The sequence below is a fragment of the Mytilus trossulus genome, chromosome 6 (genome assembly GCF_036588685.1).
Source record: "Mytilus trossulus isolate FHL-02 chromosome 6, PNRI_Mtr1.1.1.hap1, whole genome shotgun sequence".
Classification (NCBI taxonomy): domain Eukaryota; kingdom Metazoa; phylum Mollusca; class Bivalvia; order Mytilida; family Mytilidae; genus Mytilus; species Mytilus trossulus.
This window is the reverse complement of record NC_086378.1, coordinates 46,697,527-46,841,705: the sequence shown is the minus strand read 5'-3', so window position 1 is coordinate 46,841,705 and position 144,179 is coordinate 46,697,527. Positions and strand designations below refer to the sequence as shown.

Below are 144,179 nucleotides of genomic sequence, written 5' to 3'. Positions count from 1 at the left end.
CATAAATTATTTGTTTTTATTTCATTTTTGAACATAGATTCAGCCGTTAATATTGGAAAAAAGGGGGGGCATTTTTATTTCAATTGTTTTACATTTGTCATTTGGGGAGTCAGGATGGCTCATTTTATTATAACATAAAAAAATTATCTGACCTTAATCTTTGTGTAATATGTTATTCTGGCCCAAACCACCAGGGACGGATCCAGCAGTTTTAAAAGGGGGGGGGGGTCCAACTAAATGTCATCATTCAAATGCATTGAACGTCAAAAAAACGGGGTCCCCCCACCGCTCTGGATCTGCCATTGAGCCACCATTAACTTAAACTGATCATATTTGATTTCATCATATAAATCTATATACATTTAGCTGCAAACTGCAGGAATCCAGTTTATCTTTAGGCAAGGATACCAATTATATTGGAAACATTAATGATTTCAAAATTTTATTTGCACTCAATTTATAGTACTAGCATGTCCTCTTTTTATTTAAAATATTGAATTGTAAACAAATGTGATATCTTTTTACAAGTAGTTTTCATACCTCGGACGGACCTGTTATTCAAATATCTTTTGACCACATCAATCTAAACTGACCTTATTTGCTCTTTCTTCCTGCAAATCTATATAGCTGCACAGTAATTCAGTTATAAATTTAGGTCAAGAGGGACTGTAATATACAAGTTACAGCAATATTGGAAAACAATGACCTCAAAATGTTGTTCTCATGAATTTAAAGTGCTAGCATGACCTCTTTTTATTCAAAGTATTGAATCGTAAACAAATATCAGTAGTTTTCATACTTCAGACTGAGTCGTGTAATAAAATATTTTGACCGCACCAATCTAAACTGACCTTATTTGCTCTTTCTTTCTACAAATCTACTTAGTATATAGCTGCACAGTAATTCAGTTATAATTTTAGGTCATGAGGGACTATAATATACTTAAGTTACAGCAATATTGGAAAACAATGACTTCAAAATTTTGTTCGCATGAATTTATAGTGCCAGCATATCCTCTTTTTATTCAAAGTATTGAATCGTAAACAAATATCAGTAGTTTTCATACTTAAGACTGAGTCGTGTAATAAAATCGTTTGACCGCATCAACCAAAAATGACCATATTTTCTTTTTTTCATGCAAGTCTATATAGTTGGACAGTATATCAGTTATAATTTTAGGTCAAGAGGGACTGTAGTTTATAAAAAACTGCAATATTGGAAATCAACAACCACAAAAAAAAATTGCATTGATTGAGAGTGCCATCATTTCCTACTGTTATTCAAAATATCGCATCAGAAACAAACATCAGCTAGTTTTCAGACCTCAGACTGACTCATGGAACAAAAATGTGTGTCTGGGCAACAATAACCCAACCATAGAGCAGACAACAACCCATCATGATGGATTGTATAATTCAAATGACAGTGTGTCCTCTTTTTATTCAAAATATTGAATTGTTAACAAATTTCAGAAGTTTCGATATATCAGACTGAGTCATTTTAATAACAAAATTATTTGACCGCATCAACCAAAACTGAACATATGGGACCTTTTATAGCTTGTTGTTTTCGGTGTGAGCCAAGGCTCAGTGTTGAAGGGCGTACATTGACCTATAATGGTTTACTTATTTTTAAATTGTTATTTGGATGGAGAGTTGTCTCATTGGCACTCACACCACATCTTCATGATCTTCCTATATCTATATATTCTTTATCATGTCAATATATATGGCTTCATTGTAAACCAATAATATTTCTAAGTCAGGACAGATATTGTATGATAAAGAGGACACCAAATTTTATCCACATCATTTTAGAGCGCCATTATTTCCTCTCTGTCATGTCTGTATTGATAATATTACCATTTAAGGAATGACTGTAATATTTTTTCTATCTATGAAGAAATAACATAAAAAATTTGGCGCACACTGATAAATGCGCGTAGCGAGTTTTTTAACAGTGTGCACCACATTTTTTACGTTATTTCGAATAGACAGAAAAAATATTACAGTCATTTCTTATAAATTAATTCTAAATTTCATTTTAACAAAATGTTTAAACCTTGGCAAACCATAAAAAATTGTTGATGATGTTACTTTCACATGACTAACTTATGTCTATGGGTGTTGATAACAAAATAACGTCAGAAGACCTGTTACATCCAAACTTGAATTATTAACAAATGATTAAACATTGAACCATCACAAAAGTGACTTTTTAACACAGGCACTTGTCTCAGAATTTTTTTTTCCTATATACTGTGTTATAATAAGGTATATAGGAAATTTTTTTTCTGAGACAAGTGCCTGTGCTTTTTAAGTCAGTAGTTCATGATGGTTTTTTTAAACAAAACTATTTAACGGCATAATCCAACACTCACATGACTGATTCATTATTTATTTTAAAATGAAAAGTACATGTATGAGAAGTTCTCTTCTTGGAATAGTATACTGACTATACTGTTAATATATAATTTGAAGAAGGACAATGATTGGTTTTGTTTGTAGCCTTACGTCCAGTGGCAAATGTTTCATTTATGTTCAGATCGAGTATATTTTTCAGACTTTCAGGACTCCCAGATATTATTCATAATCGTTATGGATAAGTTTGGCAACGGGCTAATGCAAATGTACATAGTTTTTTTACGTTTAACAACACTGATTTCATTAATCCCATAATCCATCCACTGTACAATTTTCGTTTGAACATTTGTCAAAACAGAATCCTAAATCATGAATGTAAATCCAAGGCAAACAAGGTAAATTAAGATTAAATTTCCATGAATTAAATGCAGAGTTATATTTATGAAGAGACTGTTAAAACCGGGGAACGAAGAAACGTAAACAATGATGTTTCATTTGCAATCTTATAAAAATATTTCTCCGATGAGTTGGATAACCTCCTATCCACTTCGATATTTGTACATGTAAATTTTGATCAGTAAAAATATAGAAAAATCCGCTATTATATAAAGTAAAGTAATTGGAACTGATTTTTTCTTCTAAATTCTAAAGTGCCCTTTCTGCAGTGACGTCATTTAGAACTGTTATTCAATCCTGACTGATTTGGTCAGTTCTGCTGACAGTTCTACAGTTAGAACTGATTTGGTCAGTTCTACCTAGAACAGTTTTAGACAGTTCTACCCTAGAACTGATCCTGACAGTTCTACCTAGAACTGATTTAGTCAGTTCTACCTAGAACTGATCCTGACAGTTCTACCTAGAACAGTTCTAGGGTAGAACTGTTCTAGCTAGAACTGTTCTAGGACAGGTTAGAACAGTTCTATGACAGATTATTCTGACAGTTCTAATGAGAGGTTAGAACTGATCTCCACTGTATGCATATTGGGTGTGCCTCTTGGTATGATTACCTTGACAAAGTCAGGAGTCTCTGGTTTTTGTTATGTTTTGATTGTAAGTTCGGTTTTATGTATTGCTCACTTTGTTAAAATCCCATTGGTGACCTTCGACTGCCTTTTGCTCTTTTGTCATGTTACTGTCTCTTTAACACATTTCACATTTCCATTCTCAATTTTTGTATTGAAGAATGCTTTGATCAAATGAAAACTAAATTTTTTAATTGCCGTGAAAAATTAGAGAGACCACTTACTGCTTCAGTAGCACCATGTGCTGCCAGTTGTGAAAGATAATTCAAATTGTTTCAATCATTTTACTTTGGATTTCATTTCATGGACATGTAGATATGGATAGTCTGTTTAAGCATCTTGGAAAATCACACAGAAGGAATACGCATATAAAAAAACTGAACTCAGTGCGAAGAACCTTTAAAGTACACTTAGACATAGAGCTCAATCTAGTGAAACACTTTTTTATGCTGGTCACTGTCTGTTATCAAACTGCACCGCAATCCTAAAAAAAATATATGCACGTTAATTCAAATAGAAGTAAAATCCAAAGGAAGTAAATAAACTGTTTACTGAAATAAATGTACAGTATGTCACAGATGCCCCTGCTTGTGAAAAAAACCACAAGTAAACTTCCACATATAGATGCAGGATTCACGTAATTTTGACTGTTTTGTGACCATAAGCATTTTGTATCAGTTTCAAAACATTTGGTAGAGGCAAACTAAAGCTAAAGAAACAGAAACAACATATTTAGCATTTTTCCTATCTTAAGGCTACGTGTTGATATTTGTATCATTAGTACTCGTACCAACTTCTTATATCTAATCATTCATGAACACCACCCAACACCGAACTTGATAGATCTGTATTATGGGGTAATAAGCATTACGTATAAGGTTTATAACATTTGATTGAGTCAAATTTATGAAAAAGAACGAAAACGAAAAATTCAGCATTTTCTACGTTTTTAAAGGAACATGATAACTCATGAACGGTAAAAGTGACGCTACCAGATTTCAAATTAATTTTTTTATGTGAAAATAAGCATTGTCCCAGGTTAGGGAGATGGTGGAGACCCCGCTAACATGTTCAACCCGCCTGATTCAGTATGCATGTGCCTTTCGCAAGTCAGGAGCCTATACATGTATCTGTTTCTTTTCTCGTTTGAATTTCGTTTTATCGTGTGTTTTTTGTATGTTGTGATGTTATACTATTGTTTCATCCCGCTGCAAATGTTTGCACATGTCCTAAGTCAGGAATCTGATGTGCATTAGTTGTCGTTTGTTTATGTAATTTATACGTGTTTCTCGTTTCTTATATAGATAAGGCCGTTGGTTTTCCCGTTTGAATGGTTTTACACTAGTAATTTTGGGGCCCTTTATAGCTTGTGGTTCAGTGTGAGCCAAGGCTCCGTGTTTAAGGCCTTACATTGACCTATAATGGTTTACTTTTATAAATTGTTATTTGGATGGAGAGTTGTCTCATTGGCACTCATACCACATCTTCCTATATCTATTTGCTCATTGTAGAAGGCCGTATGGGACATATAGTTGTTAATTTCATTTGTCATCTGGTCTCTTGTATAGAGTTCTTCTTTAGCACTTATGCCACATTAGGTGGAGGGTGGGGATCCCGCTAGCATGTTAAATCCGCCTCATTCTGTTTGTATGTGCCTGTCCCAAAGTCAGGACAGTGACGGATCCAGGGAGGGTTCCGGGGGTTGGAACCCCCTTTTTTTGGGACGATCAATGCATTTGAATAGGGACATATAGTTGGACTCCCCCCTTTTGTCCTGGGTTTGGACTCCCCTTTTTAAAATAGCTGGATCCGCCCCATGCAGGAGACTGTAATTCATGAATTGTCGTTTGTTTATGTGTAACATATTTGTTTTTGTTCATTTTTTGTACATAAATTTGTCCGTTTCTTTTCTCGTTTGAATTGTTTTACATCGTTATTTCGGTGCCTTTTATAGCTGACTATGCGGTATGGACTTTGCTCATTGTTCAAGGCCGTAGGGTGACTTATAGCTGTTAATTTCTGTGTCATCTAGTCTTTTGTGGAGAGTTCTTATTGGCACTCATGCCACATCTTCATTTTTACTTTGTGTATAAGTTTTGTAGTATTTCGTTGAGGCAACTAAGGTTAAGAGAACGGAACCCTTTTTTTTTTTGACGTTCGGGACGAACGGACTAGAGTTACTCTTTGTGCCCCTTTACTATGGTACCAACACAGAAGTTCTGACTATTGTGCTGGTGCTAATTATCCTACTAGCACTGTCATTAACACACACATAATTTTATTATAAAAATATTCAATCTTAATTTTGATTTAATTATTTTTGGCCTATAATGATTATATGCATGCCTTTCACAAGTAGTAACAAATTTGACAAATTTATTGTACATATACATACTTATTTTTTAAATTAAATAAAGCTAAAAAAAAACTTAAATAGATCATCACTTTCTTTTAATGTGTCTTGTAACATTCCGTTTTGTTACATATACTTCACACGTATTTCTATCAAATTTTGACATTATTACAAAGCAGCTATTAAATAAAATTCATTCGAACTTTAAATGTGCAATCAAATATATATGCAAGTCGTCAACTGGTCAAGTGGCTAAATGCATATATCGTTGGCCAATTGAACGACAGGTCCTAATTTTGTTGTTTTAAAACTTCTAGAGATATTAACGGAAATAAAGAATGAGTAAAGGAAAATAAATAAAAACAGAACGACTGAATTAAATAAAATATGATGTATATTTCGTTTTTATTTTTAAAATCTAAACGATGCTTTATTTTTATCTAGTGTCCACTCAAAATTATTAGAATGAGAAAATAAATACCTTACAGCTTCTTTTACCGTCTATCCTGAAATGTTTAATGTTATAAAACAATTTTAGCGTCTTTCACCTATTTTATCTTTTTATTCGGATACTTGTGGTTATCTACTTACTCCAAGTTCAACGGGAACATTAGAATAATCTAGAATAGAACCCAGATGGAACCAAGAAGTCGGGTTGCTATAACCAAACAACCCGGATGTTGAACCAGTTACCATGGTTTCGAACCAAATAACCCGGATAGAACCAAGGTTCAGAACCAAACAACCCAGACGGAACCAAGGTTTAGAACCAGAGTGCCCGGATATATATAGAACCTTTAATGGCTTATTGCATTCGGAATTCTCATGACTTTTTATTCCTTCAACGTATTTTCCAAATCATTTATTTATTTAGTATACAAGATTGATCGTTTATATAAATATACAGTGTTAATTTCCATTGTTTAACCCAAGCGTACATTTCAGATAAATAAATTGAATGAAAACTACGGTTCCTAATTTGTGCATTGGGATTAAAAATTCGATATGTATCATTACTTATTTTTGTTTACAACTCTGTCTTGTATTGTTCTGGTCGTACTATTTCAAATATTCAATTTCATGACTGTATCATGTGTTTCAATAAGTTTGCCATAGTACTATCATATGGTTGGGTTAAAAATTAATGGTAAACCCTAGTTTTTAGTGTTTTAATGTCTAATCTTACCGTTTTAATGTATTGACATAACTGCACGACTCGATTCTCAGTTATATGTAATAAGATAATCGTTGCAAAGAATCGTGTTCAAACTTTAGTGAAAGACGGGTTTAACTTTGCATTATTGCGAGAGTTTATATTCTTTGTTGAAGGCAATTGTAGTGACCTGCAATACAAGTACCATTCAATTGAGTTTAGTTATATGTCTTGTGTTTCTGTCTCTGCCCTAGGTTTTCTATATTTTGCATGTGTAGTGCATCATGACATAAGACATTGTTACGTGTACCATGATGAGCTTTTGTGCAAGACTGCTGTGTGTATTTTTTACATGGAACATTTGATCAGACTTTGACTTTTTGACTCGTGACCTACATGTATGCACGTTGGGTGAGTCATCATGTTGCAGTGTGTTCCTCGGTATATTACCTTGACTTCATAAATAATTTTCAATTGACCTCGCTTCTGAATATGTGGCATGTAGATGTATTGTCATAAGATGATGAGTCTATTGGCACGAGAAACTTCATGTGAGCTTGACCTTTGCCCTCAATGTAAAACTTGTATATTTTGTTTGAATTAAATGGAGAATTAACTGTATGATTGGCACTCGTACCACATCTTCCTAGATATATTGTTAGTTTTGTGTACCACGATGACCCTTTTCTCAAAATCCGCTTTGTGTTTTTTTTTTGACACGGATCTTTTGACCAGACTATGACTTTTTGACTCTTGACCTTTGCATATTGGATGTGTCTCTTGGTATGATTACCTTGACGTCACGTCAGGAGTCTCTGGTTTTTGTTAGTCTTGTAGGTTTTTAATTGTAAGTTTATTTTATGATTTGGAGTTTGAACTGGTACACATTTTGTCAAGGGCCATCTGAAGCCCGCCTCTGGGCGAGGGCTTTTCTCGCTTTGTTGAAGATATAAAAAAGAAGATGTGGTATGATTGCCAATGAGACAACTATCCACAAAAGACCAAAATGACACAGACATTAACAACTATAGGTCACCGTACGGCCTTAAACAATGAGCAAAGCCAATACCGCATAGTCAGCTATGAGGACCCATTAGTGACCTTTGACTGTTTTCTGCTCTTTTGACATGATTACTGTCTCTTTTACACATTCCACATTTCCATTCTCAATTTTTAAGAATGTTTGGTTCAGATGAAACTAAATCCTTCAATTTCCGTGAATATCAAGTAAGAAAATTTACTGCGTTAGTAGCATCGTGTGCTGCTAGTTGTGATAGATAATGCAAAATGTTTCAATCATTTTACCTTAGATTTCATTTCATGGACATGTAGGTATGGATAGTCTGCTTTTACATCATAAAAATTCACACAGAAGGTATACGCATATCAATAAACTGAACTCCATTATAAGAACCTTTTAAGTACACTTAGACAGAGAGCTAAATCTAGTGAAACACTTTGTTAAGTTGGTCACATTTAACTTGAAATATCACTGTCTGTTACCAAACTGCACCGAGATCCTGAAAAAAAATGTGCAAGTTAAGTCTATTTTAAGAAAAAATCAATGGAAGTAAATAAGCTGATTACTGAAATAAATGTAGAATATGTCTATTAACCACAGATGCCCCCTGCTTGTGAAAAAAGTGAGTAAACTTCCACATATAGATGCAGGATTCGCGTAATTTTGACCGTTTTGTGACCATAAGCATTGTGAATAAGTTTCAAAACATTTGGTTGAGGCAAATTAAAGTTAAAGAACGGATAATAGATTTAGCAGTTTTCCTATCTCAAGGCTCCGGGTTGTCATTTGTATCATTGGTACTCGTACCACAACTTTTTACATCTAAAACTCACGAACAGTGACGCCATCGGGACCCAATATCGAACTTGAGAGATCTGTGTATAGGGTAATGTAAATCGCGTATAAGGTTCCTAACATTTGATTGAGTCAGACTTATTTAAGAGAAAGGAAACGAAAGAGTCAACACTTCTTATGTTTTTAAAGGGACATGATAACTCTTGAACGGTAAAAGTGACACTTAAAAATTTCAAATTTGATTTTGTGTTGAAGTGGGGATCCCGCTTACATGTTCAACCCCGCCTTATTCGGTATGTATGTTCCTGTGGTAAGTCAGAAGCCTGTACATGTAATTCAATGAATGTCGTATTTATGTGTTACATACTTGTTTTTCGTTCATTTTTTGTACATTTTGTTCGTTTATTTTCTCGTTTGAATATTGTTTTACAATGTCATTTCAGTGCCTTTTATTGCTGACTATATGCAGTATTGACTTTGCTCATTGTTGAAAGCTGTATATGACCTATATTTGTTAGTGTTTGTGTCATCTGGTCTTTTGTGGAGAGTTCTCATTGGCACTCATGCCACATAAGGGGGAGGGTTGGGATCCCGCTAACATGTTTAACCCCGTTTTATTTTATATGCACGTGCCTATCTTGTTTTTCGTTTATTTTTTTGTACATAAATTAGACCGTTTATTTCTCGTTTGATTTGTTTTAGATTGTCTTGTCGGTGCCTTTCATAGCTGACTTTGCGGTATGCACCTTGCTCATTGTTGAAAACCGTGTGGTGACCTAGGCTACATTGTATAATTGTTAATTTCTTTGTCATTTAGTCTCTTGTGGAGAGTTCTCATTGGCACTCATGCACCAGCTTCTTTTATATATTGTGTATAAGTTTTGTAGTATTTGGTTGAGGCAAACTAAAGTTAGGAGAGCGGAACCCGTTTTTATGGGACATTCCGGACAGACGGACTAGTGTAACTCTTTATGCCCCTAAATCATGGCGCCAACACAGAAGTTCTGACTATTGTGCTGGTGATACACATCCTACTAGGCAGCACTGTCATTAACACATGTACACATAATTCTATTATAACAATATTCAATCTTAATTTTGATTTCTTTATTTTTGGTCGAATGATTATATGCATGCCCTTCATAATGACTGAATGAGTATCAAATTTGACAAATTTATTGTACATAATTATACATTTTATTATATTTTATAACTTTTTTCCAACTAATTAGAGCTTACCAACTTATAATTGGTCATCAGTTTCCTTTATATATGTCTTTTAACATTCTGTTTTGAACAAAAAGATTTGCTTCACATGTATTTCTTTCATATCTGACATTATTAAAAAGCCATTAAATAAAATTCAGTCGAACTTGATAATAAATGTGCAATCAAATATATATGCAAGTCGTCAACTGGTCAAGTGGCTAGATGCACATATCGTTAGCCATATAAACAACATGTCCTAATTGGGTGGTTTAAAAACTTCTAGCACTTTGGTTGATTATATAGGGAATCATTGAAGCATGACTGGAGTGGGTCCCCTTAGGAAAAGTTCTGGATCCGCCACTGTCAAGACATATTTACGTAAATAAGGGATGAGTAAAGGAATAAAAAAGAAAACAAAACGACTGAATTAAATAAAAGAATGTTCGATGTACTGTATACTTCGGTTTGTTTTAAAAATCTATACGATGCTTCATTTTTTTTAAGTTTCCTTATCAAAATAATTAAAATGAGAAGATAAATACCTTATACCTTCCGTTACCGTCGATGCTAAAATGTTTAATGTTATAAAATAATTTTAGCGTCTTTGACCTACTTTACCTTTTTATTCGGAGATTTGCAGTTATCTTTTGTTATGTTCAACGGAAACATTAGAATGATCTGGAACAGAACCAAGATGAAACCAAGAAGTTGGGTTGTCCTAACCAAACAACCCGGATGTTGAACCAGTTACAATGGTTTCGAAGCAAAGAACCAAGGTTCAGAACCAGAAAACCCAGATGGAACCAAGGTTTAGAACCAGAGTGCCCGGATATAACCTAATTGCATTCGGATTTCTCATGACTTTTTATACCTTCAATGTATTTTCCAAATCATTTATTTATTTTAAATTAGTATATTTATATATAATTATATATAATTCATAATTTACAACTATAGGTAAGTAAAAACAAATGGTGCTCTTTTTTTAAATTATGTTTCCTTCATTTCAGACATTAAATTGCTTTAAATTATTATTTTGTATAATGTTAATTTTAATATATTTTTAACATTTCAGTTTCAACAAGGATGGGCATTGGTCTCGGTACGTCTTTTTGCTTGCTTTTGATTCTCGTTGCGTTAGCTCTCTGGAGTGAAACATATAAATGTAAATGTGAAAAGAGGCCACCAAAAGAAGGTATTGTATGCACAGAATATTCTCTCAAATTGCATCTTTACAAACCTTCGATGTATATTGTTTTCATTTAGAACCTATCTGATTGTTGATTTGTAGTTATTATATTATACCACACATAACAAACATATCGAAAACTCTTTACATGTATCAATACATAAGTGAACCATATAAATAATCAATATTTGACAATATAATATATCTGTTATCATTGTTTTTAATACTCGACTTTATTAACTCCGTGTTGAAGGTCTAACTCATACTGTGAGATGAAACTCTTTTTGTGTGTTTGCTTTTATGCTGTGCATGTTCTAATTCATTGTAAAGGATTGCTACCCAATATTTTTTTTTTTATTATAATAACAAGTATGGACACAGACGCAAATTGTCAGTGGGGTTAAAGGTCGTTACAAATGTATTGAAAGCTAGACTGGAAATGTGTAATTAACAAATTGAGTTGATGTGTACATGTCTTCATTCAAATGCATTGACTGATAAAAGGGGGGCTTCAACTTCCACCCCTCTCTGTGGATTAGTTGTTTGAGTGTTTGAATATGGAGTTTGTTAATAAATAGCTGCACTGTAAGCGCATGATATGTCTTGATTCCTTTTAAGCTTGCTTAAAGGTTGAACTATTTTGTTTTGTACAATTATTAGTCAATTTTTTTTCTCATTTCATTTGTTTTATATTTGTCATTTTAAGGTCTTTTATAGCTGACTGTGCTGTATGAGCTTTTGTCATTGTTGAAGGCTATTTGGGGACCTGTAGTTGTTAATCTTGTTTTAAATTTTGGAATGTAGCTGAAGTCAACAGACATAGACAATTCACCCAAGTTTTATAAAATGATGTGGAAGTGTTTATGTGAATAGTTGAGATGGGAAATGAGGAAAGTGTCAAAGTGACAACAACCCAACCATAGAGTAGACAACAGCTGAAGGCCTCCAATGGGTTTTCAATGTAGCCAGAAACTCCTGCACTTATAGGTGTCCAAAAACTATAAAATCCCTTCTTTTTTTTAGCATATATAAAAATTCATAACACAGAAATGTATAATCTGAAATTTATTACAATCAAAAGGGACCTAAGGTCAATAGTGTAAACAATTCACCAAACTTTAATTAAAGGTGATAGATGCATTTTTGTGTTATTGTTCAAAATTGGAAAATTGTCTCTTTTTTAAGGATAAAATCTCTCTTCATAACATGGAAATGAAAATTCTAAAATTTATAAAATCGATGTGGAGCTTATGTCAATAGATATAAACATTTCAACAAATGTTCTTGATAGTAGGGGGAAGTGTTTTCTAGTTATTGTCTGAAGTGTGGATGATGGACTGATAGACAACAGTATACTATATTATGTTGTGTGTGAGACATTGGTATAATAAAATGGTTTCGAATGAATAATGATTAGAAACTGTTTAATGCAGTTATTGAGGGAACGACAGTGAAGAAATTCCTGAGATCAATGCGTTTGAATCCGAAGAATTCATTTTTTGTTGAAATGAAACAAAGTTCAATTTTTGACTTTTTGGATCTTAATGTAGACCAATTTGAAAAAGGGACAATCCTGTGCAATTGAATATTTCTTGCTATTGTGCAATACTGTGCAATTAAAAATTTCTTGCTATTGTACAATACTGTGCAATTGGAGATTTCTTGCTGTTGTGCAATACTGTGCAATTGAACATTTCTTGCTATTGAACAATACTGTGCAATTGAACATTTCTTGCTATTGCAGAATACTGCACAATTGAAAATTTCTTGCTATTGCACAATACTTAGTATAATAATTTTTGGCCCCGATTTGGACCAACTTGAAAACTGGGCCCATTATCAAAATCTAAGTACATGTTAAGACTCACCATATCAAAGAACCCCAAGAATTAAATTTTTAATAAAATCAAGCTTATTTTAATTTTGGACCCTTTGGACTTTAATGTAGACCAATTAGAAAACAGGAACTAAAATTAAGAATTTGGACATGGTTAGATTTGGCATATCAAAGAAGCACAATACCGCAATTCATTTTTTTGATGAAATCAAACAAAGTTTAATTTTGGCCCCTTATTCCTTGGGACCAAAACTCCAAAATTAATCCAAACCTACCTTTTGTGGTCATAAACCTTTATAGATTTCTATTAACTTATACTAAAGTTATTGTTCAAAAACCAAGAAAAATGCTTATTTGGGGCCTGTTTTTGGCCCCTAAATCCTACACTGTTGGAACTAAAATTACCAAAATCTATCCCATCCCTCCTTATGTGGCCATAGACCTTATGTTAAAATATCATAGATTTCTGTTTACCAATACTTAAGTTATAGAGCAAAAACCAAAAACAATGCTAATTTGGCCCCTTATTCCTAAACTGTTGAGACCAAAATACCCCAAATCAATCCCACCCTTCCTTTCATGGTCATAAATCTTTTGTCTAAATTTCATATATTTCCATTTTACTTTTACTGAAGTTAGAGTGCGAAAACCGAATATCTTTGGATGAAGACGATGATGCCAACGTGATACCAATGTACAACCAAAAAGTTTTCAACTTTTGCGGTTATATAAAAATGATGTCAAATGAAATTGTTAATGGAGTTTGCAACAGTAATTATTCAACTACTCATTTTAATACATCATAAAGTATTAAAGTGTAAATGTCATACAGTCATGGTGATGATGCCTCCGCTAGCATATAATGTATAAAGGTACATAAATCAAGAACTGTAAAAGTGAAGCTGCTAAAAATTGAACTTAAACCAAGTTTAGAGGTACCGGTAATAAGCATTGTATACACATTTCACTAAATTTAGTTGAGACAAACTTGAGAAATTTTTCCATTTGTGAAAGGGGATACACCCTAGAATGATAATCAAAGTGCTTGTAATCACTGAATGGCTATTAAAGACTGCTTAAATTTATCAGTTGGTAGTAAAGTGAATTTTGCATTGTATATTGTATATATAGCATTATTTTAAGTCGATTCAACTACTATTCTGGACAGAGAAAGATAACTCCAATTTTCAAAGAAGATTTCATAAAGCAATGGTTTTAGGTAATATTAATTCAACAACCATTCTGGACAAAGAAAGATAACTCCAATTTATTTGTCTTGAATCTACAAAAATGTTTGTTTTTGGCCCTCAATTCCTCGACTGTTTGCCCCATAACCCACAAAATAGACCCCAAACTTCTACTTATGGTATTAAATATTATGGTACAGTTTCAAAACAATTGAAATACTTATACACAACTTTTTGTACTGACACAAGATTAATGCTTGTTTTGGGCACCTTTAGAACCCTTATTCCTAAACCTTAAGGACTATATATATATAACCGCCCAAAAACAATCCCAAGCTTCCTTTTATGATTATAAATATTATGTTATAATTTAATGGCTTCCTTTTTACTTATACTGAAGTTATTATCTGGAAACCATCCGTCTTGGGAAGACGACGACAGGATACCTACATGTATTTCAACTGCAAAAATTTCTGTGGTTGTATAAAAATTTCAAATATGTACAATGAAATATAGTTTCAAAATTGATAAGCCTAGATAGGCCTTATAATTTTTTTCCCACATAGTTGAAGGACCATTTACACTCAGGACCGAGTAGGCAGTACAGTCTACAGATGTATTAAAACAACCTAGCATCATATTGCTAGAAGTGGGAGTAGCATTCTCGGGTAAATTTGTTCTTTTTTTTTTATAATATGTTTGGTTCAAATCAAAATAGAATGCTTTTATCTCCCCAATACTTACATTGTAAATAGAGGTGGTACTACTTTGACAAATCCTTGTACATGAGAGTTTTGTGTCAAATCTTTATTTCACAAAGAATGAATTGCATAACAATGAACTGAGCTCAAAGCAAAGTACTTTAATAATACACTTAGACAAAGAGCTAAATCCAGTGATATACTTTGTACTACAGGTCCTTCATTAACATCCATTGACCAAAACCATATCTCAACGACATTCCATACTACATGGTTGGATTCTGAAGTCCTGAAAAAGACATGATTTTTTTTAACATATTTTAAGTATATATATACACAGGTTAAAACTTTCTTGTTGTATAATCATTCCGTATCTAGCAACTATCAATTTGCTTAATGCACATATTGATATATGTTGAGTGTACCTCTGTTGGTAATAAGAACACACAAACCTCCACCTAGTTTTAGTCAATGGACAAAACATTCAAAACTATAAAATATTATAGATCTAAGACTTGTCAGTGTCTATTTACCATTGCCACTGAATCAGTGATATATGTATTGTACACATAATTATAAACATGCAAGACTAAAATTATAAAGTACATACATGTTTGTATATAAGACTAAAACTGACATTCAGTCTTTACAACATCTTCATTCCCAAAGTCATTTTCAAATCTGACTTCATGGTAAAATAAGATTCCATATCTACAACCAATTAAAAGGAAAAATCCCTCTGATAGACTAGCATTTAAATCCGATTTCTAAAATGGAAGCTAGGTCACCATGGAACTTAGAACTAAAAAAAATCAAACAATATATCTGATATATTTAATTTCAAATGCATGTACATGAAATAATATAAATCTCTAAAATTCACCATATTGTTCCCTTTTTCATCTTCTGTTAGATACTGTATATCCAGTGGCGGATCCAGAATTTTCTTAAGTGGGGGCCCACTGAATGACCTAAGAGGGGGCTCGCTCAAGTCATGATTCAGTGATTCCCTATATAAGCAACCAAATTTTTTCTCAAAAAGCAGCCCCCCCCCCTAAATCTGCCTCTGATATCAACCTCTAGATGTCTTTTAATTACATTCAGTTTAGTGTGGGTTGATCTTTGATTGTTGTACATGTTACAACCAGATTCCCGGCAGGGGGCAACTTTGTAAGACCGCAGAGGTTCAAGCTTAGATTTTGAAATAAGGTGGAAAATGTAACCTTTTCAATTTATAAAACAGGTTCAACATCATTTCTATACATATATAAACATATTCTAAATTGTGGACACACCTTCATTAAATATTCTAATTCAATTAGTGGAGGATATCAAATTAAAAAGTCGCAATGGTTAAATACTCCAATCACAGTCTTTCCTGCTAAAATCTCATGTGTAGAATGTGATAAACAGTTTTTTGGTCTATATATTGTCCTTGATATTGAGGTTATTTTGACACAGCAAAATATAAAGAAAATGTAAACTATGATCTGGAAATTGACTTTGTTTTCCCAAAATAAGCCCCCTTAAACTGAACTTTAAATGCAAAAGACCTCTAAATGGCTAACAGATATTGCTATATAAAATAATAGTCCTTGATTATACATGTACATGATATTAAAGAATTCATGAAATTTACACTGATTCTGTCAGCTGAATGGACTAGAATGAGATAAGTTATATACATGATAGACATAAAGGTTTTTTCCAACAGTTGTGGTGTAAATTAAATTAGTTGTATTTTATGGATGATATATTTATGTATATACATGTATGTAAATCATTGGCTCTTCAACCAATGATATTTTACAATATCGATTATTTGTTTATTTTTCTAATGTTGGTATTTTTCAGCATACTAAAAATGTTTTAACACAACACAAGCACAAGCTTGATAGGGTGTCCTCACACAGGGTTTCCGTTGGCGATCCCCATTTTCCCAATTTGCGAAAAAATAATACTTGTGGCGATAAAAATATATAGAAAGATTTATTTTCCTCCTTCTTGTTTATTTACTTTTTTTCGAGTTTCTCTGACTTTAACTTATCAGACAATACTCGGAATTCACCTTGACCTCATTAAGATTTTGACAGAAAATCAATTATCAGCTGATTGCAATTTACAGCTATCGACAACGAAGGACTAATTAATAAAGGTGTTGATTGAATTGTTTGACAAAATGATATGGTTGAATGGCTTCCACTAAATGTCACATACAGGAGTTATTTAATTCAATTCAATATTTTATTTACGTCTCACCTTATGTATAAAATTACACAATACATTTATAAAAGATACATTTTGTATACATAAGCCAATCTGTACAGATTTATGAGAGACGATAATCACTTAAAAGAATATGTTTATGTACATAATAAATATTAAACCTGAGTGGTAAAATTATACAACAAAAGTATTTCATTATTATTTACAATATAAAACTTCTCGGCGTCGTTTAAGAATAAAATTACAGGTTTTGGCACATAATCTTATAATATCTTGATTCGAAAATAAAAATACCATTTTCTGACAATCTGTAAAACTATTAAAATGTTCATCAATTTTAAGAGACTCAGTAAAAAGAACTTGTCTAAGATCATTATAAACAGGACAATGTAAAATAACATGATATTCATCTTCGACAATATTAAAACAATTAAAACAACATCTCTCTTCCAGCGGCAAATTTTCATACCTCCCAGTTTCCAGTCTAATAGGAGCCACCCCACATCTAAATTTTGCAAAGGCGCTTCTTTCACAAAAAGGCATAACCAGTTTGCAGTAGTTTTCAACAACATACTCCTTCTTAAAAATATTATAAGTTCTTAGTTTATTACGCCCATTTCCCCGTCTGGAAGAGGATGAACTAACAATACATTTCCACTCTTCAATATGATTATCAATCATTCTTGACATCACTGTATCAATAAACATATTTTTATTAAAATTAGTGTTTATATCACAAAAGTCAACCAATTCAAGTTCCGTGAATTGTTTTTTAACAATGAAATTCCAATTTTTCACAATTTTATGTTTCAGACCGACCTCATCTGCCCATATAAATATTTTCCTATTAATACGATCTGGCTCCATATTTACTAATCTGTGCCAGTGTCTGGAAATTACTTTCCATTGAGTATGGTAAATTGGAATCCACCCCATGTCTCCCATAACAGCTGGATTAGGTGTATATTTACCAACACCAAGGAAGAACCTACACGCTCTCATTTGAATCGCATTAATAAATGAGAAATTCTTGCAGCCCCAAATCGCGGCACCATATTCAACAATAGGACTTACAAGGGCATCAAATAGTTTTTTATAGACGTCATATGACATGCCACCAATAGCTTTACACTTAGCTATAACCAGACCTAGAGCTCTGTTTGCTGACCTAGCAACTGCTTTTGCAGTAATACTAAAGTCTAGAGACTCATTTAAAACAAGGCCTAGATAAGCATATTCGCTGCTAGTAGCAATATTCATATCCCCACACTTAAAGACGTGACTTGATCGTTCAAATGAGGTCGGTCTAAAATGGACAACATTACTCTTACATGAATTAATAGTCATTTTGTTGTCAGTACACCAATGATATAACTCATCTAAGAGGTTTTGTAACTCATTCTCAGTATTTGCTAACAGTACGATATCATCAGCATACAATAAAATACACACTTTTTCTCCCCCAATGTCAACACCAAAATCAAATGATTTTAAGTATACAGCTAATTCATTTATGAAAATGTTAAATAATAAAGGAGAAAGTGGACAACCTTGTTTTAAACCACAGTTCACAGTAAACCAATCTGTATTGAAGCTATTGACTCTGATCGAGCACCTGACCCCATTATAAAGGGACTTAATAGCCATACACATTTTTACATCAACCCCCAGAGATGTGAGTTTTTCCCATAACAATGTCCTATTTATCGTATCATACGCCTTCTTAAAATCGATAAAAGCACAAAAGGTGGATTTTCGTAGCTTTTTACGAACATCGACTAAACTAGTAAGTGAAGATATTTGATCTATGGTACTCCTTCCCTTCCGGAACCCATTTTGATCATCAACTAAGGACTTATTATCTTCAACCCATTGAGACAGCCTCAAGTTTAATATGTTACAATATAATTTATATGAAGCTGGGGCTAAAGCAATACCCCTATAATTTAAGGGGTCTCTTTTATCTGACATGTTATTTTTGGGTATCGGATTAATAATTATATTATTCCACATCTCTGGGACTTTACCAGTTTTAAAACACCAATTAAACAATCTATGTAAAAATATAATACAATTCTGGTTACATAAAACATCAGCTGGAATATTATCTACACCAGAGGCTTTGCCTCTTTTGCTTTTACATACGACATTAAAAACCTCTTCAAATGAAATTTCTTCTGTTAAAAGAAAGTCGCTTTCTGTCAAAACGGCTGGGCTATGACCGACTGGAATGTTCCTATCCGTTGTAACCTGGTTACCTGTTTGATTAAGTAGATCGGCATAGTCCGATTTCCACTTTAACAAAACATCATCAATATTTGAAGATACATTACCATTTGCGTCTACAACTTCCATTGGTATTAAAGTTTTGCGTTCTGAAGCAATTCCTATCTTACCTATCTTCTTCCAAAACGTTTGTTGATCAGTTTTTGATTCCAACAATAATTCTTGCTGCAATGTGTACCAGTACTTACGTTTTGCTTTTTGAACCTCACGATCGAAAACCCTTCGTTTTGACACAAAACTGGACTTTAACTCAACACAAGATACACGAGACAATTTGCCCTTTTTCCATAACTTTTCTGCAGAACACATATCATTAAACAATACACTTAAATTATCATTCCACCAAGGTTTTTTAATTCTTTTTCTCTTATTACAATACATACTATCAGACATGACAATTACTTTTGAATGCAACTTCTGATTCATCTCTTCGCTGACAATAGCACAAAAATCAGTATAAACTTGATCAATATTACCTTGGGATACTTCATTTGTTTCAAGACCATTGATAGTATCTAAAAGTCGCAAATGTATATCATCGCCGTGACAAAAATTTGAAGGTATGTTTTTTACATCAAACTTAATAAATTCAGGACTACGATTTCCTGAGGTATGACACGACGGTAATGAGGCACTGATACGTGTATTTAACTCACAATACAACAAAGAATGGTCGGGTATCGATCTCGCATCCAACCCAGTCGTATTAAGCTTAGATTTTATAATTAGGTCCGAAGCTCTAATAACTTTGAAGTCTTGAAAAAAATGAAGATTTTCATAGCTAGTAATACAATAATCAACAACCGATTGACCCTTTGATGACACACATGTGAAATCATTGTTTGTACCAAGTCTACCGTTCAACATACAACAATTGCTACTTGTTAAAAAATCAATAAATGTAGAACAGTAACTATTACGTGTAAAATCTATAATACTTCTCATATTTATACAATCGACTCCAGGAATGTAATCATACTCATCCCCACATCTACTATTAAAGTCTCCACAAATATAAAATAAACCATCATTTTGGAATTCATAAACTTGTGAAATCAATGTGTCAAAAAATAGTTCCTTGTCTACTTGCCTAGTAGAGTGATCAGGTGGAAGATAGCAAACACATATATTAAATCTAAAATTTGACAGCCTGTGATGCAGGTACAACCATAAAATACCTTCAAAAGATTGGTCTAAAATACCAATATCAAAAATTTCAGTTAAATAATTTTTAATTAAAAAACCAACTCCACCTGACCCACACTTGGCGTTTTTATGGATGCCATTTCTGTTATGACCAAACCATTTAAAATCATTTACAATCAGTACTTCATCTTTCTTTAGATGAGTTTCAGCTATACCTAAAACATCAAGATTTAAACATGAAATTGAATTTAAACGAACATTAAAATTGTCAGAAAAGGTATTTTTACTCCATCCGTTGACATTCCAAAAACCTATTTTCACCTATCTCCCTCCATGGTATTGACTTGAATTGTCTTGCATGTAATGTTCACTGTTATGTCTTGATGATCGGCGGTCGAAGCTTTCATTGTAACTATTACGTTGTGTGTGGTAATCAGAACTGTCCCTGTGTCGGCTGGTTGAAGAATGACGATCGTAACTTCCAGCGTGACTATTATGTTCACGATGCCTATTTGAACGAACATTACTGAGGGAATCTGAACGGGCGGATTCGTCAACAAGTCTAGATCCTCTCACACGCAGATCTGGGTTCACAGATTTCAGAGTTTTAGCTAGAACTCTCATATTTTCAGATTCAATGCGTTGTTGTAGGGTCATGTCAGGGTGTATATAAATGTTACTATATTGTCTGCTGACTTTAAGTTTATTTTTAGCTGACAAGATACTTTCTCGGTCATCTCTTGATTTACATGAGACAACAACTACGCCATCCCGGCCAGACTTGTTGATTTTACGTTCAACATTAAATGTACCTATTCTCGCTATTTTTAGACCCTCAGTGAATAAGGCCGCAACTTTTAATTTTAGGTTCTCATTCCGACCCTCTGGAAGATTTCGAATTATCACGTTTTTTGAAATATCTTGTGCTTGGTTTGTTGCTCTACTACCTATTTCACCTACTGTTTTAGAGACTCCATCTAACTTATCTTCAACTACTTTAAGATCTTGATCAATATCTGACCTCAGTGCATCTACAATCTTATTTACATCCTTACGTATTTTTGATGACTCACTATTTACCCGTTTATCTAAAATCTGATTAAATTTCTGGGTCAACTTTTGTTCTAATTTCTCCTCTAAAGTACTTATTCGATCGTTAACGTCACTAAACATTGTCCGCATATCTGCTGATAATTTACTTATCATTTTTGTCATGACAACGGTGTCGGGAGTGAGTTCTGTATCAATATGTATGTCTGCTTCGACATCAATATTTGGAGATTTGTTTTTTGTTGGTGCACTTTTTTTTTCTGGATGTTTTGCCGATTCGCCAGTCTGTTTCCGTGCCTTTTTACTTACAGGTACTTTTATAACTTCAGATGCTATTCTGGGGGAAGCTGTGCCACTAGAATGTTTGCGTTTATTACTATTCTCAGTGCGACAATTTTCAACGGAGATAGACTCATCATTATCATTATAGATAACGTCATGTGCTATAGATATCACCTCACTTGTATCTAGGTCTACCGATTTCATTGTATTGTAATAAGTGTTTTATTTAATCTTCTGATCGTCTAAGGGAACGCTACGGGCAACAGAGTCCAAAGTCCAATACCAAATTACTCCGTATAAATCCTTTACGATAGTAAACACTTAAATGCCTAGTGAGTTATGTTCATCTGTGGTGTATGTAATGTTTATAATATGTGACAAAGAAAAGATTTTTGTCAAAAGTCAAAAATATTCAAAACTCACATACGACGAAGATAATCCTCCTGTCACAATATCCACAACTTTTCAAATATTAAAATGCAGTTTTAAGAGCTATATAAACTAAAACAATCGGAGCTCAAAACATTACAACCATATGCAAGGGCTATAACTCCATCATCACTTTAACACTTTTCGACGTCTCCTCTCCATGTAAAGATAGTTTAGAAAAGAAAGCTGTTGTTGTGACAAAAAATGTTAAAGGGCAAGAAAAATCTCCGATTTAAAACTTGAATTATCCTTTGACTTTGATGTAAGTAATTTATCAGGGAGACTACTTTAAAGTCGTTTGAGTGACACGCATGTTTCAAGCATAGTTTTACGTCTCAACTTTTTCATTTAAGATGGTCAAGATGGTGGTTATGAAGAAAGGGGGGGGGAATGCATTCTGGTGTCACAATTTCAAATGACATAGGATAACATATGATCTGTCCATATACATGTATGAGGGTAGAAATGGGGGTATCTTATTGAAGTATTCTTGCTAAATGAAGATTAAACAGTAATTCTTAGACATGACCATAAAAGAGGGGGGATAGGACCTTTATCGGGACTCCGGGATTGGGCGTTTTTAAGCTCGGGATTATCCCCCTCATAAAATGTACACTTTTTTCAAGACGATTAAAAAATCAGCTGAATTTGACAAATCACACTATTTGTTTTCCAAAAATAACCGTAATTGGATGGGGGTTCTGTGTATTCACATTATTTGAACAACTCTCCTTGGGCCGAGAAAAAAAAGATCCGTGTTTCAGGTAACCTGACCGACCCTGTTTTTTAGCCCCGACCCTAACTATTTTATTGGATCTTTCAAAAAAAAAAAAAAATAATAATTATCAACCGACCCTGTTTTTGACACAGGCTTCTGATAAATGACATAATATTTTTTCTCTCTTGCTTCCTCTTGCATAGAAAGCCAGTAAAACATTTTATTAATGTCAAAAGGTATTCCAAATAGGTTAAAATCCAAGAAATTTGCACAGCAGGTGCTTCAAAAACATTGCAAATGACCCAAGACCACAATTAATGACCCCGCTTTTCGTTGTTCACGAATGTAGTTCCTTTTAATTAGAGTGTATTTTTCCTAAATTTTTATTCATTCCCTTCCCCACTCATTTCTTAAGATTTTATTCGGTGGAAATGAAAGATGAGAGGTAAAATAATTTTTTGGATGTTGTATTTAAACTCATTTTGATATGGAATGAGTGATTAGGCCAAGTGCAAAAAGGTCATATTTACAGTTTTCGGAACATCTCTTGACTTGTCCATAGGGGTATGGATGTATATTGGCTAAATTTGTAAAAGTGATTGCTTCAATCTTTCTGAATATTGGATATATTTTTGGACTAGTGCTATACATAAGACACACAAAAAATTTGACAAAAGTGCATGGTGCAATTTTTTTAATGATACAAAATGTTCTAAAGAAATGATAGAGAAATTAATTGTGGTCTGTGGCCAAATGGCACACTTCCCGTTTTTGAAACTTATTATGGATCCGGACTTGGAAAAAACATGATAAATACTCAATAACTCAAATATGAAATTTTGAATCATCACCAAAAAGTATACAGATATTAAGATTAATGTTACTAAGACGTGTTTAAAGTTTTAAGCCATTATCAAGAATTGTTTTTGAGATACGGTGTGACATGTGAAAAAAACACCCCCCCTGTTTAAGTTACAATGTGCCGCAACTCAAAAAGTTTTAATCTTATTTTCACCAAAAAGTATAGATCATGTGACCATCATAAGAAACAACTATATTAAGTTTCATGAAATTTGGGTAAGTCGTTCTCAAGTTATGGTGCCACATGTTTATGCTGGACAGACAGACGGACACCTGACATTTGTATACCATAATACGTCCCGTCTTTGACGGACGTATAAAAAGCAGTACTAAGCGTGCATGTTATGCTAGAAACATATTCAAAGAATAAAGTTTTATAACTTCTAAATGTCATATCCAATATTTATCAAAACCTAAAGGGGAGTTACATGTATCTTACTTCCTATATTTTTTCGTGTATGTCAATACACCTAATCACTATTTATTCCATACCGGATAAATTCTAAAATTACACAACTTTTTCATCCAGTTGAAGCTATCTGGGGGCCGTTGAAACAATTCACCATGCACAATACTTTATAAGGAGACCCGTTTTAATTTAAAAATATTGTAAATACTTTAAACAAAATAATTTTTTACTTCAATTTTCAATTTCGAAAAATAGTGGATCATACTCTATTAAAGTTTCTTGATGATCGCTTTCTAAAGTTTTTCCTCCCTCAGCTCTCTAGTAAAAAAACCTTTATTTTCAGTCGCATGACCCAAACAGAAAGTTGTACATACAGTGTATGACTGTTTTTCCCAGATTGGACTAAATAGCGAAAATTAAATAAAGTGTAATTTCCGGGATTGTTCAAAACTTGCATATTCATATCCCTATCTGATTTTGTGGTTTTAACAATCCAGACAGACAAATAGCAATAAGGTGTTTAGGAAAACATGACCTAAAACCTCCTTCATATAAGACAAAAAACATGGGAACTCATACTGAATGGTCAAATGAGTTCAATATGAAAATTTCAGTTAAGATGGTAAAATCACAAATCAGCCGTTAATGTAAATGGACTATAAGTATGACTTTTGAGCAAATTTAAAGGGAAATGACGGGGAAGGGGCAAATTAGCTTTCAAGGGGAGCAAATGCTGTTTAAATTGGTAAGCAGGTTTTAAATATAGAGGGAAAGTGGAGTCATCTTTTTGGACTTTAGTTACATGTAAATATAACTTATGTAGACTTACCTTCTAATTCTATAGACTATTAAAAAAAAACACACACAACTCGGAACTATTTCTAATTCACTTGGACTACTGATATTCAAACCTAAAAACAAAAACAAAAATATCATAAAATAGTGATTGAAAGATTCATAACACTTTGAAAGGATAATTCAGACAAGTGACGTGTTACACGGGGAGCATGTTTGTTTACAAATAATAATGTCACGTGACCTCGCATGCTGCATCGCCCTTACAATTCACTAATACATGTACATAACCATTTTCATGCAAACATGCAACGTGAATGTGATTGGTTATCAAATAATACAAAAATAATGCATGAACCGTTGAAGAAGAAATTATTTCATCAAATAGATTGGATTTTCACTTTCGACACGAATAGGTCGAGTTGACATTCCTGTCATCGGAGATAGTATTGAGATAAATGGGATAAAACGGACCGTCAAAAAGGTCTAGAGAAGCACATCAGTAGAACCTTAATATAAATAAGTAATACTTACCAACATTTCTCTAATTGATAACCTATAGAACTGAAATTTCACAAAAATACCGGTAAATAATTTTGTTGTGATGCTGGTAAATTGGCGCTAAATAAATATTCTTACTCCTATTGCTTCATGTAAAAAAAATGTATAGAATTGAATTCGACTACAGTTCAGAATAAAAAAACGTGCATATGCAAAAGCCAGGTAATATGTTAATGATAAAGTGTGTATAAATTTTCGTAAACGAAGTTACCCGTATACTTCACCAAGAATTACATTTGAGCGCAAAGTTCTGTACATATGTGTGATTTGGTTGGTTTATGTAACATAATTTAGACTGGGATCCTGGCTAATCTTGACCTTACGACGCGCAGCTAGATTGGGCCGGATCCCAGGCTAATGTAACATCGTAGAACTCAGGGTAACGGAATTTTTTGCGTTGCTATTAGATGATTGAGGCCATCTATTTTTATTGCGGGTTCCACATATTTAAAAATCGGAATTATAGAAAAAATGGAATGTTGTGAGCAGAATCAAAACAGAAATGATGAACACTGCAACATTTCCAGCAAAATATAAATAGGATGGAGGATCTGTGTATTCACATTATTTGTAAAACTCTCCTTATTCATGTGAAGCGTGTGCTTTACATCGAGGCTTATTCTTTACATCGAGGCTTATTATGCTAATCATTGATGCCACAGTACTTCAACCAATCAGACAATGTTTATTTGGGGCATGCGATCGATTTTAACACAGATTTTGGAATATTTCAATCGAAATTATAGAAAAATGGAATGTTGCTGGTACATATAAAATAGAAAATGATGAATACTTTTAGCTAAAGATAATTTGGATGGGGGTTCTGTGTATTCACATTATTTGCACAACTCTCCTTACTGATGCCATATTTTGGAATTTCCGTGACCTAAATGGTTCGCGAAAATTAATATTTTTATATATAGTATAGTAATGAGTAACGTGAACACATTTTATATCCATGTTATTGTTTTTGTAAGGTTACATGATAAAAGAAGCAATTTTGGCTTCTTTCATAACTTAGACTTTGGTGTCCACCATGTCATCCGTCGTCGTCCATTGTCTACCATGGTCGTTTTTTATTAAAAATTTTATTTTCTGCTTTTAATCAAAATTGCGCCAATCATCATTGGGTAACTTAATATGTCCAATGACCCCCCTTTTCAACCAACGTGGACGAAAAGACTTACAAAAAATGGTTAGATGCAAGTATGGTCTATTATATCGAAAACCGGTGTGAGTAGAAGTGCTCAGAGTACTTACATCTAACTACAGTCTTTTTACATAAAAGCAGTGAGACGAGTTTCTATAGACGTGCTTCTCCTGAGATGCCAAGTTTAACCAACATTTGCCTACTTTTTGTCTATTAACTTGAACATTATGATATACAGAGGTACATTTTACATAGCAAAACGGATATACAAAACAAGATCTACATATCAGTTAGTCTATTAGAAAATGTCAGTTGTTTTCTTTTTGGTGTACGTAACCTTTCGAAACGTTTTTTCTTAACAATTGTCTTATAATCGTTAAAAACATTATAAAAATCCAATTCTAGTGTTTTGTCTGACTGTTATCTTACTATGATGGATAGCTAGACACTTAAAATAACTAGATGTGTCAAAACGACACGAAAAGTCCCGTCTCCAAAAGTTGAAAAATCTGCAATTTCAATACATGTAACACATGTGGACAAACACATGATGGTAGTCTCACATATAAAAAATCAGCTCAAAATCGGAAGGCATATAGAAAAAGTCCGTTTAATGGTGGTTTACAACAATTTATCAAAGTCCAAAGGCGGTAAATTTCGTCAAAAATTAGCGAATCGGAACGAAACTTTAACTTGATCTGTAACTCATCATGGTTAACTCATATACCAAAAATCACCCAAATATCTGAAAGCGCTTAGAAAAAACGTCTGTATAACTGTGATTTTCAACAATTTATCAAAGTCCAAAAGCCCGTAATTTCCGCAACAATTAGCCGAGCGGAATAAACTTAAACTTGATCTGTAACTCATCATGGTTAACTCACATAACAAAAATCATCTCGATATCTGAGAGTGTTTTAAAAAAAAGTCCGTATAACTGATTTTCAACAATTTATCAGTCCAAAGCCCGTAATTTCGGCAAAAATTAGCAGTGCGGAACGAAACTTAAACGAGTCGATCTTTCACTCCACATGGTTAAATCACATACTAAAAATCATCATAATATCTGAAGGCGTTTAGAAAAAAAATCTGAATAATTAAACTCATCACATCGGCAATAATTATCTCAAAAACATTCTTATGGGAGTTTTTATTTATATACTAAGTAGGCCATTTTTACCGATTGTTTTTGTGTTTTCGCCCACTTGTGAAGGTACAAACCTTTAGCACATCAATGTGCTACACATAATTTTGAATGTCAACACTCATTTGTATAATGTTTTCATGTTACAAGTATATGACATATCCACTCGGACTTTAGCAGAAAACGTAATGTCTGTACTTTTTATATTTTATTTAATTGCTATATATTACGTATAAAAGTAGTTTTCACTGTTTTGGAAATCTAAATAAAACAATAAATTAATTAAACAAACACTTTTTGATTGAGTGATTGCAACCCACCAAGTTGGTTTTGACAAAAGGAAAATTTTATTTCAATATATATACAAGTATATTAACATTATTAAGGCATGCCATACATAATGCCCGCTTCACACTGTCCCAATTTTTATATACAATGGACACCCGAATACGAAAATTGTAAGTTCGTACGAAGTTGGTCCCGATCTCGTTAAAATACCAAAAAGTGGCCGAATATGCATATTCAATTTACAATTTTCTGCATGTGTCGTATTCAAATATAGTGTCCATATTTGTCCCAAATATGTTACATACGAGGGGATGCCATGCTCGGCATTGCCTTGTTTGAACTGTAAAATGTGTGCACTAGTCTAAATAATCACCCATAATTATGCCTCTTTTATTCAAAAAGAGCTCTTTTCAGGAGAATATCATAATAATATAGACAAAAGGAAGGATGTGGGGAAAGCAACAAATGCGGCAAAATATGACATATAGGAATCATTGATTATGGAGTAAACATTCGTGTGACAACAACTCAGACGATACATAAAAAATAAGAATAATGTAGAAAAAGTTAGTTTCCCTTTATACGTGTACCTGCAGTGTTGGTGTACGAGGCGCGTTTATGATTTTCATTATGTTACTTGATATGAAAAATTGACACAAAATAATATTTTACTTGTAAAAGTAAATTCTGAGCCTGTAATAGCTGCCTCTCTTGTTCCATTTGAATTAATAGAAACAACGCTGTCGCCTTTCTTATTCTCATAGAATCATATGATATGAGCTCCATGTTTTGTGAACGTCCTTCTTAATGCGGGGTTCACACATTGCCGATTATTGCTCCCGTTTGAGATCAGACCACATTACGACACGAAAAGTGAAAAAGTCGGATTAGTATCCGCAATTATCTGGAATGTCCTATCATTGTCTGAACGCAGTCGTTTTAGTTCGTAACAGATTCCTACGGGTCGGGAAGGTTCCGAATAGTTCGGCAAAGCACCCCGACAGTTAGGTGCGTCCCGTAACATTCGGGGCAACTCTATTTTGTCTAGTCGGACTACTATCGTGGCTATGTCGTGACAGATTCTGTTGTATCGGATCGAATTTCGAACAATATCTTGTGTATTCTGTACGGTGTCCTGTGGAACGGGAATGATCTGGAGTAATTTTTCATAGCTGTTTTTCTGCCGATTGAGTCCAGATTGCATCCAGATCTTGTCGATTGAGAACCGTTTTTTTGCCGAAACCGTTCCGAAACAGTACCGTTATTAATACGAAACTAGTCAATGATACCCACGTCCGAGTCCCGACAATTTCAGAATACAATACGACTGAGACCAGACAAAGCCTTTTGAAATGCGATATAGCGGATCATGATAGGATAACGTTCCGACAGTACCTGATCATTCCGAATATGCCGACAGTTTTCGAACGGATAACTTCCGTCAGCGTCGGTTCACTGTCTGGTCACTGTCTGATCTTTGTCGGATTACATTCGGTAGAGTCGGGACGCAGTCGTGACAGACTCGGTCGAATTTTACCTGGCGAAAAATACAAATCGGATTAGATGCTGATTCAGAACGGGATTATCGGGACTAATTCGTTTAGAAACGGCTGAATATCGACGCTTCCTGAACACTATCTGATTGTTGTCGTGATCAAATTATTTTTTTACAAATTTTATTTTAAGTTTGAATTTCCATCCACGATTCACAGGATCGTGATCAGACTTTTAAATATTTTTAAACGGGAATGGTCCTGTCAAGGACGGTAGTAAAATTCTTGAATGTGTGACCCCAGCTTAACTGTCGTATTAGACTGACCCGTGCATATCGCGCATGGCACTTTAAATGTATTTTATCTCGAAAATTAACTTACATTTAGCTGGATTTATTGCCGTCGTAGTTCCATCTTGTCGCCTTCGTACTTTTATTCGATGGCAACACGACGGGATTACGAGGTTTCACGAAGTCGTGTTGCCATCGCAACACCTTCGGGTAGCTTCGTAATTCATTCGTGTAGACATCGTAATATCAAAACTGCCCGATGGAAACGATGGAAACACGAATGCAATACGATGTTCAAAGATGCATTCCCGGTGACATTACGATGGTGAGGATGGTGATACGAACTCAATACGAACCCTAATTAACATCGGACGCACCTTCGGGGATTTTTTAACATGTTAAAAAATTTAGAACCCTTCCCGAAATTGTCCCCGAAGGCTAGAAAAAGTGGCCGATGGTTCTACGATGGTAAAAGATGGCACTACGAATAGCCCGAACTGGATACGATCAGTCCCGATTTTGAAAATTTCCATAATCGTGTTGCTATCGGCGTAAAAATCGGGACAGTGTGACGCGGGCATAAAAAATACACTTTTAGAGATAGACAACTTTACAGAATATGTGAGAGATGTATGTTCCAGGTATTATCTCAAAAACATTACATAAAAAAAAACCAGTTTAAAATGCTAAAAGCCTCAAGAAGATAAATATATTTTATTTCGTTTGAAACTTGGTCTTTCCTGTTTGTATTAATGAATGGCTATTATTTATTTTGTATTTATTGAACCATAAAACTGATTTTTGACTCTTCACATTGAATTATCCGCGAAGCGGATTATGTAAAATGTGAAGAGTCAAAAATTAGTTTTATGGTTCAATAAAATCAAAATAAATTATTGCCATTCATTATAAATAAATTTCTATCAAAAATAAGACTCAAAGAACCTTTTTATATTATTTATCTTGACAACAACAACGTACACACATGTTGGAGTATGAATACACAACGTCAGAGTGGGCGTGTCGCCATCAAAATTGATAACATTGAAAATAAAACTAATAATTTTAACCAATCAGAAGACAGTAAATACACAAAATTTATTTATTTTGTAGTAATTATTATAGATCGGAACTAGTATAACTAGTTCTGATACTTGTTCGTACATGCGTTGAAGGTATTAGCCGAGGAAAAAGAAACGATGCGAAAGAGGAAAAATGTTATATGTCATTAATTTATGTTGTTTGAATCGAAGAAATCTGTACAATAAAGAAAAAAAAACATTGTATCGCAAGAGAAAATAATATGATACTGCGAGCAACTAATCCTATATCTGTGTTTGTCATGATTAAAGCAATTAAGAAATTAAATACATTAAATTCAGATGAGCAGGGCGAGAAAGAATTTACTAGCCGGGTTAATGTATTTCTAATATAAACCAACTTAGACGAAACTGATAGTATATTCACCTGACAAAATTTAATGACAACAGTTATTGTGTCAAACTAATTTGTTCCCATTTCTGTGCTTTAAAAAATAAATTTAAAGAATGGTAGAGTGAAAATGTAAGAAGCGAAAATAACAAACTTGACATGATAAAGCCAAACAGACTGTAATTGTCGGTCGTCTTTTACAAGATAATTTTCTTTTAATAATGATGTTTTCCATATATTACTACATTTTAAATAAAGCCCACAGTAGATACATGTTTACACAAAATTTACACAAAGTATCTGTTAGCAACTCACCATCAAATTAATTAGATTGAAGTCTATATTATTTGAGAATAGCCATTGTTGAAAAGGTACATTGATCAAAGTGAGTCTAAACGCGTTTGGTGCAAATACAAACTTTTAATCCTGGTACATGTTTCTATGATAAAGTTATCTACACCGGCTCTACAGAGCCTTAAGTTTTGACAAACTTTATTTGAATATTTTTATGTAAGCACGGCACAACAAAATCATTGATGAAATATCGTAATACGTAATTTATTGATAATACCAGATAGCTTTGTTGTTCAATTCATAGCTATGGCGTAAAAGTCAGTTTGCGAATAATTCCGCTAAAACGGTGCAATACACAGCTAGAGAAACTACTTAAAATTGGCACTCATAATTATTAACCACTGTCTTTTCAGCCAAAATCAGTTAAATGGAACCAATACCACATTAACGAGTCCAGCGCATATCATTGATGCTTTAGATCATATAAAAAAGTAGTTGGTCTAACAACGGCGTGTATTCTTATGAAATAAAAAAATTACAATAAAGTCCTCAAATTATGTGATATTCTGATGACAGACTAAAAAGTTATGATATTTTGAAGTTTGAAGGCCAATTCAAAACGCTGTGTCCAAAAGCGGTTGCAAAACAGGACATTGTATTTTACGTATCAAAATATGATCGATAGCGGTACAATTTGCGCGCTGTTTACCTTTCTACAGTTACAGAATCAGATAAAAATAGCAAGGTACGTGTAAAAGTTTAAATTCCATCAAAAATAAATTTTTATCGAATGTCCAGTCATTTTATGTGAATTACGTTACGGACATGTAGAATTCATGTCTACCATCTAATATTGCTGAGAACATGTGTCTAAAAAGAGTAAAATAATAGCCATTTACCCTTTTAAAAACCGGTGTATCATTTAATTTGTAATATAGATATGTGTCTATATAAAAACAAACTTATTTTAACATTTTTTTATTTATTTATTTAGGAATGTGAACTACGTTACGCCAATATTTCATAATAAGGTATTCACAAGACATAAAACGAACCCAGTATTTAACAATACCAATAAGCCTAATAAAAATATGTATTGTTGACATTGTTGGAGGTATTTATTCATGGAAAAAATCTTGTTCCATCATAAAATATGAAATATGTGATGTGAACTTCGTTACCATGGTAAAACTAAATATTTCTTTTAACCTTGTGTTTGATGCAAAAATCTTTTCTTTATTCATAACTCACAACCGGAAACTGTAGCAGACGAATTTTGTGCTTTGGGAAAATGCAAAAACACACAATTAAACAAAAGTGTATGAACTTTCTGTGGTAGGTAAATATTAAAATTGACATAAACAAGTCATAAATTTGACATGACAGATTCGAACCCTATTATAGGGTTTAAAAAATATGTCTAACTTACATGCATTAAAAATCAAAGCACTGAAAGTTCTGTAAGGTGATGGGTCATATTCATTTACCGCGAAAACGTAGTTCACACTTCTTGTAACGTAATTCACATAGAATAAGTAAGGATATTCAGCGATTTTATTTATGAGATAATGTTATTGTAATGAAACGGGAGTATCGAAATAAAAGAAACAACGGTTTTGCTATCCCCTAACATTGAAAACACAATTGTTTACACACAATGATTTATAAAAGAGGGTGCATATGCAAGTCCTACACAATGGCGGATACTTTCAATTTATCACACCTTGTTCTTTTCATGATATAGCTTGAATATTGCTCACTTCAAAGTAAATACCATATGTTAACATACATATATACACTTACATATATACAATACAAACGTGATATGAAAATAAGTGCATATTTTTTTTTATACATTAACGATAAGTCTTTCATGAGTAATTATAGTTAACATATAGACAAAAAAGAACTTTATATATATATTTTTCCTTTTAGATTTGCTTGAAATGGGGAAAAGCAGAGCCGAAATCCAAAAAGCCTACAGAGATCGCAAAAAGGAAAAGGATAGAAATGCGTATCTTCATAAAGAGAGAGAAAGAGTAAAACGTTATTATGTTGATCCGCCCTATCAAAGAAAAAAACTAGAACAGAGAAGGACGAAAATACGACAGTGCATGGCAAAAAAGAGAGCTAAAGATAAAGTCCCACAAAATGACAAAGTCGAAGTACCAGAGTGCTCAACAAGATCTAATACACAACAACAACCACAACAACCTCCAATGTTAGTTAAGTTAAATTTTCCATTGAAATGAAGAAGCAAAATTCAGACGAGAAAGAGAACAAGTCGAGCAGTTGCCAAAGCTAATTATAAAATAAATAAAATGACACAGAAAATTCAAGAGTTGAAAAGACGCAACTGGACTATTACAAAAAGATTACAAAGAAGGATGGCAAGAGAAAATAAAGATAATAAGAACAATCTGGAAAAACCGATTTCAAGCCCTATGCGTAAAGCAAATCAAGATTTGAGAGAAGCTAATCTTTCTCCTACCAAATATCCGGACCTTCAAAAGAAACTTACGTATCACAACTGCCTTATATCAGAAATTAAAGAATCAGTAAGCCACGAGAAAAACAAATTTCCTGTACTACAAGTTATAACAGGAAAGGCCATACGAGATCATAAATGCATTAGAAGGCTTAGCTATGACATCAAGGTAAACCGGAAACAGCTGATGAAAATAAAATCAAAAAGAGAGAAGGAAAAAAAGAAAACCCGCATGAAGGCTGCAAGAGAAGATCTTCGTTCAAAAGTATAAGTCTTTCTCGAGAGGGACGATAACAGTACTTGTCTTCCGGGAAAAAGAGACAACAAAAAAGACGGAAAAGAGAAAAAGCAAAAAAGAGTGTTAAATGACTATTTAGACAATCTACATCAGAAATTTTTGTCAGAGAATGTACTCACAAAATTAAGTGTTTCTGTATTCAGACGGTTTCGGCCAGCAAATAATGTATTATAATCTTTTGGAAACAGGAGAACGTGCCTTTGTCAGCGCCATCAAAATATGGCATTAAAAGTTAGAACATTGAAAGCACTAAATATTACTACTACATCAAATCCAGATCAACTTATAAGACAGATGACAGATGAGGAAGTTTTAGCAAAAATAACTGAGTTGGAAGATGAGAAAATAAAATACTCTGAATGGAAAAGGGTTGATGTAGAGGAGAAGGGAATGATGAAAAAGAGAATGAATGTAGTGCAATGTGAGTCAAATAAACAGGAATTCGGCACACTGATCAGAACATCGTTAAATGAGCTCATGTATACAGGGTACAAACTCAATATGAACAAATACGATCACTAAATGAGAACTTACCAAAATATAATGTCATATGTCAAATGGACTTCGCAGAAAATTATTCATGCGTGCATGCAGATGAATTTCAATCCGCTTATTTCGACAAAGCTTCCGTTACATTACATCCCGTTGTTTTATACTATAAAGTTGACGGCGATATTAATCTTCATCATAAATCGTTCGTGTTCGTTTCCGACGAACCAGGTCACAATTCATCAACGGTATATGCATTCATAAAGGATTTGATACCAAAGATTTTGCAAAAAGCTCCTGGTACTAAAGCTGTACACTACATTACAGATTCGCCAACATCACAATACAGGAACAAATACATTTTTCATTTAGTAACGTTACATGGTATGTTGTTTGATGGAATCACAGCCTCTTGGCATTACTTCGAAGCTGGATACGGAAAGGGACCCTGTGACGGGGTAGGTGGAACGGCAAAACGACTTGCAGACATGGCCATTAGACAACAAAAGGTTTTAATCCAAACACCAGTAGATTTCTTCAACTGGGGGAAGTCTCAAGAAACAAGTAACATAACTTACATTTTCGTTCCTAAATCCAAATGTCAGAGCGCAAACAACGAACTGAAAGAATGGAATGCTGTTGCAGTGAAAGGCACCATGGAATTACATGCTGTTGTTCCTATTACAAGAAATGTAATAAGCATAAGAAACACCTCATGTTTCTGTCTATTTTGTTTTAGTGACGGACGCTTTCATCCTGCTTGTGACGGCTGGCGATCTGTTTTTCTGGAGGGAAAACAAAAAAGAAATGCACCTGGTACTGAAACCAACGAGATTGAATTACAGGCAAATGATCCACAGGAAGAAGAAGTAGAGCGACACGTAGAAGGAGGAGAGTCATTACTAGCACAACCGCCAATAGTGTTTGAGCAGAGCTACCAAAAAAACACGTTTGTGGCAAGTGTATATGACAATGTTTGGTACATTTGTAAGGTGCTTGATTTTGACAACAATGATAATGAATATCAATTGGCCTTTATGACCAAGAGCAATCTTGTATCCCACACCATGAAGTGGCCAACAAGACCTGAAGAACTGTGGGTTACAGAGACAGATATCGTTTGTCAGGTCAATAACCCGGCTCCAGTAGGCAGAAAACCTGTCCGAATGTACAAATTATTGCCGGATGATGTAAATAAAATTGAAAGTTTACTATAAAAACAAACATTTACATGTGCTTTATTCATGAAATTGTGGTAACATAATTCACAAACAGTGAATGTTGATGATTATCTGTTCATTTATGAATGTTAAATTAATTGTAATATCGACCATTTATCAAACTATTCATAAATACATTGAGATTTTTGGCGTTTTTGTTGAATTTTTTACTATTTTGTCTAATTGAATTTGAGTGTATTACGTTACCACTGACTCATGAATATTGTTTCTGTGCATTTGTCGTATAATATAGATAATATATATGTTAAATGGTTTAAATTTTCAAATTCTATCTTATTACGTTATGAATTTCATATTTTAATTGTTGATATAAAGTTTGTTTCTTGAATTTTGTTGATGAAATCAAATTAGAATACTATTTGTTTATTCATATATGATACTGTTAAACCAGAACTCATTCCAGACACCCACCAATCATTATGTATTCATAAAACAAAGAATCAAACTTTATAATATATTGCTAAACAAATATCATGTATATATATACTTCATTTAAGTCAAACACTGCATTTTAAAAACATTTTAGTATTCGTGTGAATTACGTTACCTGATAGATGCTTTTCCAATGCAAAAAAGTTCAGTTAATACAATGAATTCATGGACAGATTTTTTTTTTAAATGGAATAAAATAATATGTACTTATATTGATTTGAAAAATATTTCTAGCATTCAATGGCGATTATATATTATATATTCAAACGTGAAAAATATGTATTTCAATTTGTAGAAAAACATCCGAAGATAATTTATTATGACGTTGGAAAAAAAATGGGAAAAAAATTAGAGATGCAAAATGTCTACAAAGATCGATGTTTTTCGAAAACTTATATGTGATTGAAGTTTTTAACATCTCGATTTATGGTTATCTCGGATTGGCATATTGGTAATTTCTTTAGAAAGATAAGAGCAGAGCAAGTAACGTAATTCACAACATGTAATAACGTGGTTCAAATGAGTTGCTGAAAAAAATATAAAATGAAACTATTTGGTGCTCATAATAATAAAAAAAATAAGAAGTTGAAATATACCACTTTGAAAAAATAAGTTATAAGTGTGAAAGTGTTAGGCTGATTCTCGCCGTTTTTTGTAATTGCTATGGTCCCATTTAACTGATTTTGGCTGTTTTTCTTGCTTCCTAACACATATGTTCCCAAACTGACTATTACGCCACAGCTATGATATTTTTGTGTTATGCATGGGTATATAATATCTATGGAAAGAGCATTTTCTCAAGATTTTTTATTTCCAATAGTTTTAACGGTTACATATAATCACTTTTTGGAATAACCATGGCATCAATGTACATTTACTCAATACAAAATATTGCAAAAAGAGGGTGATAATGTCACAAAAGTCCCTACAATTTGGTCCAAGGGAAAACAATATTCCATTAGAGTGGTATCTTTTCTGATAGTAATCTATCAAAAGGTAAATAAAATCATACGTATATTAAAAACTCATTCTACAGAGACCCCCTCTGCTTTTTGATATTTCAAAATACATATTGAACTGTAAATATTTCTTTGCGCTTTCTGCTAGACGAAATACAAGGTTTTGTTTTAAAGTATTAATCATGTACTCTTATAAACGCAAATATTATCAGCCATTGCAACTAAAGTATATATTGTAAAAGTATTAAGAGATAATATACCATGCAATGATTATTTAAACTAAAATCTACACCACATATCAAATAAGTCTGAAATTTCTGGATTAAGTGAGTCAGGGGTCTATTTTTTACATAGTCACGTTTATTTTGAAATGCAAAACAAAATATTCGGCATGGTTAATTGGACAAGTACACGTAAGTTCCACTCTTTCCAAAAAGACTGATACAACTTTGATTAGCAAGTGGTCTTAGAGCTGTATTTAATACTCTTACATGTCTTATACAACACTCGTCTTTCTAAGCGACACAGCAATATTCTTTTGGGAAAAGATGGGAGGGGGTTATAATTTATACTTGAAATGATCATATGGCTGGGTTATTAGGATTGTTTTCTTTAACTGGATATACAAGTCGAATTTAATAAAAATTTTGATATTTCTCCTATCATCTACTAAGCCAGAATAGCTAGTGGTTTAATTTTTCTTATCTTTCTTTTTATTTGCAGATGAACCGAATGAAACTCCACAGTAAGTTGATGTATCTTATATTTCACATAAATATATTTTAAACGTTTTATACAGAGTAAATAAAGGAAATACCCATCGGCTCATTATATAGCTCGTACAGGGATACACATACAGGTTGGCTCCTTTTAGTAGTAACATGTGTTAAGCGAAACTAACAGAAATTTTCTTATGACCCCTCTTAACTTCCTAAGTGACTAATCATCCATACAAAATACAACCACTAGAATTGTCATAGAACAACACGAACAGATTGATTTTGTTATAAAATGAGGATAAAAGCACTTAATCTAATGTTACTGTTAAGTGAAAAATTCACTTTTAACTAACAACATACTGTCTAATATATTCATGATATTTACAGTAGAAACTATACGATAACTATTCAAGAATGCATATTTTACTGCATAAAGAACAACAATTTCCTCTTTAAATGAAAGACAATGTATGCGGGTATTCTATAATTTGTACTAAGCGTGCCTTTAATTTACTAGCGCATTCTGATTAACAGGCACGATTACAAAGTTTCACACGTATTGTGTGATCGTTTCTGTTTGTTTATCGAAAAATTTAACAGATAGCATCCCAGAATATGAAATTGAGAATGGACATTGGGAATATGTCGAAGAGACAACGACCCGACCAAAGAGCAGAAAACAACAGGAGGCCACCAATGGGTGTCCAATCCCGCATGAAAATACTCAGCTGGTCCCTGAATAGATATTTGTACTAGTTCAGTGAAAATGGACGGCATACTATACCCAAAGATATATAATTAATATTAAAAAACCTTCAAGACTCACAAAGGCCAGAGGCTGCTGACTTAGGACAGACGCACAAATGCATTTATGTAGCCTCTGTTTTAAATGATGGAACGTTTTTCAACAAACAGAATGAAATATACCGCATCAATAAATCCACCAAACTCAAATGATATGGCTTAGAGATAAAAAGTAATCGTACTCCAAAATGAAGCTTTCGGTGTACGGGTGTTACCTTTCCACATCAGTTTTAATCTAGCGTCGTACTACAATACATGATATATAAGGCATGAAGATGTTATTTTTACAGATCATCTTAATTATCTACAGTAAAGGATCCTACAAATTAAATGTTAGATTCAGTCACAGAAATAATTATATGTAGTTTATATGTTTCGATATATTATAATTAGTAGCATGGGTTCGAATCCCGGCGAGGGAAGAACAAAAAAATTGCAAGAGTAAATTTTCAGATCTTACATTGTTGGGTTGATGTTTAGACGAGTTGTATATATATACAACTCGTCTAAACATAATATATGTAACACAATATATGTAACAAAGTTGATCTTAATATACATTTAATACTAAACAGAAAACAATAAACTTGTGGCCAAGATATTATGCCACAATCATAAGGTGTCAATATATTTTTTGTACACCAGATCCGGATTTCGACAATAAATGTCTTTCCAGTGATGTTAGGGATCGAAACGGTATTTGGAAGGCCATATAATTTAACCTCAATGTAACATAGACTCTTGATTTTAAGAGTACGTATAGGATGAACGGATCATATAAACTGGAGTGAAAATATGATACAAGCCCAAACAAAACTAGAATTGCCATTGCAAGCAATAGCGGATGTCACCCTTCCCCTATTGCCACTAAGCGGCAGCCATTTGAAAACAATTTAACAGTGAATGCAGATCAACGCATTGCGATATATCTTTCTGTAAACTTTCAGGACATTCAGAGCATTTTAGAAGATTTCACATTTTTGCTGTTTCCATGGCAACGGCAGCCATTTTGAAAATTCCGAAATTCAAAAGTCTCATCTTAGCCCAAACAAAAAAATATAAACTAGTCTAAATTAAAAAAAAAAATACGTTCAAACCTATGATTGTGTTGGATAAAAACCAATACGTGTGCATGTAAAACATATTTCGTTGTGAAGGGTCTAAATAAAGCTCAAATAACACTTTCCAAAAGAACAAAAACGTGAAAAAGTATATATTTAAACAAAACGCATTTGACCAACAATTTGAACAACTGATGTTCTTAGACCCTGCTGACTGCCATTGGCGATTGCCAAATAAAATTTATCACAAAATGTTACAAAATGGATCCTAATACTAATGTAATACTAAACAGAAAACAACAAACTTGTGGCTAAGATATTATGTCACAAACTTTAGGTGTCAATATGTTTTGGTACACCAGATCCGGATGTCGACAATCAATGTCCCTTCGGTGATGATAGGAATCGAAACGGTATTTGGAAGACCATATACTTTACCCTGAATTTAAGATAGACTCTTGAATGTTAAGAATCAATATAGGATGAACGGATCATATTAACCGGAGAGAAAGTATGACACATGCCCACAAAATAAAATATAAACCAGTCTAAATTAAAAACTACGTTCAAACCTATGATTGCGTTGGATAAAAACCGCAATTTTTATACGTGTGCATGTAAAACAAATTTCGTTGTGGAGGGTCTATATAAAGCTCAACCAACACTTTCCAAAAGACCAAACATGTGAAAAAATATATATTTTAACAAAACGCATTTGACTAGCAAGTCGAACAACTGATGTTTTTAAACCCTGCTGACTGCCATTGCCGATTGCCAAATAAAATTTATCACAAAATGTTAAAAAACGGATCCTAATATAAATTTAATATTAAACAGAAAACAATACACTTGTGGCTAAGATATTATGTCATAAACTTTAGGTGTCAATATTTTTTTGGTACACCAGATCCAAATTTCGACAATCAATGTCTCTTCAGTGATGATAGGGATCGAAACGGTATTTAAAAGACCATATACTTTACCCTCAATATAGGATAGACTCTTGAATGTTAAGAATCAATATAGGATGAACGGATCATATAAACCGGAGGGAAAAAATGACACAAGCCCAAACAATAAAATATAAACCAGTCTTAATTAAAAACTACGTTCAAACCTATGATTGCGTTGGATAAAAAACGCATGTTTTATACGTGTGCATGTTAAACAAATTTTGTTGTAGAAGGGTTTTGATACAGCACAAACAACATGTTCCATATATATATACTAAAATTACGTTAATCGTATTGTATTTCTATCACATTGTGATAGGATTTTGAATTTAAAGTGTTACACTGTTAGGCTAAAAGGACGTCATAATTATACAAATTATGTTACTTCAAAGTTGCGGGCGAGTTTGAAACCTAGGTACCGTTACACTTGGTAACAAGAACAAGTTACAGTTCTCTAGGCTTAATTCGTTTTCATCTGTATTTTTGAAAGACATATTTTTGTTATGGAAATTCTAAGAATATCATTTACCACTGCTATAAACTGACAATTTGTCTGGAGTTACATTTTTTGCCTGCCGACCGACAGAGGACAAGGTTTCTTAAAATTTCAGTTGCAAAATTTACAATTTTTAAGGAAAAAATAAATCTTAGTTCGGTACTTTAAATAAAAAAAACCACAATATATATAGAAAATTAATCTATAGGTATCACTATAATCAAATCGATAGAAATTGATTGAATCAAAGTAGATTATTTTTTTTATCGCTCTCTGTTTGGTGGTATTCAGATCACATGATAAGATATGGTACAATTATCAATGATACAAACATTTCAAATTAGCAACTACAAATGGTGTGAACAGTTACTAGTCTGGAGTCACTCTACAACATGTACAACTTACTAGGACATTGACTAAAACTAGAACCATGCATCGTATGTTTTTCTATGTTGTGATGTTATGCTATTGTTTCAGAAAAAGGGAGAAGGTTTGGGCCAATTAAAACGTTTAATCCCGCTGCAAATGTTTGCACCTGTCCTAAGTCATGAATCTGATGTACAGTAGTTGTCGTTTGTTTATGTAATATATACGTGTTTCTCGTTTCTCGTTTTGTTTATATAGATTAGACCGTTGGTTTTCCCGTTTGAATGGTTTTACACTAGTAATTTTGGGGCCCTTTATAGCTTGTTGTTCGGTGTGAGCCAAGGCTCCGTGTTGAAGGCCGTACTTCAACCTATAATGGTTTAATTTTTAAATTGTTATTTGGATGGAGAGTTGTCTCATTGGCACTCACACCACATCTTCCTATAAAATTATCTAGTTAGATATCTCACGCTCACTGTAACTTCTAACATATTCATATGTTTTCTTTTGTTTTTCAGTTCATTTAGATAAAAAATGTATTTGTCGTTATTATTGACAACATATCAATTCTTTTTTTAAGGAATGCAGAAAGATGTCAAGAAACATCTCCTGAAGAAACTGATCGCGTGTTTGTTTACAAAGAGACCAGTATATGAGGAATATAATAAAATAACTACATACAATTAATTATGATGTGGTCAAGTCATTATATACATTATAACATCATTTTTAGCTGGATTGAGTTAAAATGGTTCTGGTTGAAATATCTATATAATATCAATTGATACTTCTGTTTTGATACTTTTCTTCTTTGATTTTGTTTAACTAGGTAGGGCCAATTCACCCTAATTGTATTTAAACTATGTACCAAAGTTAATCAGTTATGACTAAAATCCACATCATAAAAGCCTGATGCCTTTCATTAGAGTTTACTGACTATGATGACGTATTTTTCATCGTGATACCAAAATTTAAATGCCAAATAATGACTCGAAATTCTGATTTATGATGTTAAAGTTTGGATAATTAACGTATAAACGTAAACGAACGACATTATTTACCAAGACCATAATTCAATTGGTAATAGGCCGAATGTTCGCTGTTAAAATTTATTTAATTCGTGTGATGATATTTATTCAAGCAAAATGTTACAAAAACATGTAAAATATAAAATATTTTAGATTTACATCAAGTGAAAATCACATTTGTAGCAGTTTGAGTCTTCGAAATTTGTCACACATTATTTGTGTGTGCATCTCATAGAATCAATTTCTGACATCAACTAACCTCTAGTGCGAATAACTCTCACTACTTAATTTATATAGGTAAGCATATTGTTTTTTTTTGGCAACAACAAAAATACGAAAAATGGAATAAAACTATACAACAAATATCATGTATAGATTTTTTTCAACGAGTGTATTGATTGATAAATATACTTGAATCATTTAAACATATTAGCTTCCATTGTCTTTCATTGTAACAAGCAAACAGTGTCAAATGATAATGAATGGTACCTTGATTGCTTTTTTTATTAAAATTAATAACAACACCAAACAAATGAATCATTATTAGGTACATTGCAATGTTCAAATGTTGGATAAGAGTTATCAAAATTTGGTATTGGTTATTAAAATTATACTTAGGTTCCTTTATAATCTAACAACTCATTTGTATCTACTTTACTAAGATTGTCAATTTTAAAACAGATTAATTTGTATTTTACATTTTTTGTTTGATGTTTGCATACACATTAGCTTGATTGTAATTTAATATAGATAAGCATACTGTTAGTTGTTTATATACATTGTATGGTAAACGTTGATTTCAATAACTTTGTTAAACCTTTATGAAATTGTATTGTACTTAGTTATTCGGTAGTTTCATACGCATGGTCTTAAGACAGTATAGAGAGAAGGATTTATGTATATATATATTTGTGTTCTGATATTAAATGGAATTTATCTTTTGTACCTGTACCAAGTCAGGAATATGACAGTTGTTGTCCATTCGTTCGATGCGTTTTATCATTTGATTTTGCCATTTGATTAGGGACTTTCCGTTTCAAATTTTGCTCGGAGTTCTGTATTTTTGAGATTTTACTTTTTGCAGTTACATGGTTAACATTTAAATATTTTCTTTTTAAAAAAAATTAAAAAAAATTTGAACATTTGTGAACAGAAACGAAACTTTGACAGATTTTATTGTGATTAAAATTACTGACCGTCAACACCTGTAACCTGACTGTAACAATCTTAGTCAAAGCATGTATACGGTTCGTTACAAACAATTACGATTACAAATTATTTCATTATGGGGGAACCTTATTCATTTCATTGCAATGTATTAATATATTTTGAATCATTTTTGGTGTGTCATTTATGATTTTTGTCGGATAATTTTTGGAACAGAAATGCTTAGAATAAATTGTGTTAGCTTTATATGTTTCTATCGCAAACATTAGTCAGAAAAGACTCTCTAATAACAGTATACTAATGAACATTTTAAAAGAATTTATTTAACTAACTACCAGTCAACTCAATCACAATCTGGATAAAATCCCATAAACGTTTTGTTTGACAAATTTGTATTTTGATACATTTATTATATAGTTTCTTGTTTTGTCATTTTTCGAATATATTTAATCTAAGCAGACTTTAAAAAGTATCCCTGAAAACAGAGCATCTAGTGTAGCGGCGAATGTTGAAAAAGTCGCTTAGTTAACGAGTTTAAATTACCTAAATAACTCATGGAATTTAAATGTCTTAAATTATTTATCGATTATTCAGCCTCAGAAAAATGTTTGTTGTAAATTTCGAATCTGGTACAAATGACGTTAAAAACAGCCTTAACTGACGTTACCCAACTTACAACGAATAACCCACTGCTGAATCGGTAGACAAATCTCATAACTTACCCCTTCTAAAAATAATTTGTGAACGAAATTGGCAAAAATAGTTACTCTTGAAATTCATAAACCATAATTTTTAAAGCATTTTTAAAGTAAAGTAGTTCTGTATGTGGAGTAGTATGTATATGAAAATAGTAAAAATTAACTCGGAAAAATCATCGTTTTTCACCTTGCATTATTTGCACGTGCAATATATATGTGTTTTAAAGATACAACAGGCAAGCCGCCGTATTATATTTCAATCGACCCGATTTACTTTTTGACGTTAATCAAAGACATGTAAATGCGTAAGAAGATAAATAGTTGGCTAAATATCTACTTTTTATCCCGAATTCAAGTCCGGATATGTATCACACATTAACCGATGCTGGTAAGGTTTCTAGTTACATGCCCTTATTATGTCATTTAACGAAGATAATTTGTAGTCATAATCAAGCTTATTTTATGTTCATTTTAACAATTTCCGAAGTCTTATGAATTCTTTATGTTGTTTGGTATTGATGTTTAATCGTTTATGTTGGATTTAACAGGGAAAGTGAATCTATATCTATATTTCATCAAACATTTTTCTGAAGCTGGATTATCGATAGACAATTTAAGACATTAAAATTCCATGAGGTATTTAGGTAATTTAAATTTCTAAAACTATCCTCTCCGCCGCTCCACTAATCCAAGATATCACCTAAAATTTTACCAGAAAACAATTTCAAACAAATGAGTCTGTTCTCATTAAAAATGACAGATGAATCATTTAGTATCTGATGAAGGGGTTATTCTTCGCGATTACCTACATGCAAGTCCTGAGAATAGCTGATATTTCTACAACGTCATTAAAATAAAAAGGATCAGTAAAATGGTAGATTATCCACTATGAAATTATATATACATTTCTTTTTTTTTTTACATTTTAACATTACCCATGCTTGCAGATTTTAAGTTTATCTTATGCTTTCTGTATGATTCTGTTATGCATTTTGCTTTATATATTATTTTGTTATCACGTCGGCTTTTTTTTAAAAATAGTTCAATAAAAAAGGCTGAAAAAGAATAAAATACGAGTTTGCTTATTCTTCTCTTCATTTCTAATAGATGAACTATATCATTGACCTGACAGTTATTGAACCGATAAAGATACAATTCATTTGTTTGTATTCAAATAAAATGAAAACCTCAAAGGACAATTCAAAAGGGGAAGTTAACACAAACTTACAAAATTGAATGCGTTCAATCAACGGAATAAGTGAGAAAAAAATGCCATAATTCTGGCACGTTCTTAATTAGTGTGACTAACCATTAGCATCTTTCGTCCTCTTAAAAGTTTCTATCATATTGTATTATCTCTGGCCAATTTGAGAAATCATGAATATGTAGTAAAAGACAAATCCAAACTTCCGAAAAATGAAGAATCTGAAGCTGCAAATTAACCAGAAAACGAGCATTGCAAGGGACTAAGTGTCTGGAATTACAGAACACATAAAAAACGTAGCCGAAAACTCGTGATGGGAGATAAACTAGATTATAAACCCCAAAGATACATTAGAACTGTTCGCAAATCCGGTTTCATAGTTAACACGGCAATCGTTCGAACAGCAGCAAGTCTTATCCAAGGATCGGTATAGGCTTGTTAAAAACGGTTGACATATTTCAAATGGGACCATAACTTGTAATTGAATTTTGTCTCTGTTAAAGGAATTGACCTGGTACAACTACAGTGGACAACTTGAAAAAAGGCCGATAAAATTGAAAACTTTGAGATTGACGAGTAGAAATTTCTAAATAAAACCAAAGAACATGCAGAACAACATAATGTCCCAGCATAACTGATTATAAGATATTGAAATGGACTATGGCTAACGACAAGTCAATGCGTATTGATATTTCAGGTATAGATGACAAACGTCAGATCACAGATAGTGTCTAAATGCATGTATGATTAATTCTTTGCTTTTAGAAGGACAACATGTACTATTTTAGATACTATTGCGTAATTAAAATTCCATGGTTTTATTACATTTATAGTTAATCACACCTGCTGAGAAAAGAGCAATTAATGTAATTATCAAGTGTGATTGTCATTTAATTCGTTTAATGATGGTGTCAATAAAAATCGAAGGCAAGCTGCCTTCTAAATTTGTTTCACCAGTTGCTATTTTCGTATTTTAATAATTTAAAATAAAAATAAAACCAATATCTATACAAATTTAGCTATTACCGCATGCCACATTCAGTGTGAACTAATTTAATATAAAAAAAATTTTATAAAGACTTTTATCGTTCTATTAATTCTCAAATGGATTATCATTAATGTTTAGCAACCTTGGTTGGTGCTCTATATGATCAACTGTCTCCATACAACTCATATATACAGGGGAGATGACTTCTAACCTCTCATTAAATCTGTCAGAATCTGACAGGAGATCTGTTCTACGGCAGTACGTAGAACTGTCAGCCTGCCACCTTTTAGTCAGTTCTAGCTACATGTAGAACAGTTCTAACCTAGAACAGTTTTAGACAGTTCTTCCTAGAACTGACACAATCTTTGGTCAGTTCTACTTCTAGAACAGTTCTACGGTTAGAATAGATTACAAACTCTACGGCTAGAATTGATTTGTAAATTCTACGGCTAGAATTGATTTGTAAATTCTACGGCTAGAATTGATTTGTAAATTCTACGGCTAGAATTGATTTGTAAATTCTACGGCTAGAATTGATTTATAAGTTTTAAGAACTCTTTGTCTAAATATAAGGCTTCGGCAAAATAGCGATTACTTTTATTTAAAGTTTTGCTATTTTGCCGGTTTTATTTCAGATTTTTAATGAAGATAACATGTGTAACCTCGCCATATTCTGTATGTATGTGCCTGTTTCAGTCAAAAGCCTGTAATTCTGTGATTTTCCTTTGTTGGGTGTGTTACATAAGATATTTGTTTTTTGTTCATTTTTTTGTACATAGATTAGGTCGTTAGTTATGTTAGTATTGGGTGTGTCTATATTTGTCATTCCGCGAGTCAGGATGGCTCGTACATGTATAACAAAATTATCTGACCTCATTAACCAAACTGACCATATTTGACCGCATCAACCATAACTAACAATATAATTTTTTTTTAAGAGCAAATAATGACAGTTTAGATGGATGCGGTCAAAATATATTTGTTAAACGGGTCCGTTCGAGGTATGAAAAGTACTCGTAAACAGATATAACATCTGTTTACGATTCAAGCAGTTGAATAAAAAAGGACAATGCTAGTACGTAATATAAATTGAGCATGTTGAATGCAAATACAATTTTGAAGTCATTGTTTTCCAATATGATTGCTGTCATTTGTACAATACAACCTTGTCTAAAAATATAATTGGATTACTGCAGTGTGCGGCTATAAATGTATTTATATTTACATGATGAACAGCAAATATGGCCAGTTTAAGTTTAATTAAAAAAACATATTTATTTATTATTGTGGATGGAGAAACAAGTTATTACATTTGGTTAATGAGGTCAGATAATTGTGTTATGTGAAAAAAAATGTTATGTGAAACTGACTCCCGGAATGAAAAACGAAAAACAATTCAAATAATAATCCCCCCTCATACTCGCCTAATTTATGTACAGAAAATGAAAGATTTTTTTTTTTATGTAACACATCAACATCAACAAAAGATGATCAATAAATTACAGGCTCCTGACTTAGAACAGACACATACATGCAAAATATTAAGGGGTTAAACATGTTATTTTGCCGATTAAAATCTGAAATAAAATCTATATACTATTTCTAGCCGTAGAATTTATAAATGAATTCTAGCCGTATAATTTGTAATCTATTCTAACCGTAGAACTGTTCTAGAAGTAGAACTAACTAAAAATGACCAAAAATTTGGTAAGTTCTCAGTAGAACTGTCTAAAACTGTTCTAGGAGATAGAACTGTCCAAATCAGTTCTAGGTTAGAATTGACGAAAAGGTGTCAGGCTGACAGTTCTACGTACCGTCCTGGAACAGTTCTCCTGACAGATGTAATTAGAGGTCAGAAGTGATCTCCAATATAGATACTGTTACAAAATTGTATGTTAATAAAGTTATTGACCGCAATGCGTTGCAACCTTGTGAAATAGCCAAGCGCCAATAACTAGTGATTTTCTGGCCAAAAGGACACGAGACCGATTGGTTCATGTAACAAATCCTCCAAACTGCACATATCTACTACAACTGAGGGATCTCAGTGTCAATAAAATTGTTACACACTTTTTGGATAGTGAATGTGTAACCTGTGATACTGATGAAATTTCCCAGGAGCTAATCCAAAATACCGAAATTGAACATGTAAATATTAATCTTTCAATTACAGTTATGAAAAAAACATGGTGCAAAATGGATTTCGTAAATGTATGATAAAGTTCGTGGAAAGACGGAACCTGTCAATGGTTTTAACGGAAGTGGAATAGCAAATGACGTGAATAATTATACCTTCAAATAACTGTAATAATTAGCACCAGTCGTCTGTTTTATGATTTCAGTTTTTCAATATAAAGATTGTTCATTGATGTTTCTGTCAATCTTTTTGAGGTTTAAGTATGCTAATGCGGTTTTTTTTCCAGAATTATCACTACATGTATTTTTCGTTTTAAATTTGCGCGTGTATATTACCAATCAGCCAAAATGATACATAGCGAAAATTTAACCTGTCGTATATACTTTAAGAAGTATTATTTTGTTAAGTTAGCTTTGCGATATAACGCAAACATTTGCGAAATAACGCATACATTTGTTTTATCTTATTTCTTATTTGGGCGTTTTTCAACAAAAGCGTAACTTTCAGACCTAAAAAAAATGGAAAATCAACTTGTTTAAAATTTAATTTCAAGAGCTATTTTGAATACCTCTATTATAGACCTGTTTGTAAACAAAAAGTGCAATCTTAATAAATATTCTTTAAAATGTTATTATTTTCATAATTTGTGTACTGTTTCGTAGGGGAATTTTGTCGCCTACGAAACGTCTTCTGAACACTTAAATTTTTTGCAATTTTCAATGTTTCCTATAGACATTCCAGTTTGTTTACTTTAAATACTGGAAAAATCTCTTTTTTTCTGAATTGGAAAACCGTTTTTATCGATAAAGATTAGACAGTACTTCACATATGAAGGTACAACTCATGTTACGTAGTGGACATTTTGATGCATTTCGTAGTGGAAAAAACCGTTTCGTAGTGGACAAAACCGTTTCGTAGTGGACAAAAAGTTTCGTAGTTGACATCAACCCTATTATATGTTAATAAAAACATATTAAAATTACATGAAACTAACCCTTGTTATTTGTTTTGCACGAATATAATTGAAAAAAGATTTAAAAAAAGACTGCATGGTAGTGGTAGTGTCCACTACGAAACGTTTTTCTCCCATACTTGGTTCGTAGGGGACCGTCTCGTAGGAGACGTATTCGCATGTTTTATTTTTCCCCACAATCCCTATATTGCAATAGTAGCAAGACTGATTGTATTCATCAAAGCATTTATTAAGCTGTACACTGTTATTTTTTCATAATAACCAGATACTAGTACTGAAGGAGATTTGACCCGTTTCGTAGTGGACATTAACACAAATACGGTATCAATTTGGTCCATTTGATGTGCTCTATTTTACCAACAATTTAATTGCCGTTTAAAAGCATCACTTCTTTTGTAAGACCCTAATGTTTATATCTCTTGCAAACAAAAATTACATTGATTTTATAAAACTGTTTATTGGCAAATTTTAATGACTTCGTTTCGTAGTGAACATTTTGTGAGGGACATACCTTCTGAAATTAAAAATCCTATTTTGAAAGCTGTTTATTAAAATATGTTGGCTCTGAACATACTTTTGAATTATTAAAGAACTAATGTGAAGTAAAAATAACATTTATTTCTTCATTTTTTTACGATATTTTGGAGTATGAATGTTGAACATTCGGTCTAGGGACATGCCATTTTTGTTGTTTTGGACCATTCAGGAGTCAATATCCCTCAATCCCTCTGAAAATAAACTGTTTCTTTGTTTAAAAATTGTAAATCTAATTCAATGTACTGACTGCACAAAAAATTACTTGCAAAGATCAATCACATTTTTTTTAAAGTAGCTGGGACAAGAAAATATGTTTTGTTTTTATTGAAAAACGCCCATTTAAGATTCAAAGGAAACAGCAGTTATTAATGGAGGAGGCTGTATATTTAAATCTATCACTTTTGTAGTCATTGCAAAGTAAAATGGATGAATAATTAGAACATATCAATGACTTATAATTGTCAGAATAATATAAGAAAACATGGTATGAGTGCCAATAAGAAAACTCTCCATCCAAGTCACTTTTCGTAAAAGTAAACAATCATAAGCCAAAGTACGATCTACAACACAGGGCCTTGGCTCACGCCAAATAGCAAACTGTAAAGGCCCCCAAACACGATACCCAGGTTACTACTAGTATATATATTACAACTAAAAATTGAGTAAATTGACCGTTATACCTAAGAAAATTTTTTTTTGTATAGAATGAAGATTTTTTATTAATAAAATTATGTTCTCTACATTCAAATTGTGATCCAATCATCTAAATACTTCATCATTTGTAATGAAAATTCAATGACTTTTTATCGAAGAATCTTTATCATACTCTGAAATTTAAAAAAAAAAGTTTCTTTATTAATACTTCATTTTAAAGCAGAAAGATAATTTTGTCTATTTGATCTTGAGGTTTCACAATATTGTATGGCATTATTTATTATCTTTCTATTAAAATATGCCTATATACAATGTACTATACTTTATCTATTTCCTTGTTAAATAATAGACTTTTCTGATGCACAAATCAGTCTTAATTTATGTATAATTGCACTTCAAGTATTCCAGTATTCCTATGCATATTTATTATAATGACTATGCCTTGAAAATATGTGTTTATTTGCTCACCCAAACCGAAGGGCCAAGTGAGCTTTTCCCATCACTTTTCGTCCGTCGTCGTTAACTTATACAAAAATCTTCACCTCCGAAATTACTGGGCTAAATTTGGCCCCAGTCATCTTTGGGGTATCTGGTTTAAAAAAATGTGTCCAGTGACCCGGCCATCTAACCGAGATGGCCGCCATGGCTAAAAATAGAACAAAGAGGTAAAATCCAGTTTTTGGCCTATAACTTAAAAACCAAAGCATTTAGAGCAAATCTGACCATTGGATAAAATTGTTTATCAGGTCAAGATGTATCTGCCCTTATATTTTCAGATGTATCGGACAACCCTTTCTTGGGTTGCTGCCCCTGAATTGGTAATTTTAACGAAATTTTGGCGTTTTTGGTTATTATCTTGAATATTATTATAGATAAAGATAAACTGTAAAAAGCAATAATGTTCAGCAAAGTAAGATTTACAAGAAAGTCAACCTGACTGAAATGGTCAATTGACCCCCTAAAGAGTAATTGTCCCTTATAGTCAATTATTAACAATTTTCATAAAATTTGTAAATTTTTACTAACATTTACCACTGAAACTACTGGGCCAAGTTCATTATTGACAGAGATAATTGTAAGCAGCAAGAATTTTTAGTAAAGTAAGATGTACAAACACATCACCATCACCAAAACACAATTTTGTCATGAATCCATCTATTTCCTCTGTTTAATATTCACATAGACCAAGGTGAGCGACACAGGCTCCTTGGAGCCTCTAGTTTTTATCTACTGGTAAATCACAAACAAAATTAATGACAGACGGACAATTATACAAAACTTAATGAATAATTGAAATCAAGATATTTGCGTTCTATCGTAAATGTTTGTGTTATAACGTAAAGAAAGGAAGAAAAAATAAAACAAAAAAATGTGTGGCGCTAATACGCTTCCGTAGTTTACTCTCTATTAAATACATGTATCTTTTATGGGGTTGACATTACAAATCTTAAAAAAGCCTTATTAATTGAATATATCTGATTACAAATTCATTTTACGGATATGATTACAAAGAAAATAACTTACATATTAAATTTAAGTAATAAAACGAAATTGAAAAGCTTTATAGAGATATATGTTAATGTAAAGCTAAACGATGTTCATGTAGGGAATTAGATTGAAACACTTCATAAAGTAATAAGGTGTAATCTCAACGATGCTCCGTTTTCAATGGGCAATTTGCAAATCAACCGCATAACAATTTAAAAACCATCAAAATAAGAAATTGAATAGGATAGTTGTTCAATTTAATATTTTAACATTGAATACATGATTGAATATGTTAAATAAAAATAAAAAATATATATATATATATTCGTGAGTTTACACAATTCTCAAACCACCAAGAAATTTATAGACAAATTCAAGCCTGGTTTAAAACAAAAAAAATGAATAAAAAAGAACAGAACAGACATTGATATATTTTTTCTAGATTTTTTTCTCTTACCAAAATAAACAATGACGTTTTATGAGTTGACTCCATATTTTCGAGGATGTTACCTCGGGCTTATTACAGTAATACAGTCAATTAAACAGAAAACTTTATGTATTGTCTTTCATCAAATATTTTGCAAACATTCGTTTTGTGTTAGAAGACTTATTGGTAAAGATTAATTTGATGTTTTATTATATTGTTTGAAATTTTCGTGTGTACCTATGATAGTGACCGATCGTTTATCTTATTTTGCTTTATTGAAATTCTTGAGAATTTGACTTTAACATCATACAGAATAATTTTGACGTTCCAGTTTGAAATCTACTTTGAAGAACAACAGTTGATAATGGAATTTTTGTTTTGTTCTTGCTTATTTCTTAACTGATTTTCTTTGTATGTTAATATTTTTATGAATTGATTTTAATGTACAATTTCTAAAATATCTATACGTGTAATACTTCTATACTGTATATATAAGGCGATTAAACCAATCAGACTGAGTATGGCTAAGGTGGATAGGTGGATGCTAGCTTAACGTTCAGTGGCAAATATGTCATGCATGTTCTGAAGGTAGTATAACAACTGTATTTTATTATTCTTCATTATGGGTAAGAAAGTAAACAATTCGGAAATTGGAAAAAAAGCAAAGTAACAAAAAATACCGAACTCCAATGAAAATTCAAATCGAAAAGTCCCTTATCAAATGACAAAATCAAAATCGCAAACACATCATATGAATGGAAATCAAATATCATCTGTCTCCCTATGTAAATGTGTTTCCTTATGCAGATCTTGTAGATTAAACTTGTTTACGTTAATTTCTGGATTTCCTTTCTGTCATTACGATCCTTTTTTATGTTATGCATTCGGCGTCCGCTTTGACTGAATTTTCCATATCAATCAAGGAAAACTTGAACAAATTCGGTTTACTTCTAAATTCAACTGCCATTTGTATAACTTCCATGAATTATTTCTTAAATATTTCTGTCTTTCTTATAATTAATTGATTTAAGCATTATTGTACTATTTCGTGTCGGTTAATTTTTAATGTTGGAGGAAGCCGGAATGCTCAGAAAGAACGAACGACCTTTGTTAGGAAAACTGACAATCCTATATAAAAATTAAGAGATGTGGTATGATTGTCAATGGCACGACTATCCACCTCGTACCGAATGATCGGCTATGAAAGTCCGTGACACGAAAAATATGAAACAATTCAATTGAGAAAAAACTAAAAGCCTAACTTAAAACAAAACAATTTACGAAAAACAAATATGACAGACATGAACCAATGACAAGCACTGAACTACAGGCTCCTAAACTGGGAACAGGTACATAAAGAATGTAGCGAGGTTAAACGCATTGTGAGCGCTCAGTCATCATTCTAACCTGGGACAGTGATGTAACAGCACACCATAAGACGAATATATATATATATAAAAAATTGTAAAAAAAGGCTTAACACTTCAGATCAATACAACGAAAAAGACCGACAGATAGAAAGACAAATGTGGGGATTTGCTCAAAATAAACGAAATACAACATAGCTTTTGTCGTTTGTTTCAGATAATTTATAATTCAAACAGCTTTTTATTAAATTAAAACTACAGTTGTTTCTATTTTCACTAAGACAACATAATATCCTTAACAAAGTAAAATATCGATAAACGTTTAAAAGAAACCAATCTAGATCATAAACGGTTTACATTTAAAGACGGGAACACACTTTTGTTTTGAGGGGAAAGTAAGAAAAAAGTAAAACAACAAAAATACCGAACTCCGAGTAAAATTCAAAACGGAAAATCCATAATCAAATGGCAAAAATCAAGGGCTCAAAAAGATAACATGTCATATTCCTTAATTGGTACAGATATGTTCTTGTGTAGAAAATGGTGGATTAAACCCGTTTTATAGTTAGCTAAACCTCTCACTTGTATGACATCCTATCGGGCTCTGAATAGTTCAATTAATTTAAATGCTTTTTATCTTACATATAAATAAATAAAAAAAGGCAAAGGGTGTATGAATTTATGACACACAATGACTACACTAAAAGCAACTAATTGTCGTTCTTATGCTTTCCTTATCAGCCATAGAGAACAATTGACGTGAAGACAGTCCAACATCCTGGTTGGCTGGAATTCTATGCTAGGCAATATTAGAATGAGGTTGACGAGTTGCTGTCTCATTGCATATCATGCATATGAGAAGCGAAGACCGTACCTTGACCTATAATGATTTACTTTTACAAGTTGTGACTTGGATCGAGAGTTGTCTCATTGGCACTCATACCACATCTTCTTATTTCTTATCAACTACAATGGGACAGTAACCCACATACATGAACAAGTATTCTACTGTATACACACAGATGGTAAAATCTATCCGGTTCAATTAATTTAAATGCCTTTTGTCTTAAATAATAATAAAAAGGGATAAGGTGTAAGAATGTTTGACACACAATGACTACACTGAAAGCAAATAATTGTCATTATAAAATGCTTTTTTTCTCAATCACAGAGAACGATTGACTTTAAGTCAAACGTTAAGACAGTCCAACATCATGTTTGACTGAATTTCTATGATAGACAATATCAAAATGAGGTTGAATAGTTTCTTCTCATTGTAAATCTTGTATATGAGTGACCGTTCATGTCAAAACCCGCTGCTTTCGTTTACAAGTTAGGAACTTGATGTTCAGATGTCGTTTGTTGATTTGGTTCATTAGTGTTTCTCGTTTATTATATAAATTAGACCCGTTAGAATAGTGTGATATAAACTAGTCATTTTTGGGGGGACCCTTTATAGCTTGCTTGTTGGTGTGGGCCAGAGCTCCGCGTTGAAGACCGTACTTTGACCTAGGCTATAATGGTTTACTTTTACAAATTGTGACTTGGAATGAGAGTTGTCTTATTGGCACTCAAACCATATTTTCTATCTAAAAACATTGCAATGACAGTCAAAGGCATCACGATGAAGGTCAAACGCATCATGATTGAAATTTAAGCATTGAGATGGAAGTAAAGTATCATGACAGAGATTAAAAGTGTCATGATAGAGATTAAAAGTATCGCGATAGAGATTAAAAGTATCATGATAGATATTAAAAGTATCGCGATAGAGATTAAAAGTATCATGATAGATATTAAAAGTATCGCGATAGAGATTAAAAGTATCATGTAGGAATTCAAAAGTATCATGATGTGAGTTAAAAGCATCAGGATAGAGACTCAACTCATTACAATGATACTCAAGACGAGTCAAAAGCATGACGATGAAAGTCAAAAGAATCACGACGGCAGTTAAAAGGATCATGATAGAGATTAAAAGTATCATGATAGAGATTAAAAGTAACCCGACGGACGTTAAAAGTAACATGATGAAAGTTAAAAGCACCACGATGAAATTTAAAAGCATCACGGTGAAATTCAAAATCATCATGATGGAAATTTTGAGGCATCATGATGGAAGTAAAAATCATCATGATGGAAGTGAAAAGTATGAAGATGGAAGTTAAACGCATCATGATAGAGACTCAAATCATTACAATGATAGTAAAAAGCATCACGATGGATGTTAAAAGCATCATTATAGGGACAAAAAGCATCATGATGAAAGTCAAAAGCATCGTGATGGAGTTTTAAAGTATTATGATACAAGTCAAAATCCCAAGGCCACACTTACATGCATCTCATCTTTTTTATACATGGAGATCAAACAATATAATTATACTTTACAAATTTATACAAATAAACTAACATTTCTGCATATACTTTACAAATTTATACAAATAAACTAACATTTCAACATATACTTTACAAATTTATACAAATACACTAACATTTCTGCACAAATTACAAAATTGTTTTCCTTTGTTTATATATCTTTTTGTAGTGATTAAATAGAAATTAAGAGTATTTAATTAACCTTTGATATAAGTTCCGTTTTGAATTTTCCTCGAAGTTGAGTATTTTTGTTAATTTACTTTATTTTCACTTTCCCCACAACGTAAGCGTGTTATGTCTTAAATTTATAGTAAACCGTTTATGGTGTAGCTTGGTTTCTTTTAAACGTGAATCGATATTTAACTTTGTTAAGGAGTGGATTTCTTTAAAGTGAAAAGAGAAACAACTCTAGTTTTAATCTAATAAAAAGTAGTTTGAATTCAGATAAATTATCTAAAACAAACGTCGTCAAAAGAGCTTATAATGGTATACTACGTCTGTCTGTTTGTCTGTCTGTTCGTCTGTCTGTTTATTAGAACCGTTTTGTGGATAGTTGTCTAATCAGAAACTATACCACATCTCTTTTTAATAATATAGGATTATCAGTTTTTCTAACAAAGGTCAGTGGTCACTGTCTCTCTGGGCATTCCAGCTTCCTCTATCAACAAAACTTGACCGTCACGAAACACCTGTCAACATCAACACAATAGTGCTAAAAGTGACGTTAAACACCAACTAATCAATCAACTAATTATAAGAAAAAAAAGAAATAAATATTTAAGAAACCATTCATGGAAGCAATGATAATGGCAGTTTGATTTAGAAGTAAATCTTAGGAAATTCAGAAAGTATTTTTTAGGATATTGGGTCAAATAAAATTTTTACAGGGAGAATTTAAACTTTTTTAATATTTCTTAATGCCTCCTCCTTAAATGATAGCAATAAGGAAGTAAATCTTACCAAGTAAACGTTTCGGTACTTGTTTTAGAATAGGAAAAGATATTTTATAAATGATTACTTTTTCCTGTCGCCAAAAGAGACGATTTCCGGCTAAATCAAAGTTACATGTATTCCGTAAAAGTCGGTTGTTGTTTATCATTAATAAAAAACAAATGGAGTCAAATATCATTTTCTTAATTTTTAGCGTTGGTTGTTTTTCTGTTGAGCTGGCGACTGGTGAGTAATTTCAAAGAATATTTACTATTTTGAATGTTACATAAGCAAAAGGATGTCAATATGCATTCAGGTGAGTTTACAAAAATACTTTGACATAAGTTATTGTGCATATGGTATTGCAATAAGATAATATGTAATGCTTGTCTCTTTACGTTTCATTGCATCACCTGATTTAAACACGCGAGTGAGCATTTAAAAAGCTTGGCTTTATGGGATTTTTTACGTTTTTTTTCAATCTTTTCAGGGTTGGTAATTTCATTTTAAGATTTGGGAAGTTTCTGTTTTTCATGAGATACTGTATGTAATATGTCAAACCGATGTGTATGTAATGGTTAAGAATACAAATGTATATTATAAACAAACGATAAGAAGCTTTAAAGTAATATTTAAAACCTGTAATTATTAGTAGAAATAATCATTTCAGTTTTTATGGAAATGATAAGGGATAGCTATTGATTAGGTTATTTTTTTACATTTGACACGAGGTATATTGAGGGTTGCAAATGAGACGACTCTCCACCAGAGATTTAATGACGCATGTGGCACCGTTGAAGTCCACAATTCCTTTTAAGTCCATAACACAGCTAAAGTCCACAACAAATTTCAGCTAGTCCACAACGCCGCTAAAGTCCACGAACTTTCCGCTAAAGTCCACGAACTTTCCGCTTAAGTCCACAAAATGACCTCCGCTAAAGTCCACAAACACACCGTTAAAGTCCACAAAAACACCGTTAAAGTCCACAATAGCAAGTTCCTCTGAAGTCCACAAAAAAGCACCTTTAAAGTCCAAACATTTTTTTTTGTATTATCAAAGATCAATTCGCTGTTTATTACTCCCGATATTATAGATCTAATAAGAAGCATGGACTTTTGTTCTTGGAAAGTATTTCTTAACAACTTGAATAATATTTTTGATAGATGAAAAGATGATAGTATCTGCTTTTGATCCCAATAAATTTGATCTTTGTAGTGTGATTTTCTATCAATCAAACAGACATCATTTCTGAAAAGTCAGCTAGCTATAGAGCCCTTTTTATTCTTTTGTAAACATTTATTCATACACAACATTTTCCCCTTTGCAAATATCCATAAAACACAAGAAAGAAATCCATTTCGTGTCTGTTAGGCTCTGTAGCAGCCAAAAACCGGTCCGCAACTTTCAAAAATAGACTTTGAACCATAATGTTCTTGTTTGAAATCAAAATAATGATAAAGAATTCCACACATTCATACATTTTGTGGTGCTAAGCAGATTTCCATCACTCATTGGTTTGCATGTTTGTTTTGTTTTCAAAAAGGAAAATGTATTTGTTTCAGAATTGAAGATGAATTGAATAAATTATACGCGGATGCGGTTCTGTATTGTGTATTACCCATGATGAGTACAAGTATAAAAGATTTTATTTCAACAAACCTACATATGCATGTATATATGTTCCAGATAATATGAGTATTTGAACCGTACGCGTACGCTCGTTCCTTATGAGTATTCTCGTGCGGTCTCGTACGAGCTCGACCATACACGTGCATTTGTCATTAACCAAGAGTGAAAAAATGAATTAAAAACTTAAACTAAATACAAAAGTGAAGCTGCATTGTAACTTTATAGGAAGATAAGTTTTTAGAACATTAAAGGAACGTTAACTTACTTCAAAAACCGTCAAGCCAGTAAAATTTAATGGTCAAAAGGATTTGTTACCTACATTGTGTTGTTATATATATAACAAGAAAATCTACGTTTTTTTTCAAATAAAATGTTTAGGGACTATTTCATGTAAGATTAAGTCAAAATCGGTACCAATAGAAGCACTCTCATAGGTTTATTTGTTTATTTGGTAATATATTTTATTATTTTGAAGCGTTTTTTTTTTATCAATTTCTGATGATATAACACACAGTTTATATTTTATTCAAAAACTGAAATAACCGAAGAAAATTATGTTAAAATAAATAAATATTATTTTTATATTAAGATAATTCTGCGTCTTTCAACAAAGGGTTAAACTTTGTGAAAATCCAACTGTAAATGCCGTCAAATGTAGTTTTGTATTATATGACTTCCACTTGCCGATGTATTTGAGTGTTGAGAAATCCAGAACTTATGAAAACATATGAGCATTGGAGGTTGTACATAAAGAATCAAGGCAGGGTGTGGATATAGGATAAAGGAATTATGAACGTTCATCTTCCATTGAGCACGAACACCAACATTTGTGAAACTATTCTATAGTCATAATGATTGATAAAATGTACGTCACATCAAAGTTCACGGTATCGCTTTAAGAGTTAATTTCCTTTCTTTATTCTCTTTTTAAGATACTTTTTTAGTATTTTGAAAAGGCTAAATGGGAGACTATAGTATGCAGTTTATAATTTTGAGCTGAAACTTTTACGAATTATATACTATCAAGGAAGGTTTCTGTTCTTTTTCAATACAATTTTATTGGTACAGATTTAGCATTTTATGAGTTTAAACATATTAATTTATGAGTAATTTTGCACGTGATTAAAACAATTTACCAAGTTAAAATACTCGTGTATGTTTATTTTTTATGTCCCATTTATGGGCATTATGTTTTCTGGTCTGTACGTTCGTTCGTTCGTCCGTCCGTCCGTCCGTCTGTTCCTCCCTCCCTCCGTTTGTCTGTCCCGCTTCAGTTTAAAGTTTTTTAATCGAGGTAGTTTTTGCTGAAGTTGAAGTCCAGTCGACTTGACACTTAGTACACATGTTCACTATGATATGATTTATGTAATTGTAATGCCAAATTAGAGTTTTTATCCCATTTTCACGGTGCACTGAACATAGAAATGATAGTGCGGATGGGGCATCCGTGTACTTTGAACACATTCTTGTTTTTATGTTATAGTTATTGAACAATCAAGTCGGTATATATGATTAATTCTGCACGGCTGAGGTGACCCTAATTAACCAGAACGACGTAGGAGTTTCTTGAAGGGCAAATAAAGGGGGAACACGCTATAATACAAGAGAATTTAACAGCTATTATAGATCACCGTATGGTCCTCAATAATGAGCACAATCGATACCTCAGGATAAGCTTTAAAAGGCCCGAAATAAAAAAAAATGCCAAACAATTCAAACGAGAAAAGTAACGGCCTGATATATTTACATAACAATAAACGGGAAAATAATATGATGTACTGCAACATACGACAGCCAACGTGTTACAGGTTCCTAACTTGGGACAGGCAAATACAGATTGTGGCGAAGTTTTCTGGTGCCAAACCCTCCCGTAACTTGCAACAGTGATGAAACAGTTCAACACATACACTATTGTGCGAAAGTTTGTGTAAATTCAGTATAAGCCAAAAGCTAATCAATGTTCTATTAACTGATTTTAATGTTATACAAATATGATACAAGTTTATTTAAATTTCCACATTGGTTTCCAGAAGAGTGGTGTAAATATGTATATATTACATTTATTGTTGAGTTGCTGTCTCATTGAAATGTACTCAAATCAGGTTTTATTGTGACATTTTGATAGATTCAATAGCCATTCAATGCATCGATATCCGATACTAATCGATAAAAATAAAATTTAAAGCATAGAATATTTTCTTTTTTATTTAGAATTTATCATACTGGCTTCATTTTTCCTTTCTGAAAATCATAACACTTAGTTTGTCGTGGTTTTCTATAACGAACACCGAAATTAATAACGTAAAACGTTGGTTAAATGTTTTGTGACAGGAGATCTTTGGGGATTTATATATACTTAGTATTTTTTGTTTAATGATATAATCGAGATTGTTGTCCTAATGAATGCCGTTCAAATGTTATAGATTAGGAGGCACGTTTGCTTTGTGCATTACTTACGTCGAAAAATGATTATATGCAAAGAATAAGAAAAGAAAAAAACAGTACTTGAAGAATGCGGTAATAATGTAATAAATTAATAACTAACGAATTTACGAACTTTTTAGAAATGATGTTAAAATTTCCCATCATCATAGTACAGAGATCAAAATCATCTACAGATAATGTACTTTTTTTACTTTATGAAACTGATAAAAAAAATAACTACTGAGAAGAAATAGCCATGTTTTGTATTGTACTAACGGGATAAAAAGAAAAACGGAGTTGATGTGTTTTAGCAATTAAAAAAATGTGTGGACTTAAACGGTGCTTTTTTGCGGAATTTGTTATTGTGGACTTGAACGGCGTTTTCTTGTGGACTTTAGAGGAGGCCATTTTGTGGACTTTAGCGGAAAGTTTGTGGACTTTAGCGGCGTTGTGGACTTTAGCGGAAATTTGTTGTGGACTTAAGTGGAATTTTTTTGTGGACTTTAGCGATGTTGTGGACTTTAGATGAATTATGGACTTTAACGGTGCCACAGACGTAAACTGTTACAACATCGACATTTAAATACAAATGTATGCAATATTTTTGTCAAATGTGCTTCCGCATACTTGCTCATTGACATATACTCGTCGTTTCTATTTGTAGCTTCTGTCAAAACCTGCGCTTCTTTATATAAACTATATAGATTTTATATAGATTAGACCGTTGGTTTTCCCGTTTGAATGGTTTTACACTAGTAATTTTGGGGCCCTTTATAGCTTGTTGTTCGGTGTGAGCCAAGGCTCCGTGTTGAAGGCCGTACTTTAACCTATAATGGTTTAATTTTTAAATTGTTATTTGGATGGAGAGTTGTCTCATTGGCACTTACACCACATCTTCCTATATCTATATACTATTTTTTTCTACAACATAATTGAATTACAGTCCAATTGTTTGTTGATTTTTTAGGAAAGCCAGATCCACCAAAAGATGTCAGAATAGCTGTTATCGGTAGTACCGCTCACATATCATGGACAATACCTACCAATATTCAAGGGGCAAGTTGGTCGCGAATTTCTATTAAAACTTCATCAGGACGTGATGTCTACATAGGTTCCGGACGACACTTTAAAGATATACGCATTTTAGAATCTTCCAGCTTTGAGATCGACAATCTAAAGATATGTTCAGAATATTATGTTAAAATACAATTTTTGTTTCCGACTTCAGAAGTCACCACACAAAAGTTTTGGATGACAAGTAAGTTATTGTTTCCTTAAGTATAACATATAAAATTATCATAAACTTGCAACTTGAAAAACAATATTTTAAAGCAAAACTTTAAGTGCAGTAAAACAAAATTCCCATGACAAAATTAACATTCATAATGTTTCGTCAATGTTTACAAAAAGACAACAGACCATATACATACTTTAAAGTCATAAGAAACCTCAAATAAAAAAAAAATAATGCATATGTTTTTTATAACTCAATGGATAGTTTTCATTATAAAACTTATGTACATATACTTTTTTCTGAAGAAAATTCTTTAATTTATTCATATTTAGAAGAAGTTTACTTATTTGAATTGCTTCCTTCCAGCAAGCAATTCCCCCGACATATTTTCCGTATGCAAGGTGACCTCAGTGTGACCCATCTCGTAAAAATCCGGTGACCACAATACGCATGGATGTCCTTAAAATAAACTATTATCTGAATTTACATGTTAAACACGTGCTCAATTTCCATGCTTTTTGTTTATTTTTCGTCAATTGTTGACAAACAGGTGACAATCGTTAAACCTCGGCTTCAAAACACGAACTTTAATTACCTGCCATATTTTCACAACAACACTGACCGATTGAAAAAAAAATTGACGATTATACGAAATTTACACGAAAAAAATGATAAATTCGAGCACAGAAGACTAAGTTTATGATGTTTGTATGCATTGGTTCAAGAATTGGAAGAACATTATTTTTCATCGGTCACTCGTTTCTTATGACTTTAATACATAAATGTGTAACAAAAATCGGTCACAGTTTATTTATTTTTGATGTGAATCACCAGTTGTCTTTCCCTGTTAATTGTGTTTCTATATGTATATAAGTTTCTCCATAGTTGGAGCACCATGTATTACTTAAAACACCCCTAATTTTGGTATAGTCTTGATTTTCACCCCTTCACGTATAATGGACCGTTCCATATCGTAGTATATAAGGCAGCTCAAGACAGAGAAACTTTGTCATCATTACAATCCAATCCAGTCACGTCTCAGTCCTTACAGCTGAACGGACGTGCTGGGTCAGCTCTCCTTTACCCGCTATCGTCGATGAGGGTTTATTGCTAGATGGTCAACGACAAACTACTAAGATGACAGAAACCAATCCATGCCGTACAGAGAGACGTAGTAGTTGGCGTACCCGCGTTAACATGCCTCCAAAACCATTGTCTATTATGGGGAGTGTCATGCCGATTAACGTCCGAGGGCTGTATCCTAGGCTGTTGGGTGATACGACCTACATTTCACTGCCTAACGGCTTTGGTCCTGATAACGCTTCCTGTCATCTTTAGAACTACGTCCACGATTCATCTACCAGTACTCTATCATCGAGGCTAGCGGGCTGCCAAGCTGACCAAACTGGCCCTGAAAGCAGCCGTTGTGAAGTAAAGAAAACAACAAAAATAGTCAAAAAGTAAAATCAACTCACCAAAACCAAGATGGCGGCCTCCATTCGGCGTCCTTTGCTACCCGTTCCTGACCCACGGCACAAAATATTGAAATGCTCACCAATCGTCTTCGGGCACCGAGCCGACCGTGCGAGGGCTGAAAAGCCAGTCAAGGTCGTTAAACACTTCCATATATATGAAACTTTGTCAGTTTTATGTGGACCATTGAAGAGTTAACTTCTAGGATTTAATATTCCAACTGGTAAGAAGAGTGGCTTTAGTGATTCAAAGGATATGAATTATAGTGTTTGGATTTATATGTGAATATTTGGAATAGTGATTGTGTTATAAAGTGAACTTATATAATAAGTTATTGTACAGTGAAAGTACAAAGTGTATATTTGCTTGTGTTGCAAGTTGTTACATTGTTACGTGTATTAGTGAGAATACATTGTGAAATCTTGCTGATGTTGCAAGTTGTTATATTGTGGAAGTGTTTAAGTGAAAGTGCACTGTGTTTAATCTTACCAGTTTGGAATATATTCATTTCGTTCGGATTCATAGTGATAATTAGTCTGTGAGTTGAGCTGTGTTCATATACATTCCTTGTGCATTGAAGCATTGTGCAAGTGTTATTGTGTCACTGTGTTATAGTGGTTTATTGAATATTCAAAGGTTATACTACATATTGGTGGACATTGTAAATAGAAGTTGTATATATGTGATTTTGTGTTCATACGTTTTGTGTGATACGTACTTGATGCATGTTGCAAAGTAATCTGTTGGTGACATGGTGTAATAAAGGGCCGTATGCATGTTGCATAACAATCTGTTAGTGACATTGTGAATAAATCGGTCTGATACATGTTGCAAAGTGATTGCATAGTGACATTGTGTATATGTATTCTGTTATGATACAGTGTGTTTATGGATTGTGAATGAGTTACGTCACCTTGCATTTTGATTTATGTGCATTGTGCTGTGTATATAGTTTTTGTTGTGAATCAATTTAAGGATGTGTTAATTGTTTTGAATAGGACAACTGGTTGTGGTGACAAATTGAGTTGAACACTTGAAATCCTGATTTATTCAGATACGGATCCATTGATCGTCCGGTTACACGTTACAAATGTATACAGATAAAATCTTGCTATTAAGCATTTTGTTAACTGCTCAAACTGTGAACTTTAGCTTTGTTACAATACATAAAATAATTATTTGATTGTGCATAGTACATTATTCAGCTTTATGCGGTCGTAAATGAAACATTTAGCTTACACCATTTTAATTTGATCAAAACAAAACAAAAAAAAACAAAAAAATAACTGACACTCCAAAGTTTAACTTGTTTGTCTTCACAGAGACATATAAATACAATTTAATTCGTCGTCCCATGATAAAAAAATGTGTCTTGGACATCGTGAATATCACAACAACCACCAAGCATTAATTTTAATATAAATATAAATATTGAGATGAAAGTTAATTTTAAAAGGGGAAATTTCGCTTGCTGACATCTTCGACATTACACAATTATTTCCTGTAAATGTAATAATTTTCCACATACACAACTTATCATGGACCCCCCTAATTAACAGACCGATTAATGCTACGTGTAAACAGTGTCATTACTATTCACCAGCGATTTATTTTTACAATACAAGATTTTAATTCTGAAAGTCTTTGTCCTGGTCCTTAATACAAAGAAAAACAACAGGGTGTTCCGAGTGATTATTATCGATTGTCTAGACTACCGCTAATCTCGTAATCATATGATTAGAGGATGCTGGGTACGAGTTTACACGCGTGAAGTCAGCGAGATTTACAAGTCGCTAATCTCTTTAGTATACATGTCTCTGGTCTTCATATTTGTTTAGATATATCATGTATAATTGCTTATTAGCAAAAATATACCAAATTAATTATACGCGGCTCAATTTCTAGTTCTCGATTGTGGATAGATTAAAAATATTTCTCAAATGTTTTTAGAAGTATAAACAATTTATTTTGATAACAATTGATTTCACAAAATTATCTTAACATTGTATGTCAAATCTCTCTATTCTCATAACAAGTGTTATTCGCATATCATTTATCGTTCATCACAAATAGAACTAACGCCAAATATCATATTTTCTTTATAAAAAAAACCTGATATAAATGTCCAAACATATTCTATATAAGATGTTCAAGATGTTCAATGTTCATTAAACTAGCAATACATGTCTGGATAATTTGGATAAACTATTTTAACAATCTTTATAAATAAAATGCTATTGTACACTTAATAGCTTAAATTAATCTTTTGTTGGAATTATATGCAGAGTTTTCCTTACTTAAATGTGAAACTTGTTAATGTCCTATTTTGGCATACCTATTTTGTAAAATTAGCAACTCGTCCTGCAGTCTCAATGATAATTTAATGAATATTTCAAAGAATCTTGACCATGTATTGTCATTGTATATCTTTTTTTGATCGATTTAGTTTTGGGGTTTTCATTACCAAAAAATGAACTTTGCAATGGTTATGTTTGAGGAAACTAACTTTTCTGATTTCGGGATCAGGACCCCTCGGACCCCCCCCCCCCCCCCCCCCCCCCCATAAACCCCGTACAGAAAGTTATCAAAACTCTCACAATTCTTACAACATGATCATGAAGATTTTTTTGTATTTCCATCCGCAAATCATATGCACACAAATAGTACACATTTTTATCACATTCTCCCAAGATATCCCAAATGTGATTTTTTAGAACATAAAGAACGGTAATAAAAGGTGACAACGGCACAGAAAAAAATCTCATTCTTTATTTGAGATATTTAAAATAGTGCAGACACTGGCTCAAACATAATTACTATTTCCATGACATTGAAGCAACGTCTTGTTGTTCGTGTTCATGCGATCGCGTCAGGTTATTAATGATTTTAGGCAACGTCATAGTCTATGTTATCAGGAGAACTAGTTTCAATTATTGTAAATATGGTTCATGTTCTTCCTGGTTTTTGTTTATATACATATAGATTATTTGCTTAAGGTAGCACTACAGTCAGAATTTTCTGACTCAAACCAACAGTCTTTAAAGAAGTCTTAGATTAATTTCTCCAAAACTACTCAATGGATTTTTAAAATCTTTAATTCATTATAAAGCTGAAATATTAATTCTTCTTAATCTGTAGATAAATTTATTTTTGGTATGATTAATCTCAAATTATAGCTCCTTATAATTGCCAAAAAATTGGTCTTCCAACTTGAATGAAAATGACACACTCGGGTCAAATGGTAGTAAAACTTTGTTTTTATCATTTAATCAACCATACACTATAAACAAAACCGTGTCTCAGATTTTTGATATATGCCTCCAGTAAGAAGATATATTGATTTAACTGCTGGGTGCCAAATCTCATTTCACCTTTCATCTTTGGACACCTATAAATTCATTTAGAAACAAATTGTCCAAAAAATGGTACGCTATTGTAGAAAATACTCCCTTTAATCACATATATCAGAGTCAAACCGAAAGGGGTACCCATGAAGTTTCTATTTTCATTTTTTGCTAACAATTCTCATGAAAAATTGTTCTGAGAAATGACCTAAAAACTGAATTTCCCCCTTGGAACCCCTATAAATGCATCATTAATACACAATTTCTACTGAGAACACCCCAGGAGTGTTCTGACACCATTATTTTATCAATATATTTTATTTTAATGCAATGCACATTTATACCCCTGGGGTTGAAGGCATATACAAACAATACAATACAATATACACAATAACCACACACTTTGCGTCTTTGATGCTCTAAACTGTAAATTTTGAATTATATGTGCACTGACCAACACTAACTTGGCATTTGGTGGGAGTTTGACGTCACAGATTTGACCAAAATCTGTGATGTATTAATTAAATATAGACAAAGCTCCGCCTCTATCCAGGCAGTCTAAGATAAGTGAATAACAGGAATGACCAGCTGCATGTAATCAATTTTTAACATCACTATAGTCACTAGAAAGAACGATTTTCATTTTTAAAAAGAAATATACTATGAAATTAGCTAGAATATTAAAATTATGCAATAAAAGACATGTTCCAAAAAAGATCAAGGACATCCCTTTCCTGAAAATAGACTCCCACATCATGATTTTTGAGTTTTAACTTTTAAACTTCAAATTGTTTAAAGTGCCTAAAACTCCTAACAGAAGACAGATTCTTTTTGTTTGTAGTAAGAACCTTAACATTTTAAAGTTTGCCAGAGGCTTTCCAAAATACTTTCACACTCTTATCCTTATATACATTTGCGCTTCAAATACTATGGACATTTGCGCTTTTAATTTTGATTCACCTGTAATAAATTGACCGGACATTTGCGCTTTTTCCTTATAGCCGTCTACCTGCAGATGACTATACGTGATATATATATAGTTTTGTTCATTTTGGTTAGATTTTCCCCTTTAGATTTTCTCCTTTTTAATAACTGTAACATCCCATTTCTCTGTTTACTTCAAAGTTATATAAATTACTTTTGTTGCAATACATATGATACAATGAGATAAGACCCGTGCCACCATATATCTTAATTTTTGTGGCCAGTGATTAACGGGCACGGGACGTTTGCGCTTTTTTACCTGTAAAACGATAGTACATATGCGCTTCAAATACATGTACTATGGACATTTGCGCTTTTAATTTTGATTCACCTGTAATAAATTGACCGGACATTTGCGCTTTTTCCTTATAGCCGTCTACCTGCAAATGAATTTAACTTTAAACATGTATTTATCAATTCATCATAGTAAGACAAATGGTCCAGAATCTTTCCATGTCCACAATAATGGACAGTTCTACTCAACTCATCCAATTTATTTTTTGAATAACAACAGTCGGCGAATTACATTAAGATTCGTTCTTATGATGAACAGGCACCCCAGTCAAGAAATAAGAAAGAGAAACTTTATTATTTATTTGAAATGTTGGCGCCATACCAGTCAGAACAGATAACTAGGGCTAGATTTGTTCTCTCTTTAGACATCGGATATCAAGCGAAAACTGACCTGTGATGACTATACGTGATTTAATGTCTTTAAAATATTTACTTTTAGCACTATATAATCTTTAGATATATGTCAAAGTGCTCTGACATGAATGTGCTATGAAATGTGCTATGATTTGGATGCTTATAACCATAAAGGAAAATATGACTTTAACTCTGACAGGTTAAACCTGCCAGTCCCAAGTCCGGATAAAAGAGGATGAATAGTCATAAAAACCAAATATTGCAAAAGCGCAAATGTCTTATGTAAAAAGCGCAAATGTCCTTTTTTTAAAAGCGCAAATGTCCTATGATTTGAAGCGCAAGTGTCCAAATAAAAAAAGCGCAAATGTCCTATGAAAAAGCGCAAACGTCCCGTGCCGTGATTAACAGCTGGACACTGGCATCAACAGATGATTGACATATTAGCCCCTCCTTAATGCCTATATATTTAGATTAATTACCATGTGCTTTTATTTACATAAGTGCATTATCAATTTACTCACCGTTGTGATATTATGATAATGATTTTTGGATTTTTACTAACTGTGCAGAATAATACTTACTTCAAAATTATGCGATAAAAAAAATATCTTAAAAAAATAACCGTTAGACTGTAGTGCTAACTTAAGAACATTTATGTTTTGTATTAATGACATTCAATAGATCTTTAATCATGTTAATGGAAAAATAGTTTTTACATATTCCATGTATAATGGTTCTGTATTGATAATTGAAAAAAAGAAGTAAAGATACACCACTCTTTAGTCTAAATATATCTCTTTGTTTCGTAATGAAGAATAGTATTAATCATTTCGACAAGGAAAAGCCATTTTGAATCCCAAAATGTCGTGTTCCCAAATATTACGCAAAATAAATAAAACTGGATACCTAACACTATCTTTACTAGAAAGCTGTCCAATAGACCACTTTCGAGTTTGTCCTTCACCGGAAAAAAACCTCATCAATTATGCGCACCTTTAATTTATGACGTCATTTACCAGATAGAGGGGATCGTCAGTATCCCTGCACTATTAATGTTCATCAAGCGTCTTATTGATCGTCATTGTGCAGTATAAACTAGAAATGTATTTTCTGTTGGTACTTAATCACAATTCCCTAATGTTAGCGATGCTGGGGTGGTGTTCTCGAAGCTATCTTAGGATTAGGACGTGTCCTAAGTCTATCTTATGACAAGTCTTTGTCCTAAGTCGTGTTCTCGAAGCTCTCTTAACTTATGATATATCTCATTTTTCGTCCTAACTTTAGGACACCCAATAAGGTGTCTTTAGGGGAACCTATCTTCATCCTAGTGTAATAATGTTTGGATTTCGCTTTTTGCTCATTATTTTACGTGAAAATGAACATGAAATGGAACGCACCATCGGTCATTAACTCGTATATAAATAAATTGTGCATGATTTTAAACTTTGAACTTCGTGTTTCACGATACGATTACACAACAAATTTTATTCTCATTTCAAAACAAATTGTTTTCAAGTTTAAATAACAATCCTTTTTGATATAATTACATTGGTAATTATGCATTTAATTCTGTACATGTTATTATAAAATTCGAAAACAATTTTGTTAAATAATTTCGACATTAATAAATGTTTTGTCAAAAAATTACTTTGAAGCTTTAAAATTTCGACTTAGGAAAAGTTTAGGACGTCCTAACATAAGATTCGTCTGAGAGAGCTTCGAGACACAACTTAAGAGTGTCCAAAGTAGATCCTTAGTCCATCCTAAAATCGGTCTTATCTATGACTTAGGACGAATCTTATGATACCTTCGAGAACACCACCCCTGATTGTCAATTATGAGCATTCAATTTGCCGAATAATACGTGCAATATAGCATCATAGTTTTCCAATCACTCGCTCAACGATTTTGTTATCCCAGGCATAGATTACCTTAGCCGTATTTGGCACAACTTTTTGGAATTTTGGATCCTCAATGCTCTTCAACTTTGTACCTGTTTGGCTTTATAAATATTTTGAAATGAGCTTCACTGATGAGTCTTATGTAGACGAAACGCGCGTCTGGCGTACTAAATTATAATCCTGGTACCTTTGACAACTATCAACAGGGGAACGGAAATGACGATGCCCCAAACGCACGAATGATGTTCACTAAAACCAAAGTTTTTGACGGAAATGCATCGAAAGTTTCTTGTGCAAAGCAAAAACGAATCCCCAAAAACGTTCAATGTTAACCTTTTGCACTCTATTGGTTTGTTTCTATGAAATCATGATGTTGCTATGACGATGACCTGTATGCGCCAACGGGGTCAACAACATTTCATATAATTAAAGTTTTAATTTGTAAAGTGTTTTCGAAATAAAAACAAAAACATGATATCATGTTAAAAGTATTGCATAATAATGGAAACAAATGTATTCACGTTGCGCACGATGTTGGTACGAATTCCATTTTGCTATAGCTATAGATTAGCATAAAAATAAAAACGTAGACCCTCAGTTTGATAAAATACAGTGATTTCTGATTGAAGTCATTACATGAGACTTGAAGTTAAAGAAAAAAGGAACCGAAATTTAAATTTAAATATTTCGGGTTTGCGCATTTATACCGTGAAATTGAAAAAGCTGAGAGGAAAAATATTTATCATATTTTGAAAGTTAGTTAATTTTCTCCTGGTTCATGCTATTTTTTGCCGGAAAACATGCGTATTGTTACTATTGCAATGACTTCAAAAAGTATAGCTATCTTGTCTTAACGGAATAAAACGCTGTATTTTCTTTAAAATTGAGGTTTTAACCAGCTGATTATCAAATAAACATAGTTAGATCATAGAAAATGAAACTTCGCAGTAAAGGTTTCCTGTTTTTCTTTTTAAACAATATATTGTTTAATATTTTTTCATTAGGCACCAAGGATTTTTAGATCGTTTCAAAAGGTATAGCCGTTTTGGGACCTTAGTTTTTTTTTTTTTTAGCAATTTGTTTTATATAATGAACATTGTCTATCTGGAAGTTTTAAATCGTCAAAAGTAACATGTAAATATTTTTTTTGTTTAAACAATATACAGAAAAACCCATTGCTGGAAATTATAACAAACAAAGGATATGACACAAAAATGGAAAACGGAAACGAGAAAGTTTAAATATTTTTCGACAAAGATAGTAACCCGAATAATCCAGTCGTTATATTACGATCACTTCGATCACTCCATTAACCTCGAGAAAAGTAGTGGATAGAGGGCGCTGAATTATTCGAGTTACAAAGATAGCATCGGGGATGATAAAATATAGACAGGAAACAGAATCGGGAATATAATCATATTCAAAACAGTGTGGTCCTGGCCATTGATTGACGACCTAAATTATCCCATTGACTGGGACAGATTAGGTGAACGTTTGTCTATAACGACCATTGCTCACTTCTTACTTATTGTAGAATTTAAACTGTGGGGTCACCAAAGGTTCTCAACGCCTTTAATAATAAAATAATTCGAAAAATTATTCAGGAATAACCTTTGTATTTTGATTTATATTATTGACATAAATCAACACATCGTATTATTCCGGATTCGTTTTTCGAATTGCTTTATTTAGGTGTTGAGAACCTTTGGTGACCCCACAGATTCAGTGTCTTTAACAAGTAGATAGTGAGCAGTGATTGTTACCGACAAACGTTCACCTAATCTGTCCCAGTCAATGGGATAATTTAGGTCGTCAATCAACGGCCAGGACCACACTGTTTTGAATATGATTCTAAATGCAACAAAAGGAGTATGTACAAATGTATCAATATGCAAACAATGGGAGAATATGAATTCAAAATCTACTTTATATTAAAAATAAATCTGTGTAAATTTTGAAAATGTATCGGATTCATTAATGTGAACTGCTGCCGACAGGAAAATTATCAATTATAGCCTGGAAAGACTGACAACTCTTGTAAATGAATATTCATACTTGTTGTTATTTTTTATTTTCATTTTGTTATGTTGTGTCACATACTATAAATATGTAGTTTTATGGCAATACAGATTTGAATTGAATTTAATTGAATTAAAAAAATATCTATACGACAACTAAGAGGGTCGTGAAACGCTAAGAAGTACCAACATCGTGCGCACCTTCATTTTAGTTGCGGACGTTACATATTTATAACTGTTTTATCGGTTCAAAAGATCCATACGTTGACTTTGACTTTTAACCATTATGACATTAAACTTTGTCTTATTTTCCCTTCAATTCTATATTCCTTATATTGTAAAGCAATTTTTTTCTAATAGTCATTAATTGTGCTCATTATTTCATTTTTATATTCAAGCACCCCTTCATTCTTTCTTTATTTTTGTTCATTTACTTTTCTCTTTTCTCTAAATCTTTTGCACTTTATTCGGCACATTTTGTCCATCATTCTCTAATCTGAAAAACCAACCCAGACCCTCATTTTTCTTATAGATGGATATCCTATATCCTTTCTTTTCTTTTACGTCAATCTAAGTGTTCAGATTCATTTTTGGAAGGTGATTTGTTACTGAGGTTACGTAATTTTGACTACAAAAGAGTCTGAACATTAATATTCACGGTGGGTATGGTTGTCCTGCGAGAGAACGTACTGTGCTGGTGATTTGGTCCTGACGGGTGCTGGTGGGTCCTGATTCTGTGCTGGTGGGTTTGTTTACATTGTATCAGAATGGCATTAAAAGATCTTAAAACGACTGTTTTGTTGCTTAATTTTTCTCTGATGTGTCATAAGTACCATGCAAAGTATATTACAACAATATTATATTGCAAAAGTCGTGCAAGTTCGTTAAACGGAATTGTCCTGACGCTGTGCTGGTGATAAGAAAAACGGTCCTGGTTCTGTGCTCCTATGTCCTGGTTCTGTGCTTTTATATTTTAGTTAAAAGTGGCATATATTCAAGATCATTGATGCTGTACTGTTATTGACTAATTAGCTGTTGTCTGCTTTCTTGAAATTGACATTTGTGTGAATCTGTTTACTGTTATTATGAGAGAAAAAAATACCCCCTTTTTTTTATTTATTAACTGTAATCTTATTTATTGGCCTGTTAATGGAACGCTTCTTGTCCCCTTTTAAGATAAGAAAATATGTTTACGATTTTCGGGATTACGATCATTTTGCACGATCACCAAACTACGTTGTAATTTATACAATACTAATATAAAGAAGATGATTTGGTATGTTTGTTGTCAATGGACAAATTTCCATAAGAAACCAAAAGAAGTATGTGTTAACAACCATACGTCATCGTACGACCTTCTACAATAACCCATAAAATAAAAATGTAAAAGGTTTTGCATAAAAATGACGAGCAAAAATATAGAACAAAGGCCTTTCTGAGCGTTTGAATCATGTCTTTAGCAGCTTAAAATACATTTGTTTGTGACCAATTTAGTGCTAACTATAAGAATGACAATAGTATTGCGGGTTTGTTTGTTTGGGTTTTTTTTTTTTTTTGGGGGGGGGGGGGGTTACAGTGAAAGCTTTAAAAGTTGTATCGTAAAAGGAAAATGTCTCCAATAGCTATTAAGAATCACTTGCTGTAAGATTTTTCCAACATATTTTTTTTTGTCTAAACGGTTATCAGGCATTCTTTTTTCGAAAGTTTGATAGAACATTAAAAAAAATCTCTATTTTATGAAAGGGCAGGCTAGAATATGTCAGAGAATGCAGACGAGATAACCTAGAGAACACTAACAAAACTAAGATTTTTTATATTTTTCATTTCAAAATAAATATTTTTGAAAAAGAATTACGGTGGGGGAGTGAACAATGTGTCCTACTTATCTATATTTAAATATTTTTCATGAATAAAAATCAAATGTGCCTTGATAATAATTGAAAATGTGTAAATGGAAAAAATACCCAACTAAAATACACTTCTATTTTAATATTGGTAATATCCCTAAGCTTTTAAGTTTTGTGTATCAAACACACCATCTCTGTAGTAATGACTCCATACTGAGATATTTCACTTTATATTGTGAATTCATAGAATTGGTATATTAAAATATAGCCTTAATTTATATTTAAAAAAAACTGAATCTCAAGCCAGATATATCAAACATTTGTGTTTCCATCTATCCGTTTTCAGGACTTTAACCATCAACAAAAACACGCCTGGAAAGTAAAATGTGTACTCGGCTGTCTGAAGTCGACAATTTTTAGACACCCCAGGCTCCTAAAAAACAAGCCGGATGGGGGTTCAAAGATGCAAATTAAGTACTTATATCAATATTTTATCTTTTCGTGTACGGTTTATGACCCCTCCTGTGGCCTGTCAATTACGAAATGTGCAAACTGCAACAGTATCAAAACAGCACAGACAATGAATAATAGAGATATAATTTTGTACATATATCAAGGGGAAACTTTTTGCAAAGCATTATTATTTATAGTTCATAATGGTATTTGATAGGAAAAGAGAATTTAGTGAAAATAAAATCACTATTTTTGTAGAAAATTCACAGACCTTTGTACAGAGATTTTTATGTTTAGCATGGGATCAACACAAGGGTTCATTACCGAGTAAGACAAATCAAAATGTCTATCTACCTTGCACATTTTAGAAAATTCAGATCAGATAACGAAACTTGGTCCAGCAACATTTATAAGCAATCTAAGATTTTGACCCTCACAGTTTCCATTCACCACAAATATTCTTGTTACAACGAATCATTTTAAATACAAAAATACTAGTTGAAGCCTTAATTTCGTTTATCTATTAATATATGTATATGAAAGGCAGCAGGGTCACCAGGGTGAGGAGTCCATGTCATCTGAAATAAATGCTAAGAATAGATCTAGAAAGCGACAGATAATCATGACATAAAAAAAACTCTCTTCTTTTCGACTTTTTTCGAACAAATTGACACATAAAATGAATTATATAGTATTGTGGAATTTTTAACTTATTTTAAATACTATATATTGTTATCTGATATTGGACGAATGATGTCGCCCTTTTATGTTATTATGTAATACAAGTTAAGATAATTTTAAAACACATATTAAACAGCAAAATGGATGCACAAGAGCTAAAATAGGAGTCATAGATCCTGTTGGCAACAATTATCTGCCAAATTTTATTGATTTTGTAACATTTGATTCAAATATGACCAACTTCTTACCCAAAATCACCAGCACCGTATCAGGACCCACCAGCACAATGACAGGACCCACCAGCACAGTATCAGGACATGAATAAATTGAAAAAATGCTAAATTTTAATAAATTTCAATGTTTTTTCACAAAATTGTTTTGTCGTGTGGATTGCGGTATAGAAAGCGGACTCTATGAGCATTTTTGTTTTATTTTTTCAGTTCGAGATTTTCTGAAAATGAGCATTTATGTGTTACGCTTCCTGAAACAGTTTAGAGGCTCAATTTTTAAATGGATTATATATGAACCCATAAGAAACAAAATTGAAAAAATCTCAACTGTTTTCGTCCATTTTTTATGAGTAAAAACGTCAAAAATCATCATTTTCGTCTTTGTTTACATTTTTTCATTGATCACCAGCACCCGTCAGGACCGAATCACCAGCACAGTACGTTCTCTCGCAGGACAACCATACCCACCGTGATATTGATATGGCTGAAGGACGAAATCAATCTCAAAATATCATCGTCCCTATACTGCATTTCGCAGAACATCTAATATTCATGTACGAAGGGTGTGTTTCCCTTTATTCAGACATCATTAACACTATTTGTGGTTTTATGATAAAAGATGGTCGACTGATGAAAAACAACTAGCTTTTGAGAAGTGACTTATTTTTTTATAAGTTCAGGGATATAAAATAGTTATGACTTTTTTTGTGATACAAGACATTAAAAATTTCTAAGAAAATAGCTCTCTCTAGATATTTTATATATTCAACATTTATAATTTTTCTTACGAAACATGCAAAATGTATGAAAAAGATACGATGAATTTATAAGATTTTTATTGGATTATTTAAGATTAGTTTATGTTTTTGCACAAAATAGATAAAATCAGATGATTCCGAATACCTTGAAAAAAAAACTATTTAAAACTCGGCGATCATTTTATTTGAGTATTTTTTTATTATTATTTTTTTTTAATCATAATAATTGTAATGTTTAACTATCAACCAACATGACGCATTCTGGCACCATTAAAGTCCACAACACCGCTAAATTCCACCAAAAATGTCCGCTTAAGTTCACAACGCCGCTAAAGTCCAAAAACTTTCCGCTAAAGTCAACAAAAAGACCGTCGCTAAAGTCCACAAGAAAACGCCGGTTAAAGTCCACAATGGCAAGTTCCGCTAAAGTCAACAAAAAGCACCGTTAAAGTCCACACCATTTTTTTTATTGTTAAAACCATATTATTCGTTATTTTTATCCCGTTAGTACAATACAAAGCATGGGCCTTTTTTCTCGGTAGTATTTTTTTTTTATCAGTTGGATACACGAAAAAAGTACAGTATCTGTATATGATTTTGTTACATTAATTTTGATCTTTGTATTATGATGGTGATGGCCAATTTGGACATCATTTCTATAAAGTTTGTAAACTCGTTAGTTTTTATTATTGCATTCTACAAGTTCTTTTTCCGACGTAGTCGGTATAGTTTCGGGTTGTGCCTTTTGAACTTCAGGACGCTTAACTATGGCAACAGAATGCGCATGCTCGAAAATCCTTTCTGTGATTGGACAAAATGCTGTCATGGTGGGTGATTTGGTTGTGTTTGAAAAAACGTCTCGAAAATTATATCGTGATTGAAAGCAAGTGAAAAACTAGAAAAACTATAAATATTTATAAATAAATGTTACAAAGATTTATATCTTTATTAAAATAATTGTTTCTCCAATAGCTCTTTGCATCAATGACAGCTGTTTATTCGTGACAGTTATATAATTTTTAATGTAAACTTTGTTGTACGAACGTGCATGACTTATAGAACGCACATACGCATATGAGTTTGGGGAATGAAAACAGAAAGATACTACTTATACTTCCATTAGTCAGTGTCCAGCTTTGTTAACCATGAAATAAGTTTAATGTTAACTGTAGTAAATGTATATTTGTTTCTTGTTATTTGCACTGGATGTTTTGACAATTATTTTTTTTAGGTGTCATCACAATATTCTTATATATTATTGCCTTAATATAACCAGACTTAGTAAAGAATTTCTTGTAGTAACATTCAGATGGAGATTTTATTAAAGAGGTCCTGCATCATTAAGTCATTGTGCTTCTGAAGGTTATCGAAATGATAGTTTTAAACATAATACTCAAATTTAAATACGTCGGATATCTTTTTTAAAGATAGTTCTTGTTTTCTCTTATTCTTTGCATATAATCACTTTTTGACATTATTAATGTACAAAGCAAAGTTGCCTCCTAATCTATAACATTTGAACAGCATTCATTCAATGCAATAATCTTGATTATGCCTCATGTAGGAAATTTCAAAACCAAACGCTCTTTTCCATGTGAAATTGTGTTCACGGCAAGTGCCTTGCAAGAAGTAAGTTCTGTTTTCCCTCAGACGTAGCACCTGTCGGGATCAATGTTTCTTATTTATTTGTCTATAAGTGGTCATTGATTGCCCTTCTCTATTCTGTTAGTGTTGCATTCCTTTTGTAATTTAGTAATTTAATTTGTTATTAACTTGATCATGAGTTTAACAAAAACGGAAGCCACCGAATTCACTATGTGAATTACATTCTTGCTTTATCATGCATATTGGTCTTTTGATGTTGTCCCTAGAAACTTAAGTCTTGCACTACATCTATACATTTTGCTTTGAGTCCAAAATATTGTCAAAGTCAAAATATTATTAAAACAGAACTCGCATTTTCAGATTAAGAAAGGGTCTAGAAAACACCCAAAAAGCATGATTTTGCATCATTTGGTCCTTCAAGGTTGCACTTTGTTAATACAGCTATTTCTCAAAACACGCCGCTTTTGTGGAGATCTTGAATATTCATAGAAAATTTATTTTGTTAATATACTGGTTCCCAGTTATATGCTCTTTGTGTTCCATCTCACAGCTGACATAACTTGGGAATGTTACCAGTAAATAAACATGTGCATTTTGTTTATATTGACATCTGAGGTAACCTTTCATTCGCGGTAGGGGTAGTTCAGAAAATTAGTGTGAGTTTTAACTCTGAGAAGTTCAGGGCATATAAACGTTGAAAATATGCCTCACAGCCCCATATTTTGACCTTTGAAAAAAATTGTGGTGCATATGAACTTTTAATTCTAGGATAAGATGTTTTTCAAAACTTCGTAGTAAAAGTGGTACAGTTTTAGCCGTAAAAGGAGTTCCTATGGGAAATTGCATTGTCATTTTTTTAACAGAAATGCAACCTATATAGGGTCAAAAAGGGGAACATTCAGAATTTAACCACAGTTGCTTTACTTCACAGATTTTAAAGAAATTAACTCAAAAATGAAGTTTTATAAATATTTGATGTAAATTGATAGAATCTTGGACCTTAAATATGATGACTCAGCATAAATTCACAGTTTACAGTATGCATATAGATATAGGAAGATGTGGAGTATACATAGTTTACTTAAAAGTCCTGGATACAAAATTAATTCATAATATTTGCATATTTGTAAGTTAAGGTCAAGGAACAGTAAATGGGCTATGTCACAGATCTTGCTAAAAAAATTGCATACAACCTTGGCCCGTTGAACTACAACTGAAAATCGAAAAAAATAATACATTTATCTCTTTTATTATCTGAAAAATTGCAGATTGATTTCTTTTAATATGGGTGAACATTTGTATAGAAAGCACATAAAATCGGCGTAAACCCTTCTAAAATTTGTCTTAAAATCGCCAAATCTCTAATTCTACTCCAAAGATTTTTCTTAAAAAACTATATATTGTTGTCACATAAATTTCTGTTTTAATGATATAAAATAATCATAGGGTCACCGACTTCGTTTTTTGTCTAATTATTAATTTGTTACCTTGTTGGTAGTGAAAAACGTCAAAAATCAACGTTTTACGGCCTGCAACGCGATAACGTTATGATTATTTCGACGTTTTGTTGGATTTTTTCACAAAGAATGCAACTTTGAATGATGTATACTGTAAAAACGAAGTCGGTGACCCTATCTTTATTTTACATCATTATAACGGAAATTTTTGAATCAACAACATATAGTTTTTTAAGAAAAATCTATGGAGTGGAATTAGAGATTTGGCAATTTTAAGACAAATTTTAGAAGGGTTTTCGCCGATTTTATGTGCTTTCTATACAAATGTTCACCCATTTTGTAAGAATTCAATCAGTAATATTTCAAATGATAATTGAGATAAGTGCATTATTATTTCGATTTTCAGTTGAAGTTCATCGAGCCAGAGTTGTATGCCAAATTTTACTGAAATCTAAGACATAGCCCATTTACTGTAACTTGACCTTAAATTGTTAAGAAATGCTTATATTTACTCTTCACAGTCATTGAAACTCTTCGATCCTTCCAGAATATTATTTATGGGGTATTTGTGTCCTTTCGATAACCCAAAAGTAAGCCGCAACACCTAAATCTGCTTTTTTGTCACCATAGCATAATAAATACAAGCTAGAAAAAACAAAAATATCTAAAACAAAACTTACAGTAGTGTGTTCTTTCCTATATATGTACTAAATATTCCAAATTGCTAGAAACAGCAGAATGATTTAGGAAATTTGAGGCTCCACGGGCAAAAAATCATAGAAAATTGCCTGCCTCCTGGGTCATAAAACACTGGACACTTTTAATTTGCAAAACACTCATTTGCAAATCCGCCGCCGCCTCAAACAAGAGCTACAATATCATGTATATAACCAAAATGTGCGGAATTACATGGGATTCAATAATTTCATTGGTTTTATACTGTTACTTTCATATTTATTTTGCAATTTGAATTATAAAAACATGGGATTTTCAATATCCCATGGGACAGGGCAAAATCCCATGGGATTTACCGTTATCCCATGGGATTTTGGTTAAATCCCATGGGATTTTTTTTGGTCCCATGGGATTATTGTAGTCCCATGGGATATTTGTTGTCCCATGGGACAAAAAAAATCCCATGGGATTTTTATTATCCCATGGGATTTTTAATATCCCATGGGACAAAATAAAATCCTATGGGATTAAAATTATAAATATATATATATAAATATAAAGTTATGTGTATGTTACAATGAATGCTGTTTGGTAGTAAAATGTTTTAAATGTATACAAGTTTTTTTTTTATTTTTTATATATATATACATATATATAAAAAAATTTAAAATTTTGTCACAAACATGTTTTTTATTTGTTTATATGACAATAAAGATTATTCTTATTTTGGAATGTATAATAATAATATTTTACAGTCAAAGAATAAAGTTCTTTCACTGAAACAAAATGATGAAATTTCTAAATAAATGAAAAAATATTGTTTTGAAATCTTTGTCTTGTTTATTCTATTATGAAAAATAGAACTGAAAAAATATTTCATATTCTGACTGAATAGTTCACTCTTTTCATGAGGTAAGATTTTCTTTGTTATAGGTTCATTGCAATACTTGTATAGGCAAAAAATTTGAATTATATATACCTTTGTGGTGTACATAATAGTATGCTTATATTTGCAAATTTAAAATATAAACACTTTTTGTTAAAGTTTTTGCTTTCTTTATTCACAGCTTGCTATGTACAATTATTCAGTCCACTATATAAGAGTGAAGTCAATAAATAATTTCATTCACTAGAATATTCCTGCAATTCTTAGACAAAATATTTTTTCAATCTGTTCTTCAAAGATCTTCCTCTGTACATCTTTATTGAATTGAGAGATTCAAATGATTATTTGGACAACAACATTCTAATATCTTGTTCATTCGCTCCATCTTTCAATTGATAATTACATTGTTGTATTTATATGATCAAGTTCTTGTGCATCAATGATCGTGATGATATGACTCCTTTTTGTTTATAGTCATCATGTTGAAATTTCCTCTTTCAAATAATGTAGGAAAAAACATGTTCCATTTCAAATTAATAAAAAAGTCGCACCATGGAGAAAAATATCAGCTTTAAGTTTTCCGTTCAGTATTGATCTGTGAATGATGACCATGAAAATTGAGATGTCTGACCTACAAATACACAAACTCAAAAATTATCAGTGAAGAGATCAATAAAATGGCTATTTTATCATTTTTATGATTAATATGATAAACTTTCATTTAAATATTCAAGTACTAAATTAAAGAAATCGCTTAAATTTTATAATAGTTTAGTTACAGTACAGCTTATTTAAAATTATAATGAAAAATATAGGCCACCGATGAGTTAAATAAGATATTACATTTCTAATTCCAAAAAATGGCATTTTTGCACCAAAGGGAGATAATTTGGAGCTTTTTCAATGATATATGCATTTTAAAAGTCATCTGGGGCCAAACCCAATTGATTGTTTTGAATGATTTGGTGTACCATATGATAAAGTTATAAATAAAATGAGTTATGAAAAACATTTATTAAACATTTTTCTGAAATTGTTATACCCTAGACGGCTAGAGCCTCCTTAAATGTCATTTGATCTCTATTGGAGAAATGTCTCATTGGAAATCAGACTGCTAAGTGTTTCTTAAATTTATATCAACCCAGCCATAGTATACCTGTCTAATATCAGGAGCTTGTAAATAGTCCAGTGGTTGATGTTGGTTCATATCCTTCATTTTTATTTTTCATAATTTTTTGTTTTTATAAATTAGTCTGGTATATTTGACGTTTGAATTGATGCTCTGTTAAGTCTGTTTCAAATTTGGTTAGTGTTGACTTTTATAGATTACTATAACATGTATAGGGTATGGGTTTTCTCATTACTTACAGGTCATCAATGGCCTCTAATAAGTAATTACAATGCTTACATCCACTAAATTGAACTCTGATGGATAGTTTTCTCATTCATCATACCACATCTTATTTTAATAAATATTTAATCATTATTCAAGGACAAAAACTTTTATAACAGTGGACTTACCATTTAGGGTTTGTTGACCTCTGTAAATCTTATTTTGTTGATAATTTCTTCTGTTTATAGTTTCCCCTTTATCTTTCATGTTCTTGCCCTACACATAAAAGGGTAAACATCATTTAATGACAAAAATAACTACTACATGTATTACATAATTAGTAGGCAACTGAAAATTTTGTCTTATTTGTATATAACATCAACTTACTCATCATTCTTGTCGTTCAATATCATGAACACATGATGAATATTATCATTATTCTATGAATATGAGGTCACAGTAAAATTAACCTTGGCAGGCAGACATCTTTTTTTATATGATACCTTGTAGTCATTCCATACAACAAGTAGACCTATGCTTAAAAAATCTAAGACCAAAATTAAAAATATGTTTGTTTCCCCTCCCCCCACATGGGTCAAAAATAAGCGCCGGGTCAAAAAATTATTTTCCACAAAAAAATCGAATTTCTTTTTTTCCTGAAAATAATTTGTTTCCATTTTTGGAAAGTGCTTGAAAGCAGAAGGATTGATAATCTAAATAAATACACTCAAATTGAGCACAAACAACTGATAAGTGGCCTGGACTGGACAAGTCAAACCATTCATGTGACCATGCTATGACAATCACATCCAGTTAAAAAAAAATAGAGGCTCTCAAGAGCCTGTGTCGCTCACCTGTTAATGTGTTAACTGATGTCGGCCATCTTCGTTGGTAGGCGGGGTCATTAGACACTTTTTTTTAAATAGAAACCCTAGTATTATGATGGTGGCCAAGTTTGGTTAAATTTGGCCAAGTAGTTTTAGAAATGATTTTATACAAGTTACAAAAATGACGAAAAGTTGTTCAATATTGACTATAAAGAGCAATAACTCCTTAAGGGGTCCTCTAACAATTTGGATCATGTGACTTATTTGTAGATCTTACTTTGCTGAACATTAATGCTGCCTACAGTTTATCTCTATCTATAATAGTATTCAAGATAATAACCAAAAACTGCAAAATTACCTTAAAATCACCAATTTTAGGGCAGCAACCCAACAACAGGTTGTCCAATTCAACTGAAAATTTGTGAGGGGATATATCTTATTCTGATGGACATTTAAATCTTAAAAGATTTGCCCTAAATGTCTTAGTTTCAAAGATATAAAGCAAAACCTGCATTTTACCACTATGTCCTAATTTTAGCCATGTCAGCCATTTTGTTTGGTAGGCTGGGTCATCGGACACATTTTTTAAACTACAAACCACAATGATGATTGTGGCCAAGTTTGGTTAAATTTGGCAAAGTAGTTTCAGTGAAGAATATTTTTTAAAAAGTTGATGAAAAGTTGTTAAAAATTGACTATAAAGTGCAATAACTCCTTAAGGGGTTGACTGACAATTTTGGTCATGCTGACTTATTTGTAGGTCTTACTTTGCTGAACATTATTGCTTTTACAGTTTATCTCTATCTATAATAGTATTCAAGATAATAACCAAAAACTGCAAAATTTTCTTAAAATAACCATTTCACAGGCAGCAACCCATCAACAGGTTGTCCGATTCATCTGAAAATTTCAGGGCAGATAGATCTTGACCTCATCAACAAGTTAACCCCTGTCAGATTTGCTCTCAATGCTTTGGTTTTTGAGTTATAAGCCAAAAACTGCATTTTACCCCATATGTTCTATTTTTAGCCATGGCGGCCATCTTGGTTGGTTGGCAGGGTCACGCCACACATTTTTTAAGCTAGATACCCCAAGGATGATTGTGACCAAGTTTGGTAGAATTTGGCCAAGTAGTTTCAGAGGAGAAGATTTTTGTAAAAGTTTACGGATGACGGAAGCAGGACGATGGATGCAGGACGACAGACGACGGACGCCAAGTGATGAGAAAAGCTCACTTGACCTTTCAGGTCAGGTGAGCTATAAAGAACCTGCCTTCCTGGTCACTTTACAAATGGTAGACCCGGGGGAGGGAAAACAGACATTCTTTTAAATGTGGCCTGATAAAATGACAAAACCAAGAAAACTTATCATTGACCAAAGAACAATAAAATGCAGTCATGGTATATATATATGAATCTGCCATTCAGACATGCACACCTTACAATTGTTTCATATCTACCAAATATAATCTACCTGTAACTTTAAACATATGATAAACTGACAAAACAATGCAGTGTTTCATTGACCAATGAACCATGAAAATGAGGTCAAGTTCATATAAAATATGACAGACAGCTAAGTGCATCTTACAATTATTTCATTCACTAAATAAAGGGGCCTTATTGCTAACAGTATCCGGAAATAGACCAAACCACAAAAACTAAATATTTTCAAAGTTCCTTATACCCTGCCAATCTGTTATGGTTGTGCCTGTTCCAAGTCAGGATCCGATAATTCAGTGATTGTTGTTTGTTTATGTGTAACATATCTGTTTTTCAATTTTTTTGTACATAAATTAGGTTGTTAGTTTTCAACTTTCAACTTGGCTATCATGTGTAAAATCATACAAGTGTTGGGAAAACAGGAAGTTGTCGAGTGATGAATCTAAAAATGCATCACACCGTATAGCTGACTTATTTAACCCTGAAACCAAATTTCAGAAATCCTTCTATTGTAGTTCCTAAGGAAAATGTGACGAAAAATATTCATCCGACGGACTGACTGACGCAAGGATGGATGAACAGACAGGGGTAAAACAGTATACCCCCCCCCCCTTTTTTTTAAAGTGGGGGCATAATTTTAATACGGGGCTATAAAATCCATGCAAGATGTCAAAACAAAAAGAAGTAACCTAATTCTTTCTTGTTAGGGGCTATTTATTTATTGTCGGTTATACATATAACAATACAACATAAGCTCTGTAGAGCTTTTATCCGACATACATATATGACAAACACAATACATTTGTACATGAAACATAAAGCTCATCACTGAGATAGTAGTCTCAGATAGAGGGAGGCGGGGTCAACCAAACTCCCCTATTCAATCTGAATGTAGGACAGAAAGTCACAGTCAAAAAGTCACACACTGTCACAGGACAAAAAGTCACATTTCAGTTTTGAAATTATTTTTCTTTGAACAAGAAAACACTCTTTTTGTATTTTTCTTGAAGTTTTATATATACATGAACATGATGTAGCAACTTTAAATTAAAATTTATTAAAAACAAATAAATCAGTGCATTAGGTTTGCACACATTACCATTACGTTTGCGCACAAAAATCACTACGTTTAAGTGCAGCTTTTGATTACATTTGCACGCATTTTTTAACATGTAAATATAAAAAAAAAGATATGGTATGATTGCCTTTTACAGCTGACTATGCTGTATGGGCTTTACCTCGGGCTTTGCTCATTGTTGAAGGCTGTATGGTGACCTACGGTTGTTAATGTCTGTGTCATTTTGGTCTCTTGTGGACAGTTGTCTCATTGGCATTGGCAATCATACCATATCTTCTTTATATTGGCTTATGGTTGAAGGCCGTAAAGACCTCTAGTTGTTAATGTCTGTGTCATTTTGGTCTCTTGTGGACAGTTCTCTCATTGGCAATCTGACATACCACATCTTTTTTATATTATGAACAATTTCCTAAAATTAAAAATGAATATAGAATATTTTATTTCCAATTAAAGGGCCCTATAAAGAGCTTTCATGACATTACATACAAGTACATATGATATATGTAATAAAAAGAAGATATTTCAAAATCTTTTTTCATTTATATTCAATCAATTGTCAACAAATTGTTTGTGACTTTTTGTCCTATCAACTTTGTTACTTTATGCCTGAGTTTGACATGTGTCTGACTTTTTGTCCTGTGACTTTTTGTCGGAATGTCCTGTGACTTTCTGTTCGTTTACCTTCCATCTTAATCAGTGAACTGAATAATTGTTTTTTGCAGAAGTCCGGGGAGTGTTAAAAAATCACATGTGCAAGTTGAGAGTCAACACTTACACAGGGACACAATCACAGTGGACACAATACTTTTTCAGAATGTCAGCAAAAAAGAATTACTGGTGACAGGGGAGAGTAACCGATGAATTGATCCTGAATCAGATAAGAGTTTCCCTGCACGTCTTAACACCGCTCAGGAGGACCTCCTGGGTGCACACATACAGGGCATACAAAGTGCACTCATGACAGACCCTATATATCCGCCGTATCTGCACACATGATGGATGTATATATTCGTTATAGATCGTCATACACTTCTCATTTTAGAGTTAAATTTGCAAACCTCTTAAGATTTTAAAATAATAATGGCTACTAAAAATATATTATTGCCCCCAATTTTCGCAATTTTTTCGCCATATAAAATATGTGCTTTTAATGAATATAAACGATGACGAGGCCTCACGAATAAATATAAATATGAAATATACTGGAACTTCGATTAGCATAGATCGAGCAGCAGAGTAAACTTCCACATAAATCTCGAAGTTATTTACGCCGGATAATATAGACTGTGCTCCTGAATAAAGTTGTCAAATACATTAATTTGTGTTTTTTACTTCTACAAGAAATTTGATTCAAATGCTAATTACGCACCATTTGCTGAGCAGAGAATCATTCTAAGCCAGGAACCGTCTATACTAACTGATAACAACTAGTAAGAATAGAAAGTCTCTGTAAAAAGGCAGTCAATCATAACAGAACTGCATTAACTTAATGATACATGTACATCAAGTTCCAGCACCTCACCAAGCACCCTTGCCTTGCATACTGAGATGGCAAACTGGTGTGTGTCAGTATTCTAATATAAAACTGCGTAGGTTCATATCGTTTGATTCAACGTTTGTTTGGTTATTTTTTAAGGATCGTTGTAAAATTATATCTAAATCTTTGTTAAAATACGATTTTAAATTGTTGAATTCTTGCTATTTCATAATTTTGTCAAAGACTACTTTTTAAAGTTTTAAATTTTACAGAAAAAATGAATATTCCATTTTGATTTGAAGAAAATCTTTTTGAACTGTCATGACATGGTGTTGCAAAGCTGATTACAGGTAACTATAACATACAGTAATTTTCCATTACGACAGTGCGTGTATTCTCGGGTGTGTATAACGTATAGTTGTCTAGATAACATCCTGTCTACGTGTAATACAGATTGATGACATTATACAACATTTCTTTGGTTAAATGTGATAAAATTAAGGTATCTGTGTCCATTCCCTATTTCAACCCACTAATTTTTCGAAGAAAAAAAATCCAAAAAAAAATTATATGAAATTAAGAACAAAAGTAGCAAATATAAACTTCAGTAATTGCGCATTGAGTAAACATAATTTCAATATTGCATGAACAAATCCGTGAGAAAACGTATATATACATGTATGAATAAAGATGTGTTTAAAAAGACCTATTGGCTTTATTTCACACTAGGACCTAAGATAACTAGAACTAAGCAATGGTTGATCCAGAAATTTTCATAAGTGGGGACTCATTGACTGCCTTAGAGGGGTCACGTCCAGTCATGCTTCCGTGATTCCCTATATAATCTACCATTTGTTTCCCAAGATTTAGGAGGGGGGCTGGTACACTCATATATATATAAATATATCTCTGCGGCGGAGCCAGCCATTTGAAAAGGAGGGGGTCCCAATCCAGGACAAAAGGGGGTGGTTCCAACCATATGTCCCCATTCAAATGCATTGATCGTTCAAAAAAGGGGTTTTTCCAACCCCAGAACCCCCCCCCCCCCCCTGGATCCGCCACTGATACCTAGTATGCATATAATTAAGAATGTAGGACAGAAAGTCACAGGACAAAAAGTCACAGACAAAAAGTCACAGGACAAAAAGTCACAATTTAGTTTTTAGAATATTTTTCTTTAAGCAAGAGAAAATAATTTAAAAAATAAAAGTTTTGTTTTTTTCTTGAAGTGTTAAACTTAAAGCAACTTTGTAATTAAAAATTATTCAATAAATATCAATAATGATCAAATAATTGTTATGAAAACAAGATGTCATCATGACATGGTACTTAAATGGCTTCATGGTGCCAAGAAATATCATTTTTGAATGATTAAAATTTACTATTGTTTTATTTAACCAAGGAGGTTATATATAACCTCCTTGATTTAACAAAGCTTATGAACAATGTCCTACACTTCAAAATGAATAGATGTAATAAAAAGATAATATTTCAAGATCTTTCTTTTAAATATTCAAACAATTGTCGAAGGATTAATTGTGACTTTTTGTCCTGTGACTTTTTGTCCTATCTAATTTGTGACTTTATGTCCTGTGACTTTTTGTCCTGTGACTTTCTGTCCGTTTACCATAATTAAGAACAGCTTTGAATATATGCGTATAAAATAATGGTACGTTTAAAAACCGTTCAGGATCTCCTGGTTGCACACGGGACGTTAATTAACTTAGAACATGAATATATAATAGTAAGAGTTAAGGGTATACATTCGATAACTAACATATTTTATAATTTTTGTTTTTTGATAAAATCAGAGACATATAATACATGTATTGAGACATATATAATACATGTGTCTCTGAAAAATCAAACCATCTTTAAAGAAGTTATTTCAATTTGAATCGACTGTCTTTTGCATTAGAATTCCAAAACGTTAATGTTATTTACAAATGCCAAAACTTGCAAGAAAGAAACATTTATATTCGGTGATTTTTACACTAAACGTTTTCGTAATTTGTTTTAAAAATATTAAAAAGTACATGTACATCGTTTTTTCAAGATTTGTATAGTAACTGGTTTAATTAAGTCCCCTTGATAAAATTTAAATTGCGAGACGCTAATTAATAAACTATGATCTATCTATCGGCATGCGTCGTTATTTGGGATACGTCACGGATGACCGATGGTCATATTCAATACGATATACCAATCATCATTTGAATTTGGTCAATTGATCTTTAATAATTATAACTCGAATAATTCAAGCCCTTTCCGTGTCCGATTTTCTCCCACACGAGTAGCCTTCGTAGATCAGCGGAATATAACGACTGAATTATTCGGGTTATAATAATTAGGACTAATTGGTGATGGCAGAGAATAAGTCGCTGGTGATGGTTAAAAACATATAGAAGTAAACTTTGCAAAAAAAAAGGTTTCCTTGGAAAAAATTATGAAAATATATGAATATGCTAAATAATTTGTTTTCCGAAATAATAATTAAAGACGTTTAGAAATAACAAATTTTCACAGTTGTGAAATTTTCGATTCAAGTTACATTTGAAAACGTTGAAAAATATAGATCTTATTATATGTACAATGTGGGCCGCTTGGAGATCAACTTGTGAAACCCTGCATAATTAGGGTTTGTCTACTTTCTTCTTTTTATATTAATTGCCAAACATTCTATAATCAAGGATTTGTACAAGGCCTTGTTATAGTGAATATTATCGCCAATATCACCATAATTACAAAGAGAACAGATACAATATTCTCCTAAAGAGTTTGCCATCTAACAATTCAAAATGAAATGTTGAGTCGAAACTGAGGTACCAAATCTTTAAAAAGAATCACTATTTTAGTCGAAATTAAACTGTTTATATTCTTTTTTTCAAAACTCCTGAAATAATTTAACATTATCTATAGAGAGCTTACATATGCAAATCTGTTTAGAAGTATGTGAGCGTAAATAAAATTTGTTTATTACCCCCCCCCCCTTTTCCTTCTATAAAATTTAATTGCAAACGATTTTCTTTCTTAATTTGTGTTTTCTCATTAACTGGGGTTCATACTGTCAAAAAACAAAAATGTCTCCTTGTGTAAAAGTTATTGATAAAAAAAATTGAAGCTTCCAGAAGAATAACGGTACGTCTAAACACCGCTTGAAGAACCTCCTGATTGCACTCATGACATACAAAGTGCACTCAGGACCCTTTATAGTCATCGCACACAGGATGGATGCATATATTCTTTATACGCTTCTTATTTTAGAGTTAAATTTGGTAGAATTTGAAATCGAACTTAGATAGATATGTTACATTTGTAATTCTTAGAAATAATAAGGGCACGTGTCACTGATTACACAACTACTGAGCCATGAATTATCCAATCAACAAAATTAATTGGATTATCTTTATTGTTGTTTTATATATTGCGTTGTTAGAACAGTGTGACCATGCGGGAAGTAATATTGTGACGTTTAGAATGAATATCACGATGTTTTAAGATTTTCGTCTTTTATTAAAATTTCGTTCCATAAATTTTAAAGTTTTATTCTTAATTTTATTATCATGTCCTGGACCAGTAATTAATTCTTTGCACGAGTTTGAAAATGGAAATTAATGTTCATACTTTAAATGAATTTATATTAATTAAAGTTTTGTATATGGAATCCGTTCTTAACGGTAAAAGCCAGAGTCTCTGGGTAAAAGCCGTACTTTTCTAATTTTTATCGAACTTGTCCAGGAATTTTATTTTTGAGTTGTACCAATCTAATTGAAATGTTGATCTCTGATTACGTTATACTGCATATGAGATCTAACAACTATCAATAGAGGTTTCGCTTTTGTAACCTTTTTTTGACCCTAGAAAGTATTTATATTGACCAATCAAAATCGTCCTAATGAAAGGGCTTCAAAAGAATGTTTGAAGATGGCGACGAAGGATGAAAGAGGATTTGGAAAACGAATAAACAGATATTTTGCCTCATCACAAAGTTTAAGGGGTAAATTGTGAGCAAAGTCAAAGTTTGCATGTATTTTGAAGCACAGAGATTGTATAGTCATGCTTCCTACGGGCAAAGGAAAGAGTTTTTAAGTAAATTTTCTTACTTAATTTAACATTTTAAAAGTCACTTGAAACTGGAGATACACCTATAATTTTCAGGAGTGGAAACATGCTAATGTAGCCCCAGACTTCAAAATGGTGGAAAAATACAAACCTGTAAACTACAGGCCAATATCTTTAACCTGCATACGTTGCAAGCTCATGGAGCATCCCAGACAAAGGTACAAGCCCCCACCCATTAAAATGCCAAAAATAACAATCACTGAAGCAGGTATTACTAAATTACATGCCAACATGATAATGTAGCCCCAGCTTTCAAAAAGGGGGAAAAATACAAACCCGTAAACTACAGGCCAATATCTTTAACCTGCATATGTTGCAAGCTAATGGAACATATATTTATCAGAGGGGGGCAGGGGGCCGGGCCCCCCCTTTTGGGGAAAAAATTTGGTTGCATATATAGGGATCACTGGAGCAGGCCCCCTCTTAGGTCAGTCAGTGGGCCACCACTAATGAAAATTTCTAGATCTGCCACTAATTATTACAAGTAACATCATGTCTCACCTTGAAAAACATCACATATTATATGATCTTCAGTCTGGCTTCAGAAAATCAAGGTCATGTGAAACACAATTAATAGACTTCATTCACGAACTAGCACGATCAAAATCAAATAATAGTAACACACAAATTGACTTAATCATAATGGACTTCGCTAAAGCGTTCGACAAAGTTTCACATCGTCACCTCCTTTACAAACTCAAATTCTATGGTATTGAAAATAACACACTTAATTGGATTCAGGCATTTTTACAGGACAGAATACAAACAGTAGTCATTAATGGCATTTTCTTCACCTCTGTACCAGTAACATTTGGTGAACCACAAGAAACAGTATTGGGCCCAATACTGTTTTTTATCTTTATAAATGACTTACCGAAATATCTAGAACACAGTACACAGGCACATACACAAATTATGTGGCGGGGTTAAACATGTTAGCTGGATCCCAACCCTCTCCTTAACCTGGGACAGTGGTATAACAGTCATGTGACAGTACAACATAAGATCAATCTATATAAATCAGTTGAAAAATGCTTAACTCATCAGATAGATAAAAAATACAAGTAGAACAAGTAAAAATAGCTTAGTAACTAAATTCAGGTTTGTGTGCAGGTCCTGCTGACTTACCTATGGGGAGGGGGCTCCAGACATGCTCAGTGATTCGCTATAAAAATATGATTGCCAATGAGACAACTCTCCACAAGAGCTAAAATTACATAGAAGTTAAAATCTCTCTCAATTCATATGTGTACATTGTAACTACAATGTATATATACACTCCATTCTGAAAACCCAAATCAAGACTAAGGTTGGTAAATTTAACAAAGGTGGATGCAGAGAAGTTAAGAAAGGGGAATGATCAACACTGTTGTGTCAGTGCGCCATTAATGGCTTGTTATTGCACATATACTTGTACATAATATGTACATGTAAACTTACAAATTTTATTTATTTTGGAAAATGTTGAGTTGTCATGTTCCCATAAACAGCTTATTGTACAACTTGTTATGGAAATTTTTGCCTGTCATACATGTACATAGTCAACAATATAAATTACAAATTTTGGGATGATTATCAGCTTTTCAACAAATTATTTTTGGACATTTACATATATAAATGTAACACAATTATATGGGATTAATGAAGACCAATTATAAAACTCTTTAATTTCAGGTTAGTGTCTGATCAAACAGTAGTTTGGACTCCAGTCTGAAAAACCCTAGATTCTGACAATGTTTCTTTCAATATGTGACTGGGCCAAACAAATAACATGGTGGAGGGAACTCTTAAAACACACAGACAGTGACACAGAAAAAGCCACTACAAGCATCTGACGATGAATCTGAGAATGGCACTACAGATATAGGTTGTGAACCAGCTCTAGAGTTTCAACATACAGATCTTAGCCTATGGTACATGTATTGTATGTATAATGTATGATATAATACTTTAAATTTATGATCATGATGATAAAGACAAAAAAAGTATCTGGATAGACTTTTAGTTTATTGTCTATTTATTTCATTTATATCTTAAGTTTGTTCTCAAATACATTTTTGATATATATATACCAAAAATTATGTATCACAATATCAACTGTCAATTTCATTAATGATTGAATGAATTAAATTTTCTGTCTTTTTTTGTTTTACAGAATTCTGTCATAAATTATTATTAGATGTGAATTGATGTGCTGAAAACATGGAAAATAAACTTGACCATAAATCATTCTCAAGATGGTTATTCAGTTGTCAAACTGCTTCTTAATAAACAGTTTGCAATTGTAATTAATTATTTTGAATGAGTTAATTTACATCATGTACTGCTGCTGAAAGTTGCTGGATCGTCATAGTCCTGAAGTATGGAAATGGAATAAAAATGTTATATTGCAGCTGGTCTGTTTTAGTCTTCAATAGGATCATGGTATGTTATATAAAAAAGAAGATGTGGTATGATTGCCAATGAGACAACTCTCCACAAGAGACCAAAATGACACAGAAATTAACAAATTATGACTATAGGACTAAGGTCACAGTACGGCCTTCAACAATGAGCAAAGCCCATGTATACATGGTATATATATATATATAATTATAAATACTTTCCAATATTATGATATCTAAAGAATGTTCCTAAACATGTAATTATTTTTTTTTAAGTCATTTGTAATTACACAATGTTACATGGCCATACATAACAAAATTTCCAATCATACATGGGGATTTACTACATTGAAGAATAGGTCCATCCAATGAAATGATCTGAAAAATAATTACTGTTATACTTTCATACATTTGACGTGAAACTGTACTTATGTATCCCGTCATACTTTGAACCACAGAATTATTTTATCTATTATTATTACTTCTACTGTTAAGTATGTTTTTTGTTATATCTACTTTACGTGACTCTGCATTTATGTATGCCGTCAATTGAGCGACAAAATTATTTTTATGATTACCTGTGTGAATTTCAAGCGCACAATTTTACACCAGAACTGAAAACCTTCTATCCTTTACGGGTAGACTTTACATAGATAAATTAAGTCGTATAAGAAAAGCAATATGAGTATGTTAAATTTGATGTATGCCTTTTTGTGCTTCTTCGTTACATTTGTTGTTTTTTTACTATAGTGATATTAAGATAACACAATATTGACTGTTGTACCCCTATTTTTGACATTTTTACTCTTTGAGTATGTTTGTTTTGTTCATGCATTGTTGTTCATGCATTGTTGACAATGTAATGGAATTTAATGCGATTGTCATACAAGTGAGAGGTTTAGCTAGCTATAGAACCAGGTTCAATCCACCATTTTCTACATTAGAAACTGCCTGTACCAAGTCAGGAATATGACAGTTGTTATCCATTTGTTTGATGTGTTTGGACTTTTGATTTTTGATTTTCCTTTTTGAATTTTCCTCGGAGTTCAGTATTTTTGTGTTTTTACTTTTTTTCATACATCATTAATTACAAGGAGAAAGTACTTATGCTTATATATTCCAGACCATATAAGTATTTGGATTGTACGTGTACGGTCCAGTACGAGTATACTCATATGATCTAGTAAGAGCTTGACCATACATGTATTTGGAACATATGGGTTTATTTTAGACACATATTCATCAAAATACTTTTATTGAGTATTTCTTATTAATATAAGACAGTTAAAGGAATAAAGTGGAAAACATTACATCAATTGAAATTGAATAATTCTATATTTAATTGTCTGTTTCAATCTTATTTTAGCATTCTCGTCCCTGGTGACACTTGCTGACGGAAGGAAAATCATATTTCTTACATTTACATGTTTTGTTCATGCCTGTTCCTTTGCATTTGCACCCATGCTTGTTTTGCAGCAGCATGCAATGAAATTCCTTTTGTTTTACAAATTACATTTTCAATTTTGTATGTCAAAAGTTCTATTGCACTCATAACCTAACAATATGCCAAATAATAGTTTGTATAGAATTGCATCCTTAATAATAATATCAGCAACCCTACATCCAGAGTTACTCTTCTCACAATAACAAATATAAAAAAGAAGATGTGGTATGATTGCCAATGAGACGACTATCTACAAAAACTTTTTCATTCTTTGCCTACTTTTTAACACTATTTTATTATAGTTTTTAGTTTTTTTGGAACAGATTTTTATATAATTTATGTCCATTTTCTTCCGTGATATACTGTACAGGAGATTAACTTTTAAATAACATTATTTTTTTGTTTCAATTACAATTGAACTTTTTATATTAATTTAAGATTTCGGTTATGTTGAACTGTGATGTTTATACTTTTAATGATATACATGTATATGTATCGAATAAACTTGACCAACGTCTTATAATCTGGCAGACTGTAAGTGTACATTCAGACCATATGCATATTTTGAAAAAGTATTCAAATATGGATCGGACCTAACTCTTTATTATTATTTAAATGATATATATGTAAGAGTGGGAAATTTAGATATTTGTGCAACTGATTAGTGGATAAGGTACATCCTACATTTGATTTGCAAGAATTTGGATTGATCTTTTGTCAACAACAATTCATAGTAATGAGGGAATTTTTTTTTTATTTCATTTGACTTTTTAATATTTTTTGTTGTTGTTATTTGTTTGAATCCTATTAAGTATCCTGAATTTTGGTCATTGCTTTATATATGGTATAGAGGCATTTACCACATGCACATCTAGGTTGCCCAAATTTCAAAAGTGTCATAGGTTTGATATATTGGTTTTGAGACGGAACTTTTTGCCGGTAGGGGTGTGTGTCACCGAATACATGTATCAATTTTGTTTCATTATTGAACATATTGTTTTATTTGTGTTATCAGTGTTATATGTTTCACATTCATATCATATTCATGTTTCTTGACGATTGATGACAAATAGTTTTGCGCTGCATATTTTGAAACAATTTATTGCTTTGTACATTATGTTTGGTTTTACCAGAGACATATAATACATATGTATTATATGTCTCTGGTTTTACGTACTGAATATTTAAATTAGTACAATAGTAAATTAAAGCAATTCTTTATTATTTAAATTTTATTTAGGGAGCTACCATTTGATTTTTATGGGGGGGCTAGGATGAAATTTGAAAAAAATAGGCAGGACAGGAGTTTTGAGTAAAAAAAAAAGGCAGGATGAGACACTTGCAATAAAAAAAAGTCAGGACGACAATTTAGGTAAAAAAAGTCAGGATAAACTAAAAAAAAAAGGCAGGACCGAACAGAGTGAAAATTAAAAAGGCAGGACAGCGATTACAGCTAAAAAAAAAAAGGCAGGACAAAAATTTTCATCCTAGCCCCCCCATAAAAATCAAATGGTAGCTCCCTTATATATATTCAAATGGCATGAGTTGTGCATGAACTCAAAGCACATCAAAATTAACCATATATACATGTACACTAATATAAGCACTTTTCGAGATAGTCACTGGTCCATATTATACACTCAGGAAGGTGGAAGACGAAAGTCACCGCTTCAGGTACAAAATGTACTTGTAACTTTATATATTCTTTTAGCCTTGTTTAAAATGTTTCAATTAAAGTAAAGTTACTTTAGGTTTTTCAAATATATAGAATTCAGTGTGGCTTGAAAGCCACATTTTGGTATGCAAGTTAATGACAGAATAGAGCTCTGTTGCATGCAAATATTTTAGTTAAATATATTGTTCATATTTATTGGAACACAATTGTAAACTTAGTTTACAATTTTTATACTTTCAAATTAATATAATAGGGTATCTTAAAATTGGACAACTCGGTTAATGCAGAAAATGGCCCACACTTATCACCACGCCTAAAGTCGTTGTGCTTTATGGTGTCTTAATCTTCACCCTAGTCTGTGATATTGGTGTCCCATTTTTCATGCAACAATAATTTGCCCTTAAGAAACTCCAATCTCCACCACAAAACATATGCATCAATTGAACTGCCCATCTTAATTCTATACTATAATAAATGCCACACTGAGCAAACCCTGAACAGTTGATACTGCCTGATTTTGGATTCAAGCAAATGTCATACTTCTTGAAAAAAAACAAATATAAACCCCTTAAAGAAATTGGAGAGAAAAAACACCCCCCCCCCCCCCCTTGGAATAATTTCCTCCAAACTCAATGCCTGCCTTTCATTTGTAGTATGTAACCATGTTTTTTTCGAGGTTCGTAAACTCGGTAAATTGTAACAAAACCCTGCGATTGAAAGTTGGCCACGGGTTCGTTTTATCGAAAAAAAAAGGGGGGGGGGGGGGGGCTGAGCGGAACAAATTAAGATTATTCATGTCTGTTTAAGCTTCCCACTTAGAGAAACATCTCAATTGAATGTTATTTTGTAATGTTAATTCGATGTCAATGTCTACAAAACTGCTTTATTTATCGACTTTGTTTTTGAAGCGAGTAACAAACTGTCGGGCTTTATCTTTCGATGTTCTCTGGACATATCCTCATGATATAGATACGCCATATTATACATTTAGGTATCGAATGGACTGCAAAGATTTGTTAAGATTGATTCTAATTGGTTTAAAAAGTCACGTGTGAAATCCTCAGAAGTGAAACTACATATTGATAGTTGTTAGATCTCATATGCAGTATAACGTAATCAGAGATCAACATTTCAATTAGATTGGAGTTGTACGAATATTTTAAGAAATCCGTTTTTATTAAGTTTTTTTTTCTCTAATTAAAGTCGTTTTGTCCAGTTTCACAAGCCTGAAACGAATTTCAATGCGGAAATAAATTCTGAAAATGAACTTGTCGCCGTTGTTTTCGTCTCGGTTTTTTGAAAATTATGATATTTTGGGTATAATTATTTCTAAAAAATATGTAAGTTAGATTGTAGTAGCGATAAATTATAAAAAAGAAGATGTGGTATGATTGCTAATGAAACAACTATCCACAAAAGACCAAAATGACACAAACATTAAAGACTATTTCGAAGACAGTTTATTGACACGAAATCCGTTCAAACCACGACTAAGTCTTCGTGCACAGATTTCCGTTGAGAGAGAGAGAGAGAGAGAGAGAGAGAGAGAGAGAGAGAGAGAGAGAGAGAGAGAGAGAGAGAGAGAGAGAGAGAGAGAGCACCAGGACTGCATAAAGGATAACACAACAAATTAATTTACCCGTCATCATGAAAAATCATCGAATGAGATATATATTTCATTTTTTCTATATGCAAATTCATGTTAAAGGTAAAACTGAGCTAAACAATACAATTCCTAAAAAACAATAAAGATAATCCAATCAATTTTGTTGATTGGATAATTCATGGCTCAGTAGTTGTGTAATCAGTGACACGTCCCCTTATTATTTTATAAGAATTAACATATCTATCTAAGTTCGATTCAGGCGCGGATCCAGAGGGGGGAGGGGCTTTCCGGGGAGTTAGAACCCCCCCTTTTTTGACCGATCAATGCATTTGAATGGGGACATGTAGTTGAACCCCCCCCCTTTTTTTGTCCTGGGTTAGGACCCCCCCTTTAAAATGTCTGGATCCGCCCCTGCGATTTCAACTTCTACCAAAATTTAACTCTAAAATAAGAAGCGTATAACGAATATAAACATCCATCATGTGTGCAGATATGATTACGGTAATGGGTCCTGAGTGCACTTTGTATGTCCTGAGTGCACTCAGGAGGTCCTTGGCGGTTGTTTAGACGTACCCGAAGAATAAATCATTTCCTGAACCTAAAATACATTTATCTGTAGAGAAAATTCTCGTAAAACATTCTCTCATATATTTAAACAATTCATTGTAAAATAATGAATTCAACGTCGGACTTTCTGTCTGTTTACTAATACTTTTCTTGTTCAGTTTAGTTTATACCCATAATAGATGAACGGAAATAAGTACTTTTTTTTAGGAAAATTTACAACTAGATGAACGGAATTAAGTACTTTTTAGGAAAATTTACAACTCAAATTTTCAAAAACTAAATTCTACACTTTTTACCTGGATGTTTTTCTCTGTCTCGAAGCCGCAACCGTTGACCCCTTATCAAACGTAGCGACCAACACCTCACATGACGTATTCTCGATGTTGAGGTATTGACAATATACAATCACATTTATCAATATACAGCAAGTAAGTAATTTGGTGTTGAATGCCAGTAGATCACAATTTGTTAATTGAACTTTACCTGTTTAAGGGGCACTAGCTGCCAAATTTATGTTCTTCGTCGATTTTTATTTAAATTCACATAACGTGTATGTAGTGTTGAATTGTTTATTTTAAATGTTTCGCACAATCTTGGCTGATATGCATATAACCATTATATTTCATGACACTGCATGAAAAAGAAATTGACTTATCGCATAATACCAGAACCAGAGACATATATAGCCTATTGTATCTAATATCTCTGCCAGAACTAAAAAATAAACTACAGTAAGTCCACATAACGTTACATATATTAAGAGGGTATGGATGTGAATTAACAGAATAGAGAACAAAGGACAAAGAAAAAAAGGAATAAAGTATAATGAAAGAAAGAGATTAATGTTGAAAAAGTGTAAGTTATTAAAAATATAACTAAAAAAAGAAGACAGAAAAAAGACACCTCTCCGAGACGAGCCTTACATGCACTGTTATTACCCAAGGTTAATTTTACGGCGGCTCATTTTATTTTGGCTTAGAAATAAACATAATTGACAAGTTTCCTTCCCCTGCATTCTCGATCCCACATGTAAATAGCACGGTCATTTCAAAAAGACATTGATACATCATTACAACACTTGCCGTCAGTATTTGAATATATTGATTAAGAAGGTATAGAAGATTTATGCACGCACACTATAATCCACCACTGGCCTAAATAGTTAGTCCGCAAACAACGAGGGTCATAAAAACCCAGCACTTTGAACACAGCCACCGGCATGCATGGTGTGAATCTGAAAGCTTCCTACTATCCATTTCTACCCATAGAAAACTTTTGCCTTTCATTTATCAACAATGAAATATGTTGATATTAATGGTATATAAGAATTATTGGGGAATTCACACCATTCCTACTGTAAGTGATAAAACTAAATTTATATCAGGGTGATTGAAATGAGGAAAATAAAGGGGGGATCAGGAGTTCAGGGCCCCCTGTTTGGGAAAAGAATTAGTTGATTATATATGGAATCACCGAGTCATGGCAGGAGCAGGACCCTCTTAGGCAGTCAGTGGGCCCCACTTATGAAAAATTCTGGATCCACCACTGTGGTCATGGTGGTCTTCAGTTGTATTATCTTTTAAAAAAAAAATTACACCTGTATAGTGTATTTTCTTTTATAGTGTAAATCAAGGGAAAATACTGTGAACTATCTGTGCATTGGGGCCCCTTTCAATTTGAGAATATGCTATTATCTTGTAAAAGGTCCACGCAGCGACCAAGAATAAAAAAAATAGCGAGTGAGAGATTTAATTTCAATTAGATTGCCCTAAACCATATATATTCTTGAATGGGACGATAAAACAAATCAAATGAAATTAAAAGGAGGTCTTAGGGGGTTACCCCACCCTGTTCAATTTGAGAATGTGCTATTATCTTGTGAACGATCCAGATCCCCACCCCTAAATCATATATATTCTTGTCGGGGACAATAAAATTAATAATGAAATAAAATAAAAGTGAAGTCCCACCCCCTCTAGTTTGAAAACTTGTAAACAGGCAACATCACCACCCCTTAACCATATTTATATATTCTTGTATAGAACAATAAAACAAATCAAAGGAAATATAGGGAGAGTCCATGGGGTTCACCCCACCCCCACATGTTTGAGAAACTTTTAAATGGTTGAGATCCCCTGTCATCCAGTGGTTAGGTGAAAAAATTTCAGGATCCCTGATCACCACCCTCAAACCATATATATTCTTGTATGAGACTATTAAACAAATCAAATGAATATAGGACCATCCCCTTTGTCTTGGGTTGGGACCCCCCCCCCTTTTTAAAATGTCTGGATCCGCCCCTGCATACCATCTAGCTAGCTATAAAGGCTTTAAAAATATGAAATCAAACAAGGAAATTAACAGTGTAGGCAACTGTTTTGAATTTAAAAAAAAGTCTTTTACATTACATATATAAAAATGTTAAATTTTTTGTCCATTTATTTTTGCTTATCGTATTTTCAATAATGGACAAAATTGCATGATTGAATATTGTAATTTAAGAAAAATCAGCATACATGATATAAAATGGGAAGTGGAAACTGGGAATTTGACAAAGAGACAACAACCCAATCAAAGAGCAGACAACGGCCGAAGGTCACCTATGGGTCTTCAATGCAGTGAGAAAAATTCGGCACTGGTCTTCAGCTCATACATATGTATCAGGAATGAAAACGAAATACAGCTTTCAGTTGTATTAATAAAAACCTCACAATAAGTTCTGAATATCAGAATATACAGTTTTGCAAGATTCTCTCAAAATGTAGACATAGAGCTAAAAAACTGTCAGCATGGTCAGTGACTGAAAAATTAATCATGCTTACATTAAAGTCCATGGAGTCTATCTTAATATGCATACTCTCGTACAAAGGAATATAAGTATGCAATAGACATCAAGTTTTCAAAAATAAGAGTATCTATGCCATTAATTTACAAGATCTTAATCAAGTAATAATTTCGGTTTGTTTAAATATTTCAGAGGTTAGTATGACCTCCTCTTTGGTGATGATGTGTTCGTTTTAAAGTTGTGAAATTATTTGTACATGTACCAACAAAAATAAAAACACATTTAGTCAATCTAGGATTATGTTTTTATCATTTTTTATGTTTAGGTTGTCAGCAAGATGAAAAGGACAAGTATGCAGTTCAAAATTCAAAATGTGGATAAGTTGAGGTTCTAGGTCTTACCTTTGCAGATTTTCATATTTTGCATGAATGAATTCAAAGGTTATATGATCATGATGATGGACAGCAGAGAAAGAAAAAACAACTTTTCAATAATCCTGCTCCTGGATAAATGTAAAACATCTTGTTTTTCGGTAAGTTTTATGCTCTGTTTTGATAGTGTTAGTGCATTCATCTTTCCAGTCTTTCCTCTAAATTGTAAGTTTTTGGTGACCATGAATTTCAGTAAGTAACTTGTGGATTTACATGTATATACTCAAAATTTAGTACTAATAATAATGGGATTTTAGCATGACATCCTGCCAAATGCTTGTTAATCATGTTTATGTTCCAGAACATACAAGTATTTGGACTGTACGCATACAGTCTGCCCAATTTTAAGAAGTTGGTCAAGTTTATTACAAACAAATGTACAGTACAGATCAACATAACTGAAATCTTTAATAGAATAATACAAAAAGTTTAATTGCAGTTAAAATAAAAACACAGGTTTGGTCGAGCTGGTACCAGACAGGTATACTTAAATGGTCTGACTGTACACATATGGTGAGACTGTAAGTTCTGGACCGTAAAAGTAAGATCCGAATACTGATATGGTCTGGAACATTTATACATGTCTTAAAATTAATATCAAACACATTGTTGTTTTTGAACTTGGTAATAAGTTATTTGATAGAACTATAATGTTTTGGGATATCAAAATCAAAAATATCCCATTTTTACTTTTAATAAAGAAGAAGATTATTGATGTATGTTTAAATGTATATTAAAATGAGACAGCAAGCCAACAACACAAAAAATAAGGATAAAACATACATATTTTTTTTGTATCAATGTTATAATTTCCAATATGTTCAAAGAGTTCAAGGTATTTTTTCATTGAAATAAAACACAAATTGAAATCTGACTGACCTTCAAAAGCTTAAAGAAATATTGTTTCTGTTGTCTGAATTTTTTATAATATATTGCAAATTCTTGTGAATAATGGAATGTTATTATAGTTGTCTAAAGTTTTAACATTGATCTTTATACTGTAAATTCATAAATTATTGCGTGCATTTATTATTGCGATTCTGTCATTTTAGACTTAAATGCGATTTTAAATTTTACGATTTTGAGAAAAATCCTGTTTAATCCATATAAATTATTTCATAATGCGAGTTTAAATTATTGTGTCTACAACTCTGTTGCATTTTTCACAATAAAAAAAACTCGCATTAATTCCGAATTTACAGTATATATATATATATTATGTATATAACTTGGGAAAATACCCAAATCTTATAAAGAAGAATATTAGAATAGGAAGATGTGGTATATTGCTAATTTGACAACCCTCCATCAGAGACCAAAGGATGTAGGCCGTTAGCAACTGATGACACTGGACAACCTTTAACAATCAGTAAAATCCATACCACATAGCTATTTTTATTGAAAATCATATTATTGCTACATGTAGGTTTACAATTTTGTATAATCCATTACTTAAGATTTTATTGGTTCTTTTTCAGAAGGATTGAAATTCACCACCTAGAATAAATGGAGAAAACATAGAAACAAGACCAGAATAAATTCAAAGACAAAAGTTGGATCAGTTATTATTTTCATCACTCAGTCAATGATTTGAAGTTCTTTTAAATTCAAAAAAATATTGAAACCACAATAATGTCAAAGTTCTGTGCCGAATGTCCAAAAAGTGGACTATACCATCAAACAATGCTGGATGATAAGAAACTATTAATGTTTTGTGTTGAGAGATATTGTGAAAAAAAATAGATTTACTTAAATAGCTACTAGTATGTATGTTAAGCCTAACAATAGAGTTTTTATTGATTTCAAATGGCAAATAATTGTGTTTCAAGAAAGTATTCTATAATTCATGAATAAACATATATTGATACTTACATTATCTGCTAAAAGTTTAGTTTTGAACAGTTAAAGAACAATATGCTAATTTAACATTTCCCAAGAAAAAAAGATATTCAATTAAAAAGATTCATCTTATAATAATTTACTACCAAATAGAATACATTGTAACATACACATTACTGTTTATTTATATCTATATATTTACAATTAAAATCCCATAGGATTTTAATTTGTCCCATGGGATATTAAAAATCCCATGGGATAATAAAAATCCCATGGGATTTTTTTTTGTCCCATGGGATAAAAAATATCCCATGGGACTACAATAATCCCATGGGACAAAAAAAAATCCCATGGGATTTAACCAAAATCCCATGGGATAATGGTAAATCCCATGGGATTTTGCCCTGTCCCATGGGATATTGAAAATCCCATGTTTTTATAATTCAAATTGCAAAATAAATATGAAAGTAACTGTAGAAAACCAATGAAATTATTGAATCCCATGTAATTCTGCACATTTTGGTTATATACATGATATTGTAGCTCTTGTTTGAGGCGGCGGCGGATTTGCAAATGAGTGTTTTGCAAATTAAAAGTGTCCAGTGTTATAAAACAAAAAAAAATAACTTGTAAATGCTATGATTTTATGATTATAAAGTTCTTGATATAGAAAACAATAACTATGCTTGGAAGTTACAAATGTATGCAAAAATCAGATGTTAGCAGTCATCTCTACAACATTTTAAGTGAATTTATATCTCAGACTGGTATCTGCATACATACAACTATTGCAAATATGGCTTTGTTTGAACACTTCTAGTATATATATTAGCTAAATTGTGTCAGATATATGGTTACAGATGATACTGTTGTGACAAGAATTCTAAATTGACCAATTGAGGCAGAAAATATGTTCCTTAATTGACAAATAGGCATACAGTATTGAGTAAGATGTGGACTGGAGACAGAGGCTAGATTGAATACTTTATATAATCTTGAATGTTGTAATTATTGACTGCTAAACATTACATTTATAGTATTCTGATATGCTTTCAATATGTTAAATAAAACAGTTTTAAACAGAATCTAGGCATTTTTTATCAAAAATATGCAAATAGGGTAAGCTGGCAATAATTAAAGTCTTGTTTTCAAATTCTTTAAACAATTGAAACAGGGGAGGGGGTATAAAATGTATAGTAAAGAAAATTTTTGAGTATACACAGTGATTTGTTTTTAAAAGACTATAATTCTTATAATGAGTAGTAATGCGAGAATAACTGATTTTAGACAGTTTTCTATTTGAATAAATGTCTGTATAGGTTGCACTTTGTAAATACAGCTTTAAATTTTCTCAAAACACGCCTCTTTTGGGGATATCTTGAATATTCCTAGAAAATTTACTTTGTTTACATACTGGTTCCCAGTTATGCTCTCTGTGTTCCATCTCACAGAGACATAACTTGGGAATGTTACCAGTAAATAAACATGTGCATATTGTTTACATTAAAATTTGTGGTAACCTTTCATTTGACGGGTAGGGGTAGTTAAGAACATTATTGTTAGTTTGAACTCTGAGAAGTTCAGAGCATATAAACGTTGAAAATATCCCGCACAGCCCTATATTTTGACCTTTGAAAAAAAATGTGATGCATATTAACTTTCAATTCTAGAAAAAGATGTTTTTCAAAACTTCATAGTAAAAGTGGCATAGTTGTAGCCGTAAAAGGAGTTCCTATAGGAAATTGCATTGTCAATATTTAACGAAATGCAACCTCAATGGGTAAAAAACCCTTAAACTTACCACATATAATTTTTAACTTAAGTTTAAGTTGTTCGTGAGTATTAATAAAACGTATAAATTAATCCGGACAATTGATCAACCAGCTTCAACGGTCTTCATCAATAAGGTTACAGGTCAATGATCATAAAGTTTTAATCTTTAGAAACAAAACCGGACAAAACTGTACGCTTTCCGTAATCATGAAACAATATAGTTTGTAAAATGTATGTAATAACCATGAACTCTAAAACTAACAAACTATCTATAAATATGAATTCACTAAATAAATTCCCTGGTTATCCAGTGACTAATTTACAGGGCCAACTGCTGTAGGTCGAGTAATTCGTAACAACAGCAAAGACACGTGCAATAAAGATATTATTTTTTATAAAAAAAAAAAAAAAAAACCTTAAAAAAAATTGGACTCGCTCCGCTCGGCAATACACGTTTCCTAATATTTAAAAAAAAAGGCTAGATACAACCAAACTTTAAAGCAGATTCCAACAAGTATGAAGCTACAGGTAGATTCTTTGGTTAGTTTCTTTGCTAGCTCAACCATGAAATGATTTATTATCTTAAAATTGGTCAATGGGAGGAGCATAGCACCAATTCATCATCCAATGAAAACACTCATATCAATGGCCTATTTATAATATGTATTTTTCATACAAACAGATTTACCTAAACAACTTTGCAAATTGAATTTCATTTCCTATATAGTCTTCGATTGAATTAAAAAAATCTTTGTATTACAATAAATAAGAAGCGGAGTTACGTTTTATATTTTGTTCAAGCAGGATGTACCCTAGGCTTGTGTTGATTCAATGTTAAGGTCAAGGAACAGTAAATGGGCTATGTCGTAGATTTTCCTAAAAAATTGCTTACAACCTTGTCTCGTTGAACTACTACTAAAAATCGAAAAAATAATACATTTATCTCTTTTATTTTCTGAAAAGCTGCAGATTGATTTCTCTCTATATAGGTGAACATTTGTATAGAAAGCACATAAAATCGGCGAAAAACCTTCTAAAATTTGTCTTTAAATCGCCAAATCTCTATTTCTACTCCATAGATTTTTCTTGAAAAACTATATATTGTTGACACATACATTTCTGTTTTAATGATACAAAATAATCATAGGGTCACCGACTTCGTTTTTTGTCTAATAATCAACTTGTTACCTTTTTGGTAGGGAAAAGCGTCAAAATTCAACGTTTTACGGCCCGCAGCGCGATAACGTTACGATTATTTCGACGTTTTGTTGGATTTTTTCACAAAGAACGCAACTTTGAATGATCTATACCGTAAAATCGAAGTCGGTGACCCTATCTTTATTTTGCATCATTATAACGGAAATCTATGTATCAACAACATATAGTTTTTTTACGAAAAATCTATGGAGTAGAATAAGAGATTTGGCGATTTAAAGACAATTTTTAGAAGGGTTTTCGCCGATTTTATGTGCTTTCTATACAAATGTTCACCCATTTTGTAAGAATTCAATCAGTAATATTTCAAATGATAATTGAGATAAATGCATTATTATTTCGATTTTCAGTTGAAGTTCATCGAGCCAGAGCTGCATGCCAAATTTTACTGAAATCTAAGACATAGCCCATTTACTGTTACTTGACCTTAAAGCAATAGAACTTTTATAGAAAATCCACAGCATTTCCCCTTGTACTCTCATAGTTGGCAATTTGGTAATTGATATATGGAGGATATTGCAAGCAGTGTTCGTTCATTTTTTTACATAAATAAGGCCGTTAGTTTTCTCATTTGAATTGTTTTACATTGTCTTATCGGGGCCTTTTATAGCTGACTACGCGGTATGGGCTTTGCTCATTGTTGAAGGCCGTACGGTGACCTATAGTTGTTAATGTTTGTGTCATTTTGGTCTTTTGTGGATAGTTGTCTCATTGGCAATCATACCACATCTTCTTTTTTTATATTAGCAATGATTACTTTAAAACAAGTTTTTAGCAGTAGGGTGTGCTCGACTTTCGTGACTTTTTTTTAATTTAAAGGTTGTTTAGGACTTCGTGCAAAAAATAAACGCTAGCACATCAAAGAAAATCAAGTGAGTAATTCCAGGCTTAAAATTGTATAACAAAAATATCTGTGGATTTTCTACAAAAATATTGGTTTATTTGCCACAAAATCCCGTTTTACTTTTAAATGCAATGAAACTATAAATAATAATGCTTTCTCGAAGTTTCCACTTTGTATATGTACAAAATGGCCCTACTGTATTTGTCGTTACCTTTGCTTTTTTATACTATTTGAAAATTTCGTAATTCAAAGGCTACAGAAGGGGTCATAAATTAAGAAATAATTCCTTCATGTCATGCTCTATGCTCATTTTAACATGGGTAGGCATTATATTTGTCGATATTTTACACTGAGCGTTAGCGAGGTGTAAAATGTGGTTCAATATAATGCCTACCCATGTTAAAATGAGCATAGAGCATGACATGGAGGAATTATTTCGATTCTAATAGGACAAATGTAGTATTTTTAGCGTTAGCGAGGTGTAAAATGTGGTTAAATATAATGCCTACCCATGTTAAAATGAGCATAGAGCATGACATGTCATAGAGCATAACATGGAGGAATTATTTCGATTCTAATAGGACAAATGTAGTATTTTTATAGGTTGAAGCGTAAGAACATACTGTAAAAACGTTTGGCTTTTCCTGTTTGCATTACAATTCAAATTTGATAAGTTTAAAAGCCACGAGCAGAGTAAATACATGTTGTTTTATAAAAATATATAATAAAAGTTTATGCTAGCTGCTTCAATGTATACATTTTATAGTATAACGATGGAAATTACGTTGATATACACAGTAAGTATGTGCGCATGTGTCAAACATATTTGTTATGCTCATTAGAACACGAGTTTGTTTACAAAGCGTTATAAGGACGTCATTATATAAATAACACATAGCTGAGAGGGTGATAGAGTAGATTGGTACCCCGAGAAAACATTGTCAACCGCGGCGAAGCCAAGGTTGACAATGGCTTTTCGAGGGGTTCCAATCTGTTCTATCACCCTCTCAGCTATGTGTTATTTAATTTATTATACTGAATGTCCTATCATTTTTGGCTTTCACAGATTACTTTTATTTTAAAAGTATTTTCTATGACGTCACATTCATAACAACGTTACGGGCATTAGAAAAAACAAAACAAAAGTCAAGCAAGATATTTTATTTTATTTATTTTAATAATCGACAATAAAATCTGAGTCAAAACGTAGAACCTAATTAAGCATTGTATTTAATTCCTTGATGTAAATTCAATTCATTGTTCTTTGAATTATCGATTTCTGATTAGTTTAGACGAGAGGGTAACATTAAACAAAATTGTCACCCGCTCAGCCATGTGATAGAGTAAATTGACACCCTCGTCTTAGCCAATCAAAATATGTCATTTAAACGCGAAGTATAATAAATTAGAATCTGACATTTACGCCGTGATTGTACCATTGTATCTTTATCACATAACTGAATTTATAAATGAACTGAGTAATTGATTGAAATATAATTAGCAAATCAAACACACCAATAACATGCTTGTGAATAAGATTATAATTATCAATAAATTTGAAATTGAAATTGAAAATTATTATAAACTAACTTGTGAAACTAGTTTTACAATGTTTATATTCTGTCACTGGTTCTGATTGGTTCTCTGTTTAACTTTTGACTCCACCCAAAGGCTTGTGTACCTTACCTAATAATGATTTCATGGTTGAGCACTCAAGGAAGCTAACCAAAAAATCTACCTGCAGCTTTATACTCGTTGGAATCTGCTGTAATATTGTGTATAAAAAGAAGAAGTTATGTATGTTCAGTTGAGAATATTGAAGATCAATTTCTGCAGAGGATGATGATTAATTCTGATTAAATGGTACATAATAACTTGACTATATACATGTTATATTTATTATAAACAAATAATTTTAAAATTGAATGTTTTCGAATATTATAATTTTATTTTTGAAAATAAATAATCAGTCCCTTGCTTTAATGAAAATAGTGGAGAAAGTAGGTAACCTTTCCTCTCAGTTTACAGAAATAAATAACTAATAAAAAAAAAATTCCTGCCCCTCCCTCAACCCAGAATATCAAATCGTCGTCCCCTTAGTATCGCATATCGATGCGTTGCATGGGTTTCTACGAAAATGTCACAATAAAACCTTATTTGATCGATAAAGGAAGATGTGGTATGAGTGCATGCCTATGAGACAACTCTCCATCCAAGTTAAATTTTATAAAAGTAAACCATTATATATATATATATATATATATATATATATATACAACTCGTCTAAACATCAACCCAACAATGTTAGATCTGTAAATTTGCATTCGCAAATTTTTGGTTCTTCCCTCGCCGGGATTCGAACCCATGCTACTGTGATATCGTGACACCAAATCGCCTGCACTGCAGCCGTCCCGCTAGACCACACGACCACCTGGGCTCTCATAAAAAGAGCTTTCGGTGGCCATATGTTACCTTTCCACGTCAGTTTTAATCTAGCGGCGTACTACAGTACATGATATATAAGGCATGAAGATGTTATTGTTACAGATCAGCTAAATTATCTATAGTAAAGGATCCTACAAATTAATGTAAGATACAGTCACAGAAAATAATTATATTCATAAGTACGTCTGAGTCAGTGACAACCCTACAACAGATGTATCCATCGGATCGCCATCAATGATGGTGATACATGGCTGTGTACATAATGTATATACAACTCGTCTAAACATCAACCCAACAATGTTAGATCTGTAAATTTGCATTCGCAAATTTTTGGTTCTTCCCTCGCCGGGATTCGAACCCATGCTACTGTGATATCGTGACACCAAATCGCCTGCACTGCAGCCGTCCCGCTAGACCACACGACCACCTGGGCTCTCATAAAAAGAGCTTTCGGTGGCCATATGTTAAGGTAACGTGGAAAGGTAACACGTTACCTTAACATATGGCCACCGAAAGCTCTTTTTATGAGAGCCCAGGTGGTCGTGTGGTCTAGCGGGACGGCTGCAGTGCAGGCGATTTGGTGTCACGATATCACAGTAGCATGGGTTCGAATCCCGGCGAGGGAAGAACCAAAAATTTGCGAATGCAAATTTACAGATCTAACATTGTTGGGTTGATGTTTAGACGAGTTGTATATACATTATGTACACAGCCATGTATCACCATCATTGATGGCGATCCGATGGATACATCTGTTGTAGGGTTGTCACTGACTCAGACGTACTTATGAATATAATTATTTTCTGTGACTGTATCTTACATTAATTTGTAGGATCCTTTACTATAGATAATTTAGCTGATCTGTAACAATAACATCTTCATGCCTTATATATCATGTACTGTAGTACGCCGCTAGATTAAAACTGACGTGGAAAGGTAACATATGGCCACCGAAAGCTCTTTTTATGAGAGCCCAGGTGGTCGTGTGGTCTAGCGGGACGGCTGCAGTGCAGGCGATTTGGTGTCACGATATCACAGTAGCATGGGTTCGAATCCCGGCGAGGGAAGAACCAAAAATTTGCGAATGCAAATTTACAGATCTAACATTGTTGGGTTGATGTTTAGACGAGTTGTATATACATTATGTACACAGCCATGTATCACCATCATTGATGGCGATCCGATGGATACATCTGTTGTAGGGTTGTCACTGACTCAGACGTACTTATGAATATAATTATTTTCTGTGACTGTATCTTACATTAATTTGTAGGATCCTTTACTATAGATAATTTAGCTGATCTGTAACAATAACATCTTCATGCCTTATATATCATGTACTGTAGTACGCCGCTAGATTAAAACTGACGTGGAAAGGTAACATATGGCCACCGAAAGCTCTTTTTATGAGAGCCCAGGTGGTCGTGTGGTCTAGCGGGACGGCTGCAGTGCAGGCGATTTGGTGTCACGATATCACAGTAGCATGGGTTCGAATCCCGGCGAGGGAAGAACCAAAAATTTGCGAATGCAAATTTACAGATCTAACATTGTTGGGTTGATGTTTAGACGAGTTGTATATATATATATATATATAGGTCAAGGTATGGCCTTTAACACGGAACAGTTGACCGAACATTGGCTCAGACCGAACAGCAAGCTATAAAGGTCCCCAAAAATTACAAGTGTAAAACCATACAAACGGGAAAACGGTGAAACTTGTGTTTTTAGTATCCCAATGTCAACTACTTTAAAGTTATATGAAACGAGTGACTGGTGAAAAATAATATTTATCCCATTCTTTAACCAATGCATAAATATACCCTTAACTTAGTCTTCTGTGCACGATTTTATCATTTTTTACGCAAATATATCGTATAATCGTCAATTTTTTGCTCTCTGTCTGTTATGATCTAACAACTATGGTAGCACAATAAATGCCGTTTTTTGACTCCGAAGTTTCCGATTCTCTCCTTATAGTAAACAATCAACAACAAAAAAATGGATAGTGAGCACGTGTTTTACATGTACAATCAAATAATAGTGTATTTCAGTGACAGATCTATGCGTATTGCGATCATCGGATTTTTACGAGAAGGTTCACGCTAAGGTCACTTTGCATAAGGAAATTATGTCGGTGAAATGCTTCCTGGAAGCAAGCAACTAAAAAAGTAAACTTTTTCTAAATGTGGACAAATCAAAGAATGTTCTTCAGGAAAAAAAAATATATGTACATAAGTTTAATAAGGAAAACTATTCATTTTCTTTTTATAAAAAAACATATGCATCATTTTGAAAGGTGTTATACTGTATTAGGTATGTTTCATTGATGTACAGGCGATATTGTTTAACTGTTTGGGATATTACCATTGCAATTATATTTGTAGACACTACTTATACTGCCAAAACCAACCAAAATGTTTCCTTATCATGGACGACCAGCCTGACCGATTTTTTCAGTGTTCAGAAACACTCTCCGAATTCAGATGTATACACCATTTATGACGTCACGGGCGGAAGTATCGTTAGAAATAGCATGACGAAGAAATACATAATTAACACAATGACAAGGGATGTTCAGGTCATAAACATTACGATCATCGAAGTCAACACGTCTGATGCTGGGTTATATACAACACGGATAGATAGACATGTGAATGGATGCTGTTTGTTAGTTGTAAATAGTATGTACATTGTATCATTTTAGGTTTTAGATAATTCCGCATAAAACATGTAAAAAATATTCCTGTACAGGTAGGAATACTTGCTTTTTCCATGGGGTGTTTTTGATAAGGTTTAAATTTGAACAGGATGAGTGCTACATTGTACTTTGACTCAGAAAAGTACTTATGTCTAAAATATGTTCGTTTTACAGTTACTGTAATAATAGAAATTTTCAACAACAAACAGATTATCAATGATAATATTTAGATCTTTTAAATAATTAAGAGATATTTAGGTCCACAATTTGTATATTTAGATACTTTATCAATCCAATACACTGAATGCCAAATATGTTGGGCTGTGTCTTTTCAATCATTGTATATTACATAAGTATTTGTTTATTGCAATCAGAACAAAAAAGTTGTAAAAAACTATATCCAACAGTGTAATAAGTCAAGGGTTTAAATTCAGTAAAAAATCTCCCATTTATTGTGATGCTAATCTATGTCTCGAATTAAATTTATACCTGATTTACCTTTAGGAATTAGAAGCTTTTATATATCATACCAAGCGGCAATTCTGGGTATTCATACGACCTTGTTTACAAACAGAATTTAGTCTGAACATTCGAACGTAGTTCCTTTACTGATCCCCATTACTTTTCAACCCTGAAGTAAAAATATTAAGTACATTTAGCATTATTATTTTTTTTTTATCAAAACCAGCTTTGATTCATCTATCAAAAAATATTTGTTATCTACCAATCAGAAGAGCACAGGACTTCAGTTGTAAACAGAAAGCTCAACCCGAAATGGGCGGTACAAGATGACGTATATTTATTTACTGAATTTACGCTTCAGTTTTGAAAGAACAGTAAAGGAAGTATCTATTTGTAACAAATACAAATTACGCAGTACGTAAAACAATTGTGCATTCCGCATCAGCATGCAGTCATCAACACATTTAAGTTTGTACCACCGAATATATCCTTTCTTTTCCACATGTTTCATGCAACTCATAAATAGTTTCCCTTTATCAATAACGGTTTGTAATTTTGATACAAGTTAAATAATATTATCAAAAAAATTGAAATTTTGTTAATATTTTAAAAACATGATAATGTAGCATTTTCGTGTGTTACTTAAGTATTTATTAATATAAATCTTATTAAGGTAACAGGGGGTCTAAATGTTTGAAGTAAGATTTTTTTTAAACATTTGCAAAAGACTTTTGGATCAATGTTCTTTCAAAATTCAGTATCAAACTAGAGGCTCTAAAGAGCCTGTGTCGCTCACCTTGGTCTATGTGAATATTAGACAAAGGTCGCAGATGGATTCATAACAAAATTGTGTTTTGATGATGGTGATGTGTTTGTACATCTTACTTTACTGAACATTCTTGCTACTTACAATTATCTCTATCTATGATGAACTTAGCCCAGTAGTTTCAGTGGAAAATTGTTCAAAATTGACTTTAAAGGACAATAACTCCTTAGGGGGTCAATTGACCATTTTTGTCATTTGACTTATTTGTAAATCTTACTTTGCTGAACATAATTGCTGTTTACAGTTTATCTCCATCTATAATAATATTCAAGATAATAACCAAAAACATCAAAATTTCCTTAAAATTACTAATTCAGCTGCAGCAACCCAACATAAGGTTGTCCGATCTATCTGAGAATTTCAGGGCAGATAGATTTTGACCTGATAAAGAATTTTACCCCATGTCAGATTTGCTCTAAATGCTTTGGTTTTTGAGTTATAAGCCAAAAACTGCATTTTACCCCTATGTTCTATTTATAGCCATGGCGGCCATCTTGGTTGAATGGCCACGTCGCCGGACACATTTGTTAAACTAGATGCCCCAAAGATGATTGTGGCCAAGTTTGATCTAATTTGGCTTAGTAGTTTCAGAGGAGAAGATTTTTGTAAAAGTTAACGACGACGGACGACGGACGACGCCAGACGCCGACGCCGGACGCCGGACGCCAAGTGATCGGAAAAGCTCACTTGGCCCTCTGGGCCAGGTGAGCTAACAAGGGGCAATGGACCTTGATTTTTCACTGAAATACATTGAAATGCACAATATCGTGGTGATTTAATATTGGCTATATAAAGAAAACGCATTGTCCGTTATGGGGAATCATTAAAAGATAGAATTTGCTAACATCTAATGATCGAGAGAATTGCTTTTCATTAATACTAAAATGAAATATGAAATTAGTATATGGGATCACAGGCCTTATTTTGATGTGAAAAAAAACACAAATTGAGATATTAAAGTCGATAAATTATCTACCACTGATTTAAGAAGGATTTTTGTTCTTCAAATTCTAAATACACATAACGACATCTTTTTTGTGATAGTTAATCTTTAAATTTAAGTGTATATATATACCCAAGATATTTTTGGTGAATTGAATAATGTGGTAAAAAAATAATTCAGAAAAAGACAACAAATCTACCATTAACAATTTCATGAACGTACAGCTTATACATGTTAGATATATCTTTCCAATTTAAAAGTCAATCAACAACAGTTCATTTTGACCTTGTTCAGCTGTACCGGTCTCAAGCGTATGTAGTGGGTTTAAGTCGTAAATATACAATCCCCTATCTGATCAAATAAAATCATGGTAACTCTTACAGTATAAATTTGCTGTTTCTGCGTAAAGAACATAGCAATTAGAAGAAAGACTCATGTTATAATAGCCTGCTGTCACACCTATTTGTCTTTATATTGACCTTGATTGACACATTTTTTTTGTATTTTCTACCACGGATAACCATTTTATTTGTATTTTTTTTACAAATTTCCTAGCACTTAAAAACCTGATATTTTGAATAACGTACTCGGGAAAGAGATTTAGATTTGGTTTATGTAACTTAGTCCCCTTCCCCCCAAAAAAAGTATTCAAACGAAAAATAAAAAAGAAAGACAAATCTATTGTAGAAAATATCTAAACTTTCTCAGCAACAAAACGAAATAAAGATTTTATGTATAAGAATCCGTTTTTAGATGGAGGAGTTACCTTGTCACTATCTTATGGTGTTCGTATATCTCAACTTGTTTGATTCGCTCGTGCATGTAACAACGTCTTTGATTTTAAAGAAAGAAATCTCTGTATTACTGAACAATTATTATACCAGGGTTTTCGATATCACTCATAGTCAAAACATTTACTCTATTTTATCATCGGTACAAGGACATCATTCGTAAATTTAAATCAACATGCAGACAGCTTATACGTTCAGGTATTTCACATCCAATCTGTAATTTATAATGCTGATACCTTAGATAACTGTTGTTTGGTAAAATTCGAACCGAAACACAAAAATGCTACTATTCACCTCAAAAGCTAACCAAACCATTAAACAGGCATATTTTGAAATTAATATTGATTCACTCATAGGGTCTTTGCATCGAAAATAATCACATTTTTTATAAAACCAGTCGTTACCTTGATAAGGGTTATGTTCGTGTCATATATTTTATGATGGTATGATATTAAACCCCTAATGGAAGGAGTTGTGATTTTCATATGAAAAAGACAGAATATTTCAATCAGTTTAATTGAGATTTGGAGCTTGTATGTCAGTCCTTTGTTAAGTTATGAATTATTGTCATTTTGCTTAGTTTCGTCTGTTACAAACGATCCTATTCTGACGTCAGACTCGGACGTCTTTAAAGCTGAGTTTTACTGTGTGTATTGCCGTGTTTTCGTTTATTCTTCGTTGGATATATGTCGAAGGGGGGAGGTTGAGATCTCACAAAAATGTTTAACCCTACGCATTTTCAAGCCGGTTCAAGTTTGTAGCCTCTGTTCTTGATTATTCTTTGATGTTTTATTTTGGTTCATTTATATGGTTCAAATTTTGATTGACGTTCATTTTCACTGAAATTGTATACAGTTTTATTTGAGGCCAGCTCCCGGTGTTGCATTTTCTCGCTCTGTCGAAGATCCTTTTGTGGCTTTCGGCTGTTTTATGCTCTTTAGTCGGGTTGCTGTCTCTTTTAATATAAAATTTTTGCTATACAAGAGGACGTTTGTCTAGCAATACAATCAGGTTCAACCCACCATTTATTCTTTAAATGTCATGTACCAAGTAAGGAATATGGCAGTTGGTATGAAATAGTTCGTTTCTATGTTTGCTGGCGTTTGATTTTGTTGCACTAGTGTGTTTCTGTTGGTCCGTTGTTATAATCTTTATGTTGATGTGATTTCCTTGGTTTAAATTTGTAACCCGGATTTGTTTTCTCTCAATCGATATATGACTTTTATCAGCGGTATACCACTGTTAACTTTATCTGACACATTCTCCATTTCCAGTCTCAATTTTACTTGTTTACAAATATTTCAGCACAACCAATGAAACCAACGTTGACATTTCATCCTATGCGTCCTTTCGTTGATGGTAAGATTACCTTTAGCTGTAATTCCTCGATGCAACGGTGGCCTAGATATATATATATATTCAAATCTGTCTTATGAATATTTTGGAAACCCTAGAGGAGATATTGTCTACAACACTTTAACATTACAAACACTTACGAAGTCGGATAAAGGAAAACAAATATCGTGTAGGGCTTCTAGTGATCTAGGACAAGTTTCTAGCATGAGTGATATGGTTACTCTGGATCCTTTCTGTAAGTATGATGAAGTAAACGTGTTTAGTGCTAACTGTATTGTCATTGAGATGTGTGTAGCACGTGTATCATACATTTGCTACACATATCGATTATGCAGGGTGAGCATGTGCTAATATTCAATAACTCATATTATTGTATTAGTTTTATTCTGCTACTTCATTGTACTTGAACGTATTATAAGATTTCCTTTACTTAATTGTGTTTACTTTCTGACGTATATATTTTTAGATTCTGTAGTTTACCACGAAACAAACAACTAACTACGCTTTGAAGATGAAATAAGAATAAGCAAAGATTTTTTTGTAGAACAATCCTTTTAATTTTTCCTAGATAATCATAACGGTATTGAATAACTCAGTTAGATATGGACATATCTGTTAAATTTCTTTCTTCACTGACTTTAACACTTTAGATATAAGGAAAACAATATTTGGCGCGCCTAATTGACCAATGATACATATGTTCAATATAGTAAGGATAATTTGTTTGTGTGTGTCTACAATTAAATAAATTGTAACCCATCCAAACACCCATAAATTCTAAACAAAACCCACATTTATCCCACACGTACAAATTATGATGTTTTATTTTACGTCTTTGATTGCGGGCTTTTTTAACATGTTAAATATGTCGGTTTGTTTGACGATATGTCCTTATCTAATGATATTTGCAGTTAGTGTTCAATTATATCAAATGGATTTTTTTTGGGCTGAAAGACGACTAAATGTGCCCTCATTTTGTATCAATGCAACCCATGCTATATAACAGCACCATGATATTATAAGACAATTACCTACGCCTACATAATTAAACAACTCTATTTTGTTTGCATAAGGAATGATTACTTGGTGCAACGATTCTGCTTTTAAATAGATCGAACATTGCCTTCATTTGAAAGAAGTAGTTGAACCTTTATTTTGGATAATTGATATAAAGATATACTGATACATAATTATCCTGATAATTCATGTAAAAATAGTATTTGATCAAAATTTATTTCAGATCTCAATTTTAAAATAGACAACTACACATGCAAATTCAATTTCACCTACTGTAAACCAACTTATTTTCGCGACTTTTGCAAGTAGAAAAATAACGCGAATATAAATCGTCGAGAATATGTACAACTTGGTTCTTTCCTTATTAAACTTCATCAAGTAAATCAGAAAATGGTGAAGTTGTCAAGAAAGGGTGAAACGCGAAATAAAGTATCTGCGAAAATAAGTTGGTTTACAGTATATCTTAGATTATAATTGATACTGCATTCCTCTCACTGTATTTTAAGTTTTATTCTCAGTTTCAATGTGAAACCCTAAGAGTATCTGTGCTTTTTCCAATCAGTGATAACAATTTTGCTTAAGCAGGAATGTTTGAATTTGTAGTTACGTCTCTATCAAAATTACCCTCATTTTCCAGCGGGAGTCCCAATGTCCCTCCTTTCATCCCAGTCAAACCCTTTTATATATTTGTAATTTGTTCACGTCCTGAAATTGCAATAGATATTTGCCACTGTACATGGTTATCATATTTATTTTTCTGTTAAAAATCTGTATAATAAGAATTTATTGCTGTTTTGTGGAAAATGTATAGGAGATGATAGATAACAATGAGTGAAATCATTCAGAGAATCTATGTACATAGCGTTGGATTATTGTAGCAATAATTGCGACGTTTAGACCAAAAACAAATGTTTAATTTTAGCTTTATTTAAAACACAATGTGAACTGGGGTTACATTGTATTATATCCAGCCAACAAAAGGTAGTAAAAAATCAATAAAGTGCAATAACTCTGTGAAAAAGCAGAAATATGAAGTTTTGTATCCATTGTTTCGTCCTTTGATATACATGTAGTTCAACGTTCAAATTTGTCAGTTTTTACAGACTTTACAGTTTTAAATTTACCTTGTAATTCGGTACTTTTGTTATATTTATTTTCACATGTTTCATCAGAACAAAAAAGTATCGTTTAATTGCTGCCAAAAAACGTGAGGTCTTTTAATGCCAATAATAGCTTATCATTGAACTTTTACAATTACTGCTTACTTGCTTTACTGATCACCGCGAAATAGTAGTAGGCTACTACTATTTCGAGGCATGAAGACAACCATAGTTTTGTCTGCAAAGTATTTGGCAATTTAAAATGTATTGACAGTCCCTAGATGTTTGTCCAGTGAATGGCCCACAGTTTCGTTCAGTGAATATTTCTCAATCGTATCATTTTTTATATATTCTATTAAATTGATTTATAAGTTGGTCCTGACAATGTAGTCCTGAAACCAGCATATACAGCTATTAATGTAACGGAAGGAACTACTTTAGGCCCTTTACTTTGTACTGCATTATGCTACCCGGAATGTTTATTCAGATGGGAGATAAATATAAATAGAACAGATAGAAATGAAGTCTTCATTTCAAACAAGTTTCTAGCAGTGGCAGACATAAAACAGAATCAGTCCGGGATCTACCGTTGTGATGTTGTTCATCCCTATGATAAAAGACGTATGCGTGGAAGAGATATAGCGGTTAATGTACAGTGTAAGTATCAGTTTACCTATAAAAATCAAGGTAAATACATTATGTAATAACAATAATTTGTCGACAGGGTATGCATATATTGCAAATGCTTGCCATGAACACTCACACTAATTCCAAAAGTCATATTCTAAAATAACGCAGTACCGTTACAGATCGGACGAAAGTATTAGTATTAAAGATCTACAGATCAAAAGAACGAAAACCTCACGCTAGTGAACTGGGAAACCTACACATCGTATCGATAAACCGATTGGTAGTGAACGTACGATTCAAACTTATGTAGTTTGGATTTCAGTATTTCGTCCACAAAACTCGGTTATCGTAGATTTAATATATAGTATGTTTTGTGTGAACATTCACAAGGATAATGTATTATCTGAGATGTGTACCCCATAAAATGAAGCATATGGTATTTTACATGTTTCAATGCTGAAATCTTGATTGTTGACAATTTTACAGATGAATATTCTGCATGTTCTGCTTTTATATAGAATTCGTTATTTCTTTTTCACTGGGATATATGAGCTGTGAGCACTCATTGAAATGTTGGCTAATTAGTTACTAAAATCTTTAATTTAGCTAAAAGGGATATTTAAAAAGATGCACCACTTTGTGTCTTAAAGAAGGTTCTGAATTACTTTTCCTTCATATAAGTATAAACACAAGTCGGCTAGTAGTGGTGAATAATTAGTACCAGTTAGCCGTATCTGCTTCCTATTTAAATGTTACGTCACAAAAGTCAACAAATATGTCGTTATTCAAACGGTCCGGCATAATAGTGTTGCACAATTCCGAAAATGATATAAAAACAAAGAAATGTGTATGATTACCAACGAGACAACTATCCACCAAAGTTCAATTGAACATTGTTGAAATGGATGTTAATAGAGGCAACATAAGTATACCGCTGTTCGAAACTCATAAGTCGATAGAAAAAAATAAAATAAGTAATTATAAGCAACTATACCATGCATACGGCCTTCAACAATGTTAAAAATCCATACCGTATAGTAGATTATAAAAGGCATAAACCATATTAAATAATTCAATTGAAAAGACTAAAACCTTAATTCGTGCGAAACAATGTTTGACCCAACAAAAATTTATAGTGAGATTTTTGGTAAGACCTTGGTTGATATCAGTTTTTATTAAAACTTGTGTGTTATATTGCAATTTCATGTTCTAAATGTGTATAGCGCATTGTTAAAGCACAACTGCGTTTTCGGCTTAAGAAGGATAGAAGATACAAACTTCTTCATTTGTCAACTAATTAAAATAATTGTGAAGGCTTCATAAACTGTAATATTGTTGAAATATTGGGGTCAACTTATCATACTTCCTTCACAACTTTACAGGCGAATTGACATATATGACGGAAATGAGATATCTTAAGCCTCAACAATACAAATTTAGTATTAACAACATGAACAATATGATTTAATTTTAACGTTATAAAACATCATATCTCATGGTAAGGATGACTGTTTCGGCAGATTGAATGCATATTCAGTACGTGAATATGTTAACAATATCAATATAAACCCAGCTTTTTAATAGACCGACTATTTTAGCATTTTATTTACATGCTTCAAATGTAGTTCACAAGGTAAAGATGCACACAAATACATGTCATCATACCCTGATATATTATTCTGACTCCGAGCATACCAGTCTTTGTTCTCAATCCAAATATCAATTGATTATCGAAAATGCAGAAAATACTAATGAAACAGATTTTTGTTTGACATGCCCGGTTTCGGACCAAACACCTCCCGAACCCTATCACGAGACCCAGAAACGATTGAATCTCGTTGGTGAGCGTGATGACATCTACATAAGCTCGTATGTACGTGTTTTCCACATATTTCATCTTTGAATATGTTTCTGTGCAATTATTGTTTCTTTGTGTGTACACTCAGACGGTCAATCGTAAATATAACTACACTCAGGTTGGTAGCCATACAAACGTTTCTGCTAATTATGCCAATGAAAATGCATTAAAATTATGCTTAGATAAAGTATTTCCTACATTAAATGTTATTATCATGAAAATAACACAAACCTGTTTGTACACCGCAAAAATATTTGCAAAATGTGTATGCGGTTCCATCAAAATATCAAATTTCAGAATCAATTAATATGCATAACATTTACCATAATTCATAAAACAAATGACCTTGAAAGTAGTTGAAATTTTTGACGTGCAAATATCAACGAGAGAATATAAGCATTATTGTTAGTCCACACATTATTTTCTGCTATTACAATACAAATATTTACCAAAGTAAAGAATGGTTTATCATATACAAGTTTTTTTTAGAAATGATGTCTGTTTTGTTGCAGATTCTCCAAAAATTAGAGCATTTTGGTTAAGTGATAAAAGTGAGATTTATGTGAGTAACCCTACAACCTATAGTTTAAATGAAGACGTTTTACCAAAGTTGACACTGCGTATTGAAAGTAACCCAGATCCACAATTAGTATTAAGCTCATCTACGGTGAGTTTTCCACCATTGAAATATACCAAAAGTGATGCTAATTTTTCTTCAAAACTACCTTATTTAACATGTGAAGATTCTGGAAATTTTACTATACAAGCGGTGAATGGAATTAAATATGGAGATAACAGGACAATCACCTTTGTAATAAGATGTAAGTTTAAAATACAACTGTCAACTATGGTTCAATTTAGGAAAAAGGTACGGAATTGCATTTATGACATAAGGAACTCATCCGTTATATCTGTGAAACGGATATACCATTATGGTCAACCAGCTCGTGAGGGCGTCCGTAAAACTTACGAAGGGATAAATAGTTTAAAAATAAGGGGATGGTTTCTATACTTGATAATTTTCGAACGCATTATTATTGTTTCACTGATCTGTGTTATAGTTATACTAAGCGGACAATCATCCTAGTTGTACCATATCTTTTGTTCTTACATGCGTCTTTATCAAGTTTTCAAAAAATGTTAAGACTCACAATCCATCAAAACCTAGGTGTAAGTGTTTTACTTAACACCACCTAGAGACATAGATAAATGATTATTTAAAAAAAAGGAAGATATGATATGATTGACAATGGAGAGCAAAAGTCTTGACATATTGAAAAACAATTATTCTGTGAATTCATTACCATTCGTGATATACCAATGTTTGTTGATTTCTTGGATAAATAGATATAGGAAGATGTGGTATGAGTGCCAATGAGACAACTCTCCATCCAAATAACAATTTATAAAAGTAAACCATTATAGGTCAACAAAGGCCTTCAACACGAAGCCTTGGCTCACATCAAACAACAAGCTATAAAGGGCTCCAAAATACTAGTGTAAAACCATTCAAACGGGAAAACCAACGGTCTAATCTATATAAAAGCGAGAAACGAGAAACACGTATAAATTACATAAACAAACGACAACTACTGTACATCAGATTCCTGACTTGGGACAGGTGCAAACATTTGCAGCGGGATTAAACGTTTTAATGGTACCAAACCTTCTCCTTTTTTCTGAAACAATAGTTCAACATCACAACATAAAAAAACACACGATAAAATAACAATGGGAAGGCTTAACTCATCTACAAACGTAAATTAACCCACTATGAACGAATATAAAATATGCAAAGGTGAACCACGTTTTCAAATGTTCAACGATTTGCAAATTTACTATAGGCTTGTATGCAACTTCTACCAAAGTAACAGAATCAAATATCCATGAACATATACATTTTACTCAATTCTACTACATGTAGTATTGGAACAGGTATTCGATAAAATAAATAAATCGACAATATATCATTTGCTTAAAAAAATGTTAATAACGATAAAATTCGTATTCAAACATGGAGAAGATAGCATAGGGACAATCATGAATCATTTAAGCTTTTAAAGAAATATACTTCAGTCGTTGAACATTTATAGAATAGCAATAGTTGTGACAATCTATATTATGCATTTATTTTCATCACGTAATTTGTTAATTTCAAATCATGCAATACAGTGGGATATTAGCTAATTAACATCTCTGTTTTTCTACAAATCAATTTTATGTTGTACATGTCTCAGCGCAACAATAGTCATTCAGTTTCGATAAACAGACAATATTTTATATTGTGCTTTACGGGGAAAAGTGTTGATAGACAATATTCTTATATCAGGCAATATGGCTGCTACAAAGAATGTGGGGTAAATTATTTTAAAGTTAAATTAGAATAGTATATTGTTTCATTGTCTTTTGTTACTACATATTTTAAGGGGGAAAGGACTTACGCTATTATAGTCAAAGCAAACCCGAAGTTAGGCAATTTAATTGATTAGCTTTATTATACTCTTAAACAAATGGTTAATAAGTTAAGCATGAGTTTGAAGTATCTATTTATTCTTAGGTAAATAAAATATGATATAAACAGCTGCGTGAATCAAACTTTTCTTTTTCATTGAACCTACAATTTATGTTCATACACCTAATGATCATCATTAGAAAATGTCACATGTTTTGCATATAACATTTTTTATGGTTACCTATTCTGACATCGGACTCGGTTTTCTTTTAAACTGAGTTTTATTGTGCGTATTGCTATGTTTTTTTTTATATTATTATACATTGGTTAGAGGTATTAGGGTGAGGGGGTTGAGTTCGCACTACACATGTTAACTCCGACGCATTTTGACCCTATCCTAAGTCAGGAGCCTCTACCTTTGTTAGTCTTGTATGTTTTTTAATTTTAATTAATTTATACGTTTTTGAGTTTAGTGTGAAGTCAATTTTCGCTGAACTAGCTAGTACACCATTGTTAGGGGCCATATAAAGACCACCTCCTCGTGCGGGATTTTCTCGCTGCGTTGACGAACCATTGGTATCCTTCGGCTGTTGTCTGCTCTTTGTTCGGGTTGTGGTCTCTTTGACATATTCCCAGTTTTTATTCCCTATTTATAACATGCATAACAGTGGCAATAAAACAAAAACACATAAATGCTCAACAACAGGGATGGTTGAACAAAAAAGATACAATGATCAACAACAGCAAGGAGATATACAAGTCCTGGACAAAAAACGATTACAGATCTTTTGAATACCAAATAAGTTTTATTTTAATGCAAAACATTACCATTTAAGCAGAAAACGAAAAGTCGTAAATATGTTTGACAATTAACAAATGTATCGCAGGTAAACCACGGAATGTTACAGTAGAATCAACCAAAATTAAAACAGAAGTTAACACCAGTGAGATTATAAGGATGCATGTTGTATCATTCCCGGCACCAACTGTAAAATGGCGTCGTGAAACTGGATTCCAGTGGACGGTTATGAAAGATAAATATGATTACAGATATAGAATTCAGTCCAAAATACACATTAAGTCAAAAGTTGACTTTGGCGAATATGGAATAAATATATGCAACAGATTAGGATGTAATGTGCAAAATATAATTTTGACACCAAAAGGTATTTATATTATAGAGTATTGATAATTAATTTTATAAATTATTTCATTAGATATACAAACGTTGTTTTAATGTTGTTGTTGTGATAGCCTTTTCCTCTAGTTGTTGCATGAATTCGCTATATTCCCGAATTCATCGATATACGTATTAAGAACGATTTTAAATGTTGCGTTTGCTCTTTTTGGGAACAATATCTTACCATGTGACAACCTCCTACAGTTATTTCATTGTAATCAGAAGTTCATCTCTGATCTATGGTCAGAAATGTGTTAGGGGTTTGCCTTTTTTACTTTTTAGTATTTTATAAATAAGATATTTTGATACTATTTTATACTAGTTTATAGAATATAATATCAAATAAATAAGTAAACATATGCTTACCAGTTTTATTTCAAATAATAGATTGTGCCTGAACGTATAATAAGATGGCGTAGAGGAAAAATAATATTACAACAATGCATGCTCAGACTCAAACAGGAGAACTTTATATATATAGAATCCAGCAGTAAAATCAAATGCTCTTCAAACGTATTAGCAAGCTTGAGTGGAGGCATTCAGAAGACACATTCTCCTTTTTTTTAATATTTGTGCATAGCATTTCTTCGAAAAATAGTACAAAATGATGTCAATGCATTATCTTTAGCTACATAATGATAATCACGTCGTTCAGAATATTTCTGTTCAATCTGTCTGGATATATCCTTATAGCCTAACGTCTTTGACTTTTAACATTAATCAATAGATCATCTAGATATTTTAAAAAGTTGTTCCCATCAATCAGATATTATAAAGTGTAATATTTGGGGCCCTTTATAGCGTGTTGTTCGGTGTGAGCCAAGGCTCCGTGTTGAAGGCCGTACATTGATCTATAATGGTGTACTTTTTTAAATTGTTATTTGGATGGAGAGTTGACTCATTGCACTCACACCACATATTCCTATATCTATTTATCCTCAAATTAAATATTATAAAGCATTATCCTCAAATTCAAATATCTCGTTAAATTTATTTCTGCAGCAAAGTCTACTTATTGTAATTATGTATAATGTTATAACATAACAATCTATTTACTTCTAAACTAAGTTCAGAAATAACTTGAAAAAAGTATTTACACTTGAAAATAAATACACACAAAGTAATACAAGACAACAAGCTAATTTAAGATTCAAAACTTTTTCTGTTAAACTTAAAACCGCCTTCTCTTATCTCATATGTTCATATTTTATTGATATTCATCAGAAAAATATTCAAGACTTTGATACAAGTCAACGACACTTATGATGAAGGATTCGAATTGCTATTTATAGATCAGACAACACGATAGTAAGAATAAGATGTCATTGAAGTGAGTTTACTGCTTTGTTTCAAAAATAACAAATTTGTTAAAAGACAGTTACAAATTGTCAGAATATACATTACTGAACTAAATAAGCAGTAACAAGTGAAAGATCCGTGTTTTTGTTTTTGAAGATTTGTCTTGTAAATTGAGATTTTTCATACATTTTAATGACACTAAATAAAAACATTGAAACCTTTTTCCGTCTAAAAACTATGAAAAAATAACCAAGATTAACAGCTTTTTAAACTATATAAAATTAAATTATTCAAAGAAAGGTATGAGACATCGGGCACAATCTTTAAATGTTACATCATTGATAAAAACTGGATTCCGAATATCTGACAGTCAAAAACAAGATATGCGAACATCCTTAATGTTAAAAGTGATGCAAGATATATGTTATCCAACATATATTTATATATATACTGACTTTTATATTTGTGATGATATATTCCTGTGTTATCGATATTATGTCACTAAACAGGCGATGAGAAGTATGTTAACACAATGTCAGTCCTTTCTATAATACGACAGACGAAACATATCTTACTCTACTGTATTCCTAATAAAATCAGAGTTCCTGTCCTCATTCACCAACATAATTAACTACAATTTCAAATTGCATAAATTGCAAGTTTCTTGAATAATTCTGGTTTAATGACTTAGTATGCTATACTTTTATTTCAAAGGACAATTCATATCACCGTCTAATGTCTACGTGGTATGCAAAAGCACAACGGCAACTGTTATTTGGATACCCGATTTAATCGGAGGGTTCTACGAGGATTTCTATGTAAAATATACAGATATGAAAATTAATAATGGGTCATCTAACAAAATTCTCTACAATAATACATATCAACATATGGTATATGTAGTTGATGGGTTACATCCAGATAGAAGATATCACTTCACTGTGCTATCTGTTAGCATACTAGGACAACTGAGATCTGAGACTATGGAATGTTTAACAGATGATGGTAAGATAAAAAAGCATAATCAATTATTTTTTATAAAACAGATTTACAACCACATGTAATGACGTAATGTTGTTTATCAAAGGTTATGTATGTTGATCAACAAGGATATGCAATGATTTTGGAAATACTTTAAATCTTTATATAGACTACGAAGTTTAAGAAAAGTATAAGTAAATGAAATACCAGTATTACAGGTTGCGCTTTGTAAATAGAGCCGTTTCTCAAACAACGCCTCTTTTGGGGGAGAAAAAGAATATTCGTAGATAATTAATTTTGTTTATATACTGGTTCCAAGTTCTGATCTGTAGCTTGCATCTCATAGATACATATTTTACCGAATTTGGGAATGTTACCAGTAAATGTACATGTAAATATTGTTTATATTGAAATCTGTGGTAACCCTACAGCATAGGTAGGGGTAGTTAAGAAATTCAGTGTTTGTTTAAACTCTTATAAGTTCGGGGCATATAGATGTGGAATCCATGCCGCACAGACCTAAATTTTGACATCTGAAAAAAATAGCACTGCATATGAACATTCCATTCAAGGATATGATTTTTTTTCTACATTAGATGCATATAGTAATGCTAAATGCTGGTCAATTAAGTAGATAAATAAGGAGAATACTTCAAAATTGTAATTCGAAATGTTTAGACGCAAAAAAACTCAAATGATACAGCAATACGGTATCATAAACCAACCACTACATGACGTTACAATACGTCGTACTTTAATGGTCACGCCCCTCATATTTAAATGAAGACATCATGTTAAAAACAACAAAAATATATTACTATAAAGCCAATTTTCTAAAAGAGTTACAACCGACTACTAACATGGTTTCTAGGTCAGAACTTTAACACTTGTTTTAATTAACTGCCAATTTCCTCGTCATTTCCTTTCAGACAAAATCGTATTTTGTTTTCGACAGGTAAATGAAAACTACTGAATAGTCGCACATAGACTGGCTAAATCCAAAATGGCAGCAAGCACATTTTCTTAACTTACCCATATTACCGCAGTGGATAAGTCTGAAAAGTCACCGAAAGACTATAAATGGCTTACGAGTTTATTTTTCTGTCTTTTACAGCTGTTTAGATCAAAATGAGTGTTTCTGTTTGGAATTTGTTAAGTAATATAACAACTGTAAGCTGTATACATATTTTTGGAATAACCTGAGATAAATCTCAGATGATAAATTCTCTAGCATAAACATTTCAGTCTTAAATGTCTTAAAAATTAAAGTGAAAAAGATTATAAATTTTACCATGAAAACTTTTCCAGGTATTTTAATATTATATATCGAAACGATTACACTCATTTGAAAAAGTACTTTATAGTTGAATTACGTTTTCTTTTAAAAATGTATTAGAAATACTTATAACATTACCCTAATTATTTTCATGAAGCGCGAGAATAAAAAAAGAAAAACAGCATTTATTTCCTATGTTTTCAGGTCATCGAAATAAAAAGAATATAAACATTATAAAGTCATACTGAAAACACGATATGAAAATTAATTCTATACTTATAGAATTGTTTAAAGATTAACAATATTTAACAGACAATTGTGTTACTTTCGCTATACTTTTCATCAATATATCTATATAATTGTTTATTACAAATCGCATAGCATACCAAGTAGAAAATTGGCGAACAGCTGGAATAGCAACTTTAGTGGTTGGCTTGGCAGCTTTAGTTGCAGCATCAGTTTTCTTGATTCGAAATCGTGAGTTATACTTATATATTTTACTTACCGTAGAGAGTATTTCTATATAAGAAATCAAATTTCTCGGTTTAGCATCTAAACATGTAAACATTAAACAAGGTTTAGGTCAACAAATTAAAAAGGTAACAGCATCCTTGAAAATTATAATTTTGAAGTTTTTGTTAAAAATGATAGACGGAGTGCAAACTGTAGTCTTTTTCTGAATAATAAGAAGCACTGATAGTCATGTATAAACGATGTTCAAACTCGTGAATTTATGTTGAATATACAATCAAAAATCATGGGAATATCAACTTTGAATAGATCGGGATCTGGCGTCACAACATGAGAAGCATCTGCTACAATAAATGCACAGACTGTATTTTGCCAAAATTTCCTATCTTCAATCAACCCCAATCGATACGTTATAAGATCATACAGCACAACATATATATTACATATATATTTCCTAAGATGGTCTTACCCCAAAAGATAATTAATGTATCTAAAAATGTAATATCTTACATATTTACACCACTGGGTTGATGCCACTGCTGGATGACGTTTAGACCCCGAGGGTATCACCAGCCCGGTAGTCAACACTTCGGTGTTGACATGAATATCAATAATGTGGTAATTTTTACTAACTTATAATCCTGGTACCTTTGATAACTATTTACACCACTGGGTTGATGCCACTGCTGGTGGACGTTTCGTCCCAGAGGGTATCACCAGCCCAGTAGTCAACACTTCGGTGTTGACATGAATATCAATAATGTGGTAATTTTTACAAATTTCCTGTTAACAAAACTTTGAATTTTTCGAGAAACTAAGGATTTTCTTATCCCAGGCATAGGTTACCTTAGCCGTCTTTTGCACAACTTTTTGGAATTTTGGATCCTCAATGCTCTTCAACTTTTTACTTGTTTGGCTTAAAAAAATATTTTGATATGAGCGTCACTTGTGAGTCTTATGGAGACGAAACACGCGTCTGGCATACTAAATTATAATCCTGGTACCTTTAATAACTATGTACACCACTGGGTTGATGTCACTGCTGGTGGACGTTTCGTACCCGAGGGTATCACCAGCCCAGTAGTCAACACTTCGGTGTTGACATGAATATACGTATTGATATATAATTGATGATGGGATGGACATCACAACTGCATCATTCACAATTAAATGTGTTTCCCTTTAAAGAGTTAAGTCATTTAATATAATACATGTAAAAGAGGACATTGTATTGCATTTGGAATTCCCCCAAGAATGTTTGCTTATTTTAAGGTGATACCAATATCAAAAATAAGTTAATTGACACGCAAATTTACTATATATCTTTTAAAAAGTCGAAATTTAACTTCGAGTAAGAACTAGTTATTTTTTTTATTATAACCCTGAGTTTTTTTTAAGTATAATTTATATTTGGAGATATCTAGTTGAAAATTAGTATTTATATCATAAAGGTATTATTCAAATTATTTTTAAAAATTGATAAAAGCGTTTTGAGCTGCATATGGAATTTACTTTTGATATCGTTGCTCCCTTTTGTATCATATACTGTAAATCAGAAATAAAATAATAGCACTTACGTTTGTAATTGAAGTAAAAAGTTCAACACTCAACACAATGGATACAAAATGAATATTTCAGAGAAATAAAATAAAAAGACGACACAGATCTTTAATCCAGACTTTATAAGTTTTTAATGCAATATTTAAATCAAAAGAGATGTTTGGTGTACGACGATACATATGAACAATAGCATCCTGAAAATAAAAAAGCAGTACTAAACAATGTCCTTTTATTTTATTCATCCATACATTTACCTTTACTTTGACATAATTCATGGAAAAACAACCCAGTGAAATATTCATAAGCACCATAAAAGAGGGACGAAAGATACCAAAGGGTAAATCTAAAACAAACTGACAACGCCATGGCTAAAATGAAAAAGACAAACAGAAAAACAATAGTACACATGACACAACATGGAAAACTAAAGAATAAACAACACGAACCCCACCAAAAACTAGGGGTGATCTCAGGTGCTCCGGAAGGGTAAGCAGATCCTGCTCCACATGCGGTACCCGTCGTGTTGCTTATGTGATTACAAATCCGGTAAATAGTCTAATTCGGTAGGTCAAATTCATGAAAGGGAAGGGGATTGTAGTTACTACGTAAGGAACATATCCGATATCATTTGTGAAACGGTTATTCCATAACGGTCAACCAACTCGTGATGGCGTCCGTAAAATTTACGAAGGGATGATTTCAACTTCACCATTTGGAACTCTTGGTTTAATAGCTTCCTTGTGAGCAGTAACCCTCTATCAAGAAAATCATGATAGGAAATGCAAGCACGGGAATATCGTAAAGTGTCGACCTAACTACTTGTATTGCTTAATATTTGTATGTTCATCAACTAAATTATTTTTCTTTACACATCGCATTTGACAAAGAATATATATTACGCAAAAAGTAGTTTTTTTTTACCAATATACACGATTTGACTGCTTCTTGTATTTGACATCATTGCATAACATTTGTCACCTAATTGTAACATGTTAGGAACAACACGGTGGGTAAATTTAGTCCAAAGAAGACTGCTTATTTTTCTGACCCCCTTGAATACACTTAAAGTGTGGAATCTTGTTCCTTTTTCAAATTGTCAATCGTAAGGTTACATGTATGGGTCCTGTGTTGTTGACCTAGATTGTCTGTCATGATATTTTCTGTCTATCTTAGACCAAAGGTATTTGATGATAGTTTTTTCTGTATTATAAAATGCCTTGTGGTCGTTTTTAATAATATTACCAATAACTTTTGTTTTATAGTTGATAGTCACACATTAAATAGGTGTGGCCCTTTCTATTTGAAATTATAAAAGTTTAGCAGAAACTGAAACTAAAAAATATTTATATTTCAGGGTTGAAATCCAAGAACGTCATACCAAAGGAGTATGTATCATGAAGCAATTATGTAACAGTCTATATTCACAACCGATACGTATACTGCCCTACCACATTAGAAACAAACGATCAACGTTTGTTCAGTATGATAATAAAAAAATATCTTTATCAAAATCTAATAGAGGTCTCGCAAAGAGTTAAATCACAAAAAATTGACCCAGTGATGACTGCTGTATCCATATTTTAATTATTTAACCTATTATGTCAGTTTTGTTCACGCATCGTTTTAAATATAATGAAATTTGATGCGACTGTCATACAAGTGAGAGGTTTAGCGCTATCAAACCAGGTTCAATTCACCATTTCCTAAATTTGTCAGTTGTTGTTCATTCGTTTGATTTCTTTTATCATTTGATTTTGTCATTTTCATTTAAGACGGAAACCGTCTAAAATATAACTAAAATGCTAACATTGTGAAGATGTTAGTAATTTAGCATGACTTAATGATCATGATGATGTTAGTACCCGATATATATGCATTGTATTGTCAAACACAGCCCATATTTATTTAGCAGAAGCATTGTACTGTCCAAAAAATAACTAAAAGTATACATTTTAATAATTTTGTAAAACTGCTATATTTTGGGACTAAAAGTGGTCTTACTGAACCTACTCCTTTAAAACAGAGAAACATGAACCCACTAAAACTAAGGAAACATCAGGTGCTTCGGAAAGGATAGTAGATGTAAGCAGTGTTTTTTTGGTGTCATTTTGTCGATTTGTTTTGAGGGAACGGGTGCTATGATGTTTTCAGTTGGTTTTCGACCTATGAGCTTTTATATCTCTTAAGTCTATTCAGTCTCGTATTAATCAGGTGCATACGTTATTTTGTATCTCTTAGGAAATTATAAAAAAAAAAACGAAAAACAGTCAACTGAAAGATAGAAAAATACCACTTGCATAACAACATTAGTTGTACAATAGTTATATTGATAAACAAACTATTATAGCTCTGCAATAATGCTGAAAAAAATACCATATAGCATGCATAATATCGATTGTGACCAACAATAACGATCTGGTTTATGAATTATTTGTGAAACATCATATTTAACAGTTATAAGTTAACAAGAATGTGTTAAAGCGAAATGTTCTTTGGTAAATTTAATTTCTACAATATTTCTTAAAAAAACTTTTCGTTTCTTTAGATCTGATGGATACATAGAGGTGCAAAGAAGCAATCCGGTATTTACAGAACCATATTCTACGTTGCAGTCTCAGCCGGGTATGTGCGTTTTAATAAACAAAATCATAGCTAAATATTGAGTTCACGATAAAAACGAATGAAACATAATGTCGTCAGTTCAAAACTGCTGTATTGACTGTTTGTTGAGAGAACATTTGCAACAGGCCTCACATTGAAACTTTTATTAAAGGATTAGTTAAAAGTTTTCGTATTTGATTTGCCGAATATGTAACGACATTAGACATGCAATACTTATTTTTTTCGCACATGACTTATTATTTTATGTTTCTTCCATAGTCCAGCATTCGCTTGTCACAAGATGTTATACAGTCATACGAGAAAGCACCAGTTAGAACCCAATTTAGTATTTTATACATACATCATAAAAAAGAAGATGTGGTATGATTGCCAATAAGACAACTATCCACAAAAGACCAAAATGACACAGACATTAACAACTATAGGTCACCGTACGGCCTTCAACAATGAGCAAAGCCCATACCGCATAGTCAGCTATAAAAGGCCCCGATAAGACAATGTAAAACAATTCAAACAAGATAACTAACGGCCTTATTTATGAAAACAAAATGAACGAAAAACAAATTTGTAACACATAAACAAACGACAACCACTGAATTACAGGCTCCTGACTTCATAAATAATGTATGTGCCATTTCCTTCACAAGTCTTACACTTTGCGTAGAACAAATTAAGATAAGAAATATATCTATAAACATGATTCAATTTCAATTTACAGAATCACGACCTCTTCAAGAGCCAAGGTAATTATGACAATGTTCACATTTGACCGTACCTCCATATCATGATTTGTGAACGAATAAATTTCCCATATTCATGCTGAAATTTTGAATCGGTTTAAAGATATTTTAATCATCTGATCAAAATAGTTTGAAAGCACTAACGTAAATTTCGCAAACTTTTGGTAGATAGAGTAACAATATTTTAAATTTTACTAAATACTTAGCATTTCCTAGTCCTGGAATATATTACATTTTCTTAATTTGGCAAAACCTTTCGGGATTTCATCTACAAAAGACTCATCAGTGAAGCTCGGAAAAAATATTGAAATAAAAATTCAAGAGAATACGAAGTTGAAGAGCATTGACGACATGCAATACCAAAAGTTTTGCTGAATATAATATTATATGCCAGGTATTCTGACATAAGATTCCGTTTTTTTTTATTTAATCGCAAATGAACTGAATTCACGTGGGATACAAATATCATGATTCTTAATAATTAACCATTTGAAATAAAACAGTAACAAAGTTTCGAAGGTTCGAGTAGATTTTTCTTGCATTCAAAATTTTAATATAATGTTTGTTAGTTGCGTTTCTTTTTTTTCATATTTTGAAGTTTACAACGATTATGTATGCTAACACCTTTCAATCAAATGACATCCCTAATTCAAGAATAAAGGATATCAGTTTAAGTAACTTTGGGGGACCGTACAGACTTCGGCAATGAACAAATATCAAACCGCATCGTCAACTATGACAGGCACTGACTTAACAGAATGAGAAATCAAATGGCCTGATTTATGACAAAATAATAGAAAAACACCCCAATACGACATAGAGCAACCATCAAATACCTCTGAATTACACTATTCGGATTGAAATTTAACACTTAAGGAGGCTCGCGGGTATAAAATTTTCCGAAAAAATTAAACATTTATGTTTCAGTACACATTTTATAAATTACCTTTAGTAGTTGTTACTTTATCATATAGTATAAAAATCTTTCAAAAAAATCAATTCGTGTTGACCCCAGGTGACTTTTAAAATGTAGGTATCATAGAAAAAGCACCAAATTATCTCCCTTTGGTGCAAAAATGTCATTGTTTGGCATTAAAATTGAAATAACTTTTGTAACTCATCGGTGACCTATATTTTTTATTGTTGTTTTCGAATAATCTGTACATAAACTAAATAATTGTAAAATTTAAGCGATTTCTGTAATTTGGTTCTTTTTTTATTTCGATATTACCTCTATTTCTCCTATCAGATCAACAGAAAAAAAGGACATGAACAAAAATGTATGCTTCTTTCGATGGCAGATTGTGAGCGTAAATGATCGGTGACCCCATTTTTTTATTTCATTTTCCTATTAAGTATAAGATAAAGTTCATTTATAGAAAAATATAGCGAAATCCTATATTAAATAAAAAAAATGATTTAGACCCGCGAGCCCCCTTAAACACTAATTTGGCATGTGTTGCACGAAATCTATTTTGTTTACCTTATTATCTTCTTTGTTGCACGAAATCTATTTTGTTTACCCTATTATTTTGTTTACCTTATTATCTTCTTTCTACTTTTCGGATATTTGTCTTCACAATTTTAACGCATTTTTTTTAATATTAACAGTACTGATACATATGACGAGTGTGGAATAGCACCTGATGTGGATACTTACCAGAGCATTGAAGACGGGTAAGACATTATTTGCCTGGAAAAACATTTATAGAAGAGACTTTCGGAATACAACATAACTAACACTGTTCTTTGGTATATGACTTATCTTGCATTCATGTTCATAAACCGCATTCTTCATGTTTTACAGTTTCGTTTTTATTCAATTGAAATGTTATCTGGTGAACATGAAATGGAATAGATTTAGCTCTATTGTCAAATTGCAGAAGAAAAAATGTATAAAACGTATGATAAGTTCGTGAAATTATTTGCTCCCATGGACGTTTCTGTTAATACGTAATACCTAGCCATATGTTTAAGATTAAAACAAACATAGACATTTTTAGTGGAAATTGATAAATCACCAAAAACAGGCTTTTAGATCCTTGCAATAATTGTGATTTTCGTGTAATTATTGATTTTCCATTAAAAACACTTGTTTAAGCCTTGAGCGCATCTTATGTTTCAAAATACAATACACAACGTTTCTCTCTCATGAATTTCAAATAATCATATTTGATTTGTTCATCCAATGGAAATAATACATTTTCAATTTCGTACGTCCAACTGTTTGATTCGAGATGAGTTTGATGTTGACGGAAGGCGAAACCGGCTTCTCAAATGATAGATCTAGTGTCTTTGAATTATAAAAAGCACGAAACAACCAAAACAAATAACACACCAACCTCAAAGACACGAATTGCAAAAAAATACATAGTCTAGATGGCTTGAATGCAGGGTACAGACAAAAATGTAATCGGGTTAGACCAGTCGCACTTACGATTCACCACCCTTTGCAAAGAAAATTTTTGTTTCAGTAAAACTATTATGCTAATACGACGTCTTCATTTCGCTTTGTAACAAAGGCGGGTTATAATAAGCACAAACTATATTTGACACCTACGAACAAACTTAGTGTTTACAGTCTTGTTATTTTCATTGATATTCTAATAAAAAAAAATACGTTTTAACTGCTCACATAGAATTTATTCTACATTGTTATTCAAACAACATATATGTATATACAAACAACATATATGTATATATGATAAATTTAACCTTGCAATTAGTTTTTAAATTATTAGATATAAAAATGAAATTTATAACATACTGCACGAGGAGCAAACGGGAACATTTGAAAAAGATAACATAACAAAAAATCAGGAAAAACATTAAATGAAAGTCGTTAATCTAGGAATTGTAATGTATTTTTGTACGCTTCGACATATAAAATTACCGTATGTTACTATGAATCAAAAAAATCCTTCATGTCATATGTCTATGACCATTTAAACATGGGAAAGCATTAAATTTGACTATAGTTTACATCTCGCCAGCGCCCAGTGTAAAATATCGACAAATATAATGGCTACCCATGTTAAAAAGAACACAGACCATGACATGGAAGAATTATTTCTTAAATAACAAAACCTAATAAAATTGAGAATGGAAATGGGGAATGTGTCAAAGAGACAACAACCCGATCGTAGAAAAAAAACACAACAACAGAAGGACACCAACAGGTCTTCAATGTAGTGAGAAATTCCCGCACCCGGAGGCGTCCTTCAGCTGGCCCCTAAACAAATATATACTAGTTCAGTGATAATGAACGCCATACTAATTTCACAGTCCGTCGTTCATTTAACTTTTTAACTTGTTCTCCTCTGAAATTTCTGGGCCAAATACAAGCAAACTTGGCCTAAATTATTCTTAGGGTTTCTTGTTTAAAATGTATCTGATGTTCATCAGCCAAGATGGCCGCCATGGCTAAAAAAAGAACAGGGGGTAAACTACAGTTTTTGGCTAATTTGTCTAAAGTTAAAGCATTTACACCAAATCTGCCGGGAATAAAAATGTTCAATAGGTCAAGATCTATCTGCCCTGAACCTGTTGTTGGGTTGCTGCCTCTGAACTGGTAATTTAAGGAAAATTTTGCAGTTCTTTGTTATTTTTTAGAATAATATGATAGATAGAGATAATTATTAATGTCAAAATTGTTCAACAAAGTATAATCTACAATAAAGTTATCATGACAAAAATTATCAAATGACCAAATAAAGAGTTGTCTATAAAGTATATTTTTTACAATTTTTTGTATTTTGTTTAATCTTTAACAAAAATCTTCTTCTCTCAAACTACTTGGCCAACATAAACCAAACTGCCTAAATTATTACTAGGTTATTCAGTTTTAAAACCTGTATCTGATCAGCCCGCCCATCAACCAAGATAGCGGCCATGGATAAAAATAGAAATTGGGGATAAAATGCTGTTTGGCTTTATCTCTGAAACTAAAGCATTAGAGTAAATTTAATTGGGATAAATTTGTTCATTAGGTCAAGATCTATCTGCCCTTATGTATTCAGACGCATCAAGCAACCTGCTCTTTCTAGTCTCTAGTTATTTTTTTTATTCCAACTTCACAGCTACAAAAAGTTAAACTTAACTTATTCTAAGAACAGTACCTATAAGCCTCGATCACACCTTAACGGATAGCTCGAAAGGATGACTAACGGATTACTTTTTTTCATGTCCGTTAGACATCCGTTCTTATCCGTTAGACGTCCGTCCATATCCGTTGCATGTCCGTTTAGCGTATGCTTTATCCGTTGACATCCGTTTTGTCCGTTGGAATATTTTGACCATGTTCAGAACTTTGAACGGACGTCGAAAGGATGAAATGTCCGCTGAACGTCCGGTAGTCGTCCGTTTTGTACGATACTCGTCCGTTTCGTTTTCATTTTGTATTATCCGTTACGTGTCCGTTATACATCCGTTGGAGGTCTGGTAGATAAAGTCACCAACACACTTCTAACGGACGTCTAACGGATAAAACGGATGATGAACGGATCTGAAACGGATAAATGGAAATTGAAAATCTCGCTTCAGAAATTCCAATTAGATTTATAAATTCTTATTATTCATAATCGATCTTAGAGTATCGGGGCACGTCTTCACAATCAAGCAGTTATACCAGACACTACCCTTTAGTGGCATTTTCAAGAACAAACTAAAACCAGTTACACAGAACAATTTCGAATATTAATGCGACTTGTCTCATTATTGTCGCCTTAATTTTTTCTGTATTTTTTGTTCATCCGTTTTATCCGGTACGCTTCCGTTAGGTGTCCGTTTTATGCGGTACTCGTCCGTTGGATGTACGTTCGACATCCGGTCTGTCCGGTACGTTTTCGTTTCTCGTACGTTGCAAATCCGGTGCGAATCCGTTATGCATTCGTTACGCGTCCGTTTTATTTGGTCAATACTTCAACGGACTCCCAACGGATAACAATTTTGTTAACGGAAAACTTTCATTTTCATCCGTTAGGAGTCCGATCGTGCTATCAGGAAAGGTGTGACCGAGGCTTAATAGATTAAACGTTTTGATTTTGAAGACAGTCCATGTACAGTACCTTCAAACCACATATTACAGGTGTAACGTGTAACCGGCGGGGACGTTTAGATATTTTTATCCGAGGGTTCGTACCCGTTTCCTGGGATTTGAAAAGCAATTCAAAAGTTCTAAAGTCAATAAAAAGTTTACACTATTACAATCAAATATGAATCAAATATTTTACTACATAAAACGAATTTCAACACCTATCAACCTGACCCGAACCTGTTGAATTTAAACTGTTTAAAACCTTTTCAGTCCTACTGTTTGAAACTGTAGTCTGAAACCTAAATGTATGGAATTGGTCAGAAAACTAAATGTGTATATGAAACTGGTTAGACGGTTTGGAACTATTGTATAAAACCTTAATCTTTGGAACTGGTCTGACACCAAAATGTTTGAAACGGTGCTGAACCGAAATGTATTAAACGGGCTGAAACCTATCAAAACGAATATATGGAAACTATTCCAACTGTTGTCAAACTTTCGTATGAAACTTTATTAAATAAACATGTCTATAACTGTCTGAACAACAGGACAGCACTAAGGCATGGTATGTCAGCAAACACTTACTGCAATAGTGAGAGATGTGAGACGCAAAACCTTAGCACTAGCCCTGTTTGGACAATCTGTACCGAACCAACAGTCTCAGCTTTCTTATATTCTGTCCGCAGGTTCAAAGCACTACACTTCACTTAAACTTAACCGACTGCCTGCAATAAACTACTTCCTTTCCAACCTTTCCGATGTTTACTGTCTGCTGTCTTCGGTACAAATGAAGATTTGAACTGAATAGCTACCCACTATTTATACTGCGAACACGGACCTCGAAGAGAGCACCCTAGCAACAATTATACGGGTAAAGGGTCTGATAGCAACCAAGGATAAAGGGATGATTTTTAATGCCGTTTTCAATGATAAAGAGATCAAATGGAAATTTCAAAGAGGTTTCGAAAAATATACAACTGTAGAAATATTATAACCTTATTAAACTGTAAATTCGTAACACAGGTATAGCATTTATTCCAGTACAAATATATAATGCATATGGAGATTACATGTAAATGATTGCAAATATTATTTAAAGTTTTTTTTCTATTTGAGTAATGTTTTATGGAAATCAAAATATATTTTTAGGTCATGAAAAGAGAAGTCAGTGGATGTATGCTTACATAAAGATTTGGTTCGGTTGCTGGTTTTCTATCATTTTTAATTTTATTTCTCTCTCTTAAACCTTTCATGTAAGTGATTTTTGTACGTTATGCTATATTTATGTGTATAGAATTTTCCTAAAAGAATCGTTTTTTAAAAGTTCATCCAATACTTTGTTTTAAAACAACTACAGAAATGTGTAAACTGTTACATAGCTATAATATTTTTGTTCACAAAAATCAATTATAAAAGATTTGATATTATCTACCTAAAAAAGCAAACACTGTAATGTTTCACATTTTTTTTATTTTAAAATTTTACTAATGTCTCAATTAAAAATGTCATTAAAACGTCTAAGTTTATGTTTGCATATTTCAGTGTTGCTTTAAAATATGTAGTTTTATACTACAAACCAAGTTTATAATTGTCCAGAACATCACAATGGAAACGCGTGAATGTTATAACTTAAGTTATGATGATATCTAATGTACATTTTACTACATGTAAATTGTAAGAGTGAACCTAATATAAAATGCTGTCACTGACTCTCAATGTACGTATCACATGATGTAATCATTCTTCATTGATTTTTTTAAGTATAACCAATTGAAGTTTATGTAAATAATGAGTTTTGCTGGTGTAATCTAAATAATGTATCATGCCTAACACTCTAGCCTATAACTACCTTACATGCATGTACTATCAACTTAATTTCCTTTTTTGGTTGGCGTTCTTTACCATGATTACAGATTCATTTGTATTTTTGTTTTTGAATTTTAAGTCAGGTGTATTGTATGTCTGTGATGTATGCGTACACATTTTTAGTCGCTGAATCCGAATTATTGTTAACGTTGACCAATCGTGTCTGTCTGTCAATTATTTATTCGTAGATGATTACAAAGGAAAACGAAATCATAATAGACAGATGCATAAAATGTAATTCAAATAAAAGGCATGTTTTGAATGGGATTATGGCGGACGAAGTACAATTTCAAAAATAAATTGGCCAAGTGATTTGAACGGTTTCTTGCAGCACTGTACATAATTTAACTAGAGGCTCTAAAGAGCCTGTGTCGCTCAACTTGGTCTATGTGAATATTCAACAAAGGACACAGATGGATTCATGACAAAATTGTGTTTTGGTGATGATGGTGTGTTTGTACATCTTACTTTACTGAAAATTCTTGCAATTAACAATTATCTCTATCATGAACTTGGCCCAGTAGTTTCAGTGGAAAATGTTAGTAAAAATTTACAAATTTTATGAAAATTGTTAAAAATTGACTATAAAGGACAATAACTCCTTAGGGGGTCAATCGACCATTTCGGTCATGTTGACTTATTTGTAAATCTTAATTTGCTGAACATTATTGCTGTTTACAGTTTATCTCTATCTATAATAATATTCAAGATAATAACCAAAAACAGAAATATTTCATTAAAATTACCAATTCAGGGGCAGCAACTCAGCAACGGCTTGTCCAATTCATCTGAACATTTCAGGGTAGATAGATCTTGACCTGATAAACTATTGTTTCCCAGGTCAGATTTGCTCTAAATGCTTTGGTTTTTGGATTATAAGCCAAAAACTGTATTTTACCCCTATGTTCTATTTTTAGCCGTGGCGGCCATCTTGGTTGTATGGACGGGTCACGTGACACATTTTTTCAACTAAATACCCCAGAGATGATTGTTGCCAAGTTTGGATTAATTTGGCCCAGTAGTTATAGAGGAGAAGATTTTTGTAAAAAAATACTAAGATTTACGACAAATGGTTAAAAATTGACTATAAAGGGCAATAACTCCTAAAGGGGTAAACTGACCATTTCGATTATGTTGACTTATTTGTAAATCTTACTTTGCTGAACATTATTGCTGTTTACAGTTTATCTCTATCTAAAATAATATTAAAGATAATAACCAAAAACAGTAAAATTTCCTTAAAATTACCAATTCAGGGGCAGCAACCCACTAACTGGTTGTCCGATTCATCTGAAAATTTTAGGACAGATAGATCATGACCTGATAAACAATTTTACGCCATGTCATATTTTCTCTCAATGCTTTGGTTTTTGGATTATAAGCCAAAAACTGCATTTTACCCCTATGTTCTATTTTTAGCCATTGTGGCCATCTTGGTTTGTTGGCGGGGTCACCGGACACATTTTTTAAACTAGATACCCCAATGATTGTGGCCAAGTTTGGTTTAAATTTTAAAAT

At 32.5% G+C, this 144,179-nt stretch overlaps 1 protein-coding gene and 2 long non-coding RNA genes across 3 annotated transcripts; 2 read left to right on the top strand and 1 right to left on the bottom strand.

Moving 5' to 3' along the window:
* Nucleotides 1-63,153: 63,153 nt before the first annotated feature.
* Nucleotides 63,154-142,036, top strand: LOC134723456 (uncharacterized). Its single transcript, XM_063587066.1, has 13 exons — nucleotides 63,154-63,275; nucleotides 113,883-114,179; nucleotides 118,524-118,809; nucleotides 121,064-121,348; nucleotides 123,692-124,000; nucleotides 126,519-126,797; nucleotides 128,825-129,115; nucleotides 130,749-130,844; nucleotides 133,753-133,783; nucleotides 134,944-135,020; nucleotides 135,739-135,763; nucleotides 137,372-137,437; nucleotides 141,945-142,036. Exons 3-13 carry the CDS (start codon nucleotides 118,575-118,577, stop codon nucleotides 141,949-141,951), a joined length of 1,701 nt encoding a protein of 566 aa, XP_063443136.1. The 5' UTR covers nucleotides 63,154-63,275; nucleotides 113,883-114,179; nucleotides 118,524-118,574; the 3' UTR covers nucleotides 141,952-142,036.
* LOC134723455 (uncharacterized) lies at nucleotides 82,597-87,697 on the bottom strand. The gene is made up of 3 exons (XR_010108074.1): nucleotides 87,573-87,697; nucleotides 83,733-83,820; nucleotides 82,597-82,842 (listed from the first exon to the last, which is right to left on the bottom strand). It is a non-coding gene; the product is annotated as an uncharacterized LOC134723455 (long non-coding RNA).
* LOC134723454 (uncharacterized) lies at nucleotides 101,054-105,138 on the top strand. Its single transcript, XR_010108073.1, has 3 exons — nucleotides 101,054-101,278; nucleotides 103,277-103,483; nucleotides 104,861-105,138. It is a non-coding gene; the product is annotated as an uncharacterized LOC134723454 (long non-coding RNA).
* Nucleotides 142,037-144,179: the final 2,143 nt, after the last annotated feature.

Bases quoted from the DNA above. Each gene is read 5' to 3' on its own strand.
- LOC134723456 (XM_063587066.1), top strand. From the start codon at position 118,575: ATGGTAAGATTACCTTTAGCTGTAATTCCTCGATGCAACGGTGGCCTA. The intron at 121,349-123,691 runs GTAAGTATCAGT...GTTTTGTTGCAG, and splicing joins TATAGCGGTTAATGTACAGT to ATTCTCCAAAAATTAGAGCA. The intron at 129,116-130,748 runs GTAAGATAAAAA...CAAATCGCATAG, and splicing joins GGAATGTTTAACAGATGATG to CATACCAAGTAGAAAATTGG.